This window comes from Symphalangus syndactylus, chromosome 5 (genome assembly GCF_028878055.3).
Source record: "Symphalangus syndactylus isolate Jambi chromosome 5, NHGRI_mSymSyn1-v2.1_pri, whole genome shotgun sequence".
NCBI classification, from domain to species: Eukaryota; Metazoa; Chordata; class Mammalia; order Primates; family Hylobatidae; genus Symphalangus; species Symphalangus syndactylus.
This window is the reverse complement of record NC_072427.2, coordinates 127,547,717-127,684,653: the sequence shown is the minus strand read 5'-3', so window position 1 is coordinate 127,684,653 and position 136,937 is coordinate 127,547,717. Positions and strand designations below refer to the sequence as shown.

The window sequence follows — 136,937 nt, the reverse complement described above, 5'->3', positions numbered from 1 at the left end:
GATTGTCTTAACACAACCCTTCAGTTAACAAGGGAGGAAATTGAGGCTCAGATTGGGGAAGTGACTTGGCAGATCACACAGTGGGTTAGTCAGTGGCCCAGGATTAGACAGAACCCAGGAATCCTGGCATCAAATCCTTTACAACATGCTGCCTCTCATAGGCCTGAGGGGTCCAGTCCTAGAGGACAAAGGATGCTTCCCATGCCACCACCCCCACCAAGCAGCTCCTACTGATGAGAAGATGCACTAAGCAGTCTTGGTGGAACATCATCCTCACGCCCTGTGCCCACTTTCAGGTGACCAGAGAAGGAGCTCAGTGTCTGCTTCAGCCAGGGCTTTAAGAGAGAAGGAAGCTGGGAGTGAGGGGCAGAGGCCCTACCAGAGAATGTCTGCTGGTGTCTTGGAGGCACTTCCTGCAGCCTATGCACTCCTTGTGAAGCCATTTCACTGCTGCCCCTTCATTCTCCCCCTCCCTGAGCCCTAGGTAGGAGTCAGTGTGTGGAGGAGGCTACCCAGAGACGACCCTGACCAGGCCCCACCGCCTGTAGCCAGACCCAGCCTCTGTCCCAGCTGGCTGCTAATTTTCGAGCATTGCTTCCCTGTTATTTGGCCTCAGTACCTTGAACCTAGGTTGACATCATGAGCAGAGGACAGTTCTTAGGAAAGGTAAATAGCCCATAAATCCTGTCTGCCTCCCCTTCTCCTAACCGCTGGCTCCACCAACGCCCCAACAGGCCTCCTGCACACACAATAGGAGCCAGCAGGGAGGAGGCAGGACTGTGCTACACAAGGGAGACTGGGTGGGGAAGATGTCAGAGAACCAGTGACTGAGTCCGGAGGTGACTTCACCCCAGCATCTGCTGTAGCCAGAGGTGGGCTGCAAGAGGGAATTAGAGGAGCCAACATGTCCTCTTTCTCCTTTAGCGTCCGTGGAGCAGTCCACTGCTTTCTACCCTCCAGGTTGCCTGTAGGGTCCTTCCCAGCTCTCCGCCCTGACACCTCTTCACTCCCTAGCACTCACGGTGCTGACTGGGTGGGGTCCTCAGTGTTGACTGAAAGCGTGAATCAAGTGCCAGGCACTGGTGACAGAGCACACAGAGGCTGCTGAGCCTCCCAAGGTCGGGGAGCTTGTGGGGAATTCACATTCTTGGTTCCGGGACTGATTCACTGAGTCAATCAATATTGATTGAGCACGTAGTTGGTTGTGGTGGTGGTAGGAATGAATTCCTGGGCTTCCTGCAGCCCCTTTCCATGAATCTGTACATGTCAAACATGTGCATGCATTTGTAAACATTAATGAGAGTATACTTTGCTTTTTTCATTTTACTCGTAACAGATGAGGACTTTAAAAAAATCACAATTATTAAATAATTCCCATTACTATACCTGACAAAACTAATAATAATTTCATAATAGCTAATACCCAGTCAATCCATGCCATATTTTCCCTCATCTAAAAAACACAAAAAAATTACTTTTTTTTTGACCAAGACAGGGTCTTGATCAGAGCTCACTGCAATATCAAACTCCTGGGCTCAAGTGATCCTCCTGTCTCAGCCTCTGGAGTAGCTGGGATTATAGGCATGCACTACCATGCCTGGCTACTTTTGGTAGACAAAAAAATTTTTAAAAAGTCTCACTATGTGGCCCAGGGTGTTCTTGAATTCCTGGCCTCAAGCAATCTTCCTGCCTCAGTTTCCCAAAGCACTGAGATTACAGGCATGAGCCACCATGCCCAGCCAAAACTTTACTTTTTTACACTTGCTTTTCTGGAATCAGGATCTAAACATATTGCATGTGGTTGATATAGTAAGCCTGTTTTATTTTTTATTTTTTCTTCTTTCTTAAGCCTCTTTATTATAGTTCCCCCTACATTTTGGTTTACATGCCACTGTTATGTTGAAGAAACTGGGTCCTTTGTCTTCTGGATACTGTTTTACAAACGTACTTGTTTTTATTTAATAAATGGCTAAATTTCTTTCTATGTCAATAGTTATACACATCATTATTTTAAATCACCACATCCCATTGTATGGATAGACTATCATTTATAAAGCAAATTGCAGTATTTTGAGTGTTTGGATAATTTACAGAGTTTTGCTCTAATAATAAAATTGCAATGACTACCCTTGTTGCATATTTTTGTGCTCCTGACTTATTTCCTGAAATTATTAATATGTTATTTCTTGAAGTTATGTTTTAGAATGAAAATAGCTGGAGTTAAGGGTACACACATTTTTAAGGTGAACTGGTTAGACAAGAAAACACAGTATTGACATTCAGACTGTCTAAGAAAATCTCTGGGGGTGCCCCAGGCCTTGTGTGATGTGGGAGGACTCTGGGGTCTTGGGTAGCTCACAGGGGCTGCTGAGGATGAGACCATGAAGCCACTGGCTCTCTGGCTTCAGGCCACCCTTGGGAAAGCAGGGGCCTAGACCCATAAACTTGGACAGATTGCCATTTTCCAGGCCCCAGTTTCCTTATTAGTAGAATTGGTGGTCCCTTTTAGCTCTGGGACTACTGCCAGGACATGACAACAAACAGCTCCTGTAAAGGACTGGCACAGAATTCACAGGGAACTGTGGCCCAGCTACTGTGGAGCAGTGAGCCACCATCAATGAACTTATACTGGAAGCCTTCCCTACCCCTGCCCCTCCACCTCAATTCCAGGGGACACTGGGTACCGTTCACCAAACTTTTTCTTCTCCTCCAGGTTTATCTTACAACCAAATCCAAGCAGGGGCTGCCCCACCCCAACACCCCATTTTACACAAGGGGGGAATGCCAACCAGAATTCAGCAGCATGGCTCCCTCACCCCTCACCACTTCCATTGCTCAGGGCACTGTGGGGAGGGAAAATCCCACCTCAGCCCAATACACTTCCAGAGTTCCCTACTACAGGCATTCTGCAATAGTTACGCCAGACCTGGGCTCACTGACATGGTTGGGATGGAAGAGGCTGGGCAAATGGCAGCTTCAGCTAACCTTGAGGCTGCCATGTTCACTCTTCCCCACTGGGCCTCAGGAGGGTGAGAATCCCTGAACCCCTGTGGCACACGGCAGGGGGCACAGGAGGAAGAAGCCAGAGGGAGGCAAAACAGAGAGCCCAGGAAACTTGCCCACCTACAGAGAGCGAAATGCCCCCTCCTTAAGTAATCCATTCTCACTGCCACAGCAACAGATGGGCGACTCGGAAGTTGGGGAGCCTCCGTAATGGCTTCAGGGATTCCCAGAAAGTACAGAACACATGTTGCTGTCTTTCTCCTGGCTAGGCCCACCCAAGTTAGTCAATATCCAGGAGCCCCTTCCCCTTGTGCCTGACCTGGCGATTTCAGGAAACTAAAGTCTGGGACTCCCGATCTATCTTTTGGCCCAGTAACAATGTTATTCAGGACAAAAATATTTCTGCTTGTAATAACCTAGAATTAGTGTTTCTTATGATATATAAAGATGCGGCATATTGCTGTTGAACACTGTCAGCAATGAAACAGCAAAAGAAAAAATGGGGGAGAGGGAGGAGCATAAGACTAATTGAGATCTGTTTCACTGAGAAGTTCAGGGCAGGAGCCCCTGCAACTCTAAAGAAAGGCCATTCACCAAACTTTTTTTTTTTTGGAGACAGGATCTCATTCTGTCACCCAGGCTGGAGTGCAGTGGCACGATCTCAGCTCACTGCAACCTCCACATCCCAGATCCAAGAGATTCTCCTGTCTCAGCCTCCTGAGTAGCTGGGATTACAGGCACACACCACCACGCCTGGCTAATTGTTTGTATTTTAGTAGAGACCAGGTTTCACTATGTTGCCCTGGCTGGTCTCTTGAGCTCAGGCAATCTACTCGCCTCGGCCTCCCAAAGTGCTAGAATTACAGGCAAGAGCCACCGCGCCCAGCCCATTCACCAAACTTAAACAAATCACCAGGAAGAAGTAAGGGTAGTGTGTGTAGAATGTTCCTTATTGGTTCTGACCTCTCCAAGTAGGTGCAAATCCATGTGGCATAAAATGGCTTGGATTGGGTACTGGCTTAGTCCATTTTGTGTTACTATAACAGAATACTTGGGACTGAGTGATTTACAAATAAAGGGGTTTATTTAGCTCACAGTTTTGCAGGCCGGGAAGTTTAAGGACATGGCCCTGCCTTCTGGTAAGGGCTTTTGTGCTACACCATAACATTGCAGAGAAAGTCAAAGGGGAAGCAGACACGTGTGAAGAGGCCAAACTCAAGGGATGTCCTGGCTTTGTAACAACCCACTCTTGTGGATCTAATCCATTCCTGAGAGAATTAATCCAGTCTTGCCAGAGTGGAAACTCACTACCGCGAGAATGGCACCAACCCATTTGGGAGGAATCTGTCCTTATGACCCAAACACCTCCCATTAGGCATCTGCTCCCAACACTGCCACATTGGGGATCAAATTTCAACATGAGTTTTGGTGGGGACAAACTCAAACCATAGCGGGTGTTAATATGCAGATCTTAGATGCTCAGACCCCAAGAGACTTGGCAATTTGTAGAACCCTTAAGGATCTTTGCCTTCTGAGTGATTCAAAAGCATTTGTCACATTGCTGTTTCATTCTGTGGGCACATATGTGTATGTAATGCTGTGCTTATATAGCTTAACAATACTGTGTAGATTTTCAGGTGCTCTTGCATATTTGCACTACCTGCTTTCAGGAATACCAAAGGGAATCATATCTCTTGCCACCCATCATGTGAGATAGGATAGGGCTGCCAGCGCTGACAGTATTAAGGTTTAATGATTCTCAGGAACTTCAGGAAAAACTGTTATCAGTAAGCAGGCGTCCAACACATGATCTGTGAGAAAGTGAATACGGAAAAAGCTAGGAGGCAAGGAACTAGTCATCCAGGACAGACTGAAGAAAGTGACTCAGCTCTGGCCTTTGGGGACTGGGGCTGCTGGTTCTGGGGAGCAGCTGGGCTTTCGGCATAGCACAGGGACAGACAGGCTCCAGCCAGAGCCCTCCTGGGCCAACCCCAACTTGCCTTCCCCTGCACCACACACTAAATCCCCACACCTTGCTGAACACCCAACAAAACTAGGACCCGAGGAAGGCCCTTGCTCCTGCCATGCTGCCTTCCTCCAGAATGGGGTTCCAGAGGGAACGATGCTTCCGAAGGGAAGACAGACATTGCCAAGGTGGTTGGCTGGGGAAGTTTCTGTCATCCAGTCCGTGTCTGGCCATGGGCCTGTGGCTGACTGGGGGGACAGCTCTCCTGCATTTGCAAGAGGCACCTGTAAAGGAAGAGACCAGTGGGTTGTGTAGATGTCTTGGGCTCCCTATAGTAAGAAAGAAGTGGGTACGTGTTAGGCTACTCTGCTTCCTGATGACCTCGAGCAACTCACTTGACTCCTTCAAGCTTCAGGTTCCTCATCCTTTAAGTGGGAAAAATAAAACAAGCCTCAGGCTTGTCATAGGGACAGAATAAAGAAGCTTGATGTTCTTCCCCTGGTGAATGGCGCTCTGATTATGCTTATTAAGTGCTTGTGCCCCTGTCCTTGTCTCACCAAATTTTCTCTCTTGACCTGTTAAATGAGTAGGATGAATGACCCTCAAGACTTTTCCAGCTCTGAGCCCTGGGTCTGCAAAGGTGCTTGAAGGTACGTGAGGAGTTCCCAGGGTGGCAGAAAAGGCCTCAGCCTGGCCTTGACCCAGCATTCTCAGCAATTCCACAAACCTGCCAGGGAAAGAGAGATGGCGGCAGGCCCGGAGGCCAGGCAGGGAGGAGGAGAGGAACCAGGTGTCAGCACTTAGGAGCTGCCTCTTACCGGCCTGCTCTGCTCTGCTCCCCTGATGCCCCCCTGAAGAGCCGCTGGACCCAGGAGCCCTGGGCAGTTGGTTCACATGGACGGGGACCCCCAGAAGCCATGACCAAGTCTCACACCTACATTATGGAGGCGTCCCTAACTGGCTGGCACAGTGCCTGGCATGTAGAAGGAGCTCTGGAAATGTCTGTAGCCTGAGAAGCAACCAGACCTCACTCCCAGCTCCCAGCCATTTCCATCCTACCCCTTAGCCTGAGCTAAACGCAGAGCAGCTGGGAATCCTCACGCCGGCAGTCTCAACACTTAGTGACTCACTGTGTGGAAGGGAAGCCAAAACTCAAGGACCAGGAGGGGCACGTCCAGAGACTGCAGCAAGAGGAGGGCTCGCCTGGCCTAGAGCCCCCTGCCCCAGAAACCCACCCAGAGACAGCCTAGGGTGCAAATAAGACAACTGAGCTGGACGTCACTGAGGGACAAGTAGGACCAGCTGCTCCATCCAGACCGTTTTGGCTTCTAAGGGGGAATTGTGGGGGACCCTGTGGTGTGGTGAAAACAATACCGGACCAGAGGCAGAGTTCTGAGTTCTGGGCCAGGGTTCCCAACCCATTAATTTTAGGAGAGCTAATAGTGAGTACGTTCTTTTTTTTGAGACAGAGTGGAGGCTTGCTCTGTTTCCCAGGCTGGAGTGCAGTGGTGTGATCTCAGCTCACTGAAACCTCCTCCTCCCAGGTTCAAGCAATCCTCCTGCCTCAGCCTCCCAAGTAGCTGGGATTGCAGGCGTGAGCTACCACACCTGGCCTTGTTTATGTACTTGAGTATCCAGGTCGGAGTCGGTGAAACCTCTCAGAATTGTTATCATCTCTACAATAGAATGCTGAGCTTCTGTGAACAAGAATAAGGAATGAATCACAACAGCTGAACCTGGGTGCCCACTATAGGCCAGACACTATTCTGAGAATACCAAATATCTTAACTCATATAACCCTCACAATAACCCTGAGAGTAATATCATTGCCCCCATTTTAAGGCTGAGAAAACTGATGTACAGAGGGATTAAATGATTTGCCCCAGATCCCGCCTAGTTCCTACATACATATGTTTCAATATGTGCAGAAAATAATGTTCAGGCTGATGGACATCAAACTATTAATAGCAGTTAGCTCTGGAGGAAAGGACTTTGGGGTTTTGTGTTGTTTGTCCAGTGGGGTGGTTGGGGACAGGAGGACTTCCATTTTTTACTGTATAAATTCCTCTATAATTTGAAAAATTTTTAAAAAGCATGTTCATGTATCATTTTTGTAAGTTAAGAAAAACTAATAAGAATGTCACACCTTGCTGTGGCTTTCAGGCTCGGCTGCAACCTTTTCATTTCCAGAAAGCCCTTCACTGCAGCCATTTCCTAGGAGCAGTGGAAGGGAGGGAAGCACCCACTCACCACTACAACCCTAGCAGACCCCTGGGCAGCCTGGGCAGGGCGATCTGTGATACCATAGACCACGTAGGTTTGTTATGAGGCCTCAATGTCCGTGGGAGGACAGTTAAACAGATCCCGAAAGCGCTGGTTCCAAAAAGCCAGCTGCTTCCTTTCACTAGCGCTCGGTCTTTTAACTATCTACTTTATCTGATGGTCAGCAGAGTAACAGTAGGGCAGTCCTTGGCACCTCCTTTTAGGTTGTGTGCCTGTATTTTTGGTTTTAGCCATGTTTTGTGGACTCTGAGTCACTGAGTTTTGTTTTTGAATCAAGATTACGAGACTTTCACTTTTCTGAGGAGTTCATCTGGTTTATGGCTGTGACTATGATGCCTGCACATCCATCCCGCCTTGGATGTGCCTTTATTACTTGCTTCATTTGCTTTCTTTCTCTCTGTATCACCCCCTGCGATTTCTGTAGAGGACTTTGTTTCCTGGGTCCTTTTAAATTAGGTCAGAAGGAAACATTATTTTATCCTTTTAGTTTTTAAACTGGTTTTACCTTAAGAAGCTTTAACAGACTATTTTTTGGCTGGGTGCGGTAGCTCACACCTGTAATCCCAGCACTTTGGGAGGCCAAGGTGGGAAGATCACTTGAGGTCAGGAGCTCAAGACTATCCTGGCCAGCATGATGAAACGCTATTTCTACTAAAAATACAAAAAGTAGCCAGGTGTGGTGGTGTGCCCTGTAATCCCAGTTACTTGGGAAGCTGAGGCAGGAGAATCCCTTGAACCCAGGAGGCAGAGGTTGCAGTCAGCCGCGATCAAGATCACGCCACTGCACCCCAGCCTGGGCAACAGAGCTACACTCAGTCTCAAAAAAAAAAAAAAAAAAAACCCACGAAGCTTTAATACACTATTTTTTATCATTCCTACTATTGATATCTATTAATAAGTGGGTTATCTTTTGACTTTGTTTTAAGGAAATGTAGATGTGTTTTCTCCTCTAGCCTTACTCACCCTGTGGTATTATATCCCTGTCTAAAAACTGCTGAATCTCCTTGTTTACTTCCTGAGTAGTTCTCACAGTATCATATCTGATAATACTGTTCAATCAGACCTCATGCCATTTGACATGTCTCAGCTAGTTTTTCCAATCGCTTCTCCATGTGCATATCCCCACAGTTCGTAATGATTAGCTCTGTACCTGAAGACTTGTGTAGATTAATTCTTTCAAGCCTTCCATTTCTTCAAATATTCTACCAAAGGGGAAAAATAAACTCGGGTCCTTACCTTACATTGCGAATTTATTTTCCTTTAGGTTGTGCGGCTTCGCTTTCAAACTGTTCTCTTTTCTTTCCTTTTCTTTTTTTGCAGACGGAGGCTCGCTCTGTCGCCCAGGCTGGAGTGCAGTGGCGCAATCTCAGCTCACTGCAGCCTCCACCTCCCAGGTTCAAGCAATTTTCCTACCTCAGCCTCCCGAGTAGCTGGGACTACAGGTGCATACCACCAAGCCTGGCTAATTTTTTGTATTTTAGTAGAGACGGGGTTTCACAGTATTGCCCAGGCTGGTCTTGAACTCCAGAGATCAGGCAATCCGCCCGCCTCAGCCTCCCAAAGTGCTAGGATTACGGGCGTGAGCCCCCGCGCCTGGCCAAACTGTTCTCTTTTCTAAGGCTTGAGAAATAATGTCCAAAGACATCTTATTCTAGCCTCTTAAAATATCTCCTTCCTAGCCCTCTGTAACCACTCACAAATACTACACCCACATCTATATTATCTTATTTGATCTCATCTCTGAATTCAGAGTTGGCAAGTAGATATGTAGACAAATGTCGTGGAGGATCATGTTGCTCTCTGAGCTTCACAGACATCTCATTTTACCCTCACATTTGGCAGGAAATTGAGGCTCATAGTAGTAATGGAACCTAAATAAAGATAATTGGCATGTCAGGATTTGAGCGCCAGGCTGGTTGCTCCAAAGGCCATTCCCTCAACCACAATGACTGTGTATTTTCTTCATGATATTCTTGGTCACCCTGTTGCCCTTGTACCTTGTATTCTCTTTGTTTAGCTGCTGTACCCATCAGGGATTTTTCTTTTTGCATTATGATCAACTCTATTTAATTTGGCTCTATTTAGACTTTCTATGCTGGTATTCTTGGCATTGCTAATTATTTGCTGTCTTCTATAATGAGGTTTTAACTCAGGCAAAAATAAAAAGTCCCTACCTTACCTCAAACTCCATTTTCCTAGAGGACTCCGTTGTTAACAATTTAGAATATATCCTTGCAGACATACCCTCAACACTATACCCACACATGTATACTCTCTCTCTATATATATATATATACACACACACTACACATACATACATACACATTAATTTTACAAAAATGGGATTATATCCTGGTTATACAGTCAGCCCTTCATATCTATGGGTTCTGCAACCATGGGTTTAACCAACTGAGAATTGAAAATATTCAGAAAAAAATTCCACCAAGTTCCAAAAAGAAAAGCTTGGATTTGCTGCGCACTGGGTACTATGTTGAATCCACACAAACGAAGTGATGTGTTGGTGTCATATGAGGTGCTGTAAGTAATCTAGAGATGATTTAAAATATATGGAAGAATGTACGTAGGTTGTATGCAAATATTACACCATTTTATATAAGGGCATCTACAGATTTTGGTATCCTTAGGGGGTCCTGGAACCAATACCCCATGGATACCAAGGAATTACCATATATATTTCCATGTCAGTAAATGTAAATCATATTTATTCCTTTTCATGCCAACATATTGAATGGATGTATATAACATAACAGCCATTGCACATCACATAGCACCTGTTGTATGGCTGCACCATGTATCATCAGGCATCATTCATCATTCTCCTGTTATTGGGTGTTTTGGTTTCTTCCAATATGTTGCTATTATAAATCAATGAATTTCCTTGCACATAAATCTTTCCATGTAAGTGCAAATTTTTCTATAGGATTCTTAGAAGTAGAACCATTATCCTGAATGATATTAACACAATTATCAAGCATCACTCCTATGCTTCCTTGGGGGTAGGCAAAAATATTTTTCTCTTTTTCTTTCAGAATAAATGCTACTGAATGAGTTGGAGATTTGTTCTTCAGTATTTGTCCCATTGTTTTTTCCTTCACTGGCCTCCCTTTTCCTTTTGATGGTGAAACGTTGATCTTTTAAATTTTGTTTTGAGACAATCATCATAATTAAAAAGCAATAAAAGTTTGATTTTGACAACAGTCATCACTGTAACACATCAACTTTGGATTTTTCTCTGCTGGCCTTCAGTCTTTGTGCATGTGTAATCATGATTATGAAAGCAGTATATACTTGTTATTTTAAAATCTCAGAAATGCATAACACAGAAAATAAAAGTCACTCTTAGTTCTACTCCACCCACAGAGATAAATACTGTTAACAATTTATAGGTAAATGTTCTCATAGTCACAATCAAAATACAGATACAGTTTGTATCTGTATACAGTAGAAATAGAAGTACTATTCCTACTTAATGATATATAAGTAAATATTTTCATAGTCACAATCAAAATACAGATAAAATTTGTATCTGTATACTGTAGAAATAGAAGTACTATTTCTACTTAACGATAAATCTTAACTTTTTTTTATCTTTTTTTTTTTTTTGAGACATGATGTGGCTCTGTCGCCCGGGCTGGAATGCAGTTGGCATGATCTTGGGTCACTGCAACCTCCATCTCCTGGGATCAAGCCATCCTCCCGATTCAGCCTCCCAAATAGCTGGGACTACAGGTGCACGCCACCACACGTGGCTAATTTTTGTATTTTTAGTAGAGACGGAGTTTCAACATGTTGCCCAGGATGTTCTCAAACTCCTGACCTCAAGTGATCCACCCACCTTGGCCTTTCAAAGTGCTGGGATTACAGGTGTGAGCCACTGTGCTGGGCCACCCTTATCCATTCTGATGTGCTTTTAAAATATTTGTAATTATAGTTTTTCCAAAAAGAATTTTGTTTGGATTGGAATCTTGTTTTTTTAAGACATGGTCTCACTTTGTCACCTAGGTGGCAGTGCATTGGCATGATCATAGGTCACTGCAGCCTCAAGCTCCTGGTTTCAAGCTATCCTCCTACCTCAGCCTCTTGAGTAGCTGGGACCACAGGTGCATGCCATCACACCTAACTAACTATTTTATTTTTTGTAGAGAAAGAGTCTCACTATGTTGTCAAGGCTGGTCTCGAACTCCTCTTCCCAAGTAGTCCTCCCACATCAGCTTCCCAAAGTGCTGGGATTACAGGTGTGAGTCACAATACCCAGCTCTTAAAACAAATTTTTCATGTATATTTTTTCTTATTATGAATATTTTATATTTTTGAACAATGTACAAAAGTATAAAAAGGAAAATAAAAACAAATATATCATCACTTAGAAATACTCTTACCATTTTGGTGTGTTTTCGTCTCTAAAAGTAAATATTTGTCTGGATTTCTGGTTATTTTCCTAGGACAGTTTCCTACAACAGGAATTAGCGGAACAAACCTTTTAAGATTCTTGAGATATTTTGCTAAAGTTCCTGAATGTAAGATTGCTCATCTAATAATTTTCATTGCACATGGTTATATAATATTCCATTTGGTTGTATAGTTTACTTAATCATTCTCTGATTGTTGGACATCCAGACAGTTATGGCTTCCTGGGGTTACCGAGAGAATTACACAAGAGAGCTATTAGGAAACCAGACCTTGGGTCTGACGCAGAGGAAATCTTCATTACTCTTCCTTTGCCTACCCCCTGCTTCAACCACTCCAGGTAATGGGCTTCCTGTCCCCCAGAGAACTCAGCCCTAAATGCCTCCCTTCCCCATCTGGAGCCACTCCAGCACATTCCCCAAAGCTTATGCCTTCCAAAGATGTCAGCCTCTTCTGAATCCTGACGAGGTGCGGCTCCTGTTTTCCAGAACGACAGTGGGTGTTATCTCCATATCACACTGGGTGTTGGCAGATCCAAAGGTAAGAGGAATCCAAAGATGCTCTTTCCTTCAAAAGATGCCTCTTTTGAAGAGGCTGTGGAAGAGGAACGTAGTCCAATCAGCAGGATGAGTACTCCAGCCCAGCGATGAATATGTACATGGACCTTCTTTATCCTTCAAGGTTAAGCTCAAAATCCCCCTCTTGCAAGGACCTTTTCTGAATTCCCTTTCTGAATCCACTCACCTTAGCATTTAATCAGTTGCTTATCACAGAGTGTAATGTATTCACGAAATATCCCATGAGAATGTGCTCTCTGTCTGGCACTTTACTAGGCAGGGGAAAAATGACAGTGAACTATAGGCATAGGTCCTGCCCTCTAGGGGGCTTACAGCATAGAAGGAAAGAGGCACATTGAGCAAGCATTGTGCTTGCTGGTGTGACGAGTTACTGTACTTTCTCCCCAGAGCTGGATTGGTTTTTGGCTCCTGGAGGGCAGGAAGTATGTCTTGCTTTTCTTTTGGACCCTGTGGGATCTAGTATGATCTGTGTTCACAGCAGTTGTTCAATGAATACCATCAGAACAATTAACAATGGAAAATATATTATGAAAAAGCTTGATTGCTTATACCTTTAGAGGCATCAGGATGCAAAGAGCAGAGACTCTGAGATATCACAGGATTCAAACCCTTATTTTGCCTGTTACTAGCTGGATGCCTGTGGGCAATGTACTCTGAGTCCCACATACCTCATCTATACAATGGAGGCAGTAATACTTTCTCCAGAGAGTTATTGTGAGGATTAAGTGAGGCAATTTATGTAAATGTGTTACACGACCCAACACAAAGTAAACCTGTAAATATTAGTTCCCTTTCCCCAGACTATTTAACCTTGGTTGAGAGGCCAAGGAAACTGTTTTCTTCTATCCATTTGAGACACCGAGTGCAGAAGGGAAGAGTGAAGTTGCAGGTCTAGAAGGGGTCTTAGCCTAATCCTTTTTTTTTTTTTTTTTTTTTTTTGAGACAGGGTCTCACTCTGTCACTCAGGCTGGAGCGCAGTGGCAATCTCAGCTCACTGCAACCTCTACCTTCCAGGTTCAAGGTTCTTGTGCCTCCACCACCTGAGTAGCTGGGATTATAGGCGCCTGCCACCACATCTGGCTAATTTTTGTATTTTTGTATTTTTAGTATTTTTGTATTTTCCCCATGGGGAAACATGGGTTTCCCCATGTTGACCAGGCTGATCTCGAACTCCTGGCCTCAAGGGATCCACCTGCCTTGGCCTCCCGAAGTGCTGGGATTACAGACGTGAGCCACCGTGCCCGGCCAGCCTAATTCTTTTATTTTCTTGGTAAGACAAATAGAGGCCCATAAAACTCAGGTGACTTCCCTCAGGTTACTTGGTGATTTGAGCAGTAATGCTGGAAACAAAACTCAGGTCCCCTGATTCCAGCATCCAGTGCATTTTGGGCAGCCTTTCCTAAATTCGCACTGCCAGCCTCTCACTCTCAGAAAAGCTAGAGCCTTCATGTTACAGTTCTTCTGAGGTCACTGTCCAGGGAAGGTAAGGATTCCTGTGAAATCAGGGAGCGACTTCCCAGGAAATGTACAGCTCCCAGGAGACAAGACAGGGAGGTGGTCACTCAGTAATTTTCCACTCCATGCAAGGTCAGGATTGATTGACTTTCACATGATCGGGGTGGCTGGGGAGTGTGTCCCTGGGGGTTAGAGCAGGCCTCCTCCTGGCTTCACAGAGCCAGAACCTGGTGCGACACAAGAAAGTGAGCGGGAAGCTGGGGAAATGAGGAGGGATGATGAGATAGGGGATAAATCTGGACTAGAAACAAGTCACTCACCATTACTCAAGCCCCACAAACCGCAAACTCCTCAGACTATGGAGCTCTGCCTTCAGAGCTTCAGCTTCTCTTACTAATAGGTGATGCTCGTAACGATATTACTAGGTGCCAGGCACAATTAAGGCTCTCCATACATCAGCTTCACCTGAACGCTTGCAGCCTGCTTTTGAGTGACAGGATAAAGTGGTAGTTAAGGGCATGATCTCTGGTTAAACCTTCTGGGTTCAAATCTAGTCTCCTCCCAAAGTGGGAAGATCTGCTTGAGCCCAGCAGTTCGAGACGAGTCTGGGCAACATAGTGAGACCCTGTCTCTACAAAAAACTTTAAAATTAACTAGGTATGGTAGCGCATGCCTGTAGTCGCAGCTACTGGGGAGACTGAGGCAGGAGGATTGCTGGAGCTTAGAAGTTCAAGGTTACAGTGAGCTATGATCATGCCACTGCACTCCAGCCTAGGTGGCAGATCAAGACCCTGTCTCTATAAAAAGAAAAACCTAGTCTGTCTTCTCACTTACATTCTAGATAACTTTGAGCAAGTTGTTTAAGCCTCTTCGTGCTTCAGTATCCCTTATCTGTAAAATGGGGATTGTGGTTGTTCTAAGGATTAAGGGAGTTAATGCATTTCAAGTACTTATGAGAGCACTGGGCACACAGCAAGCTCTGTATGCATTAATCGTCATAGTTTTGTTGTCATTGTCTTAGAGGGCTTTCTTTAATCACCTTATCTAAAGGGTTCCCCTTAGTCAGTCACTATCATTTCATAGTTTTATTATCTTCAAAGCACTTGTGATCTGTGACCTCCTTCTTCCCTTCCTCTTCCTCTTCCTTCTGTCTTGTTCATTGTCTGTTTTCTTCCACTAACATTTAAGTTCCCTAGAAGCTGTGCCTGTGCCCGGGACATAATAGATGCTCAACACATATTTGTTGAATTGAATTATATTATTAGATCTTCCCAAACCCTATGAAGCAGGTACTCATGTTATCCCCATTTTATGAAGGAGCAAACTGAGGCCCTGAGAGTTTTCTTTGTTTTCTCAAGGTCACCCAGCTGCGACTCAAACCCAATTTGACTTAAGAGCCCTCACTCTTAAGTACTATGCTGGATTGGCTCCTCTTACTCAAAAATTCTTAATAAATAAGGAGATATCTGCACTCCCATGTTTATTGCAGCACTCTTCACAATAGCAAGATTTGGAAGCAAGCTAAATGTCCATAAACAGATGAGTGGATAAAGAAAAAATGGTACATATCACAGTGGAGAGCTATTCAGTCATAAAAAAGAATGAGATCCTGTTGTTTGCAACAATATGGATGGACCTGGAGAGTGTAGTGTTCAGTGAAATAAGCCAAGCACAGAAAGCCAAATGTTGCATGTTCTCACTTATCTGTGGGATCTAAAAATCAAAACAACTGGACTCATGGAGATAAAGAATAGAACAATGGTTAGCTGAGTCGAGGGTGTTGGGGGAAGTGGGGGTTGTTCATGGGTACAAAAATAGAAAGAATGAATAAGACATAGTATTTGCTAGCACAGCAGAGGGACTATAGTAAGAAATAATTTAATTGTACATATTTAATAATAACTTAAAAAGCATAATTGGATTGTTTGTAACACAAAGGATGAATGTTTGAGGTGATGGATACTCTCCCCTTCAAAAAAAGAAAATATGTTTAGACCTATTTCTAAGCAAAAAAGTTAATGTCAGGACAGTATATGAACTATGATTCAGTCATAATGTGTACGTAAATACAGTATGTGTATACATGTATAAATAAAACCAAATAAAGCGAAAATTCTTAGTAAGTAGACAGGAATTATGCCACATCTTAGCAACGTTCTCCTCTTTCAGTTGAGGCAGAAGTTGGGGCTGGAAAGTTGGAAAAAGGGGCAAAGATCCAGCCTTCATTCCTTTCCTACAGAACTCAGCTTCAGCCCCTCCTGTCCTCATCCACTCCTTTTCCCCCTGGCCCCAAAGCCCTTCCATCCAGTCTCATGCATGTCCTTCTCTTCTCCATCCACAATCCCATTACCATCCAATCCCACCTGATTCCTTGTCCATCCCTGTTTCATTCTCATCCTTATCCCTATTCCTGGGAGGCAGGGTTTGGGTTGGGCTTTGTCCCAAAGCCTGAGACCAACATCTCTGTAACCCAGAGCAGGGAAGATTTGCTTTCCTTTACACGGTTTATATGATCATTTCCACGAATTCCCTCTGAGTCATCTTCCATCTTTCTCTGGGACATTTTTGTAGCCTCCCTTGTTTGCACATTTTTCAGTCTAATCCCTCCCCTACACACACTTATGCAATGACCTCGCTTTCTCAACCCAAGGTATCACCCAATAGCTGCCTGATCCTGCCTTCTAGCCCACTTCTCAAAGAGTTGGTCATAAAGCCCCAGGAAGGGTAGGACCAGGTTAGTATCCAGGCAAGTGTTGAGGCTGAAGACACTTTTAACCTCTCTGCAAGTCCTTGACTTTTATCCCTGTCATTCAGTGGCTTTCTGGGAATCTGTGCAGGGTTAGACAGAGCAGCCAGATCACATGAATACATGCTTAGGGCTGACATCTACAGCCTGACTGGCGTATGGAGTCAGGACTGAGGCCAGGCAGGCTGAGTGCCATCTGAAGTGACTCAAGATAATGGCAGCATGTCCCTCTATCCAGCTGGACATACACTTGGCATTGCCCGGGGTTTGGGCAAGAGTTGGCGGGGGATACATCTTTGGTGATCCTCACTTAGGCCCCAGCATGGCAGGGAAGTCAGGGCTAAGCAGAGAGTGTTATGGATAATCATGATTGCCATGTTAATGCCCTTCTCCAGTCTAGCAAGGATGGGTGAATTAGGATGGAATGAATAAACATTTTGCATACTTTTTAGAAAGGCATAGGGAGGAATTGCAGGGTCAGATTTGGGAGTAAAGCTAAGGCTGAGACTGAAGGGGCTGGAGTTCGGGATTACTGACTGGTTGTGCACTTACTAAGGGCAGGAAGGCTGGAGGGCTGCAGGAATGATGCTGTTGATAAATAGGTGGACTCATAATCATCATGCCCTGCAACTGTAGAACATAGTCTCCTGCCTTTTCCCATCTGTATAATTGTCTGGGCCAATATTTTTATTTGACTTCCCAATACTCTCACAGACATTTGAATAAATGAGGAAGAGGCCCAGAGGAGTTAAGGGATTTCCCTCCATAGCTATTTGCAGATAAAGTGGGCACTAGAATCCACGTCTCTTGACTTCTGATTGGTGCTATTCCAGCCTTGTCAGAGAGATACCTTCAACATAGGGGGTTGGGAACCAGAGGCATTTGGCCTGGCTGAAGAGGTAGGGTGGGGCCAATGAGAAGACAAACCTGGTCTGAAACTCTCCCTCCACAGGTCCTACTGGCTGGAGAACTGTATGACCCAGCAATTCCACTCATAGATACATACTCAAGAGAAATGAGTGCATGATGGCCACCAAAAGATAGGTACAAGAACACTCACAGAATTTCTATTTATAATCATTCAAAATTAGAAACAACCCAAACGTCCATCAACAGAAGAATAAACAAACTGTGGTACATCTCTACAATGGAATACTACTCAGCAATGAAAAGGAACAAACTGCTGATACACACAACAGCATGGATGAATTACAAAGGCATTATGGTGAGTGAAAGAGGCCAGTCTCAAAAGAGTACATTTAGTAGGATCAAAACTGGATTTGGTAGAAATCACATCAGTGGTTGCTTCTAGGAGCTAGGGGAGACTAAGTGGAAAGGGGTACAAGGGGAGTTTCTGGGGTGAGGGTGGAAATGTTGAAATGTTCTATGTCTTGACCTGGGTGGTGGTAAAACATGTACACGATTACTTATTATACCTCGATGTAAAATATTTTACAGCTCAGCTTTCTAGGAAAGAGCCCAATGAAAAAGGAAAAAAAAAGTTAAAGAGCTGAGTATGGAGGAGATGTTTCAGGCTGGCTCTTGTGTAAGGTGACCAGCTGTCCCAATCTGCCTGGGACTGAGGGGGTTTCCTGGGGCAAGAGACTTTCAGTGCTAAAACAGGGAGAGTCCTGGGCAAACTAGGACAGCTGGTCACCCAACTCTTGTGGAAGAGGGGAATTGAGAGCGAGTTCTGAATATCTCACAGAGAGGCTGGAATCCTTTAGCCCCAGAGCCCAGGGACCACTCCAGTGGACGCAGAGAGGGGCCTGCCCAGGGGTCAGGGCAGTGGGTATCACTGGTGACATCAAGAATATCAGGGTTGGGGAGGCATCTTTGTTTCCTGGTGCCCTCCTCAAGGTTGCTGACACTTTGGGGATGGGAAGGGGTAGAAGTAGGGCTGCTCCTTTTGGAGCCAGAGGGAAAAGACCTGGAGACAGAGTTGAGGCAGTCAGGCTGTCCAGATTCTAAGCATCACAGCTTCTGCACTGGGCTCTGAGGAGATTCTCAGCCAGAGCCAGTGAGCCTCCTCCTCCCTCAAATGTCGGGCCAAGCAAATACCAAAGCAATGCATTGATTCTGTGGAAGTCAATTAGAGATGTGGGGAGCTATTGGAGACAAGCACTATTGTACCTCTTCACCTCCACACTTGTCACAAGCAGGGACTGTCCCCTCCCCACTTCACTTGCCACGCCTGCCATGGCTTGAGCCGGGGTGAGGAGTGGTGTTCATCTTCTTTGGGAGATCCTGACGGGTTGCGTACTTGCTAAGGGCGAGAAGGCTGGAGGGCTGCAGGAATGGTGCTGTTGATAAATAGGTGGACTTAAAATCATCATGCACTGCAACTGTAGAACATAGTCTCCTGCCTTTTCTCATCTGTATAATTGTCTGGGCCAATATTCTCCCAATATTGGAAGGGGCTCTGCAGCCCTCCAGCTGAGGCCCAAGGTGGATTCTGATGGAGAGATTGCCAGCAGGGCTGGGCAACTTAGATGCACAGAAGGGAAGGCAGGATACTGGAAGCAGCAGCCAGGGAGGACAGGCTCAGAAGTTCTCATAGTGGTGCATGAAGTGGGCTCGGTCCTGCCTGTTGACGAGCTGACAGGCCTTCTCTACATTCTTGGTCATTCCTGGAGGGCCGCAGCTGAACACCCCGATCTTGCGCACCTGTCAGGAGATTGGAGAGAGAGAGGGTCCTGCAGCCTAAAGGTGCTCACTCTCCTTGGGAAAAGCTGCTTCCTGAGCCTGGCTGGAATGACTAGGGCTTCAAGCCCAGGCCTTGAGGAGGAGCATTAAAGTGGAGGGGGTGGAAGTCTCCCGTTAACACCTGACCTCATCCTAGGGCCAGGCAAGCGGGTGGAGTTCTCTGCTCAGAACAGAGCGGCAGGGTGCTTCAGGGCCAGGATGTCCTGGCAGGACAAGGCCAGAGTCCCAGAGTGGGAGGGAGTGGGACTGACCTGTGGGTGGACTTCCTGCAGGGAGTTGAAGAAGGGCTCGAAGGGGGGACGGCCAAAGTGGGTGATGGAGCGCAGGCCCGTGAACAGACTCCGGTTCAGCACTTTCTGGAAGTGCCGCTCACAGATGTACTGGGGGCACAGGGGCAGGTCAGACCAAAGACAGTCAGGGCCAGCACTCAGCCCGAGCCAGCCCGCATAGCCCAGGAGACAGAGACTGGGGAGGGGAGGGAGCTGGAGGCTGAGGATCAGGCCACCAGCTCCGTGCCTCCTGCCAGCTCAGCCTGGCCGTCCACCCACCTGCCCTGGCCATCCTGCCTTATGCTGCCAATCCATCTGCCCGCCAAGTTGCCCTGCCTGGCAGGCCCTAACATACTAGCATGGTGGTCCTGAGGTCGAACTTCTCAGCCAGCTGGGTGATGTAGATGTGCACAGACACCAGGTCCTGGTGGTCGTTCTCCTCCACCTCTCGGATGATGTCAGCCAGCCACTCAAACTGACGCTGGGTCCGTGTCACCCAGATGAAGTAGATCTGGGGCCACAGGGCTGGAGCTCAGAACCCAGCTCAGCTCAGCCTCCCTAGATCCCAGGTGCCTTCACCTGAGAGGCTGGGAAGCCCCAGACTACCTGCAGACACCAAAGCTGTGGCAGGACCCACCAGCCTGATCCCAGGCTTCCAACTGACAGGTCCCAGCAGAGGCCCTTCTGGCTACACCACCAACCTACCTCCAAGTTTGGCATCTCAACCACTGGGTAAGAATGACCCCTTCAGACTCAGTTCCTGGAGCCAGGAGCTTTCTCTCATGCTCCACCACTTGATGTGGGGACACAATTCGGCCACCTATGCCCCATTTGATGAATGAGGGAGAGATGCTCACCTTCTTACACAGCATTTGGCTGCCCAAGGATGACTTGAAGACCAGGTCTTTGAGGATGGAGGCAAAGGGGGTGACCCCAATGCCCCCTCCCACCAACACTGATACCTCAAATTTATGCCACTCCTGATGGCCCTCTCCAAATGGTCCATCAAGGTACAGCTGCCAAGAGAGTGGGGAGATGAAATGAGCCTGGCCCTGCCCCAGCTCTGAGACCAGAAACGGAGACACAGGCAGAGGGAGGGTACAGAACATCCTAGTCTTTTCTGAGGCACCCCAGTCCTCTCCCAGGCTGGCTTTGGGATGGCTGGAGCTTCTAGTCTCAGCATAGGGAAGGGCAGAGATCCTCTGCCAGTGCCAGAGGCCCAAAAGCAGGGTTCCCAGTGATGGGCACCTTTGGGTATCCAGCACAGCCATTGCCCTTTGGGGATGAGTAGATCTCCCTGAGGCGAGTGGTCCAGGGCCCCACCGCCCGGATGTGCAGGCTGAGTGTGTCCTCATGGGGCGCGGAGGTCAATGTGAAGGGGTGGTACTCGGTGGTCCCCAGAGCCAGGCAGGCGATCCGCACCCACTGCCCTGACTTGTACTCAAAGCCTTGGGGCCTCTGGAATTGTAGGTAGGTCACTCCTGGAGGTCATAGACAGGGAAAAGCACAGATGAGAAGGCCTGCTCCTGGTACCTGAGGACTGACAGGCACCTGTCCTCTTCACACCCCTGAGGCCTGGGGAGTAGTCACATGGTCTGAGCAAGCGGGGCTCCTGGGGCTGGGAGTAGGAGGGTCCCCTTCTCTGTTTCCCAGGTAATGCAAGAGCGGGGTTTCTCTGCTCCCCTGTTCCAGCCCCTCTCCTCCTCTCTACTTCCCTCTTCCCATGGGAGGCCCAGGCCTCATACCACTGCCTTGAATACCAATCTGCTGGGTAAAAGGACTCAGGCTCACCAGGGACCATCTCAGTGGCTACCAAACCTCCATTTGAGGGTTACCTTTCTACACACCTCCTGCACTATCATTTATCTAATGCTTTTCTTTAAATTGACTAACTTTTCAATTTATCTTGGCAGGGAACTTTATTGCTAAGGTAAGTGGAAAACCAGTATCATGTGTCCTACATAGAAAATAACATATTTTGTTACCAAATTTTAGCTGGATACTGTTCGTATCAGCTATAGCTGAGCCTCAGGCCTGATCTCTTTGTTGAAAAAGGAGATTAGCAAGTGCTGGAGAGTAGAAAGGCATACTAACGCCACTCTGAGATTTTGTCCTTAAGTAATCTCAACTGAAATAACATTGCAATGAGATTAATTTTTTTACAATGTGAGTCCTGAAGGTTAGACAGTCCTGCGATACATAAAATCGTCTTTTGCCACCCTCTATGATGATACCAATCCCGACTTTGGCCAACACTGACTCTCAAGAACAGACTGGCAATCTGGGCATTTGCCTGTCTCTGAGAGAAGGAATGGGACAGACATATGTGACTTTCTGCCCTGCACTTCCCCTGCACCCAGGCCACACGTGTGGGGGCCTTTCCTATCCTCAAACCCCTCTGTATGTGTGTTCAGCCACCTCTTCTCAGGGTCACTTCTCACCATCTGCAAGTCTCCTGGGAGCTAAGCACAGCCCTTCCTGGGTCTACTTCTATCAGGAAACCTTCAGGAACCCCCAAGAGTGTTTTTTGTTGTTGTTGTTTTTGGAGACAGAGTCAGAGGCAGTGATGGGGTCAGGAGGCATGGTGAGCTGTCTCCCCATGTCTGAAGATTTGGCCTCTGTCACTCCCGACCCAGGTCAGGCCGGGCCTGATACCTGAGGGCAGCAGCTCCGCCTTCACCACACTGATCTCCACCTTCTTCCGGCTCAGGCTCACCAGCTTGTCGCCCCCATAGATGATTGCCGGGACCAGGAAGTAGATGTGGAAAGTGGGCAGCTGGATCAGAGCATAGCTGCCGTGGATGATGAGCTGGAGACATGGCCAGTTAGTACAACTCAGGCCCAGCCAGGCCCCTGCCCGGCACTCCCTCTTGCCCAGACGCTAGGCCTGTGCTGGGGAGATAGGGCTGAGGTCTGGGGTCTTAAATCTCAAAGTCTCATTCTGAAATCTTGGATCCAATTCTCCCTCCTTCACCTTCCTGTCCCATCCTGAGCTCCCTGCTCCATGGGCTGGCCCAGGGAAGTCCCTCACCAGGGCATAGAGCAGGACGTAGAGGTGGTGGGTCAGCCAGAAGCCCCGGAAGCTGCGGCGGCGGAAGTGGTGGGAGGCGAAGACATACATGATGGCCAGGATCAGAAGCAGAAGCACACCTGTCATACCTGGGGGCAGGAGGACAGGGCCAGTGAGTAGTCTCAGGACTTCAGCTTGGGCTAAAAAGACAACAGCACATTCCCCCATCCTTCCCTCCTTCCTCTCTTGTCCCTCCAGGGCCCCCAGAAAAGCCTGTCTGGAGGGATTGGAGCTGGGGGCTTGTCCTGAAGGCTAGAAACAGATCCCATGGCCACTATAGACAAGTGAGTATTCACAGAGAGATGGAGACGAAAGCAGAAGTCCTCAGACAGAACCCCTAGGTCCCACATTCCCTACCTGGGACGGTCTGGAAGAACCACCAATAGAACTTCTGGGGAAGCTTGGACCTGGGGGGCAGAGGCACCTTGAGCCTCTGGCTGGGGCAGGAGGGGTTCCAGCACTGTCACAACACAGCATGACTCCTTTCCTGCTGGCCCTGACTGCTGAGGGTATGGGGCCTCCACCCAGTTGGCCAAGGATCCCTCCAAGGAACTTGGCACCCAGCCTTCCATGGTTCCACCCTCTGCAGTCAGCAATTTTTCCTTCTGTGTTATCCTGAACTCTCTTACTGTGGTTGACCCCTGCTTCCTTGAGTCCCTGGTTCATTATTCTGTAAGCTCCAGGAGGGCAGGGATTTTTGTTTCATTCACTGCTCTATCCCTAGGCTTAGAACAATACAAGGCACACAGCAAATCTCGGTAAGTAGTTGTTGAATGACTGCATGTATCTTGACATCCCTACTCTGGCATCTGGGTGGACACATGGGACATGCTCCATAAATGTCTATCCAGTGAATGGATAGAAGGCAGAGATGTCAGGTATCTATGAGAAAGAGTCTCCGACTTCATCTCCCAAACACCTTTCCTGGCCAATCAGCCAGCTTCCTTCCTGAGGGCAAGAAGTTTACCTTTCAGCTTCCCCCAGGGGACTAGCTTAGCACTGAACTTCTTGCTGAGTGTCTGGGACTGTCTATTTCTTTTTTCTTTTTTTTTTTTTTCAAGACAGAGTCTTGCTCTGTCGCCCTGGCTGGAATGCAGTGGTACTGATCATGGCTCACTGCAACCTCAAACTCCTGGGCTCAAGCAATCCTCCTGCCTCAGCCTCCTGAATAGCTGGGACTACAGATGTGCACCACAGTGCCCCGCTAATCTTTTTACTTTTTGTACAGATGGAGTCTCACTTTGTTGTTCAGGCTTGTCTGGAACTCCTGGCCTCAAGCGATCCTCCTGCCTCAGCCTTCCAAAGTGCTGGGCTTACAGGTGTGAACCATTGTGCTCTGCCTATTTCTTTTTCTGTTATACCCCTGGGCCCGCCCTATGAGTCTCAGGAGAAACCTTCCCCAGAACTGACCCATCATTCACAAAGACGTTGGGGAATACGCAGGCCAGCAGGCTGAGGGGGCTGACTGAGAAGATGTAGACATTGACTGCGTGGCCAGCACTGTGCAAAACTGGAAGAGACAGACACTGTTAGAGATGCCAACCAGGACAGACTCTACCTCTGATCCCGAGGGAGAGAGGAGACATGGGGAGGAGAGATGGAGGTATAAGGAGTTCCATCTCCCCACTGTTTCCTCCAACTAGACCCAGGGTGCTGCAGCAAAGAGGAAGAAGCCTGGGAGTCACATACTGGCCAGGACAACAGCAGCCATGGCGATCCAGCGGTGAAAGTCCACCGCGGCGTCAAAAGGCACATAGCGGTTGAGGAAAGTCTCTCGCAGGAAGGTTATGAGGTTGCGGCACATGGTGAGCAGGATATAGGAGAACATGAAGGAGACACTGGCCGCCGTGCCTCGCGACAGGATGATGCCCACGAGGGTGGTCTGTGCAATGTCCGAGGGTGGTGAGGCAAAGCCATAGTCTGGGGCCGGAGTGAGGTTACATCAGCTTGGCACAAGAGGCCAGGGTCCCGAGCCCTGGGCTCTCCCATGCAGACTCCTAGGATCAGAGGGCTTTCCACTCTCTCCAAGGGTCAGAGCCTGCTCCCTGCCCACTGCCCACAGCCTGGAACTCTTACAGTAAGCACGATCTGCAAACACGCCAACACAGATGGCCGAGAAGATTGCGACACACACAATGTGCCTCCGGTAGTTCTCCACGAAGCGCTTGTACTGCTGCAGCTTTTGGGCTAGGAAGCCTCGCTGCATCTTCTCTTGCAGTGCCTCTGTGTACAGCCGGGGAGTGGGCACCACTGCCCTATAGCAAGGGGAGGCAGGGCAGCAGTGTGGTAAGGGCCCTCTGGCCTTCCCTTAATGCCACCCCATGAAAGGTGACCTGGGGATCTGGCAGGCATCAGAATGGGCCACAACAGATGAAGGGAAAAAAGCAATCTGGGGGCTTCTTCCTCCTCCAACCCTTTACTTCCATCTTTGCTCCATCCACCCATTCACTGTCTCCCTGCTACTCCCCCTCCTCCTGTCTGTTCTATCCTTGTTTCTTCCTGATCCCAGCACAGGCCTCAAGGCTGTGCCCAAAGCAGGCAGGAGCCAGGAGACCCCTTACTATCATCCTGTTGAGCCAGGACCCTTGCCTGAAGAATGGGGTGCAGAGGTTGGAAGAGGATGAAAAGTCATTCAACACAATAACCCCTCAGTCAGGTCAGGAACAAATGGAATGAGACTCAGGATGGTCGCTTATATGTCAAGGATATGTGGGTGGGGCCTAGGGACCCTGAGACTTCTCTCCATGTCTCTTTGGGCCCAGAGATTTGGGAGACACTCACTTTTTGCCAAACCTCTTCTTCAGTCCAGGGCCTCCCAGCTCTGGGGCTTCTGGGGCAGGGGGCCCCAGTCCCTGGGGGTGAGAGCTGAGAAAAAGAAATGGGGCTGTTCTGCCCTTGTCTTTGCAGCCAGGAGAACAACTCCCAGGGCAGAGCATGGGGCAGAGGTAGGGAGTGGCTCCTGGTACCAGGCAGGGGACAAGGCACAAAATGAATTAATAGGATCTCATGATTTGTTTTGTAGAATGATTCTGGCCTGAAGTGGCAGGGAGAGAGCCAAGCATCCGAGTAGCATAAGGTGAGAGAGGCAGCTGGAATTTTTGTGCTACCAAGAGCTACTTTCAAAGGGCAAATGCTTGATTTTACCGGGGACTGATCAACCAGTCCTACCCCCTTCATTTCTCTGCAGGAGGCTCAGCCAGGCCGACCTGCCAGAGCCCCATTCCTGCTCACCGCTCCCCAGGTGTCCGAGTGATGAATGAGACTCTAGAGCTGATGTTTTGTTTAAAGATATCTCTAATACCTAGAGAAGAGAACAAGAGGCAGGACTGGCTTCCTCACAAGGGCGGTGGGGTAGGATGGGAGACTGTGCCCTCCTCCCTTCTGGGAAAGTCATGTCCAGATCTCTGACTCCAGTCCTGTTTCCCTCCTTCCCCAGACTAAGCACTCACTGTACACAGGGCAGACAATGTGGCAACTTTGCACAAGAAAGGGGACATCCTCTTAGGTGGATACAACCCTGCAGGTCCTTTGTGTAAAAGAAACAATGCCTCTTCTTCTGGCCAGATATATCTTAGACCAATGCCGGTGGCTTTGAGCAGTGTGTAGGATAGATTTCACCCTGCTCCTTGACCTCAGCGGGTATCGTTGTGCATTAGACAACTTGCACACCTACATGTGCCACCCCAATTACATGTGCTTGGTTCTATACTAGGTACCAAGGACTCAGAAAAGAGTAAGACCTGGGTCCTGCCCACCTGGAACTCTCATTCTGAGGACACGCCCCCCTCCCTGACGCCAACCATTCCTCACACACTCACCACCTCCACCTCCACCTTTGACACAGAGCTGCGTGAAGCGGAGCTCGCTGTCATGGTCCCGCAGCATGAAGTGAAAATCCTCCCATGTCAGCTCCTCCTTGTCCTGGAATCCCGACTCCCGGAACATGGACTCCACCACCTCGGCCAGCTGAGCCTTGGACAGGCAGTTGTTGGAGATCTCGATGAAGGACCTGGAGGAGGACCAGAGACACAGCAGCCTGTCACCCAGCAAGGTCAGGCTTGGGTAGGTGCAGGGTGGGGCAGGCCCCAGATTATCTAATGTGGTTACCAGTGACCCGGGAAATGGCACCGAGAAGGCGCTCCTCCAGCCTGCAGCTGACACTAAGCTGGGTGGGGTAGCCATGGACTCAAAAGGCAGGACAGAATTGAAAGTGACCTTGACCAATCAGAGAAAACAGCCCTCAAACAGGAGGCATCTACAACTGGGAAGATAGCCCACTGAGTGCAGGGATGTGTCCAGGGTGTGCATGGCCCTCTCTCGTGGCAGGCTGTCTGTCCACTCTCTTCTGCTGATGCCTCCCACACCACCCCTGGGTTCCCCCTTTCATAGTCCAGTGGGGGCACCAGGCAGCCGGGTGCCAGGGAGGGGACCTAGCTGCAATGCTGCTGCTTCCTTGTGCCAACACCCCGGGGCACAGGAGGGAGCGTCTCCATGCCCAACCTGATAGCACCCACAGTGGCACCTGCAATAGCCAAGCTCTATTCATAGGTTGTGCCTCAGGACAGAAAAGACAGACTATGCAAGTTTGTGTAGGTCCGGCAGCAATGCCGTGCCATGCTGGGCCTATAAAACGCAGCAAGCACAGCCATCACATTAAAAACATCGTCCCACTGACAGTAAGCAAGATACACACTGAGTTACAGGACAAGAAGGTAGGAAGTCACCAGGTGTGGTGGCTCACGCCTGTAACCCCCGCACTTTGGGAGGCTGAGGTGGGCTGATCACCTGAGGTCAGGAGTTCAAGACTAGCCTGGCCAACATGGTGAAACCCCATCTCTACTAAAAATACAAAAATTAGCTGGACGTGGTGGCACGTGCCTGTAATTCCAGCTACTTGGGAGTCTGAGGCAGGAGAATCACTTGAACCTGGGCGGTGGAGGTTGCAGTGAGCCGAGATCGTGGCACTGCACTCCAGCCTGGGTGACAGTGACTCCATCTCAAAACAAACAAACAAACAAACCAAAAAAAGAAGGTGGGAACTCAGCCCTTGGAGGCAGGGACCCTCTCCTAGATTCCCTTCAGCCTCACCTGGGGCTGGGCCTGCAATGACATACCCAGTGAGGTACAGACTGCAATAGCTTTGCCCTTTCAGAAGCCCTTGTCCAGTTGGGGTATCTGGACTATATGAGGAATGTAGCAGTTAAGGGGAATGCTTAATGCAATGTTAAGGCTTAACAGGAATAGAAAAATTAAAATAATGTGGGCTGTTACATCTATACTTTGTATTCATTTGCTCACTTATTTCATTTTGTCTTAGTTATGTATGAAATGCCTGCCCTGTGCCAGTCACAGGGATTCAACAGGGAACAAACCCTGCCCTTATGGCATGGAGGGGAGCTGTGTTACTGACGCATTCATTGTCTTCAGGAATGAGAAGCACAAAGCTGTTTTTTTTATCGGCACAACAAAACCAGAAAGGGCTTAAGATGCAAGAAGAAAGAATGGTTGGAATATGGAGAAGCCTTCCACGTTTCTCTTCCTGACTATCATGGTGATGAATATTGGAGCAGCGACCCAGGTCATCCATTCACTGTTTCATTGGGTAGAGCACAGTGTTGGGCATGCCGTAAAATAGTTCACAAAGATCCAAGGGCATCCAAAAGGGATTAGTGGATTTTTGTCATTGGCCATATTGGTGTTGGGTTTTTGTTTTTTAACTAGGGAGACTTTTCTGGCTGGGGTTGACAGTCCAGAAAGAGACTCTCCCAGAGGCAGGAGCCAGTCAGGTAAATATTTGAAGGTGGACGCTCTGAGAGTTTAGGATGTAGTGTCTAGGCCACCTCTCAGCACAGATGACCGCATAGCCTCTTTGCCAGCCCTCCTCTGACTAGACCTGTTTCCCTGTTTGAAACACACCAGGAAGTCTCAGGATTAGAAAGGCACACCCCATACCGCATCATGGTGAAGAATTCGTCCTTGGAGAGGAAGCCATTCTCATCCAGGTCATACATGGTAAACATTAGACGGGACTTATCCTCTGGGGAGCCTGGGAAGAAAAAAGGGGATGCAGGTCATCTCCTTGCTGAAAGACCCCTGGATTCTTGGATAGCCTGCCACCTCCCAGCCCCCTACCTTTCATGAAGACCACCAGGATGTCCAGGAACTCTCGGAAGGACAGGTAGCCATTGCCATCCTTGTCAGCCAGAGAGAACATGGACTCCACAAACATGTCCTGGGGCTTGAGGCCCAGGGACTCGGCAAACTCGGCCCTGCTCAGTTCACAGGTCAGGGCCTCCCGCACCTTCTGGGAGGAGTCCAGGGGCAGGGTCCCTGCGTCGGCCTGGTTGATGTCCAGCACCTGCACTTGGGCAGCAGCAGAGAGAGGGAAAGAGAAGAAGGTGAAGCCTGTGCTGGAAGCAGTTCCGTGACCCTTCATATCTACCCAAGTCTAAATCAGAAAGGCTAAACTCTGATGGTTCTCCTGATCCTTAGATATACTGACTGGGGCCTCTGTTGTCCTATAGATGGGGGAATCACATCTCTAGCAGCCTGCCCATTTCTCCCTGGGCCCAAGAACTGGGAAGTTCATGCAGTGGGCGTGGTGCTGGGGTATGGAAGGGGAAGGGCAAAGTTAAGGGGAATGGAAAGTGAGAGAGCCTATACTGGGGACAGAAGATGTAGAGACATGATGGTAGACAGGAAGGAAGGGGCTGGGGCTGTGCTCTCTTGCCAATTCAGATAAGGCTGCCATGTGCCTATGATTTGCCCATTGCGCAAAAACTTTAAAAGTCACGTGTAACAACCATTTATTGTTTTTTGTTTGTTTTTTTGAGATGGAGTCTTGCTCTGTCACCCAGTCTGGAGTGCAGTGGCATGATCTTGGCTCACTGCAACCTCCGCCACCTGGGTTCAAGCGATTCTCCTGCCTCAGCCTCCCAAGTAGCTGGGATTACAGGTGTGAGCCACTATGTCCAGCTAATTTTTGTATTTTTAGTAGAGATGGGGCTTCACCATGTTGGCCAAGCTAGTCTCAAACTCCTGACCTTAGGTGATCTGCCCACCTCGGCCTCCCAAAGTGCTGGGATTACAGGCATGAGCCACTGCGCCTGGCCACAACCATTTGTTAAATGCCTGCAACATACCTAGCACTTGGGCCAATAAGCACTGTACATAAAACAATGCTTTTCAAACATTAGAGTATATCCGAATCATCTGGGGAGCTTGTTAACACACAGATTGCCAGGCCCCACCCACAGAGTTCCTGGTTCAGTCTGACTGGGTAGGTGCATTTCTAACACTTTCCCAGGTGAGGCTGATGCTCTCGGGTCCAGAGGCCAACCTCTGTGTACCACTCATGTAGACGATCTCACCGAATCCTCACAACAATGCAATGGGATGGATACAGTTTTCATCACTGTTTTATAGATGAGGAAACAGAGATACATAACAGTGATAATGTGACTTGCCTAAGGTCACAGAGCTAAGTAAAGTGGCAATGCCAGGATTCAAACAAGGCTATTTCTCTCCAGGCCATGGAGTGGAAGCTTAGTTCACCCACAGTGGGGTTCTACGCAGCCCAGGTTTCCTCCATTTCTGGGGCTGGGCCCATCTCCAAAAGGCACAGATCATCGCACCTGAGCAAAAAGGTGTCTGAAGAAGATCTCCAGGATGCGTTCCCGCTGCTGCTTTGTCACAGCCTTCCTAAATAGCTCCTTCTCGCTCATCTCAGCCACATGGAGGCCCAAAGCCCAGCGCACACAGAAGTCCCGTAGCTGCTGCACAAAGGCGCCCCGTTCCTCTTCAGAACTAAACAGCAGCACCTGGGTGGGAGGAAGGTGGCACCGACGCAGGGAGCTTGCTGGACCTTCTGCTTCAGCCTCACCTCAACAGATCTTGGGTTGAGGGGAGGAGAGAAAAGCTCCTCCTCATCCATCCAGGCTGGGGCCAGGTGTGTGGACGAAGGGGGTCAGGTTGTGTCTGGGGGCCTCTGAAAGGAGCCCCTCTCCCCAGCAGCAGCTGTCATAGGTGAGCTCTATAGCTGAGGATAAGGGGGCCTCGCTTGTGATAATGGAGTCGTGTGAGGGCAGCCCAGGCAGGGGAGGCAGGACGAGCCATACCAGGTCATACTCCTTAGGGATCTTGAGCAGCAGGGTGCGGCATCCTTGGTTGCTGGACAGGATGAGGTTGACCTGCTGCAGAGGCTGCAGCTGAACCACGCGGAGCACAGTGAGACGCCTGTTCAGGACCTGCAGACACCTGTCTGACAGCAGCTGGATGATGATGGGACTGCTCCTCTCCTTGGGGCCTGGCCACTCCATCGCTGGGGAAGGGATGATTGGGCCGGGTAGTTCAGCAGATGTCCCCAAGTCCCCGCCTTCGGGTCAACTCCACTGTGAGTCTGAGCAGGCGCCCTGGCTTTCCTCTCACTCTGTAACTTGGTTCTTCCTCCCAGACTCCTGTCTCTCCCCTCCCCCGTGCCTCCTCCCTCCTCTGCCCAGCCCCTTCTCACCTGGCACTCCATCTTTGGCTGCTTCCTTCTTCACACTCTCTTTGACTTTCTTTTGTAGCTTCTTGAGTTCTCGGCCCCGGAAATAGGCCACCACTCCAGAGAGAAGCAGACTCACTGAAGCGGATCAGAAGGAGCAGTGAGGAGGGAGCCCCTCGCCTGGAGCTTCACTGTGGCTTGGGCTATGGCCCCTCCCTTCCAGAGGTTCCTTGAGCCTGGTCTCAAATGGTATACCAAATAGCTAGCCCCTCAGGCCAGCAGGAAACAAGGGGCAGGGCCAGTCTGCAGAGAGGCTGCCTAAGAGCTCACCTAAGGGAAGGCAGCAGAGAGCAATGATGGTGATGGCAAAACCAGGGCTGCTGCCCTCAAAGAAGTCAAGCACAGTCAGGGGTGCGCACTGGGGCAGGCCGTCGGTTGTGAGCTGCTTAGGCTGAGGGCAGGGTGCACCTGAGGGAGACGGCAGGAAAGACCTCAAAGTCTGAGGATCCCGCTACGTGGCCAGACCTCTTTCCCCTCTATCCTATAAAAGACCAAGGTATCATCCGCCTTCCCCAGGCCCACCTCCCTGAAACTGTCTCCCTCAAAATGTCCCCATCCATATCCTGTCTCTTGGCATCTACCCCATCCACCCCTTCTTGACTGTAGGGTGCAGCTTGTGTGCTAGTTGGGGTCCCTGCTGTGGGAGCCAGCCAAATGCAGGCCTCCTAGTCCAACACAGAAGGTGCCTGCCTCCCTGGACAGCACCAAGTGATTCCCCAGCACCCTCAGTCTTGAACCTTCTGTGGCCACTGTCACTCACTTGTGTTCTCCCAGGGCACTCACCTTTATGCCAGACAAAGACATTGGGCTGCAGGGCACTGGGGTCAATGTTGATAACAGCGACCAGCACGTCCCGCAGGGTGGTATTTCGGATTTCTTCAATCTCCTTCTTGGAGAACAGCCTAAGTTGGAAGAAGTAGAAGTCACTGGGACGGGAAGGGGATGCAGGCCTCCAGCAACCCCAGGCCCAAGGACCCAGGTGAGAAAAGAGATCCAGAGGGGCCGGGTGCAGTGGCTCATGCCTGTAATCCCAACACTTTGGGAGGCCAAGGCGAATCACTTGAGGTCAGGAGTTTGAGACCAGCCTGACCAGCATGGTGAAACCCCATCTCTACTAAAAATATTTTTTAAAAAAATTAGCCGGGCATGTTGGTGCATGCCTGTAATCCCAGCTACTCGGGAGGCTGAGGCAGGAGAATCACTTGAACCTGGGAGGCAGAAGGTGCATCAAGCCAAGATCGCACCACTGCACTCCAGCCTGTGACAAAGCTAGACTCTGTCTCAAAAAAAAAAAAAAAAAAAAAAAAAAAAAAAAAAAAGAAAGAAAAGAAAAGAAAAGAAAAAAAGAGAGACCCAGAGGGGTTGGGAAGGGTGTGGTGGGCTGACTGGGAATCAAAGGCTCATAAGGGCTGTCTAAGGCCAGACAGAGGGTCTGGGGCTCAGGCTGAGGAGCAGTCTGAGGTGGGGGCCCAGGCAAGCCTTACCCATTCCTGGTGTTCTCAAACCAGTAGCGGTCACCATCCCGCAGCCGTACAAACTGGTCGAGGACAATGGCACTGAACAGGGGTCCAGGGTCCCCATGGCTCTCCAGGAGTCCCCCAAGGAGCAGCTCTAGCTGGGATAGGTCGTGGTTATACAGGGCAGCTGTGGCCTCCAACGCCTGGGGCACCACAGGAGATAAGAGGTGAGTGTATGTTTGCTGGGGAGGGCAGCCACTGTTGCCCCATCCCTCGGACATAGGACCCCAGCAGCTGCCTGGCTTGCTGCTCAGGCCTGATTTCCTTTTCTTAGGCAAGCCCCCTCAGGCAGGACAAGTCTGGTGGAAGGATCAGTGTGTCCCTACCCACGGTAAGACCACGGTCAGGTGCCCTAGGACCATATCATGTGACCATCACCAGCCTGCCTGACCTCAATGACTAGCAGCTTCGGGGCACACAGCCCTTGGGGTGGGACCCTGCAGCAACAGGACAATGGCACCCAACCCAGAAGCCACCCTGCAGGAATGGTACAATGCCACTGCATTAGGAATGTATTCTGGTTAGGAATATATTCTGGTTAGGTTAAGAATATATTCTGGAATCAGATGGCTGAATTTAAGTCCCGCCTCTATGATTTACCAACTATGTCATCAGCAAAATGGGGAAAATGATTATATATACCTTACGGTATTATTATGTAGATTAAATGAGTCAACATATTTAAAGGGTTTGGAACAGTATTGCCATAGGAAAGCTTTAGCTGCCATTATTATCATTACTATTCCTGACCTGGGGGTCCGCATTAGGGTTGAGATCACTCCAGTTCCTTGGGATGTCCAGCCCAAAGGCCAGCAGGGCCTGGCTATAGCTGGGTAGCCCCATATCTCGGCCACGTTGGATGCTGCTGGCCACATAGTCTGTACGGGAGAATTTGCCAGGGCCAGGCCAGTAATCTGAAGAGGAGAGAAGACCAGACTATGGGCTTTGTCCTCTCCATCCTTTTTTGTCCTGCAGCCTTGTACTGACTATTGGCACTATGGTTCTTCCCTCCCGGCTACCCCCAGTGATCCACATGAGATCTGTGCCCATGCTGACCTTGGCTTGCTGCAAGGCCAACGTCACCATGTGCAATCAGGGCCAGTTTTTCCAGTAAGACCATTCCTCTAAGACTCAAGACTGTTCTAGTCACCAAGCAGTAAATTCCTTGTCCTATGCCTCCCTAGTTTCAAGACAGGGCTGAATGAAAACCTGTAGAGACCTAACTAAGCACCAAAGAGATTGTGGTACCACCCCTCCCCAATACTCAGACACAGTTAATTTAAAATAAAAGCAACACAAAAGTGTAAATTAAGCAAAAAAAAAAAAAAAAAAAAAGTTCAAAGTTCATTTTCTTCTTATGGCTCCTTGAAGTCTGTGTTTGTATCTGTGTTCCTGCATCATGAGTGCCCTAGGTCTGCTGTTGATGAACCCAGAGGGATCCTCAGGCTTCCTGGCCCCTTACCATCCACCCCTTCTGGTTCTGAGCTCACCCCTCAGATCTTCAACCACTATGTTGTCCTCCAGCTCCGAAATCTGGGAGGCCATTCCCAGCAGCAGCTCATTCACTTCCTGAGTACTGTTCAGATTGGGGTTCTGGAAGTAAACAATGCACTCAAGATAGGCCCCTACCCGAAACTCAGTCTCTCTCAGCCTGGACCACTTTAGTACCCCAGGACAAAGGGCCCTTGGCCAGTCCCAGACTCTCTTGAGCTGTTGTCCCTGGATAATTTCCTCTACCCTTCATCTCCCATGAACCTGGGGCAGCAACACCCAAGAACTGGGATTGTTGCTTCTCCCAGCCTGTGTGAAGAGACTGACCTTGACCCATCTTCCCCTGACCCTGACCCCAGCCTGACCTCCCGAATCCAGTAGTTGTTGCAGACCCTGAGAGCTTGGGAGCTTTGAAAACCCTTGTTCAGGACCTTCCGGAAATGACAGCTGGCATTTCTGAAATTGAGAACAAAGGATGTGGTGAGGGAATTTGGAGAAGAATCAAAGATGGGGTTGAGTGTGCTGAGGGACTCAGTGGGGGTTCACTAGGATTGAGCAGTGGCCCAGGAACTTCCTTGAACATGGCAGAGATTTGGCAACGTGCATTTACTGAAGATAGAGTGTGCTCCTAGTCCAGGTAGGGTGGGGAGAGGAGGGAAAGGAATGACCCAGCTGCTGGACAAATCCTACATCCAGCAACCAAATTTCAGCCCTTAGGAGAGCTGGGGAGATTTCCCTACTAAGCCCACACATCTTACCCCAGGGTTCTGTTTCAGGGCCCCAAATTTTTGCTTCCCCTTCTCTAGTGAAACTGCGAAGGAGTGTGAAAGGCCCCAGCCTCCAAGGCAGCTCATTCTGCACCTTTCTCACTGTGGTGCCCCCTCTCTGCCAACCCCTCCCTCACCTCATGTAGACACCAGGGGGCACCATGGTAGAGAAGAACTGCTCAGAGGCCGCCACAAATTCCGGGGAGATGCTGGGGTCTAGGAAAGGCCGGTATCCTGCAGGAAGGAGACGGTGATGATGGGGAGATAGGCTCCTTGCCTCCACATCCTCCCATCACACGCACCTGTCTCCTTCCCCGCAGGATTCTCAGCACAGGTGTCCTCCTTCCCCACTCCCTCACCTGTATACTCCGGGGGTGTTTTCTGCAGGAAGCTGGGCAGCCACTCATACACAGCGATGTTCTGAGGGGCAGAGAGGGGCGAGGGGAGGCACTAGTTGGATGGGGCGGGGCCTGGAAGGGTCTGAGCCCAAGGACGGCTTCCGTGTGGAGATGAGGACCAGGCAGGGTCAGTCATGGGAGAAGCAACTCAAACAGGAGCGGTGTGAGGCCTGTCCCCCCAAGGAACCAGGGGATTTGAGGGAGTGGGGGGTGGGGAGGTGATAAATAATAATCACCAGCCAGATTTCTCCTATAAACAGCGCGTGCCTCCCTATCATTTACAGGGGCTTCCCCAGACCTCCGCTGTCTGGGGAGGGGTTTCTGGATGGAGGTTGTCCACAGATGGGGAGCTCCGTGGGGCAGCCCAGGTGCAAGCCCACGGGAGGGAGGACGTCGCGGGGCGCGGACGGCTGACCTGGTAGGTGGCGATGACCCTCTTGCGCGCGTGCTGGAACAGCTCCTCGTCTCCCCAGTCTGGGTGCTGGCGGGCCAGCCTCTGCGCCCACAGGTTGTGGTAGCGGAACCAGAGCAGGCCCAGCGCCTGCAGGAAGGGTTCCCGGTTCCCTCGCTCCGCCCCGAAGGCTGCATCCGACGTGGGGGGCGCAGGGGAGGAGATGAGCGGTAGCGTGATCGTGATCGGGGGAGCCCACACTCGCAGACCCCCAGCCGGCCCCGTCTCGCCCCCGCGGCCTCACCGTACAGCCCCCGGGGCCCGTTCTGCCCGGTGGCGGGATCCGGCGCCGCCCACATGAGCAGGGGGTTCTGAGAGTCTCGGGGGAAAGCGGGGTCGGGCCCTGACGCCAGCTGTCCCTCGGAGAAGCTCCGCAGCGCGTCGCTCCAGGAGTGCGAGGAGCCATAGATGGCGCTGCCGTCCAGCCAGCCCGTCACCTGGTTGGTCTGCCGGGCACGCGGCGGGTGAGCCGGGTTCTAGGGGCGGTGGCGAGCTAGGGAAGGCCGGGGCCCGGCGGGTGTCCGAGGCTGGGGAGTGGGGGCCTCTCCCCTCCAGGCCCTGCCAGGCCCGAAGCCCCGGCCCCACCTGGCTGGGGTGCGGTCCCTTCCCGCCGCCTTCCCCGCCTCACCAGGTCCCGGGGGTTGCTGGGACTCCGTCCGGTCTCGGGGTCCCAGCGGCTCCTCTGGAAGGGCAGCACCACGTCCCCGCGCTGGTCGGGGTCGAACACGGGGTCTCCAGGTGGGATGCGGATGTTGAGGAACTCGGCGGGGCAGCCGGGCGTTTCCACGCTCACCACGTCGGAAAGAACATGGTAGCCTGCGGGCATGGGGCGCAAATGGGTGACAAACCGTCCTTATTGCGCCCTCCCCAAGGCCAGGGCGGCCTCCAACTGTCCTCAGGAGCCAAAAGACAGAGGTCCCAGTGCCAGCTCTGCCACCAGCTCTGCAGGTTAGCCCCAGGGAGGCTCAATTTTCTAATTTGCAAAGTAAAACTATAGTGAGTTCCCTTCCTACTCAATTCATAAAGCTGTTGTGAGAATCAAAATGATATAATTTATGTAGGGGTACCCCAAGTCAATCCTCCTCCCTCTGGGCTAGAGGGAGGTAAGATGGTTACAAGCACGTGGTGAGGAGAGCGGTGGCTGGGGAGCTCCGTTCCCAAGAGCTATAATGGGGGTCCAGTGACACCCCTAGTTTGGAGTAAGGCGTAAGAGAAAGGTTAGGGGAGCAAATATCACTGTATCAACATCGCAAAATCTCTCCGAGATGAAGGCAGTCTCGAAGTGCTGCTTAAAGAGGAAATGGTTGGGAGTCTCGGATGGGTCTCCTGTGGACTCGCAGAGGGTATCTGGCCCCTCCCCCAGGCTGAGCAGAGCGCCAGATCAACCCCACTGGTCTCCCTCTTTGCCCTCACCAAAGAAGACCCCCAGTACGGTGCGGTTGTGGAGCGACGGCAGGCCGGCTATGCCCCGCGTGGCTGCGTTGCTGAGCCGGCGCGGGTTGGGCAGCTGCGGCTCCTCCAGAGCCTGATACACACCGTCGGCGTAATTGGCTGGTACGCGGCGCTGCAACCGGCAGCCTGCGGAGGCAGGGAGCGGGGCTCTGTCTAAGCACTCCATCCCCAAAGATCCCCCAAACCTCGCCCTAAGTCTCCCTCAACCCCCACCCTACTTCACTGACAGAACCTTCCCTCAAGGGTCTCTTGGCCCCGGGAGCGCGTAAGATTGCGCTGTGTAGGCAGCGGAGCTGCTGGGCGCGTGTTCCCCGCAGAGTCTCCGCTCAGGGCCTCCCGCGCCCCTGCCCTTCGCGAGCCACGGCCCCAGCACGCCCGGACCCCCAGAACGCACCAACAGCACCACGCTCGTGGTGCCTCAGGTTGTTAAACCAGCCGTCGTAGCGCTGCACTTCCCAGGGCAGTGAGAGTACGTCCTGACTGCCTGTGGGCACAGAGAAGGGCCTCCTCAGCACTACGCTCCCAGCTACCCCTCCCGAGCAACGAAGGCCTTGGCCAGTCCTTCCCCAGCTCGCGGAACGCCCCTAACCGGACCCAAGTGTTGGGCCGCACTGGGAAGTTTCCCATCCCGCTGAGCGGCACGGCGAAATGACCTTCCAGTCTCAGGGAGCCGCTTGCCGCACCTCTCCCCTCCCCACCTTCCTGGGGATCCTGGGGAACACCCCGCCGCTAGAGGAGCCTGATACTTGCCCGATGGATCCAGGGATCCAGTCAGAAGAGCTCCCAGGAGCATCAGTGCCTCTGGTCTTGCACGGAGCATGCCAACCCTGCCGCCTGCGGGGTGAGGGTGGGGGTGGTAGGTGGTATGCGAAAGCCACTGTTAGGGCGTCCTCTATGCCTCTCCTCTTGTTCCTACAGCTAGTACTGGAGGAGGAGCGCCAGCTGTTTCCACTTCTGGAACGTAGCTGTTAGAAGCATCACCGAGGACCTGCATCCAAACGCCACTCTTTCCAGGACAATTGGCAGCTCTAGAGGCATTGACACTGTCCCCCATCCGCCACCCCATCAGAGAGTTAACCCCCGACCATAGGAACCCACTGGGCAGGAGTCTTCTGGGGCATGTCAGTCCAGGGCAGGACTGTTCCAGCCTCCCAAGGTGCGCCCAATGTCTCCAGTGTTTCACCTCCACCCGCCCCTAATCAGTCAGGCTCCGCTTCTCCTCCAGGAGGCAGGGAAGGGAAAAAGGTTACTGAGCTGGGAGCTAGGGACCGCAGCACCCTTCCGCAATGAATCCCCCCTTCCCCAATAAACTCCCCTTCTGCAATGAACGCCTGTGCGTGATGGGCGAGGGCTAAGGTCAGGTCCCAAACTCTGGTCTAACCTGTGGTTTAGGGTGGTGTTGGGTTCAGATGTCTTCTTTCCTCTTAAAATCTTTGCTTCTGTGCTCTGCTTCTTGCCTTCAACCTCACTCATCCAGCTCCGCCGATCCTCAGCCTCCCCGGCTGCACTCTCACCTTTCTTTCTGGGTCCTTGGTCTCGCCACTGTGCAGGTGTGGGCTCAGGACAGACCTGCGCCGAGTGTGAGCATCTGGACGCAGGGCTCACCCTCCTGCTGTGGAGGTGGGGCCCTTATTTGCATGACCTCTTCCCGCTCAGACCAGCCCCTGGGCTGGGACATCTGTGTGGCACGCCGCCCATGCTGCTATAAAAGGGGTCCCGCGCGACTTCCAAACTCAGCGCGAACCCGCAGAACCAGGAAAGTAAGGGCTACAGACAGTGAGAAATAGTTTCGCTCGCCAGCTAGAACAACTCTGTCGGTACCAACCCCAGAGCGTTGAGAGCAGCCCACCTCCACGCTTCCTTAACGGAGAGGTGCAGGACTCAGACTTCACCAGCCCACTCGGTACCGGCCTTGTACGAGAAGAGACGCCAAGGACGCGCTCTCCCGCGTCCAGGCAGCCCCAGCTTGCTGGCTTGCCTGCCTGCCTGCGTGCAGCTCTCGGCCGGCGTGCAGCATGACCCTGTGGAACGGCGTACTGCCTTTTTACCCCCAGCCCCGGCATGCCGCAGGCTTCAGCGTTCCACTGCTCATCGTTATTCTAGTGTTTTTGGCTTTAGCAGCAAGCTTCCTGGTCATCTTGCCGGGGATCCGTGGCCACTCGGTAAGGGTGTCCTCATAGTGCAGGTAGAGTGGGGGAAGGCTCATGGGCAGATTGTCTCCTGAGGGACCCAGAACAGGTGAGACTGTACAAGAGTCTCCATGAATAGTCGAACTGAGGCTCAGGTGGAGCGAAGTCAGGAGTCTGGTGCAACAAGCACCACTTTCCAAGGATAGGGAGAGCTCCCCATCCAGGATATCCTGGAGAAGGACCCCAGCTGGGTCCTTGGGAAGGCTGCTGCAGAGAATGGGCGCCCAGTCCAGTAATCCTGAGGCAGAGTCTAGGCTTCATGTGCTGGAGGGCCTCCCACCTCTCCAAGGACTAAATCCCATCCGGTGGGTGATGACCTTTAGGCCAAAAGGACAGATGCCAGCAGCTCAGACTGTGGTGTTCCCCTTTGCACTGGGTTGAGACCCATGTGTGTGGGTGCCCCATCCTAAGAACTGAGACTCCCATATCTGATTAGAAGTTGGAGCCAACTGGGTGCATTGTCTTAGACTTTTCCCCTCTCCCAGAACCTAGGTTGTGCATTTTTCAGTTCTGGGAGGACCCAGCTTTTCTGCATCTTAATCTGTGTTGGTTTCCCTGCAACTGGTGCACCTAGGAGTATCTGCATTCCCACCTCCTCCACTTGGAGATCAGGCCCTGGGGCCTCCCTCTTCTGAGGGAGGTGACCCCTGCGTGCCTGGCACTTCTGGACTCACTGAGCCTCACCAAGCAGTGAGTGGACCAGGAGGCAGAACCAGGACCAGGTGCCAGAAAGCTAGGGTAGTGAAGGTGCTGGAAGAGTGCCAGGAAATGGGAGTGGGGGGGTGCTGTTAGGGTAGATGGGAAATGGGGCTAGAGAGGTGAAAGTGCATGGTCACAACACGTCAGAAATGCCAGTAGCCCAGAGGGACTTGCAGGAAAAGCGTGCCTAGCATTAGTCTCAAAGGTCTGGATGTAACTAAAGATCCAGGTGAAGTGGGGTCAAGGGTGGTCTTAGGGACTCTGGTTTGGCAGAGCTCAGGCCTGACCTGGGTGCCTCTTCCTGCAGCGCTGGTTTTGGTTGGTGAGAGTTCTTCTCAGTCTGTTCATAGGCGCAGAAATCGTGGGTGAGTGTGTGGTGCAGCCCATGGGGAGAGGACGGGGGTGAGGAAGGAGGTGGGCAGAGTGCACCTGGGACAATGGGGAAGTGGGGTTGGTTTTCTGCTCCCTCTTCCCACTCTCCAGCTCCTTCTAGGGGCCACTTTTTGGCCTTTACCATGCAACCACATTGGACCTCTAAGTCCCCATCTCTCTGCAGTGTCCCACCTCCCATCACCACTCTCTAATTCCATTTTCCCACCCTCATCCCACCCCCACCGTGTGCCTTTCCCTACAGCTGTGCACTTCAGTGCAGAATGGTTCGTGGGTAGAGTGAACACCAACACATCCTACAAAGCCTTCAGCGCAGCGCGCGTTACAGCCCATGTCGGTCTGCTCGTGGGCCTGGAGGGCATTAATATTACACTCACAGGTGAGGGGGCTGGGGCTAAATGAACTCCTGGGGCTGGGAGATCCCCGGTTAGGTGAGTGTGTCAGGCGTAGCTGGAGGGCCTCTCACATCCCACAAGCTCAAATAGCTTGTGGTTCTCGTGGATTTGCGGTTTCTCCAACCACCACCGAGCCCATTTCTCCCGCCGAGAGCGCCACACCCCCACTTTCCTGTCTGAATCCGCTTAGTTGCGAGGTCTCCGACCATGCGCAGCCCCATGAGCCCGCCTCACCCCGCAGGGACCCCAGTGCATCAGCTGAACGAGACCATTGACTACAACGAGCAGTTCACCTGGCGTCTGAAAGAGAATTACGCCGCGGAGTACGCGAACGCACTGGAGAAGGGGCTGCCGGACCCAGTGCTCTACCTGGCGGAGAAGTTCACACCGGGCAGCCCTTGCGGCCTGTACCACCAGTACCACCTGGCGGGACACTACGCCTCGGCCACGCTGTGGTAAGCGCTGGAGGGAAGGCTGTGTGCACGTGTGTGTGTGCCGGGAGCTGGGCCGTAGGAGCGGGAGGATGCAGGCCTCGGAGGCGCTAAGCAGCTGCAGCCAGACCCGACGCACTCGGGATGGGCATGACAGCCTCGCGGGTTAGAAGATCCACGAGATCTGCACAGACCATCGGAATCCGGAGAGACTCCAGCCACCGCCTGGACCTCAGGAGCCCGCTTCTCCCCCAGGGAATTCCCCTGCGCCGCCGCCATCCCAGCCCCTGGCTTTGGCGCTGGGGTAGGGACAAAGAGGAGCGAGGCTGTGGGAACCCCGGTGGGCTGGGAGAAGCCCGCTCACGGCCTTTCCCCCCACTCCCCGGCAGGGTGGCGTTCTGCTTCTGGCTCCTCTCCAACGTGCTGCTCTCCACGCCTGCCCCGCTCTACGGAGGCCTCGCACTGCTGACCACCGGAGCCTTCGCGCTCTTCGGGGTCTTCGCCTTGGCCTCCATCTCCAGCGTGCCGCTCTGCCCGCTCCGCCTAGGCTCCTCCGCGCTCACCACTCAGTACGGCGCCGCCTTCTGGGTCACGCTGGCAACCGGTGAGGACCGAGGGAATGGGCCCCGGGGGCTAAGGGTGGGGACAGGATTCGCACCGGGTGTGCACTTTCCAGTTTACAGAATGAATTCACATCTATTCATCTATTCAAGAAACGGCACTGTTATGACCATTTTACAGATGAAAAAGTGGGGGGCTCAGAAGGGTTTGGTGTCTTGCCGTGTTTCACGTAATCCAGATTAGAGGTGTGTAGGGGGCCGGGGGAGGTAACACAAGGGGTAGGCTCCAAAAGATGGAAGAAGGCCCGGGCATCACGCCTGTAATCCCATCACTTTGGGAGGTCAAGGCAGGAAGGTCGTTTGAGGCCAGGAGTTCGAGACCAGCCTGGGCAACATAGCCCTGACTCCACATGCCCTCCTTTCTTTCGATCGCCACCGCCACAGGCATCCTGTGCCTCTTCCTCGGAGGGGCCGTGGTGAGTCTCCACTATGTTCGGCCCAGCGCTCTTCGCACCCTTCTGGACCAAAGCGCCAAGGACTGCAGCCAGGAGAGAGGGGGCTCACCTCTTACCTTCAGCGACCCACTGCACAAGCAGGCCGCGCTCCCGGACTTAAAATGTATCACCACTAACCTGTGAGGGGGACCCAATCTGGACTCCTTCCCCGCCTTGGGACATCGCAGGCCGGGAAGCAGTGCCCGCCAGGCCTGGCCCAGGAGAGCTCCGGGAAGGGCACTGAGCGCTGCTGGCGCGAGGCCTCGGACATCCGCAGGCACCAGGGAAAGTCTCCTGGGGCGAGCTGTAAATAAACTTTTTTTCTTTTGTTTTTTAAAAACTGTTTTTCCCGTTAATTTTCATGGCTTCTCCGCGCCGGGGTCGCACGCCCTCAGGAGCTTCGCTGGGCTGGAGACAGCCTAGTACACTCTCCGCTGTGCTGTGAAACCTGATTCTCTGCGTCGACTCCAGGGTAATAGGGGCGCCCTCTAGTGAGGCCGGAGGGACCCTACCAGAGCTAGCATCTTTCTGAGCCACCCCAGGTGGATGTCAGATGGCAGTGATGAGGCAGGTCACCCACTCCCGGTCCTGGACGCCACTCAGCTAGCCCAGCTGAGTGGGGTGGGAAGGAATAGCGTTTTGGAGTTGATTCCCTAACTTCCCACCTGGCTTCTTGTGAGGTGGTGTCTGAGGGCCAAGGTAGGTGTCAGCAAGGCATAGAAAGTTAAATCCCGAGATTCTTGGCAAGTCCTGCAATCTTATTTAGCAAATTTGGGAACTGAAGCTCAAAGAGAATGTGGCATAGTTGGTTAATGTTAGACCTAGGATGAGAAGTTTGGTTTCCCCTCCTTTCTAGTGCTGTCTTTCATTGTACCAAAAGGCCACACAAGCTGAGGAAGCAAAGGAAGAACAAAAGGAACCCAGGAAAAAGGAAAACAAGAGGTGCCGAGGGATGAGAGGAAACCATAGGAGAATCATATGTAACCCCCGCCCTGCCGGTTTATTGGGGTGAAGTTAGGTTTCGGTGAATAGCATCTTGAAGAGGCAAGGCAGCATGGAAAGGCTGGGTTGCTGTGCAGAGACGCAATGGCCCCTGCTTGGCCTTATCATGGCAACAGGCTTTATGGGCAGGCCCAGCATCTCTTCAGCCCCTTAGGGCTTTTTGTTTTGCTTTGTTTCTTAACATCAGTATGTACAGCCTCCTTTTTCTACTCCGTCTGTAGATTGGTGCCGGAGGTCTGGTACCAGCCACCTGAGGGCAGTTCTGCTGGTTTTATGGGACTCCAATGAGGTTTGGAGCCAGACTGGAAGTCCAGGTGGCCTCCACGGGGAGGAATGTTATAGAGCACAGTCAGGATCTTCGGGGTGTGCCTCCCTACAGTATGCGCTGGTGGAGGAAGCCTCTGACAAGGGAATGTCCTGGGACTCTGGACTGTCAGCCATGGACCGGTAGCGGGGGCTCAGGAGTCCACCTTCCTCAGGACTCCACTCCAGCATGGGGTCTTCATCCACACTCTGGTTGAAGAAAGCCTTCAGCCTGTGAGGCTGCATCCTGTGGGCCACCGCCATAGCCAGGCCCAGCAGCACGCACAGCAGTCCTGGAGACGAGGGCAACAATTGTCCCACCTTAGTACTAGTAACACCTGCCAAGGATATCTTCCCCTGGGAGTGTCAGAACAACTCTAAGGGAAGCCTAGAGCCCCTGCTTCAGGGCAACTTGGGCTCAGAGAGGTGACTGGCTGAGGGGCATGTGGCTGGTGTGGCTCTGTTGTCCTGAGTTTCCAGACTCCAAGTCCAGTCTCCTTCTGTTATATCCCGGGAGAGAGAGAAAGGGGGAGAGGGAGAACTCTGAAAATAGGGAGAGAAAAGAAAAAAACCCTGGGGAAGGGCAGGGCACAGAGGAGCAGGGATGAGGAGGCACATGAGGGAGTAGACAGTGGGACAGGAGAGGAGAATAAGACTGCAGGACAATTTAGGGATGTGTAAGGCAGGACAGGGAAGGGTTTAAGAATGGGCACCCAGAGAAGGGTATTTGGAGGAAGCAAGAGGGGACAGGGGGTTGGAAGATTTTAGAAGCAGCTGGGTGAAGAGAGTTAGGGGATGACAGAGACAGAGAAGATACAAGGGAGTGGGCATCTCTGAGGAGGGAGGGGAAGTGGCACTGGGGAGAGAAAATCAGGAGCTAAGAGATACAAGAGGGTGGGGCTTTAAAGAGGGCAAAGCTATCCTGGTCCCCAGGAACAGACCCGCAACTCTACCGACATGATGCCCCCAGGCCCTCCCTCCCTGGCCTTGAGCCTTCTAGTGCTTCTCTTTAGGGCTGGGTCTTACCTGTGGTCAATGTGATCCAGAAAGCAGGCCCCTGGTGAGTATGCAGCACAGAAGCACCCAGGTGCAGGGGACAGGGTGAGGTGAGTGATGTGGCCATGGAGAAGAAGAGCAGAGCCAACAGCTGGAAGATGCCCGTGGCCAATAGCATGTAGCCACCATATACCAGCACAGGCATGGAGAGCATCACATTGGCCAGCAGCCAGCAGAGGAATGCCACCCTGGAGAGCCAGGACCCAGTGAGGACTGGCCCAGGTACTTCTACCTGCTGGTGAATTTGGACGGGCCCAGGCGGAGGTTCAGGGACCCAAGAGTGACCCAAAGATATGAGGTAGGGATTCTTTCCCATGGACTTCCCAAGCCAGCACCATGGGGACTGGTGCCAGGCCACCCCACCTGAGATATCCACATGAGTGGAGGAGAGATGGGTAGAAACCCTGTTCCTGAATCTAGGCTACCAGGGCCTCCACCCCATCCCCTTCCCATCCTCACCATAGCATGGCTGAGGCATAGTGTCCCGCCAGGCTGTACTGGCGGTATAGGCCACATGGGCTTCTTGGAGTGAACTTCTCAGCTAGGTAGAGCACAGGGTCTGGCAGCCCCTTCTCCAGAGCCTTTGCATACTCCTCAGCATAGTTCTCGCCCAGGCGCCAGGTGAACTCCTCGTTGTAATTGATGGTCTCATTCAGCTGCTGCACTGGGGTCCCTGGGGCACAAGGCAGCTGTGCTCAGCAGGAACCCAAGGGCCAGAGTGGGGCCTAGGTAGGGACTCACCCACACTGGGCAGAGGGACAGGAAGTGGTCTCAACTGAGAGAAGGCAGCTTCCAAGGCCCTGAACTTCCCTTCCTACCATGCCTCTGACCTCCCACCTCACACATCCTCCCAGCCCCAGTGCCAGGCATCCTATAGCTCTTTGGACCACACCAAACATAGATCCCGAAGATGGCAGAGCCTTCCCCCACCACCCCCAACAGGTAAGAGCCCTCCCTCACCTGTGAGTGTGATGTTGACTCCACCTAGCCCGACCTGCAGCCCAATATCAGCGCTGATCCACTCAGAACTGAAGGCCTTGTATGATGTGTTGGTGCTGACCTGGCCCACAGACCACTCAGAACTGAAATTCACAGCTGTGGTTGGGGAGTTGGACATTTAGGAACTCAGATATGTCTGGGTATTACTAGGTTAGAGTGAGAAGGAGAACTACAAGGGGTCCATGTCTGTTTTGGTCATAATTGGATACCCATTAACTAGCCACGGTCTGGCTCATGGTAATTCTGCCAACCACATGTGTGAGATTTCCCTTGGCCACATTCTGTTTACCTCTTCCTTCCCTTTCTCCCTGCTTCAGGGAGAGTCACTCAGGGAGCTGGGAAGGAAGCATGAACCTAAGCCATGCCAGGCAAGGCAAATGCGGATAGCTTCAACAAAGACTTTCTTTGAGATGGAGTCTTGCTCTGTCTCCCAGGCTGGAGTGTAATGGCATGATCTTGGCTCACTGCAGCCTCCACCTCCCGGGTTCAAGCAATTCTCCTGCCTCAGCCTCCCGAGTAGCTGGGATTACAGGTGTCTGCCATCACGCCCAGCTAATTTTTGTATTTTTAGTAGAGACGGGTTTCCCCATGTTGGTCAGGCTGATCTCGAACTCCTGACCTCAGGTGATCTACCCGCCTCAGCCTCCCAAAGTGCTGGGATTCCAGGCATGAGCCACCGTGCCCGGCCTCATGGAGACTTTCATCTCTCCTATTTGCCTAATCACCAAACCAAAGCAAACAGCCCTTTCCCATTTCCTCCCTTCCTCTCTGGGGCCCTCTCCCCACAGACATTCATTTTGACCTCCTTTCCCCTAAATAAAAGTGCTAGGAAAGTTGAGGAGATGCATCCAGCTTGTTTTCCAGGGTGACACCTCTCCAGGCAAGGGTAAGAGTGAGGAGATAAGGCCATGGTGAGAGAGGCATATGGGCAGGGTCTGGAAGCCATCTCGAAGCAAGGGCCCACCGCTGTGGGGAAACAAGGAGAGGAGAGGCAGGCTGCTGAGGGAGTTGAAGGGATGGAGGCAGCTGCCCAAGTCAGCTACACTTCGCACTCACCCAGGATTGCAGCCCCGATGAATAAGCTGGTCACCACCCGAAGCAGCCAGAACAGCCTCTGAGTCACAAGGTGGGTGGGTTAAGTAAAGAGTGCCTTCCTTCCACATCTACCCTTCCTGTTTCCAGACTTGGGGGAGGGGCGGGAATTCTAAAGCTGAGATCACTTGGTCAATTGAAATCAGAGTGTCTGGCACATAATAAGTGCTTATGTATTTATGTATGTATTTATTTATTTATTAGAGACAGGATCTTACTCTGTTGCCCAGGCTGGAGGGCAGTGATGCGATCTCAAATCACTACAACCACTCAAGTGATCCTCCCACCTCAGCCTCCCAAGTAGCTGGGACTACAGACGCACACCACGATGCCCAGCTAATTTTTTTTTAAGAGATGAGGTCTATACTATAAACCCAGGCTGGCCTCGAACTCCTGGGCTCAAGCAATCCGCCCATCTCAGCCTCCCAAAGTGCTGGGATTGCAGGCATGAGCCACCATGCCCCACCAGCGCTCAATAGTGAACCGTTGAATCAATAAATGGGGGGCTTTCTGCCTCGGGTTGTGGCGATGTTTTCTCTGCACTGAGTTCTCCTTCCTTAGTCTGGTTGTAGTCAGAGACTCTGGACCCCTTAGCCTGAGGCTGAGGTCTCTCTGGGCTGGGGTTTTCAGGACTGGGTTTCTCACCGTCTTTCCCCGAATGCCAGGCAGGATAACAATGAACGTGGCCAGTGCAGTCAGAAAGATCATGATGATGGTGGCCGAAGTGGTGTCCATCGGGAAGGTTGGCTTGGGGCCAGCATAGAAGGGGAATGTGTGTCCCAAAGCAGCCATCTTGGTGAGGTTGTGCAGCGGGGACAATGCTGTACAACAACAATAGACATTTATTGCATGTCCTCAATGTACCTGGCACTGTTTTTAGTGCTGGAGATACAGCACAGAATGAGCCAGAATAGGTTCCTCTTCTCTGGAGCTCACATTTTGTGCATCATCAGACTCTGCTATTACTACCGTTCCACTGCCCCTCAGCCATCCATCTCCCCATCTTTTAGGTGACAGAATGAGGGTCTTTGCCATCAGTCTCCGTTGCCCCATTCTCCTCTCTTAACCTCCAGGTTCCATAAATCAGTACTACCACCACCCTTGGGGCTTCTCTGTTTCTTCTGGGACTGTCTCAAGAAATAAAATTCTCTTCTCTCTCCTTCAGGCCCCTAGCACAGATAGATCACAGAACATAAAAGGAGCTATATTTATTATCGGGTGAAGGCATAAGGTGAAAGATGGTACAGATTACAAAAAGATTGGCTTTCTTCCTCAGTCCCCAAAGGAACAAAGGCCAGGCAGCTCTCTGCTAAGTATATAATCCAGCCACATCATCAGAGGACTGAGTTCCAGACCTGGCACTGCCCACACAGGTCCGTCCAGCTTTCTCAAGCACCCTGGCTCTTGTTCTGGTAACTGCAGAACAGTTGAGCTTCACTGAGTTCACCTAACTAAGCACTGAAGGGGCACCTGCCCTCGATCAGGCAGTGCTGGGGCCAGATGTCCTTCTATTCCACACATTATCAACATTGGCCCTTCTCTTTGATTCAAATTCCCAGGCCAAGTTTCAGCTCAAACCCTAGCTGTGGTCTTCTCTGCTCATCCCCTGATCTGAGAACTTGTTTGACTCTTATTTGTTCTTTCGCAGACAGGATTTTGGGAAAATGGTACCTGAACTTAATGTGTTTAGTTAAATCTCAGGCAGAATGGATTGCATGACACACTATTATTTTAGCACAAATAAAGGGGAAAAAACTCTTGCCAATTAAACCATGGCCACCATTGCTGGTGAGTTGTACCTAATTTCAGAGATGTCAAAATGTGAAAAAAAAAAATGCATCTTAGAGTCAATGATCCCAGTTTTCCTCATTTCCTGCAGTGTGATCTGTACTGGGGTTTCAGTTTGCCCAGAAGGCTCCATAATTTAGTGTGACCACACATTGTCTTATTAAGCGTTATAATGAAAGAATGAGATTGGGAGTCAAGTAGCTCCAAAGGGTTTGAATTCTGCCTCTGCCTCTTGCAAGTTACTTGACCTCTACAGACATCCAGTTTTATTAAAAATTTGAGATAGTAATGTCCATCTTGTAGGCATCATTGTGAGCATGAAATGAGATTGTGTATATAAAGTGCTAAGAATAGTACTGGAAACAAATAAGCTATCAAGTTGGGAAAGGGGGCATTTCGTTACTCCATTTATCTCTTTCTCCAATCTTTCTTTTTTTATTTTAAGTAAATAAAAAATGGAGTACATTTAAATTTTTTATTAAGTTCTTACATTTCATTATTTTGTTTGTTTGTTTGTTTGAGACAGAGTCTTGCTCTGTCACCCAAGCTGGAGTGCAGTGGCACGATCTTGGTTCACTGCAACCTCCGCCTCCCAGAATCAAGCAATTCTCATGCCTCAGCCACCTGAGTAGCTGGGATTACAGGCGCGCGCCATCACACCCGGCTAATGTTTAAGTTTTTTTTAGCAGAGACGGGGTTTCGCCATGTTGGCCAGGCTGGTCTTGAGCTCCTGATCTCAAGCAACCACCGTCCTCGGCCTCCCAAAGTGCTGCGATTACAGGCATAAACCACCGTGCCCGGCCTCTCCAATCTTTTTTGAAGAGAACCCTGAGCTGGAATCCATTCTGGGACTAGTTTCAGTTCTTTACTAATATTGTCATATTGGACAGGTAAGCGACAACCTCTTGAGTCCTTGGTTTCTTCATCTGTAAATGGATTTCATAATCTCCAGGTCCCTTTTAGTTCTAATGCTGGGATTCTCCTAATACGCCCTAGCTCCCAGCCTTCCTCTCTCCTTCTAAGCTGGCCACCATCTTGTGCTGTCTGTGAGAGTAGCATGGTGTCAGGCAAAGAGACAGAAAGCCAGACAGTTTTAACTTCTAATCCTATCTTTTGGGCAAGTCACTTAATCCCTGAGTGTCAGTTTTAACATAAACTTTTTTGCTTTTTCTTAACTACTCAACTCTCCCATCCCTGAGGAATAGGTGTCTCTCTCCTCTCCTATTCTGCGAATCCATCCTCCTGGGCCCTAGCCATTCATGCCTGCCTTTTCCACCACCTTTATCATCAGTTGTCCCCCTTCCCTTCATAGCATCCCAGTTTCTTTTTGTCTGCTGGCTCCTTCTCTCAAGGGCATACTGAAATTTTTCCCACCTTAAGAACACACAGAAAAAGAACCTTCTCCCTTGATCTTCTTGGTCCCCTCCAGCTACCATCCTATTTTACTCTATTCCTGTCACAGCCAGGCTTTTGAAAAAACAGTGTATTTTGGCATTTCCACTGCCTTATCTCTTCAACCTACCACAATCTGACTTTTCCTCATCCCTGCCTTCTCCATTAGGTCACTAAGTGTTAAATCCAAAGGGCAGTTTTCGCTTTTCATGATTCTTGACCTCTCTGTGGTATTTAACACTGCAGACCATGCCCCCTTTCCTCAAACTTTACCTCCTTGCACTTCCATCACACCACGTTCTCCAGGGGCTCCTGCTTTGGGCCATCTCTTTGTGGCTGCTCTACTAGTTCTTTTTCCTCCCTGTTAAATGTTGATGCTCCCCAGGAATCTGTGGTGGCTCTCTTCTTTTAGCAGTATTCCAGATTCCCTGGGCAATCCCATCCATTCCCATGGCTGATGGTTCTCAAATGTCTTCAGGTAGTCCTCCTACCCGAGCTCCAAATTCAAAAGGGCCAACCACCCTGTGGACATTTTCACTTGGATGTTCCCTTGATGCCTCAAATTTTAACAGCCCCTCAAATGGAATTCATTGTCTCTGCCCTGCATTTTATTCTATTGTCTTTGTATGTTTGGCAACATCACCACTGGTCAATCAAATTAGCCAGACACCTGGACCATCTTACCTCCTAAATATTTCTTGAAACTATCCATGCATTTCCTTCTGTACTGCCTCTGTCCTAACCCAGGCTCATCCTCTCTTACCTGGTTCCAGAATAATTTTTTTTTTCTAGTAAGCCAATATAATCATTTCACTTCTCTGCTCTGGCTAAAATCTCATCTTCTTACTTTCCCATATAAAGTGCTTTATAACCCGGTCCCACCTATACTCTCTCCATCATTTGCCCAGCCTGGTCTATAGCCATACTGAATGACTGGCCTCTCCCTGAATCTGACATGCTCTTTCAAGCCTTCAGTACCTTTGGATATGCTATTTCCTCTGCCTGGAATGTGCTCACTCTCTTGGCAAATGCCTTTTCACCCTTCAAGTCTCAGCTTGTGTTACCTCCTCTGTGAAGTTTCCTCTGGTGCCATTGGGCCAATGTAGAGGTTCCCACTTTGAACATTCTGATTGCATTTTGAACATACCTTCATGATAACAATGATTACACTGTACTCTAATTGTCTGAACATCTGTCTCCCAATTAGACTGTAATCTCTTTGAGGGCAGAGATTTCATCTTTCCATCTTTGCACCCCCTGCATGTAGAGTATACTAATCAGGCTCTGGATCAAATGAATAAATATGAATGAGTTCCTCTCCCCACAGGTGGCTTCTGATTTTGCACACAAGGGGGAGCTATGCTCCCTTATTGCCGTGTACTATACTTATAATTCAATATTAACTGAGTATCACCAATACAGAGCTAAGGACTGGGCACAAAGGGATTTGACTAAACCTGTCAACTTTTAGTAATTTCTCAAAATTTTCAGGAAGCCTCTTCCAATAGTTAGAGTCTCCGAGACTAACAAAGACCGACATATCTCAATCTTAGTAAAATGAGTAACTAAGAATTCGTGAATTAAATTATTTTATAAAATATGTGATAGTGGTATTTATTTTAAAGCAGATGTTTACTGACCTAAGAATTCCTTATTTATGACATTTAGACTGAAGCTATTATATTTTTAAATAAAAGTCTATAGGAGGAAGGCCTATAAAATGTAAAATATCTTGGCTAATAATATAGAAGATAAAGCGAGGCTAACAGCAAGAACACATGTGATATGCTGGAGTTCAAAAAGGAGTATTTTTAATATATGTGAATAAGAGATAATATAATGTATTTTGGTCAGGGTTAAATATTATTCCTGCATTTATTTAAAGGGAGGTTATAAAAAAATTTACAGGATGTTTCATCTCTATTAACATGTGCTTATAAGAAACACTGACAAAAGGCTTTTTGTATTTTAAGTATAGAACAATGTGAACTTGTTTCCAGCTCTCCAAAATGTCATATTTATTAAAGATGACAGAAGCAAAAAAATCAGTTGGTAAATGAAATTTGCCTTTCTTAATTCCTTCTTGTTCCGTTTCATAACTTAGGTCTTCCTTTATTTGCATTGCCTAATTTAAAGTTAATTTTTCATGACCCTGACCCTAATTTGGTTTTCATTATTAAGCTAACAGGGCTCATGCATGAAGAGGTGGGACAGAAATGAGAAGACCCCACAGCCCGCAGTCCTGCTTTTCCCACAAAGCTTGTGTTTCCCTGGGGAACATCTTTCTTCCTGGCTTGTCAAGTAACATCTGACAGTAAAATTACTTTTAATGTGAGAAAATCTCATATCAATATTAACTTGACCCACTCCTCCCCTACCTCATCACCATGACTGGGATGTATGCACAGTGTACATTGATATAAATAAGCAGACACAAGATACAGTCGAACATACACCTACAAATTTAGATAAACAGAGACACAGACGCAAGAACCACCCAGACGCTGTCATTCTCAGTAATATAGACTTCATCCGAGGCCCCTGTGACAAAATTGGGATGCTTTCTCATGGGGTGGGGGGAGTTTCCCATACTTCAGGGTCCTCCTTTCTCACCTGGCCTAGGGAGGAGGAGGCAGCATCCTCCCTTTCCAGGCTCCCTTATGTACTGAAGACTTTCCTTATGCTCAATCTTCTTATAGACACAGTTACCCAATCCTTACCCACCACAGGCTGAAGTGGTGTTCCTATGTGTGTATGAGAGGTGGGTAAAACATAAAGTTACAATGTTTAAGAAAATTCAGCCTAGAACAACCTCCAGCCTTCATCATTCAAAGTTATGTGCTAACGTCCTGTGGCCTCTCTTGTAGCCTGACAGGACTTTTTTCCTGAAGTCTTCCCCGTTGCCCACCTCCCCCATCTGCTGGAACCTATAGAGTAAGGGCCATTAATTCTCCACAAGTGGGGAGTGGGTGACATGGCTGGCGTTGCCAAGACCTCTGATTGGTAATGCACAGCTACTGCAATGTGATGCTTTTTTCTCTGATTGGGGTAGACCCCATTAAACGTTTACAGCTGTGGCTAGCTAAGGGGACCCTGTCAGGAACTCCTGGCCTAGACTTTCCTCTTCAAGGAAGGGGTCTGTGTGTATGTGTGTATCTGTATATGAATGTATATGTGTGTTATTGCACAAAAGTAGGAGTTAAGTGGAGAAATTGAACAAGATCTGAAAAGTGGATTGGAGGCAGGATTCCCCAGTAAGGGCTGATGTGGATAAGGAATTCAAGGGTGCAGAATCATGCAAGCCAAAATATCCGGACTCGAGTTAAACTGGGATGACGATTCGATGTCTATAAACCTTGTGGCATTTATGGCCTTAAGAGGTTTTCCTTGCCTCCCCAGTTTCTTACCAAACTGTCTCTTTGAAGAACTCCCACTTGATCCGAACTTGGTCTGGATGAAAGCAGGAAGTGTAGCCCTAGGTGCCAGGGTGGCAGCAAGCACTTCAAGACCCCCTCCAAAATCACCTGGACCGCACAGATCTAAGCAGCCGCATCCCCCACCACCCACACCAGGACCACTGTTCCCTACCTTCGCCTCTTCCAAACAGTGCGTGGGTGGCAGCCTGCGCCTCTCTCCTTCCCCCGTGGAACCTCACGCGAAGAGCCCCCGGGAGTGTGAGTCAAGAGGGAACCAGGTCCCTACGTTCTGTGAACAAACGCGCGCCCTTACTCTCAGTGGGGCTCCCGTCCGATCCCCACTCCTCTCCTAACTCACGTAAGGACCCGGCTGTGACCCGACAAACCGGGTCTGGGGTGCTTCCAGTCACTCTTCAAGTCACTCCCAAACTTCTCAGACTGCACCCGAGGCTCTGCGGCACCACCTCCCTCACCCGGCCTGGTACAGAGAAGGGCTGGGTGCGCCAGGACAGTAGTACCGGGGTCTGCCAGCTCCGCAGAGGTCCCTCCAATCCCCCGTCCTCCTCTGCGCCCCCCCACCTATGCCCAGCAATCCCAGCAGTTCCCGCGCAAACCTAGCGACGCAGTTCCGGGTCTGACGGGGCGCGGGCGCGGCTCGCAGGGCGGTGGGACCCCCGACACCTCACGAGGATCCCCGGAGGGAGACGTGACCCCAGGCTCTTAGAGGGATTTAGGTCGGATGGGTGACTTGCTTTGACGCCTGGCCTGGTCTGTGGGCGGCAGGTGATCGATGGCCTTGGACTTGGAGCCCAGACCCGACGGTGTCGAGAGGATTTGAGGAGAGTCTCCCCTCCCCACACCCTCTCCGCCTCCCACCCTCTCCCCAGCCCCATGGGCGGACTTGCTTTTTCCGCCGTCCACACAACCGCACTAGTCGGGCCTTCGGCACCGACGGAACATCTCTACCTGCGCCCCGCGAGCCCTCGCCGTCTCACCTCGCTCGCTGCGGTCCCCTGGAAGCACCTCCGCGGCTCCCCAGGCGCCAGCCTCCATCCCGCCCCACTGCGCCCCGCCCCGTGGCTGAGCCGAGCCGGGCCGCGCAGTCCCCTCCTCACCCCCAGCCCCGCCCGTCCCGGCGCAGAGCTGGAGAGGCACCGGACGAGAGAGGGCTCCGCGGGCTCAGCTGGGAGCCAGGCCGGAGACAAGTTGCAGTCCCGGGCTCTGGTGACGCCGTGGCCGCAGGTCAGATTTGAGAGGGCTTTTCCCGGCCCGCGGGGCCTGGGCGCTCCGGGGGAGGGAGCTCCAAGTGCAGGGTGGCGGGGGAGCCACAGCTCCTCCACGTTGTGGAAGAAAGGGGAATGCTAGCCCCCTGCGCCTCCGATCTTATCCTAAGGCTAAAACGAGTCCTGTTAGGGCCTGTCCTCTGCCCAATCAAGGTTTTGAGAGACTGGGTTCTTTGGGACCTGGGAATGTTGGGTGGCCTAGTTTGCCTGGGCCTACGGGTTCTTCTCCTGGCACCAGCACAACATACCAGGGAGGGAGCTTTGGGCTTTAGGATCCAAGCTTTCCCCCTCAGCCCTCCCTTGGGACCAAGATGGCCTTGACCCATCTTCCTCCCACCTCAGGGCCACCAGGGTCACCACTCTAGGGCTTCAGGCTGGAAAAGCAGCCATGTGGGGCAAGAACAGGCAGGCCTATGTTCTCTCTCTGGTTCTGCCGCTGGCTCTGCCTGGGGCTTCACTGCCCTGTCCTGGGCAGCTTTCCTGTCAAGGTTGTTGAGAAGTTACTGCCCCATCGTTGTGTAAATCATTAAGGGCAACCCACCTACAAGGAGTGGTTATTAAGCACGTCCACCTTCCTCCTCAGGTCATCCCCACACAGCCTGGTCTGAAAGCCCATTTCATGCCCTTAGGGGCTGAGTGGTACATTAGCGTTGAGGCCCAGGATCCTGAAGACATGGTGGTGGGGGGTGAGGGGAAGGATATCTTGGGATCAGGGAAGGACTGTTGTGGCTACTTCAGTATATCCAGCTTTACAGCTTCAACCACCCAGAGCCTAGCTCTTCACGCACTATTAAAGGCCAGCACCTGGACAGACTCTGTGAAATGCAGCAGGTGATACTGAGCTTTCCAGTTATGGCAGGGCCTAGGTTTTTTCATTTAATAGGAGATGGAGTAGGGATGAGGTCACTCCCTGGGTTCTCTCCTCTAGACAACCCATCCAGGAACCCTGATGTTTGGCTGGGGATGAGGCTTTCCCTGAGCTCCTTGCTTCCTCTATCCTATCCCCAATCTCCAGGTTGCCTTCAGAAGGTCTTCACTGGCTTTAGGTACTCCTTACTCCCACTCGGGAGTCCCAGCCTGAGTCCTCTGCTGCCTCTGTTTCCCTGTTGACTCTGGGTGGACAGAGAGAGAGCAGGAAGCTTGCACTAAATACATGAGCACCTGGTAGTGCATCCCTTCTGGATCCAACCAGAGGAGACAAGCTCCCGCCTACCATCTCTATATCACCTTTGCACAACACCTGTCACTTTTCTTGCTTTGAATTAAACCTCATTCACACATCTGATTCTGGCAACCATGCTTAGAAGTAAACAGTTCAGGCATATTTGCTCCCATAGCTGGAAGAGGAAAACAAGGATCGGATTGGAGAAGTGATTTCTCTAAGATCCCACAGTGGACTGGGAGCAGCACTGAGACCTCAGCCTAGTCTCGTGATCCCCAAGCAGGGCTCTGTCCAAGGAACACACTCTGTGGAGTGCTGGGCCAAAGCAGGGTTTTCCAACTAATCTTAGAAGGTAAAGTCCATGAAGGTATGTACCAGGGATTTCTGTTTGTTTTGTTCGTCACTTAATCTCCAGTGTCTATGTCAGTGGCTGGTATGTAGTGGTGCTCATGAAGTATTTGCCGAATGAATTAACGAATTTTGGGAAAGAGTGAGTCTCTTGAACTTTGCTACCTACTGTGACCTTGGCCCAGCCCCAGACCTTGATTCACAGAGGCCTGCAGAGTCCTTCACCTGATTCTTCTGAGTAGCTGAGGCTCATTCTCTGTCCTGTCTTTTTCTAGGGTCTCCATTTTGGGACATTCTAATCCCTGAGCCCCTATTATTTTCATCATGGGCTTCTGCCTGGCTCTGGCATGGACACTTCTGGTTGGGGCATGGACCCCTCTGGGTGAGTACAGATTGGAGGAGAAACATGGTTAGGAGCAGAGGAACCCAGCATCCTCTGGGCTCCCCCAAGGACAGGATCTGTTTGGTATTCATCTGTATCCTTAGTCTCTAGCTGACACAGTGCCCTGCACGTGAGAGTTGCTCATTTCTAGCTGTTGAAGAAATAGATGGATAATGGAATGAAAATTATCCCCAAATACACAGAATTAGGGAGTCTTCCGCTGCTGTCAGCACTTCCTATTTTATTCTTACAGTTTGGGGGCCCTTTTTCTCTCCTCTATCTTCTCTTGTTTTCCGTAAAGTGAAGGCCTCTGACTCAAAATAGGAAAAGATTGATTAGACACAACAAGACAATAAAGGATCTTGGGGTCAGATTGGACCCAAAGCTGAAGAGGAGTCATCAATATGTTTAAACATTACAATGAAAAACAAAAGCAATATCTTCCACAAGAGTTTCATGTTGCTACCTTCAGTAAACAGTTTCTTGCTGGAATCTGAGGCTGCTCTCTGTAGTCTGGATCTCTGTGGAGGGAAGTGGACCTACAGTGCCACAAGTTAAAGTTAAAAGATCAAGTCCCTGATCACTGGGGATGGGAGATGCAAAAGCAGAAAGCAGAGAAAACCTGTAGAAGGATCTGTCCTGGCTGGAGGTGACAGGATGGTGACACCTTCCCTACAACTTCTCCCTTGCCAGAGCTGCTCACATCCACGTTCCTTCCAGCCCTCTTCTTTCCTTGGCTTTGGATTTTCCTTTTTTCCCTCAGCTCTCACCTCTTATCCCCAAGAGGTGCTTTCCCTGTGCTGTCCTGCAAAGGCTCTCTCCTTTATGTGCCACAGGTTCATTTTATTTTAGAGATCACATGTGTGGCCCTGCCCAAAGTCTTGGACCCTTAGCTGGGTTCTTTGCTCAAACATCAGGCCCTGAGTCATTTTCCCCCCCTGAGTCTCTGCTAAGTGAATGTGCGAATGTGTGTGTCTGTTCTCTGAAGTGAGCAGAGAAGCCCCAGGCCTATAGACTCCTAGTTTGGGGGAAAGAATCAGGCCAGCTATCTGATCTACTGATCAGAAAGATCCCTGCTCCATCCCGGATTCCATTATCCATTCTGGATCTTCCCTCTGTCCCTCATTCCTTAGTTCTTTCCCCAGCAGCTGAGTGCTCCCTCCCGGACCCTAATTTTGGAGAGTACAACAGGATCAAGAGGAGGAATTGTATGGGGGACAAGATGCCCCAGAGAAGGGGCAAAGTCATCCACATCACCAGTCCAGTCCCTGGTCCTACCCAAGAAATTGGAGAAAAAAGCAGTAGCAACACCACACCCTTGCCCTGGGCTCTGCTCAGCCAGAGAGGACTAGTCCCCTCACCACACTGACCCTGCCCAGGGATAGGTCACAGAATGACATGTCCTTCTCGGGTATAGAGTGTGGCTGGCTCTTGCTATGTGCGGTGTCTTAGGGCTGGGGATGGATTCTGTCCTGTTGTGTCCCCTCAGGGAGCTAAAGTTTAACGGGAGTAAAGTCCCCTGCATCCTATTCCCCATCGCCACTGCTCTCCTCCAGTCCCCTCTCCCTCTCTGAGGTCATCTGTCAGCACACAGCTCCCTGCTCCACTGCTTTCTGGCTCCCTGCCATGTCTCCCCCACTGAGCAGCTTAAAGATCTGGCTTGAGTTTGGACACTACTTTGCCCTGGTTTTTCCCTCTACACCCTACCTCTCACATCCACTCCAGGTATCCACTTTCTGCTGCTCCAAGTGCCAGGCTCACAGCACCCATATACGGCAGGACTGCCTGTCCTCTCACACACTGACTTGTCTAGCTGCCCTTTCCCTCCATTCTCACACAGGAGCTCAGAACCCCATTTCGTGGGAGGTGCAGCGATTTGATGGGTGGTACAACAACCTCATGGAGCACAGATGGGGCAGCAAAGGTAAGTGAGAGCCAAGTGGGGAGAGAACCCCAGGGCCGGGGGGTACTGAGTGCTGCGGGGCAAGAGCTGGCAACTACCAGCAAAGGCCATCCATTTCCAAGGTTTTAGGATCCATGACATAGAGGGAAGCCTGGGAGAGAGGGGGTCAAGAATGCCCCCTGAAGATTCATCCTTATTCTTACCCCTCCTAACCCAGGCTCCCGGCTGCAGCGCCTGGTCCCAGCCAGCTATGCAGATGGCGTGTACCAGCCCTTGGGAGAACCCCACCTGCCCAACCCCCGAGACCTTAGCAACACCATCTCAAGGGGCCCTGCAGGGCTGGCCTCCCTGCGAAACCGCACAGTGTTGGGGGTCTTCTTTGGTGAGAACTTCAACCTCTGGGGAAGGAAGCTGGTGGGGTCAGCTGGACACCTCTGCATGTGAAGAGGGGTCAGAGGATGAGAGAGAAGTGATAGAGGGCCTGAGGGATGAGGGTGAGAGGTGGAGGGGGCAATGGGGTATGGTAGGGGTAGAAACAGGTGGAGAGAGGATCCATGCTGAAGTGAACTCTGGTTGGGGAGGCAGAAATCTGCCTCACGCAGAAAGATGAGGGGTGGGGTTAGGGAAAAGGGGCATCCCTCCATGTTGGGTTGTTGGTAGGGGTAAGGGGGTGGTAGAGGCAGAAACATGAAAATAATCTGGGAGGGCCTCTCCGTGGGACCCTGTTTTTAGGCATTGCCCCATGGCTTCTAGGACAGGCTCAGGGCAGGGTTCTGATTCTGGCAGAGTGGACTGAGGGGAAGTCAAAGTGGGGGTGATAGGGTGGCTTGACCCCGGTGACAGGATTGGTGGCTGGCCCATCAGGAATGCCTGGCTCCTGCTGCGTGTTGGAGCTGGTGCTGCCAGCCCGTTTGCCTAGGCACACTACCAGGGCACCTCGCAGTTACCAAGGAGAAAGCCAAACTGTCAATGACAACAGCTTGGATCAGGTGTCGGCACAGAGGGACAGAAAAGACAAAAGACTGGGAGGGAGTGCCTGAGGTCAAGGCTTGGACTTGCCCATAATTGCTGCTGAGTCTTTTGAAGCTTCAGGGGAGGGAAGGAGACTGGATACCTAGGGTAGGAAGGAAAGTGGCCCTCCGTTTGCCCTGGCACCCGCTCCTGCATTGCCCGCAGGCTATCACGTGCTCTCGGACCTGGTGAGCGTGGAAACGCCCGGCTGCCCCGCCGAGTTCCTCAACATCCGCATCCCGCCCGGAGACCCCGTGTTCGACCCCGACCAGCGCGGGGACGTGGTGCTGCCCTTCCAGAGGAGCCGCTGGGACCCCGAGACCGGACGGAGTCCCAGCAACCCCCGGGACCTGGTGAGGCGGGGAAGGCGGCGGGAAGGGACCGCACCCCAGCCAGGTGGGGCCAGGGCTTCGGGCCTGGCAGGGCCTGGAGGGGAGAGGCGCCCACTCCCCAGCCGCGGACACCCGCCGGGCCCCGGCCTTCCCTAGCTCGCCACCGCCCCTAGAACCCGGCTCACCCGCCGCGTGCCCCGCAGACCAACCAGGTGACGGGCTGGCTGGACGGCAGCGCCATCTACGGCTCCTCGCACTCCTGGAGCGACGCGCTGCGGAGCTTCTCCGAGGGACAGCTGGCGTCGGGGCCCGACCCCGCTTTCCCCCGAGACTCTCAGAACCCCCTGCTCATGTGGGCGGCGCCGGATCCCGCCACCGGGCAGAACGGGCCCCGGGGGCTGTACGGTGAGGCCGCGGGGGCGGGACGGGGCCGGCTGGGGGTCTGCGAGTGTGGGCTCCCCCGATCACGATCACGCTACCGCTCATCTCCTCCCCTGCGCCCCCCACGTCGGATGCAGCCTTCGGGGCGGAGCGAGGGAACCGGGAACCCTTCCTGCAGGCGCTGGGCCTGCTCTGGTTCCGCTACCACAACCTGTGGGCGCAGAGGCTGGCCCGCCAGCACCCAGACTGGGGAGACGAGGAGCTGTTCCAGCACGCGCGCAAGAGGGTCATCGCCACCTACCAGGTCAGCCGTCCGCGCCCCGCGACGTCCTCCCTTCCGCGTGCAAGCCCACGGGAGACTCCGCTGCCCCACGGAGCTCCCCATCTGTGGACAACCTCCACCCAGAAACCCCTCCCCAGACAGCCGAGGTCTAGGGAAGCCCCTGTAAATGATAGGGAGGCACGCGCTGTTTATAGGAGAAATCTGGCTGGTGATTATTATTTATCACCTCCCCACCCCCCACTCCCTCAAATCCCCTGGTTCCTTGGGGGGACAGGCCTCACACCACTCCTGTTTGAGTTGCTTCTCCCATGACTGACCCTGCCCGGTCCTCATCTCCACACGGAAGCCGTCCTTGGGCTCAGACCCTTCCAGGCCCCGCCCCATCCAACTAGTGCCTCCCCTCGCCCCTCTCTGCCCCTCAGAACATCGCTGTGTATGAGTGGCTGCCCAGCTTCCTGCAGAAAACACCCCCGGAGTATACAGGTGAGGGAGTGGGGAAGGAGGATGGGAGAGCTTACGTGTGTTTTGCGGGGTGGGGTGGGGAGTACGTTGGGGATTTTAGGGCTAAATTCTTCTGTCCTCTCTTCTATTTCCCCAGGATACCGGCCGTTTCTGGACCCCAGCGTCTCCTCGGAGTTCGTGGCGGCCTCTGAGCAGTTCCTCTCCACCATGGTGCCCCCTGGCGTCTACATGAGGTGAGGGAGGGGCTCAAAGGTTTTTGTGCTGGGAGGGATGGGGCTGTCAACTGAGGAAAATCTGCCCTCAGGAGCCCTCTGTACAGGATTATCAGTCTGAAGTGTCCCCAAGGGAACGACGAATAGAGAGGGGAAGAAAAACACTTGTTTTAAAAGATACATCACTGTGGCTTTTAAGTATTTTTACTTCCATTCTCCTGCTGCTGGTGTAGATATACCCTCCCCCCCACCATTAAATATAGAGTAATAAAGGTTCAGAGGGTGTCACAGAGCCCACTGGTCTAAACCTCATATCTTGACACTACACTGGGGACATTTTTAGCTATAATCACAGGGCCCAGGGCCTGCAACCTTTTGGGGGCAGAGGGTTCTAAAATGTGTGCAATCTGAAGGAAAATATTGGCTTCAAAATAATGAAAAGGGAACTTTAAAAAGACATAGGCCAGGCGCGGTGGCTCATGCCTGTAATCCCAGCACTTTGGGAGCCTGAGGTGGGTGGTTCACCTGAGGTCAGGAGTTAGAGACCAGCCTGACCAACATGCAGAAACCTCGTCTCTACTAAAAAAAAAAAAAAAAAAATACAAAATTAGCCAGGCATGGTGGTGCGTGCCTGTAATCCCAGCCACTCGGGAGGCTGAGGCAGAAAAATCGCTTGAACCCGGAAGGCAGAGGTTGTGGTGTGCCAAGATCGTGCCGTTGCACTCTGGCCTGGACAACAAGAGTGAAACTCCATCTCAAAAAAAAAAAAAAAAAAGACAGATTTAAATAATGTATATGTATATGAAACAAAGCATGTCTGTTTATAGTTTTACAATTGCTTTATAATTTAAAACAATTCATAGATTAGATTTACTCAGGAATAATCTCTGGGGTATGCCTGATGGTGTCTGAGAAATAGCCAACTGAGTTATTCATAGACAAGTAGTTTCGAAAGAACAATTTTTGAATCCTTTAAAAAGGTATATATGTACACATATATTGTACATGTAACTGTGTATATATATATATATATTATATGTGTGTGTATATACATATATTGAGAGACAGTCAGAGAGAGAGAGTGCGTGTTAATGAGCTGTGAATACATTTTAGATATTTGGTCTGATGTTGCAGGTGGGACCTTCCAAAAGTCAGATCCTCCAGGATGTACCAAGGTCCCAACCACACACCACCTCGGAAAGACGATGGCCTGGGGTCCCTGGCTACCGCCTCGGAGACCAGAACTGATGCCTGACATTATAACCTCATTATCTCAATCACCATCTCCCTGCTCCTTGCATTTCAGAAATGCCAGCTGCCACTTCCAGGGGGTCATCAATCGGAATTCAAGTGTCTCCAGAGCTCTCCGGGTCTGCAACAGCTACTGGAGCCGTGAGGTCTGAGCTGGGGGCCACATATGTGGTGGATATGTGTGTGTGCATGCGTGTGTGTGTGTGTGTGTGTGTGTGTGTGTGTGTGCATGATGAAAGTGGGCAGTAAGGCTGAGGCGGGTAGCTGGGATAGGCTGGGGTGAAGGAGGCAGCCTGGAGGACCTCAGGCATCTCCCCTACAAATTCTGAGGTGACCAGGTAGCTGAACGTGGCCAAAGGCCAACCCACCACCCCAACCTCAGGGCTGTGGGAGAGCCAGTGGGACCTGTGCAGGTATGGTTCTGCCTTCGTTGCTCCCTCCCACGTTTTCCCTCTCCCTCGACAGCTTTGGGCATCCTGTAGGCCTTGGAGTGCCCCAACTAGTCTCACTTGCCCCAAGGAAACGTCCCATTAGACACACATCCCGGGCAGTGTGTGAATGCGTATGTGTGAGGGGGGTGGGGAGGAAGCAGGGGTTCTTAGAGATTACTGGGGATTGTCCATCCGTCCAAATCAGGCCAGCATGGGTGAAGAACATTGATCATGAATTTAAAGCAAAATGAGATACTTTGTGTAAAGTATTTACTAAGGGGAAGGGAGTGGGGAGGAAGAAAAAAGAAGCCATAGAATCAGAGCCCTGGAGCTGAGTTGAAAGAGGCCTCAGTGTCCCCCTCATCAGAGTCCCTTTTTATTAAGGGAAGGAAACTGAGTTCAGAGAGGGCCTGTGACTTGCCCAAGGTCATACAGCTGGTTAGTAACAGAGGACTAAGACCTAGATCTTCTAGTGACTTTGCCAACCACACTGTCAAGTATCCCAAGGTCAAAGTAAAATTTTAAGACCCCTTGTACTTGTATAGACCTCTGTCAGGCAGCACTGACTTTGGATGGGGACACCCCTCACCCTGAGTGGGGAATCAACCTGCAGAAGAGGAATGTCCTACCGGTTTGGGAGCAAACAGCAGGACTGGGTGGGCTCAGGGATAAGGATGATGGTGCGGGGGGAGCCTGGCTGTCTAACCTCTGACACCATTAACCACACCCCTCTCCTCCCCACCCCCAACCTATAAAGCACCCAAGCCTACAAAGTGCTGAAGATGTCGATGCACTGCTGCTGGGCATGGCCTCCCAGATCGCAGAGCGAGAGGACCATGTGTTGGTTGAAGATGTGCGGGGTGAGTCTGAGGCTGTCCCTGCAGGTTGTGATCTCCTGGCCTCTGGGAAGAGGCTCAGCTGGACTTCCAGAGCCAGGTATGAGGGGGTGCTTGGGGCTGGGAGCCTGCACTGCACTCACTGATGAGAGAGCTTCTGACATGCTGACCATGGCTCCTTCTGGCTCAAGTCTCCTGGGGCTGGTTGGGGCCTGGGGCCTGGACTGGAGACTGCTGTGGTGGCCCTGAGCTCCCTCAGACTGTCTGGTATCTCGTCTCCAGATTTCTGGCCTGGGCCTCTGAAGTTTTCCCGCACAGACCACCTGGCTAGCTGCCTGCAGCGGGGCCGGGATCTGGGCCTGCCCTCTTACACCAAGGCCAGGGCAGCACTGGGCTTGTCTCCCATTACCCGCTGGCAGGACATCAACCCTGCACTCTCCCGGAGCAATGACACTGTGAGGAGGGGTCAGGACCCAGAGGGTAGAGGGTAGGGTGGGAGGGATAAGGCAGGTGGGCCTGAGACATGGAAGATAGGCAGTAAAACTTGAGCACAGGAGACAAGCACCTAATGGGAGGGGCAGGTCTTACCGAGATCACTTTTCCCAATATTACATATCAGGATGAAGATTACCAGACCAGCAAGATTTGGCTTTGCACTCGGATTGTTCAGATCCAGCAAGCATGTATTAAGCATCTATTGTTTGCTAGGCACTTAATAGGCACTATCTCATTTACTATTTACTGTTCTCTCCACCCTCCTGAGTGGGTATAGAAGGTCCTTGACTTAGGAACAATCTGTGCTTTCTTGCACTGATGTTTAAGTCACCTTTCAGGAGTCAGCTGTTACACCCTGAGCTATCATCTGGACTGGTGGCCCAGGCCAAGGTAGAGCCTGAGGCGGAGGCCCAGCATGCCTTACCCATTCCTGGTGTTCTCAAACCAGTAGCGGTCACCATCCTGCAGCCGCACAAATTGGTCAAGGATGATGGCGCTGTAACAGGGGTCCTGTTCAGCTGCTAGCCAAGAGACCAGATTAGGATACCTTACCATCTTGACACAGCAGTGATTCTACAGTTGTGTGCCTATTCTATTGTATTTCACCCTGACTATTTTATAAAATTGTTGGAAAGTGGAGATTCGAAAGGCCAATAAAGAAGTAATATGAGCATGGGGGCTCGTAAACTTTATAAAATCAATATATAGATAGGAATCACCAGGCATCCCAAAAGTAGCAAATCTTTAGCTTCAAATGGGCCTCAGTGGAATTAAGCTGGTCAAGTGCTATTTACACTGTGGAGAAAAGAAAACTAAAATAAAGGTCAGGTAGAAAATGCTGGTGATATGTTTTTGAAAACTGTCTCCAAAAGGCAATATATAATCAGGCATTTGATTAAAAAAAATTTAGTTCTAAAGAATAGAAACCTTTTATAACACATCATTCTGCCATTCAACTTTTGCACATTCTGATTTTGTCCCTTCAACTTTCATACCTTTTCAAGAACAAGTTATGAATGGGGATTGGCTGGCTATTTTCTTACTTTATAAAATAGGCAGCTGAGTGTGTGAGAGGGTTCCCATAAATGGAGTTCACTTATGTAAAACACTCAGAGCAGTGCCTGGGGCATAATAAGCACTATATAGGAGTGAGTTACTGTTACTCTCATTTATTATCATCATCCCTGGGGCTAATCCCTGGGAGCCACCTCTTTGCCTTAGGGTGGGTGCAGTGTCCTTTCTCTTACTTCTGCCCCTTCTTGGTTCCAGGTACTGGAGGCCACAGCTGCCCTGTACAACCAGGACTTATCCTGGCTAGAGCTGCTCCCTGGGGGGCTCCTGGAGAGCCACCAGGACCCTGGACCTCTGTTCAGCACCATCGTCCTTGAACAATTTGTGCGGCTGCGGGATGGTGACCGCTACTGGTTTGAGAACACCAGGAATGGGTAAGGCATGCTGGGCCTCCACCTCAGGCTCTACCTCGGCCTGGGCCCCAGACCCTCTTTCTGGCCTTAGACAACCCCCATGAGCCCTTGATTCCAAGCCAGCCCACCACCCCCTTCCCAACACCTCTGGGTTCTATTTTCTCACCTGGGTCCTTGGGCCTGGGGTTGCTGGAGGCCTGCATCCCCTTCCCGTCCCAGTGACTTCTACTTCCTCCAACTTAGGCTGTTCTCCAAGAAGGAGATTGAAGAAATCCGAAATACCACCCTGCGGGACGTGCTGGTCGCTGTTATCAACATTGACCCTAGTGCTCTGCAGCCCAATGTCTTTGTCTGGCATAAAGGTGAGTGGCCAAGGGGTGGCTGGAGGAGTGGTAGGTCTGGAGCCTCGTCCCTCTTCAGCTCTGGGCTTGGCTCAATGTGGCTGAATGTCAATCTCTGTGCTCCAAGAGGGGAGTGAGCTATGGTTCTGCCCTTGGGAACTCCAGGTGCCAGGGCCACCACTTGCAGCTGTGTAGGGTCCCCTCTGCACAACTCCAGGAAGTGCTGAGTGAGGGCAGAAATGAGACTCAGAGAGAGCTGGTGAGGAGATTCACATTCGGCTGAGATGGAGCTGGGGCTAGGTATAATATTAGGAGGGCTCGGTGCAGTGAGGATATCCCAACCCTACAGCAGTGAGGGAAGCGTGTGTGTGTGTGTGTGTGTACACTTCTGTGTGTGAGGGAGAGATGGAGGTTGGGATTCATTTTTTACCCCACTTGTTACCCAAGGTGGTCCCTTCCCCTCAGCTACCCAGAGTGCCCCCACCCCCTTTCTGCCACCCTAACCTCCTCAGTGATCCTGTGCCAGCACCTGTGGCCCAGCACCCAGGACGCTGGCTTCCTCTGCCTTCCCAGGAGACCCCTGTCCGCAGCCGAGACAGCTCAGCACTGAAGGCCTGCCAGCATGTGCTCCTTCTGTTGTTCGTGACTATTTTGAGGGCAGTGGATTTGGCTTCGGGGTCATCATCGGGACCCTCTGCTGCTTCCCTTTGGGTAAAATGATGGACAGAGTGGGGTGGGGAGAGAGATGCAAGCTAGGGGATGCAGTTTGGGTGGTTCCACTAATGACAGCAAACCACGCAAACCACACAGAGCATGGTCCCTCTGGGTAGGAGAATGAAACACTAGAGGAGGAAGGGACAAGAGAAGTGTCTGACCTACAGAGAAGTCAGCTCCAGGGAGAATTGCCTCCCTGTTTTCCTGGGACTCCCCCCAGGGCCCAGCATTGGTCAGGAGCCAGGGGGAATCTATAATCCACGGCTTTTTGCAGGCCTGAGCCTAGAGGACTGTAAGACGCAAATCCCTGTTTAAGAACAAGGGCTAAGGCTGGGCGCCATGGCTCACGCCTGTAATCCCAACACTTTGAGAGGCCGAGGCAGGTGGATCACCTGAGGTCAGGAGTTCGAGACCAGCCTGATCAACATGGAGAAACCCTGTCTCTACTAAAAATACAAAATTAGCTGGGCATGGTGGTGCATGCCTGTAATCCCAGCTACTTGGGAGGCTGAGGCAGGAGAATCAATTGAATCCGGGAGGCAGAGTTTGCGGTGAGCTTAGACCACGCCATTGCACTCCAGCCTGGGCAACAAGAGCAAAACTCTGTCAAAAAAAGAAAGAGAGAGAGAGAGAATGGAAGGAAGGAAGGAAGGAAGGAAGGAAGGAAGGAAGGAAGGAAGGAAGGAAGGGAGGGAGGGAGGGAGGAAGGGAGGAAGGGAGGGCTGGGGCCGACATAGTCGCTGGAGTGAGGGCTTGGGGCTTAGTCTTTGGCAAGGCTGTGTGTGGGTCAGCTAGCAGCCTGGTGGGGTGAGTCTAGTCTCTAACACAAGGACTCTGGACTTAGTCTCTGGCTAGGAAGGGATGTGAGTGATGGAATCTGAGGAGGCAGGGTGGGTATCTTAGATGCTACCCAAAGCTCCCCATGGGATGCTGAGCAGCTTCCCCCAGGGACCTTCCCAATTTGAAACAATTGAGCAAGCTGACCTAGGAGGTGGGGACAATAGGTGGTATTGCCAGGAAAGGAGCTGAGAAAGGAGCCGCTTCCATCCCCTAGACCCCCACCTCTCCCTGAGCCTCTGCCTCTGCCCTCCCAGTGAGCCTGCTCAGCGCCTGGATTGTTGCCCGGCTCCGGATGAGAAATTTCAAGAGGCTCCAAGGCCAGGACCGCCAGAGCATCGTGTCTGAAAAGCTCGTGGGAGGCATGGAAGGTAGGCCTAGGGCTGGCCAGGGTGGAGGTAGGGAGGACACGGCTGAGCGCTACAGCTACCCACCTCCACCCCAGCAGCCTAAGGAAAAGGCCTCCCTTTTCTAGGACTGCAGGCAAGGCCACAGTGGCATTAAGCAGAAGTTGGACCTGGAGTCCTGCAGCCTCCGGAGTTCCTCATGTGCAGCAGTCATTGGACCCTGCCTAGACCTTACAGGGTCACTATGACTTACGAATCCCTGGGAACTGCTGATTTGTAGCATCTGTCGCTGGAACTCCAGGCAACAGAGAAGTGATTAATGAAGGGCCAGAGTCAGACTGGGATTGGAATCTTGGTTCCACCACCACTATGGGCTATTGGGCCTTAGGCAGGTTTTTGAATCTCTCTAAACCTTTTTCTTCTTATCCATAAAATAGGAATAATAATAGCACCTACCTCACAGGTTTATAATTAAATGAAATAGTTCATGCAAAGCACTTGGTATAGTATTGAGCACATAGAAAACATTCAGGAAATGATAGTTACTATTCTTTTCATGGGGCTAGAGGCACAGCCAGGCTTTCAGGGAGGGAATGACTCTCAGTACCCCAGAAGGGGACAATGAACTGTGGAGGCCTCCATCTAATTTCAGCCCTGAGCTGGCCCTCTTCCTCCCAATGTACCTCTGATGGGTCCCAGCTGACGAAGCCCTGTCTCTCTCCCCCTAGCTTTGGAATGGCAAGGCCGCAAGGAGCCCTACCGGCCCGTGCTCGTGCACCTGCAGCCCGGGCAGATCCGTGTGGTAGACGGCAGGCTCACTGTGCTCCGCACCATCCAGCTGCAGCCTCCACAGAAGGTCAACCTCGTCCTGTCCAGCAACCGTGGACGCCGCACTCTGCTGCTCAAGATCCCCAAGGAGTATGACCTGGTATGGCTCAGCTGGCATCTGGCTCCTTGTCCACAGCCAAGGCCAGGGAGGCAGCCAGGTGGAGGGGAAGGAGCATGGGGTCAGGAGGCAGGAAATGATAGTTACTGTGCAGGAGTCTGGCTTCTTGTTCCCGGGTGGAGTACCTGATAGAGAGATAAACTTGGACACATTTATCCTGCTCCGGGTCTGCTGGAGGACATAATCTCCATGGTTTCCTCCTAACTCTTGCAACCACAGTCTGCCTCCTCCTTTTCTAAGGACAACCTGTCAGGTCCCAGCTGGGTGTCCTTGGAAGAAGCAAAGCCCTCTTCCCTGTCCTCTTATCTCAGAATGTAGTGAATTTTTAGAGATTTTGTAGGACAGCTAAATCAGAAGCCTGGCCCATGATCCCCTCCATCCTCTGGCCTTCCTGCCCTCCTCTCCCTTCTCTATTATGGAATAGAGGGAAGAATGTCTTTGTACATGTGCCTTTAAATGCAAACTCTGCACCTATCAGCAAGTCACTTAACCCTACTAAGCCCCTTTCCTCTTCTGTAAAAGGAGATACAATATCTCTTTTGCAAGGCCACCCCAGTGGCCCCTCTGACATAACCCATATAAACTGCCTAACCTCCAGAGGCCTTGGCAAATGGTTGCTTTTGCTCGGGCTGCCCCCTTAGGTGCTGCTGTTTAACTTGGAGGAAGAGCGGCAGGCGCTGGTGGAAAATCTCCGGGGAGCTCTGAAGGAGAGCGGGTTGAGCATCCAGGAGTGGGAGCTGCGGGAGCAGGAGCTGATGAGAGCAGCTGTGACGCGGGAGCAGCGGAGCCACCTCCTGGAGACCTTTTTCAGGCACCTTTTCTCCCAGGTGTGTACATGAGACCAGATCAGTCCTTATGCTGTGGTGGCATCCTTACCTGCATGAGGCCATGGGGTGACTCGAGGTGAAGTCAGAGCCCAGAGTTCTCAGCTAATAATCAAGTCTATTGCAATTTTGGATGAATCACCAGACTTTATCATAAGGAGTTGCCCCTGCCCCACCTGAACCCCACCTCCAACTACAAGGCCCCACTGTGGGGATGCCCAGGAATGGGCTTCTCTGCATGTGTTGCTTATCGCTCTCCTCAGGGCTGCCCAGACTTTCCATCCTCGCTCATCTCAGCCTGCCTCAAAGGCTGCAGAGACCCAAGGCAGTGTGGGCACCATGAGGGATATTGTTCACCCCTTCTTGGGGGAGTGCAGCTGCCAGGGCCCTCCATGGGGCATTGATGTCCACTTTGCAGACTTCTGAGAGAGATTGGGAGGATACAGGGAAACAAGACAAAAATGCAGAGACTTGAGTCCACAGCTGGCACAAAAATAGAGGCAGCCTGGGAGCAGGGTAGTGGAGTGGAGAAACATGGTAGATAAAGATAAATATGGTCAGGTGCAGTGGCTCACACCTGTAATCCTAGCACTTTGGGAGGTGGGGCAGGTGGATCATTTGAGGTCAGGGGTGGCCTCATGGCGAACATGGCAAAACCCCGTCTCTACTAAAAATACAAAAATTAGCCAGGTGTAGTGGCGGGTGCCTGTAATCCCAGCTACTTGGGAGGCTGAGGCAGGAGACTCACTTGAACCTGGGAGGCAGAGGTTGCAGTGAGCCGAGATCGCACCACTGCACTCCAGCCTGGGCAACAGAGTAAGACTCCATCTCAATTAAAAAAAAAAAAAAGATAAATACAGCATGGTTCTCCCACTGAAGAAGCTTATCCTTCCACTGGGGAGATGGAACATGCACAGAAAGGAGGATAACTGGCAAAGAATGAAGGCTACAAAAGTGATTCAGGAAATCATCGATCCAGGAGCTCAGAGAAGACAGTGAGTCTTCAGCCTGCTGTGAGATCACGATGGAGGTGATATTTGGCAAGGACTTAAAGTTGGACAAGTTTTGGGTCAGAGGAAAGGAACAGGAGGGACTGAAAAGAGGGCTCCATGGAAGAGCAAAAAAATTAATGTTTGAGGAGAAAGAGCAGGATCATGTGGTTGGGGAGAGGATTCATGAGAGAAGCATCCCTTGAACAGACATTTACTCTGTGCCAGGAACATGATTTAAAGTCATTTGAGGACAAACAAGTTGAACTTGAATATGTACAAGAACAGAGGGACCCTCAGCTGGGTGACTCCTTCCTAGAGCCCAGGCAGGACTGGGCATCTCCATTCATTCAGGACCCATCGGGGCGATGGGAACTCCCTGTGCTGAGACACGAAGTGTGCTGATATATCCTGGGGGTGGCTGCCAGTGTCTCATATCTGCACAGTGATTTCAGCTTTCAGAACATTTTCAACACAACTACTTTTGTTGGTCTCTCAATAAACCTGTGAGATAAGTAGGGCAGATGAGGAAATGAATCCCAGGCAACCGAAGAGACTTGCCTGAGGTCATTCAGCAAGCAGGTGACAGAGTTGGGACATGAACCCAGGTCTCTTGCCTCCAGCCCTCGGCTCTTCCCACTACAGTACCTTGTTTGAAGCTGTAAGGTTTACCTCATGAAACCAGCACCAGACTTGGAGTAGGCACCTCACTTGACAGGCAGGAAAGACAGGTACTGTGGCCTGTGGCCTGCCTGCTTCCTCACTGTCTGTCATCTCATACTGGGGCAGCCTCTGGGTGGGCTGGGGATGGCCACAATGAGAATTCCCCTTTCCCAAGCCCAGCTTTTCCTCAACCCAGCTGAAGCCTTGTCTTAGTTAAAACTTTTTTTACATATAAATAAGAGAAACCCCAATAAGCTAGCATTGACAAAGGGTCACTTCACTCTGAGAATACAGAGATGTCTCAGGAATTCCAAAGAGAGGACATCAACCTGGCCTGAAAGGACCTGGAAAAGGAAAGCTGTCAGCCAATGAGGCCATTCATGTCCTAGGCTGCCTTTGCCTTACTTGGTCTCTAAGTGGCTGAGCACTTGGAGGAAGAGAGTGGTCCACACTTTCTGAGCTTTCTTGCGCTCAAGTCAAGACAGACCTCACACTTCTTAATTCCAAGTGAGTCCCCTGTCCAGTCAGCTAAGGCAGAGGGTCAGGGTTCTGTAGAACAAACATGGCCTCAGGCACCACCATAGGGCCTCCTAGCAGAGGGGGTCCTGGGCAGACACCTCAAAAGGTGGCTCCTACAGGGCTCAGCTGAACTTCAAGTCAAGGAAACCTTGTCTCCTCTCCCTCCCTCTGCTACTGCCCAAGTGCAGGTGCTGGACATCAACCAGGCTGACGCAGGGACCCTGCCCCTGGACTCCTCCCAGAAGGTGCGGGAGGCCCTGACCTGTGAACTGAGCAGGGCCGAGTTTGCCGAGTCCCTGGGCCTCAAGCCCCAGGACATGTTTGTGGAGTCCATGTTCTCTCTGGCTGACAAGGATGGCAATGGCTACCTGTCCTTCCGAGAGTTCTTGGACATCCTGGTGGTCTTCATGAAAGGTGAGGGAGGAGGGAATGATAGGAGAGGCTGGACAGGGGCTGGATCTGTTGGAGGTGGGGAAGCCCTGGGACCAGGTCTCCAGCCATGGCAGATGCCCAGAAAGCCGGGGTCAGGAAGCAGAGTAACCCTTGCTGTGTCCAGAAGTGGGTCATCACACTGGTGTGAGGCCCCTTTTGGCCAGCCTGGGGGTTCAGGCAGGCAGGCGGGGGCTCTCCTTATGGAGTCCTCCCTCTCCCAGGCTCTCCTGAGGAAAAGTCTCGCCTTATGTTCCGCATGTACGACTTTGATGGGAATGGCCTCATTTCCAAGGATGAGTTCATCAGGATGCTGAGGTTGGTTCTCTGGGACAGCCAGGAGAATGGGCCAGGGCAGGGATGCCAGGACAAAGAGGTGGGACCTGAAGGAGAGAGCAGAAGGGCCAAGGAAGGCAGAGGCCTCCTCCTTACCCATGTAACCAGAGGCTGTTCCAACTAGCAGGGGGCTTGGGATGTGGCCAGTCGGGGCCCCTCCACGTGGGTACAGAGAACTTGGTGCGATGCAGTCAGTGTGCCCTGTGTCTGGGTCGCAGGCCCCAGTCAGGGCCTGATGGTTCCTCTCCCCCAACCCCAGATCCTTCATTGAGATCTCCAACAACTGCCTGTCCAAGACCCAGCTGGCTGAGGTGGTGGAGTCCATGTTCCGGGAGTCGGGATTCCAGGACAAGGAGGAGCTGACATGGGAGGATTTTCACTTTATGCTGCGGGACCACAACAGCGAGCTCCGCTTCACGCAGCTCTGTGTCAAAGGTGGGGCAGCCTGGTAGGCAGCGCCAACTCATTGGTTAGGCATAGTAGGCACAATGCCCACATACTTTTAGGAGTCCACGGAAATGTTTTCATTTCCATTAAAATCAGAAGAAAAAAATGAATGTAGTAATATGTAATAATGTATCCAATCTGGATTGTAGTTTTCTTTATATCAACATAATTATATAATTTTAAAATATTATTTTTTATTTTTATGGAGGAAAGGACCCAAAAAGGTGAAAGTGCCTAGGGCCCACGAAAGTCATAATGCAGCTCTGCTGGTGGGGTGGGTAGGGTCAGGATAGGGTAGAGAATGGTGGTTGGAACTCTGCTTCCCTGGCTCCCTGTGCCTGGTGCCCAGGGCAGGGGGAGACTGTCTCCCTGTTACAGCCCTACTCAGGCCATACTCCCTTCAGCTGGGATGTCTGGTTGTGGGGGTGGGGTGGTATCTCTTGGGGGGTTTTTTTGCCACTATATCTCCTGGCTGAGTGCTCAGTAAATGTTTGCTGAATACATGAAGACCTGGTTCTGTTGTCCTTCCCCCTACTTCCTGCCCCACCAGTGTCTGATTCAAGTGGGTGGGGGCTAGAGTTAGAGTGAGAAGGGGCAAGCAGCAGGCAGGAGGGTCTGTCTGTGGCCTTCTCTGAGCTGTTATGGTATCTTCTCATCTTAGGACTCTCACTGGGGCATGTTGAGACCAAACCCAGCCTGTCCCAGAATTATGAGAAGGGGTAGGCTGAGCAGCCTCCACAGGCAAGAGGGGCAAGTTAGATAAGACACAGATGAGCCTCTGGTCAGGGCTTCCCCCTGGGGGTAAGGAGAGCTGGAAGAGAGGGAACCCAGCACTCCTGATTCTGCAACTTTTTACCTTTCCCAGGCAGCCAGGACAGCAGGCACCTGAGCCTGAGGGCAGGAGCAAGGAAGGTGCATGGAAGGGAGCCCACACCACAGAGTCCCAGGGACACCCAACACCTGGGGTGGAGGGTAAAACCAGGCTAGGGGATTGAGGAAGATTAGCACTGAATATTGGGGTTTTTTTTAATTGTTGTTGACTCCAGATTTTTTTTTTTTTTTTTTGAAAGATTTTAAAACTAAAGAAAAGGAACAAAGGGCCAGGTGCAATAGCTCACGCCTGTAATCCCAGCACTTTGGGAGGCCAAAGCAGGAGGATCACTTGAGGTCAGGCGTTCGAGACCAGCCTGGCCAACATAGAGAAACCCCATCTCTATAAAAAAAAAAAAAAAAAAGTACAAAAATTACCCAGGTGTGGTGGCACACGCCTGTAGTCCCAAGTTTCACTCCAGAGGCTGAGGCACAAGAATCACCTGAACCAGGAGGCAGAGGCTGCAGTGAGCCAAGATTGTGCCACTGCACTCCAACCTGGGCGACAGAGACTCTGTCTCAAAAAAAGAGATGTTCCTTCACTTTTCACCTAGATATGCTATTTGTTACCATTTTACCACATTTGCTGTTTGTGGAACATTTGAGAGTACAGGCATTAATACTTTGTTTTAAACATTCTGACTTAATTTTAATATAGTTCAGCTTACCTTCTTTTGACCTCAACTATAGACCAGGGTCATCTTCAGGCCTGGTTCAGCACTTGGAAGAAACCCAGAGATTCCCAGGACTCCTGTAAGAACTTGGCTTTGCAGCTTAGTCCTGCCCTGCCTTCAGTGCCCAGCCTAGACAGGAACAATGGGGTGGCTCCTGGGAGAGCTTTTCTCCTGCATATTTTATTATGAACATTTTCAAACAAAGAAAAGTAAAAAGAACTGTAGCATGGTCTCCCATATACCCACCACCTAGATTCTACATTTAGCTCTTGGAGGTTTTAAGCAGGAGGATTTTAAGCCAAATTTTTATGGCAGAGCGGGCTCAGAAGGCAGGTTATATACAGTTCCTGAACTCTGCCCCGTAGTCCCAGAAGTGGGACTGATGATGGACACACTTTAGGGAAGCCTGCCTGGCCAACTTTCTTTCAGGCCTTTTCCCTGCCCACCTATGGCTGGGTCCAGCTCCCACTGGGGACAAGGGCTGAGGTTGGGGCACCCGAAGGCAGGGCCTGCATTGGTCTGGGACTGTCTACTGTGTCTGAGCATGGGATGGGAGGAGTGCTCTGCGTTTGAGCCAGGTCTTCCTGGGCTCTGGACCCTGAGCTGCTCCCTAGCCCGGCTCTGCTTTGCAGGGGTGGAGGTGCCTGAAGTCATCAAGGACCTCTGCCGGCGAGCCTCCTACATCAGCCAGGAGATGATCTGGTGAGCCCCCATCTGGGAATGTCGGAGGGAGGAGTTGGGGAGTTGCCATTTCTCTCCCCTGAATGCCTGGGATCAGGGCCACCGCTAGCCCATGCAGCACCTTCAAACAAATTAGAAAAAGGCACCCCTTTCTCTAGGCAGACACAGCCCTGTGCCAGGGCAAGCAGAAAGCCTGCTGGATTTCCGCTGTCACTTACAGCCTGGCCCAGATGGCCTTGTGAAAGGTAAAGGCATATGCAGCAGCCTTAGCGAGGACCCCCAAGATCAGACTCTGTCTATAGGTGACTGTGGGAATCCTGCTGTCCCCTTGCTGACAGCTCTGTTCCTTCCTCAGCAGAATGGGTTTGGAGGCAGACCAGGACAGCAGAGGAATGAGTGGTTGAGATGGCCAGCATCCTATCTCTTACCATTCTTGTCTTAGTCCCTCTCCCAGAGTGAGTGCCCGCTGTTCCCGCAGCGACATCGAGACTGAGTTGACACCTCAGAGACTGCAGTGCCCCATGGACACAGACCCTCCCCAGGAGATTCGGCGGAGGTTTGGCAAGAAGTATGTCTGCTCTTCCCCTTAAGCCCAGGCAGTTCATCCATTCCTTCAGCTTACAAACATCCTTTCCTTGGTGCCAGGCACTGTGCTAAACATTGTGGGTACAGGCGGGGTGAATAGTTCTTGCCCAAGAACATCACAATCTAAGAAGAGAGTCCGGTACACTGATAATTTCAATGTCCCACTGATGGCTGTTCTAATAGTGGTAAGAGCGAAGGGCTTTGGAACTCAAGGAAGCACTCACCTCTGCCAGGGAGGTCAGAGATGTCTTCATGGAAGAGGTGTCCTTTGAGTCTCTAGTAAAGGCTGAATATGGGCGCCGGGTGGGAGTTGGGAGCTACAGACTGGAAGGAGAGGGACTGAGTGTGAATGAACACAGGTAGATGGAGTGCATCCCCTGGGAAGAAATGACCACTCCGGGCCATCCCTCCACTGCCAGCTTGCTTATGCAGTGCAATATAGCCTGATGCGGTGAGGTCTGAACCCTACTTCCACAAGGGTCACTAGGTTTCTTTCTCGGAAGCACTGGGCTTCCCTCACTTCTGGGCGGCTCCCCTCCGTGAAGTGGGGCCCCACTAGCGTTGGGTCCGATGGTGGGTGCCAAAGGCTAAGGCTTCCTGTCTCCCAGGGTAACGTCATTCCAGCCCTTGCTGTTCACTGAGGCGCACCGACAGAAGTTCCAACGCAGCCGTCTCAACCAGACGGTGCAACAGTTCAAGCGCTTCATTGAGAACTACCGGCGCCACATCGGCTGCGTGGCCGTGTTCTACGCCATTGCTGGGGGGCTTTTCCTGGAGAGGGCCTACTGTGAGTGACTTCACTTACCACAAGCCCTGTCCCTAGCCTTGCAATGAGTGATCGCCCTGGGGGTGGGGCCTACTGTGAGTGACGGACAGCCCTGGGGTGGGGCCTGCGATAAGTGCCAGCCCTGGGTGGGGTGGGTGGAGCCTGTTTGAGTGAAGACTGTGCGGAGAAGGCCTGTTGTGAGTGGCAGCCGGCCAGGGCCTACCACTGATGACCACCCTAACCAGCTCTCTCTCCTCTGCACTGACCCTCGCTTGCCTGCCTGGGCCCCCTCCACAGACTACGCCTTTGCCGCACACCACACGGGCATCACGGACACCACCCGCGTGGGAATCATCCTGTCGCGGGGCACGGCAGCCAGCATCTCCTTCATGTTCTCCTACATCCTGCTCACCATGTGCCGCAATCTCATCACCTTCCTGCGAGAAACCTTCCTCAACCGCTACGTGCCCTTCGACGCCGCCGTGGACTTCCATCGCCTCATTGCCTCCACCGCCATCGTCCTCACAGGCAGGGCCTGGGTGTCCCAGGGAGGCTCTCCAAAGCCTCCCGCCCCCGCTGACTTCCCCTCCTATGAAAGCACCCCTCTCTGCTGGCACTTACCTTTAACGTCCTTCTCCATCAGGATGGAGTTGGCCTGGGCCAGGGTGTGAAGTAAGCCCGGGAGCCTGTCGCTGGTCACTGCCAAGTGCCTCTTCCCACACTTTCCAGGGTGCCTCACCAGCCTCAGCTGACAAGTTACTAACACCTCAGAATGAGTGTGCATGTGTCATTTCTCCCAATTTTTATGTTTTAAAGCATGACTCTGAGAGAAAGCAAAGGAGTGAAATTCTAATGCTGTAATTTCAGACTCACATGGTTGTGCACATGGATGGTGTGTCTGTGGGGTGTTGGGTAGGGCCAGGAGATTGTTTAGAGGTCAGAAGTCCAGGCCCACGCGGCGGCTTATGCCCCTAATCCCAGCACTTTGGGAAGCCGAGGTGGGTGGATCACTTGAGGTCAGGAGTTCGAGACCAGCCTGGCCAAAATGGTGAAACCCCGTCTCTACTAAAAATACAAAAGTCAGCTGGGTGTGGTGGCACATGCCGGTAATCCCAGCTACTCAGGAGGCTGAAGTAGGAGAACTGCTTGAACCTGGGTGGCAGAGGTTGCAGTGAGCCGAGATCGTGCCACTGCCCTCCAGCCTGGGTGACAGAGTGAAACTCCATCTAAAAAAAAAAAAAAAAAAAAAAAGAGGTCAGAAGTCGAGACTCCTAGGGTACTTCTTTGGGCCCCCCACTCTGGCCAGGGTCCTCCATCTGGGGCTGAATGAGTGAGCACCCACACTGGGCTGCCCCAAGCTCACCACCTGGTCTGCTCTTCTTAGTCTTACACAGCGTGGGCCATGTGGTGAATGTGTACCTGTTCTCCATCAGCCCCCTCAGCGTCCTCTCCTGCCTCTTTCCTGGCCTCTTCCATGATGACGGGTAAGTGCGAATGTGTGTGTGTGTACGTGTGTGTGTGTGTGTGTGTGATGGGGAGGATTGCTTTTGGGTGGAAAGAAACAAACTATCTGGCTCCAGAGGAGACTGTCACCTTCTAGGTTACAGAACAGACAGTGACCAGCCTCAGCCCCTAATGCCAAGTCAGCAGGAGAAACTGGTGTCTGAGTTGGGGTGCCTCCCCTGAAGGGTCCCATCTGGAAGTCCCAGAGATCTCCTTTCATTAGCTGGGTGTGGTGGTGTGTGCCTGTAATCCCAGCTACTGGGGAGGCTGAGGCAGGAGAATGGCTTGAACCCAGGAGGTGGAGGTTGCAGTGAGCCGAGATCATGCCACTGCACTCCAGTCTGGGTGACAGAGCAAGACTCTGCCTCAAAAAAAAAAAAAAAAAAAAAAAAAACAGAGAGAAAGATCTCCTCTCAAGGTCTCTCTTTGCTGTCCCTTCCACACAGGTCTGAGTTCCCTCAGAAGTATTACTGGTGGTTCTTCCAGACCGTACCAGGTGAGAACCCTCCTTGATCCATGAATTTCTGGACCTGACTGGGAGCTCAAGGCTCTGGGTTCTCTGTACCCCAGAGCAACCCAGGTTCACTCACTTAGCTCTTCCGGTGACCCAGGCTCTGTCCTCTGGCCTGAGGACACTTCTGGGTGGCAGGAGACTTAGACTACTCTGCATTCCAGTCCTTCTCGCAGGAGCTCAACTGGGTTCCTGCCCCTACTTTGGACTAGTTCCTCCTCTAGTAGGGTTAGGAGGAGAAATATCTCCTACTATGGACTAGTTTCAGTGGAATAGGAGTGGCTACCTCTTCCCCCAATACACACACATACCGTAACAGTAGCTTTGAGGAGTGCTGTGCCCCAGCCGCATGGGGGAGGGAGCAGGCTCTTTGTCAAGCCAGACAGAGGCGCCTACCCTGTATGCCTTGAAAGGAGCCTTTGGGGGATATTCCTAACTCCCTATAATCACCCATCTTAGAGCTATTAGCTGTGAATCTATTCAAACTCTCTTGAACCTATTTATATTTTCAGTCTGTTCCCTCCTTGGAGTAACACAATTTCTATACTGGCTCCTCTCTGTGAAACACAGCATGGTTTTTTTTCTGTTGTTTTTTTTTTTAATCCTAAAATGATCTGCTTTGAACTTCAGAGGTTGCTTGCTAATTCCTGCACACTGAGATTTAGTGGATAAGGCTGTGTTTATGCTCTCCTCTCCTTTTAGGACTTTACAGGCTTTGGTTAGATCCCTTCTTAACCTTTACTTTTTTATACTTCAGGGCTCTAATCTTCTTAACTTTTGCCTCTCTTCTCCTTGATCACTTGAGGGACCATTCTCTGTCCTCCCTACCCTGCCCTGGCTCCAGTATTATCCCCCTGTATATCCATGGCCTGGATCCCCTGTGAGAGGAGGGGCCTCCCACCAACTCTGGGTTGTACTTGGGGACCCTGGTGATGAGCAGGGACAGTGTGGTCCTGCCCAGTCACTAACAGTGCCAGTGCTCATGCTGTGTGCTGTGGCAGCCAACGAAGAGTGGTGCAGGGACAAGGACCAAACCTTGACTTGATGACAGTACGGCCTGTCATTTCCATTGTTTGGCCCAGAGGGCCCAGAGTGGACACCCTGTGCATCCATTCATTCAGCACACATTTATATAGGGCCCACGGTGTGCCAGCCCCTTGCACTAGGCACTAGGATTCAGTGGCAAACTAGCTTAGCCTGTTCCTCGTTCTTGAGAACCCGAGAGTCGGGAAAGTGACACACAAAAACCAAATAATCACATGGGTGAAAAACTGGCTGGGTGTGGTGGCTCATGCCTGTAATCCCAGCACTTTGGGACGCCAAGGTGGGCGGATCACCTGAGGCTAGGAGTTCAAGACCAGCCTGGCCAACATGGTGGAACCCTGTCTCTACTAAAAATAAAAAAAATTAGCTGGGCAGGGCGGTGCATGCCTGTAGTTCCAGCTACTCAGGAGGCTGAGGCAGAAGAATCATTTGAACCTGGGAGGCAGAGGTTGCAGCGAGCCGAGATTGCACCAATGCACTCCAGGGAGCCTGGGTGACAGAGTGAGACTCCATCCCCCAAAAAAAAAAAAAAAAATCATGGTGATAAGGGCCATGAAAAGTGAACAATGTCTGCTGAAATGAAAGGTACCTGTGATCAGTGGTGCGGGAGGAGAGGACCAGAGAAGAATGCTGGGACATTCTTACCCCAACTTGGGCAGTGGAGTGGAGAGGGGACCTTGGAAGCTCCAAAACAGTCCCCTTTCAAGGCACTGATCTTCTGCCTTCCACCCTATGTTCATTTTGCAGGCCTCACGGGGGTTGTGCTGCTCCTAATCCTGGCCATCATGTATGTCTTCGCCTCCCACCACTTCCGCCGCCGCAGTTTCCGGGGCTTCTGGCTGACCCACCATCTCTACATCCTGCTCTATGTCCTGGTGAGGGCTTTTGGCTGTGAGCCAGGCCAGGAGGGTATGGGCAGGACATTTCCAGGGAGGCAAGGAGAGCTGGGACATTCATTCAATTTCAAGCTATTTGAAGCCTCCACTTCTCGACGTCCCTCTTTGAAGGTAGAGATGATAGTACAGGGCTCTCCATTAGGATGACCCCAATATGCAGCACTTGGAAGCTTGGCTCCCTGGCACGGGTTTTGCAGTAGCAGCCCTGCCAGACTGATCTCCATTCCTCGCAGACACCTCCACACCACTTCTGCCCAGCTAGTCTTTCCCCACTTTGGGTGGCTGGTTTTGGCTCCTGGGTGGACTACCTGCACCCAAGAGAGCATCACCCTTTTTGAAGAAACTTATCTTAAATGGGTTCTGCCACTTTTGTTCTGATCCTGTTTTCGGGGGCATAAGTCACACTAGCTAAGTGCCACCTGTACAGTATATAAGCTTGTTCAAAATGACTTCAGTTGGATTGCTGATCTAATGAATTTTTGTTTTTTATTTTTTGAGACAGAGTCTCACCCTGTCACCTAGGCTGGAGTGCAATGGCATGATCTTGACTCACTGCAACCTCTGCCTTCTGGGTTCAAGCAATTCTCCTGCCTCAGCCTCCCGAGTAGCTGGGACTGCAGGCATGCACCACCACGCCTGGCTAATTTTTGTATCTTTAGTAGAGACAGGGTTTCACCATGTTGGCCAGGCTGGTCTCGAATTCCTGACCTCGTGATCCACCCACCTCAGCCTCCCAAAGTGCTGGGATTACAGGCGTGAGCCACCGCGCCAGGCCAATCAAATGGATTTTTAAGACTCTACCTATCTCCTTTCCTTCTCCTTAACCTTGGCTCCTGCCTCTCTCTCTCCAAGTTGCCTCCCTTCTCATGTTCCCTTCACCCTCCCCTGGGTTTCTCATCGGCTGCCTAGCTGGTTAGTTCCCGAGCTGATTCTGTGTCCCTGTGTTGTGGCTCTGCTTGTCTGCCTTCCTCATGAGCAGAGGCAATTCCCCAAAGGGTACTCTGAGGGCCTCACTTAGAAGCTAAACCAAATCCCAAGGCTCCAGCTCTTCCCTGCAGCAGAACTGCATACAGGGCTCTCCTTTGTGCCAAGACAAAGAGAAACTGCACCATGGCCTGGGGCAGTTTGGCTCCTGCCGTCTGACCTGCCTTCTCTCAGGTGCAGTTCTGTCCTCACTGACAGATAGGAGGGTCTGTTTCATCTTGCCTGTAGCTCAGCATTTCACAGTTCTGAAGATGACTACTTAGCCTTGGCTTAGGATGCTTCCTAGAACTGATGATATGCATTTCCTAAGAAACATCTCTTTCTTTGGAAGCTATGACTCATTTACCCTCTCTCCTTCTCTTCCCAATAATGAGTGGAGCCCTAGCATTCTCGGCTACTGCTTCTGTTGGGGGGTGGAAATGACATTCTTGTTCCTGGTGATAAAGCAGCTACTTTGAACTAGATGAGAGATCCACAAGAGTGGCCAGGCAGGCTCCCTAAGACTCAGAGCCCTTTCTGATTTGTCCTGGGGTGTAGGCATCACTAGGATTCCGAGCCACCCTTCCTGCCAGCAGGAAAGTCAGGGGCTCAAAAGGTGTGGCCAGGCGCAGTGGCTCACATCTGTAATCCAAGCACTTTGAGACACCGAGGCGGGTGGATCACCTGAGGCGAGGAGCTCAAGACCAGCCTGGTCAACATGGTGAAACCTCGTCTCTACTAAAAATACAAAAATTAGCTGAGTGTGGTGATGCACACCTATAGGCCCAGCTACTCAGGAGGCTGAGGCATGAGAATCACTTGAACCCAGGAGGTGAAGGTTGCAGTGAACCGAGATCACGCCATTACACTCTACCCTGGGCGACAGATGGAGAGCCTGTTTAAAAAAAAAAAAAAGAAATAAAAAAGGAAAAAAGAAAGGAGGAGGCTCTATGCTAGGCTATCCTTGCCAGCAGTTTGGGACAATCTCATCTCAGGGAGATCAGGGCAAAAGCACCCTCTTTGTTCCCACTTGTCCCAGGCGTGACCACTTGACTTCAAGAAAGATAAATTACAAGTAAAGGACCCCAGTATAGACTAGACCCTGGGGAAGGATGGCCAGGCTTCTGATCCAGGTAGAAGAGGGCAGGGCTAGCACATCAGAGGCTGAGCTGGCTGAGCCACCACCCCATCCCACCAGCCAACAAGGAATCTGCAGCAGCCTTGTGGTTTAAAAGGAAAGCCAGCACAAAATAGGGTGTAGAAACAGAGCAGCATGACGTCACCCTGCCATTGTACTCAGCCTGTTTGGATGCTCAGAAAGCCTTGAGGGTGGGTGTGGGCTCCACAATGAAACAGTGAACTTGGGGGAAGAAAGAGCCAGTTCAAAGAAGAGCTCAGAAAGGTTTAAGTTAGTCTTGTAGGGAAAGGTTCAAGAATCTAGGAAGACTTAGCTGGGGGAAGGGAACGCCTGAATGGGGAACCAGAGTTCAGTTTAAAAGCTATCTGTTGGCCGGGCGCGGTGGCTCACGCCTGTAATCCCAGCATTTTGGGGGGCTGAGGCGGGTGGATTACCTGAGATCAGGAGCTGGAGACCAGTCTGGCCAACATGGTGAAACCCCGTCTCTACAAAAAAATTAGCCGGGTGTGGTGGCATGCACCTCTAATCCCAGCTACTCAGGAGGCTGAGGCAGGGGAATTTTCTGAACTAGGGAGGTAGAGGTTGCATTAAGCCAAGATCACACCACTGCACTCCAGCCTAGGTGACAGCGAGACTCCATCTCAAAAAAAAAAAAAAAAAAAAAAAAAAAAAAAAAAAAAGCAGCTGTGTATCTGTGGAGGGTCTATTATGTACTAGCTCTCTGTAGGGCCCAGCAGCAGGAGAGGAGACTCTAATTTCTTCCTTAGGAACTTAGGATTCGCTGTGACAAAAAGTGGCACATGCATGAAATGATCAAAATGAACACTTTATATAGGATTAATTGCTGAGCGGTGTTCCCAGCAGTGAGTTATAGGAGTTCACTGCAGGGAGTTTCACTTGGGCTCAATTGGCTAGGGAAGACTTGGAGGAGAAGATTGGACTTGGGCCAAGGGTCTGGGAGAGGTAAGCTAAGCTTTGACAGGGCAGAGTGGAAACTGAAGAGCAATCCAGGTAAAAGGAAGGGCATGAGCACAGGCAGAGGTGGGAATGGTGATAGGATATTCAGGAGACAGAGGGGACAGGGCTGGCTGTGGATGGCCATAGGGCATTAGGTGGTGGCAGGACATGCTGCTGGTGATCATGTGGCGGCTGCAGTTGAAACTGAGGGGCTGTGGCTCAGCTGAGAGGCCATGCCACATGGCGGAGCATAGAAAGAGATGAGCAGAGGGTGACAAAACCAGGCTTGGGCAACACCCATGACTAGGGGTGGCAGAAGGAATGAAGCCAGTGGAGGAGATGGAAAGCGAGTGGCCCAAAGTGGGAGAACCAGTAGAGCATTGTTGCAGAAGTGGCGAGAAGGAGGTGGTCACTAGTGCCTCAGGCTTCTAAGAGTAGGAGCCAACATGGCCTGAAAGGATACCTTGAAGTTTGGCCATTTGTGGGGCTGCTGGGCTCTCAGTGGGAAGGTCCTAAGGAGAGGTGGAGGCAGAAGTCAGACTGAGCCAGACTCAGGAGCAAGCAAGTGGGAAGAATGTGGCCAAGTAGTGTCTGACCATGTTAGACAAACTTATTAGGGAAAGGACCAGAGCTGGATGATACTTGTCAGTTACTACACCGAAAAGGGAGACTAGTTAGGTATTCTTAGCCTGGAAAAGGAGAGGATAAACTGGGGAAGCGCCTTTCCCCAACAGTTATTGAGTGCCTATCATACGCCAGGCAGAAACTGCTAGGAGCTTATAATGGCAAACAGTCCCTACCCCTTCAGTCCGGTGGGGAAAACGACAGTAAACATCTAAATGAATGAGGAAGCAAAAGTACTGTTGGCTGGGCGTGGTGGCTCACGCCTGTAATCCCAGCACTTTGGGAGGCTGAGGTGGGCGGATCATTTGAGGTCAGGAGTTCGAGACCAGCCTGGCCAACATGGTGAAACCCCATCTCTACTAAAAATACAAAAATTGTCTGGGTGTGGTGGCGGGTGCCTGTAATCCCAGCTACTCAGGAGGCTGATGCAGGAGATTCTCTTGAACCTGGGAGGCAGAGGTTGCAGTGAGCTAAGATCATGCCATTGCACCCCAGCCTGGGTGACAGGACGAGACTCTGTCCCCCCAACCCCCAAAAAACAAAAGTACTGTGGATGACAACGCATGCACTAAGAGAGTTAACAGGCAGATGTGGTAGAGAGGACTGAGGGGAGGCCTGAGGAGGTGGTGTTTCTACTGAGACCTGAAAAATGAGATGGAGCTAGCCATGGGAAGAACCAGGAGAAGGGCATTCCAGGCAGGAGATGCAAAGATCCTTAAGCAGAAAGGACTGGCTATGTTTGAGGAACAGGGAGGGGAGAACGGCTGGCAGGCAGAAGTCAAGAGTATTTGAGAGGCCTTGTAGTGCAATGGGAAGGCCACCAAAGCTTTTAAAGCTGGGGATGAACAGGATAAAATGAACTTTAAAAAGTCACACCGGCTGCTTTGAAGAGACAGGAATTATAGTGAGGCAAGACCAGTAGAAGACCTACTTCCACTGGAAGGCTCCTGCATGAGTCCAGGTGACAGGTGACATCACTTGGTCTAGGGTGGTGTCAGGGATCTAGAAAATACTCTAATTCCTCCTGGAATGCTATGGAGGATGGAGTTGGGAATGGTGAGGTTTTGCAACCTAGAAGGAGCATGGTATGTGGTGAGGTGGGGGCTGGATATACCAGCGGGGAAGGATGCAGGGTCTAAGGCCTGAGCTGGCCCCATACTCTGCTGTGGGCATCGCTAGGTCTGAGCAGAGCTCTTTCCTCCATCCAGCTCATCATCCATGGTAGCTTTGCTCTGATCCAGCTGCCCCGTTTCCACATCTTCTTCCTGGTCCCAGCAATCATCTATGGGGGCGACAAGCTGGTGAGCCTGAGCCGGAAGAAGGTGGAGATCAGCGTGGTGAAGGCGGAGCTGCTGCCCTCAGGTACTAACCTGGCAGGAGATCAGCTTGGTGGCACTGAGGGAGCTGACAGGGCAGAGGCAGAGTCTAGACCGCACAGTCTCCTGTGGAGCTGGCAGGTGCCTTGGGTGGCAGGGACAAAGGAGCTGGTAGAGGCAAGGTGCAGTGGCTCACGCCTGTATTCCCAGCACTTTGGGAGGCCAAGGCAAGTGGATCACGAGGTCAAGAGATCGAGACCATCCTGGCCAACATGGTGAAATCCCATCTCTACTACAAAAAAAAAAAAAAAAAAAAAAAAAAAATTAGCTGGGTGTGGTGGCATGCACCTGTAGTCCCAGCTACTCAGGAGGCTGAGGCAGGAGAATCGGTTGAACCTGGTAGGCAGAAGTTGCAGTGAGCTGAGATCGTGCCACTGCACTCCAGCCTGGCAACAGAGTGAGACTCCGTCAAAAAAAAAAAGGAAGGAAGGAGGGAGGGAGGGAGCGAGGAAGGAAGGAAGGAAGGAAAGGAAAGGAGGGCTCTTTGCCAGGGGACCTGAGCCTCTCTCATCACAGAGAGCAGAGAAGCTCAGGCCAGGCTGCCCCTTGTCTGGCTGACCCTCAGCCCCAGTGCTGCCTGGCCCCCCACAGGGTGAGCTTCTGATGGGGGAGGTGTCCCTTGTCATATTCCAGAAGCAGAGCTGAGGCTGTGGGTGGGGAGCTCTCTGGAGGCCACATTGTTGCTGGGTTCAGGGCAGCAGCTTCTCACCCACCACCCCTCCCCAGGAGTGACCTACCTGCGGTTCCAGCGGCCCCAAGGCTTTGAGTACAAGTCAGGGCAGTGGGTGCGGATTGCTTGCCTGGCTCTGGGGACCACCGAGTACCACCCCTTCACACTGACCTCTGCGCCCCATGAGGACACGCTTAGCCTGCACATCCGGGCAGCAGGGCCCTGGACCACTCGCCTCAGGGAGATCTACTCAGCCCCGACGGGTGACAGATGTGCCAGATACCCAAAGGTACTGGACCCAGGCCAGATGTGCCACATGCTCCCATATCCCCTTTGAAGGCCTTGGCCCGGCAGCACTAGACTCCCCGCTCTGTGCCTCCCCTCTCTGCACCTAGAGACTGGTTGTTGCAGATAAAGCCACAAACCCTCCTCTTCCCCTCACTCCATATACGTATCTGCCTTTCCTTTTCTCTCATTTCTGGCTTCCGATCTATGGTGGTGGCCAAGCTTAACTCAAACCCACGCCCCTCCCTACAGCTGTACCTTGATGGACCATTTGGAGAGGGCCACCAGGAGTGGCATAAGTTTGAGGTGTCAGTGCTAGTGGGAGGGGGCATTGGGGTCACCCCTTTTGCCTCCATCCTCAAAGACCTGGTCTTCAAGTCATCTGTCAGCTGCCAAGTGTTCTGTAAGAAGGTGAGTACCCCCTCTTCCCACCAACCCATGGCCCCTTCTTCCTTGTCATGGTACCCATCTGTGCCTTTCTCCTCTGCCTTTGTTCTTGGCTTCCCTGAACTGGGCAGGGGCAAGGTGGTTTGAAACCTGGGGTTGGGTGGTGGGTGGGGTGGTATCAGGATATCCCTAGACCCTGAAGGACAGAACTGGTTTGCGGATGCCTCCAGGATCCTGCCTGGTTTACAAAGACTCCTTCCCTCAGTTAGGGGTGCTCCACATAGGATTTGCTTCTGGGAGTTCCTCCAGGCAAGGTTGGAGGGGGTAAAGAAACCCATTCCTTCTTACAGAGGAGCACAGCACTTGGAGCCTTATTGGGCTGGGAGAGGGAAGGGCATGCTGGGTGGGGCACAAGTGAAACTGGCTCAGCTCTCAAGAGGAAGAGGAGGAGTGGTGGCAAGGCAGGGCTGGTGGGCCAGGTTGGCCCCAGGAACACAGCTCAAACCCTCAGGCCCTCACACAGGTCCTTTCACACCAGCCTGGACCTGGTGGCAGGCCCCTGCTCGTTTCTCTGGGCCTGGCAGGTGAGTCAGGGGCGCTGGAATGCAGTGGGCAGAGGCCCAGCCCATGTGCTGTCAGCATTCAGAGGGTGACAGCTCCCCTCCTCTCCTCTGCCCTCTGCTTCTTAACTACACAGCCCCACTTTCCTCCCTCAGAAGCTGCAGAGGGCTCCCCGCAGGGCAGCTTCCACCCGCTGGTCTCTCTTTGAGCCCATTCCTATCTGCTCAAGCAGCTGCTGGGTCTCCCTGAGGCTGCTCTGTGAAATGCCCTTTAGCCACTAGGTGCCTGGCAGCCTGACCAGGGACCACTGGAGGGAGCTGTAGGACAGGCTGAGCATGAAAGCTGCTTCCCACCCCACAGACCGTCACCTCCCAATCACCAAGTGATCTTTCCCATGGCCCTGGGGTCTCTCACTTCCACCTCTCCATGCCCTGGGCCAACTCCATCTCTGGCCTCAGAGCCTGGCCCTGTGGCCCATACACTCCATCTCCCCAGGCTGTCTAGGGAAGGGCACAAGCTAGCTGAGGTCAGAAGAGTTCTATCGGTATGGACACCCCTGGGGTTTAGGGAGGCTGAGCTGAGCTGGGTCCTGAGCTCCAGCCCTGTGTCCCCAGATCTACTTCATCTGGGTGACGCGGACCCAGCGTCAGTTTGAGTGGCTGGCTGACATCATCCGAGAGGTGGAGGAGAACGACCACCAGGACCTGGTGTCTGTGCACATCTACATCACCCAGCTGGCTGAGAAGTTCGACCTCAGGACCACCATGCTGGTACGTCAGGGCCCACCAGGAGGGTATGTGGGCCACTGTCTGAGCTAGGAGTTGACCCTAGCTGTGCCTGGCTGAACTTTGTTCCACCCTTCCCTACCATAGTACATCTGTGAGCGGCACTTCCAGAAGGTTCTGAACCGGAGTCTATTCACAGGCCTGCGCTCCATCACCCACTTTGGCCGCCCTCCCTTTGAGCCCTTCTTCAACTCCCTGCAGGAGGTCCACCCCCAGGTCAGTCCAACCCATAACCAGGTTCTCTTCCTCTTTATCATTTGGGGTCTGAGCAAAGCTCCCAAACCTTCCCCATCAAGGGAGAAATCGACTGCTGATGAGAACCCATCCCCTGGGAGATTGGTGGGGTAATGGAATGGAAAGGATAGGTGGGGGTCACCTTTAGGTGCTAAGGAGGAGGCAGGTAATAGGGACTTGCCATCTCTGAAGCCATGACGTATTGTCCAGAAGGAAGAGCTCAATCATTGAGCTAGTCCTCGCCATAAACTCAGGGCTACCCTCACCAATACTGAGTCAGTCCTCACCCTGGACACTGAGGGAACCTTTACCATGAGCACTGGGCTAGTCACTACTCACAAATACTGGTCTAGCCCTCCATGAGACCCTGAGCTGTTCTTCAACTTGAACACTGATTAACCCAACCCCTATTAGAAATGTTGATCTAGCACTTAGCAAAATTCCACTAGACTTATAAACACTGAGCCAGCCCTCCCCATGCATAGTACAAAGCAAACCATCAGGAGCACTGCTGGCTTTTTTTTTTTTTTTTTTAAATTTAAAGAAAGGGTATTGCTCTGTTGCCCAGGCTGTAATGCAGTGGTGCAATACCAGTTTACTGTAACCTCCAACTCCTGGGCGCAAGCAATCCTCCTGCCTCAGCCTCCCAAGTAGCTGGGACTACAGGAGTGCACCACTATGCCCGGCTAATTAAAAATAAAAAAATTAGAGTCAGGGATGTTGCTATGTTGCCCAGGCTGGTCTTGAACTAGGGAGCTACCCCTTCCTCTGAACACTGAGTTATCCCTGCCTCTGAGCAATGAGTTAGCCTTCACTTATTCCTCCTGCAACAGGTCCGGAAGATCGGGGTGTTTAGCTGTGGCCCCCCTGGCATGACCAAGAATGTGGAAAAGGCCTGTCAGCTCATCAACAGGCAGGACCGGACTCACTTCTCCCACCATTATGAGAACTTCTAGGCCCCTGCCCAGGGGTTCTGCCCACTGCCCAGTTGAGCAGAGGTTTAAGCTCACACCTCACCTCTGTTCTTCCTATTTCTGGCTGCCTTAGTCTTCTCTGATTTCTCACCTCCCAACCTTGTTCCAGGTGGCCATGATCAGTCACCATGGGTGGGCTCAGGGACCCCCAGAACCAGGATGTGTCTCAGCCTGGAGAAATGGTGGGGGGGCAGTGTCTAGGGACTAGAGTGAGAAGTAGGGGAGCTACTGGTTTGGGGCAAAGTGAAACCTCTGCTTCCAGACTTCAGAAACAAAACAAATCTCAAAAGACAAGCTGACCTGACAAGTACTATGTGTGTGCATGTCTGTATGTGTGTTGGGGCGGTGAGTGTAAGGATGCAGTGGGAGCACGGATGCTGGCATCTTAGAACCCTCCCTACTCTCAGACCTCCTCCTCTTCTGGGCTCCCCACTGTCAGACGGGCTGGCAAATGCCTTGCAGGAGGTAGAGGCTGGACCCATGGCAAGCCATTTACAGAAACCCACTCGGCACTCCAGTCTAACACCACAACTAATTTCACCCAAGGTTTTAAGCACGTCCTTTCATCAGACCCTGGCCCAATACCTACGTATGCAATGCTTCTCAGCCCTCTTCTCCCTGCTCCAGTAGTCTCCCTTCCAAATAAATCACTTTTCTGCCTTCGGAGTTTCTTTATTCTACCCTAGGACCGGAAGGGGCATGGGGAGAGGAAGCCACTCACCCAGCCAGCTCACCAGGCTGGCCCAGACATCTCTCAAGCTGGCCAGTGTCCTGAGTAAAGGAGCTGGCCCAAGGCAGAGTGCCCCAGCTAGAGATCCCTTCCCCGGCCCAGGGGTACCCTTTCTGACAGAGGGCCTGTCAGCCACTAGTGTGAGGCCTGGTGAGCCTGCTCAGGAAGGGCAGAAAGAGAGGGTGTGGAAGCTTCTGGAGGAGGTGGGCTGGGGAAGAAAACGCGGGAGGGGCTAGACTCAGCTGGAGCCTATAGGGAGCCAGAGCTGCCTGGCTTGTTACCAGGACCTCACTCACTCCCGGCCCTTCTCTGAGCAAAGGGAGAGTTGGGCACCTGTGCCTACATGGCTCTTCCAGGCAGTGAGATGATGATAGCAAGGAGACAAATGAACACATCACCCAACCTGTTCTCTGGGCCTGTTTTCTCATCTGCAAAATGGCTGGATGCTCTCCAAGTCGACTTAAAGACAGGACAACCCTCTGAGGGAATTTCTCTGAGTGCGCCCCCTTTTTTATTTTTTGAGACAGAGTTTCGTTCTTGTTGCCCACGCTGGAGTGCAATGGCACGATCTCCACTTACCGCAACCTCTGTCTCCCGGGTTCAAGCGACTTCTCCTGCCTCAGCCTCCCGAGTAGCTGGGATTACAGGCATGCGCCACCACGCCCGGCTAATTTTGTATTTTTAGTAGACACGGGGTTTCTCCATGTTGGTTAGGCTGGTCTCGAACTCCCGACCTGAGGTGATCTGCCCGCCTCGGCCTTCCAAAGTGCTGGGATTACAGGCGTGAGCCACCGCACCCGGCAAGAGAGTGCCCAATTTTAAGTGATCCTTCCTATTGTTTCCACAAAACGCCTACATACCACATATCCTCAATTTCCAGAAAATAGCCACTGGTTTAGAAACTCTCAAGTACTGTGATTCACAGCACACTTTGGAGGTTGCACGTTTAGGTTCTGGAAAAGGCCCTCAGACGGCCCTTTGGCGCAGCGGTCCCCCGAAGGTGCCTGACCAGCACGTCGAGGGGTCCTGACCAGCCTGCCCGCGAGGTGGGGCGGGCCTGGGGCAGCCTGAGAGCCGCTCCGCCTGGCGGCCCAGTGGGCCTCCCTGGGCCGGCCCAGAGGCCTGGGCGAGTTCCAGCGGTGGGCGCCGGTCGGGGTGCCGTCCTAGGCCGCGGGCCGGTGGTTAGGGGCTCGCAGGCCGGCCACGCCCGCGGGTCTGCCCGGGACAAACCCTTCCGTCAGGGCGCGAGGGAGGCGCCGCAGGCCCTCAGTTCTTCGGCCAAGCAGACGAGCGCGGCCCCCGCGACCCGCCCCGCCAGCCTTCCCGCCTCCGCTGGCGCGCGGCTTCCGCGTGGCAGGCCGCCCCGCGCTCGGGCCTGGCGCGCTGCCTCTTTGTCTCTCCGCGCCTCCCCTCCTCCCAGACAAATGGCTGTTGGCAGGAAACTGGACGCGCTCTGGGGAAGCCGCGCGCCGTGGGGACGGGGCGCCGCGCGGCCAGCGGGCCTCGGGTGCCCCTAGCCGGGGCGGGGGCGGCGGGGATGTTTTGACATCTCATCAAAGAAAGGAACTTGATGCTTCGCAAGTGCTTTTCACAGCCGGGCTGTGTCTGCTCCAGAGCTGATTTATAAGCAGAATCTGCGCTCGCTTCTCCGCTCCCTCCCCCGTAAGCCCGGGGACGGCGCCGGAGGCGCGGGCGCGGCTGTGCCCGGCAGGATCGGGTTTATTTATTGCCTCTGGCCCGGAGCCGGGACGGCCTGGGGACTGCACAGTTCCCTCTGCCCGAGCTTCTCCCCTTCTCTCCCCACCCCCCAAAGCCCGCTGCTTCCCAGGGGCCTGTCTTCCCCAAACCTTGTACCAGACTCTGGGCGGAGCCCTCCGACGGTCTGGGGTGGAAGTCGGGGACGGAGGCAGAGAGGTGGTCAGGCGCCCCATGGGGCCAAATTCTGCTCTACCTCGCACGGACCCAGTGGGGAGAGGGTGGTGGTGGTGGAGGTCACCACCTCTGCCCTAAGGTCGGAAAGGAGCCGGAGCTGCCAATCTGAAACTCCCTAAGACCCCAGCAGCTCTGGAACCCCCTTCCTCCAGGGGCTATCCTTTCTCTCCAGGGATTCCTCTATCCCCAGCTCCAGACAACCCCTTACTCCAAGGCCCCAGGAGCCCTTTCCCTTTAGAATAAATTACGGAATCTCCAGCTTCTACTGGATCCCAGGAGAAGAAAGGTTTGAAAGATCATGTCCCTGGCAAGAGCCACAGCCCTCAGCCAGGTGATGGGCACAGGGCTGGGTACAGGTCTATCACAGTGCCCTGACTTCACATCTAAAGAGTCCGGATGGCTACAGGGTAGAGCAGGGACATGTGTTCGGCTCCCTTAATGGGTAGCTTGCGGCTGGCATAGTGGTGCACAATTTCAGGGACGCTGCTGAAGGGCGGGCTGTTCTGGCCCAGCACATATTTGTGTTCCTTGGTTCGGGACAGCTTCATGTGCATGAATCCCTGGCTGCTCCTGGGAAGAGGAGAGGAGACTTTGGTGAGTGGGGGCTCTCCTCAGCCCCCCATCCAGCCATCCAGTAACCCTCCCCAACCCTACAGCAAATGTGGTGGTTCCGAAGCCAGCTGACAATGAGAGGTGATTAGGGGAGGTGGAGGTCAGTCCAGAAAGCAGGGGTGGTGGTGGTGTAAGTAGGTAGCACTGGGCATTGGCTTTGTGGTGAGGCCACTGGGTGTGCCAAGAATGTGTGTATAGGGAGCATACAGGGTGTGTGCAGGTGGAAACTGGCGACCAGCACCACCCCCGACCCCTGCTGGCCAACCCTGGAGTCCAGGCACCCCGGCCCTCCAGCCTCTGTGGCCAGGGCCAGTTTAACCTCATCTTTCATGAGCTGTTTGGTAGGACACCCGTGAGGGGCTCCTGGTGACTCATGTGGAACCACATATGCCCTTGGCAGGCGGGTGGACAGATGTGACAACCAAGCTAGTCTTCATTGGGGCTCTCCCTTCTAATGACTAGGGGGAAGGGGGAAGCTGATCTGGAAGACCCCCCAAAATCTGGGAGTGCTCAGCTGCGTCCTCCTGGGGATATCCCTTCACTCTCTTCCTTTCTGGGTCTTGAACCAAGCCCCTAGCTCATTTATCCGGCCCTTCAGCCTACAATGACTTCACTCCCTTGCTCAGAGGGGACATGCTCCTGCCTCTCCCATCTCCCTGCCACAACCAGGAAATCAGCATTAGTACCTGGTCCCACCCTCAAGACAAGGACCCCACTGCTCAGGGCTCTGGATAGCTCCTAAATGTCCAGGGACCCTCGGCCCATGAGAGGGCATGGGAGTGAGACCAAGAACATTTGTCTAAACTACCACAGGCTTGGTCTGTCAGGCCTCAGGTCTGAAACCCAAGCACAGGCAAGGGGTAAGGAATGTTTTGGGGAGCCCTGAAGCCTAAGTGTTATATACTGCTGGCCAGAGCCTACTTGGGGACAAGGACAGGGCTTAGAGATTAGTGTGGAAAGCAGAACCAGTGAGGGGGCTGCCTCCATCCTGAGGTCCACCCCCTGGAGAGGTGGGGCTGGCAATCCTCATCACTCGCCTCCCCTGCCTGGGTACAAAGGCTCTGCCCGGACCCATTTCACCAGGCCCACAAGCGAGAAATCAGAGTTGGGAGGCTGAAGAGAGGTGACAGATAGGAGGAAAAAAGGAGGCCCCAAACTCCATCTCTCTGCCTCCCCAGGTATGGAGTCCTCAAGAGCCTAGCAGACTGCTAGGAAAAGGCCTGGGGCCCCAGGGCTGGGCGTGTCAGGGTGCAGGGTGGCCAGGGCCATCTGTAGGCCTGAGATAACGGGCTGACAGCACAGGCCCCTGGGGAAAGGAGCCAAGGGCCTGAGGCAAACAGCCCCTGTGGGGAGGGGAGGCAGTGTCCCTATCAGGCCCAAGGCTGTGGGCAGCAGCATGGGCCCTGCTTTCCTTCACCTCTTCTCAGTTTGGGGCTGTCCCCTTCCTCCCTTAGTCCACCTGGGGAATTGTCTCTCCTAAAAGCTGTACATTGTATCTTCTCAAAAGACAGATCTGGCTAAGGACAAGTGGCCAGAGAGCTCAGCCGCCATCTGGATAACCAACCTCCTGCAGAGGGGATGGCTGTGCTTTCTCACCTCCTGGGACAAAGTCCCAAGGGTCCATTAGGACACAGCAAAGCCCTTGCCAGACCCTCAGGGTACAGGGGTTAGGACCGGCTGGGCTGCAGGACCAGGCTGGCAAGCCTTTTTGAGGAAGTTGTTTAATTACCAGTGAAAGCTCTTCCATTAGGGAGAGAAGAGAAACCATAATTGTATTTCAGATAAGCCATTTATATGCAAATGAGGCTCTGGCAGACAGATTTGGAGCCAGGTCAGCCAGGGCGGGAGCAGGTCTCCAGGCCTGCCTTGCCATTTTACCTCCCAGGCTAAGGCAGGCTGGCAGGGCTCCACTCTGGAAGCCAGACCCCTGGCATCTCCCCTTACCTTGGCCTGTACCAAACAATAATATGGCACTGGTGGAGCCCTGGAATACCACAGTTTGTGGAGTCAGACAGAGCTGGGTTCAAATCCTGGTTTGGGGACTTTACTACCTGGTGGCCTTGGGCAAGTAACAAACCTCTTTGAATTTATTTTCTGTCTATAAAAAAGAGATCTATCTTGCAGGGGAGTAGTTGGTTTAGAAATGGTATATAGGCTGCTTGGTATGCTCCATGAACTTTATAATTTTTAAAGCAATACACATTTCTGAGGTTATGTAAATCAAATTTTTGACAAAAACTTTTCTGGGAAATGTTTCTTTGATTTTATAATTCAGACTCCTAGAGTATGACAGCTGGGAAAAAAGCGATAATCTATCAACTCATTTGACAAAGGTAGAAATCAAGGCTCGGAGGTATTAAGTGATTTCCCTAGGTTCACACAGCTCGTTTATCAAATCCAAGAATAGAACTCAGGTTACCTGACTATAGTCCGGCACTTTTTCTATTATTATTATTTTTTTTTTTTTTTTTGAGACAGAGTCTTGCTGTTGTTGGCCTGGGCTGGAGTGCAATGGCGCAATATCGGCTCACTACAACCTCTGCCTCCTGGGTTCAAACGCTTCTCCTGCCTCAGCCTCCCGAGTAGCTGGCATTACAAGTGCTCACCACCACACCCAGCTAATTTTTGTATTTTTAGTAGACACGGGGTCTCACCATGTTGGTCAGGTTGGTCTCAAACTCCTGACTTCAGGTGATCCACCTGCCTCGGCCTTCCAAAGTGCTGGGATTACAGGTGTCAGCCAACACGCCCACCACTTTTTCTATTATCTTTTAGTGAAGTTGAATAATTATCCCCCAAATATGTCTGGTTTAGCAGCCCCAAGTTTCCATAGATTGGATTTGTTTGAATGGGAGGGTATACCTATATTCTGACGGTCCCAGAGAATGTGGTAGAAAGTGGTGCAGGTGTCCTACTAGTGATGGCGGGAGGCAAATGAACATACCACTCCACTGGCTTCCTAACATGGGTTGCAGGGTCTACCAGGCAGAACTGCTGGTTGCCTAGGGCAGGGCTGGCCATGCTACCAGGGAGTCTGGGAGGCTGATCTGCTGCTCCTGGGAGGAAAGCCTGATGGGGAGGGAGGGCCTTGCCTCCTCTACCTCTTCCAGGACCCAAAAGCTCAGACACCCCCCATCCCCAAACACACACACACACACACACACACACACACACCCTTCCTCAGAGTAAACAGGAATACTTTGTGTCCACTGCCCTGCCCTCTTTCCAGGAACCAGCCCCCCCGCACCCTACAGACTCCCTCACACAAAGCTCCCATCTCCTTGCCTCTGCTTCTAGAACATCTTGGGCTTCCATTAATAATGACAGTGATAATTTATTGAGCCGTTAGCACTATGCTAAGCACTTCCCATGCATTATTTCACCTAATCCTTCCCTATATTATCCCCCATCCATTTCATTAGTAAGGAAACTGAGGCCTAGAAAGGTTAAGGGGGCCCAGGCCACACAGCTAGAACAGAACCCTTCTGAGCTGGATGCTGCGGATCAACTATTTCTCCCAGTGGACTCTGAGCTCCTTGAGAGCAAGGGCTGAGTCTCAGACATCTCAGGACCCTCAATGCCTGGGGATTATTCATGGGGGATGGGGACCTCCCCAGCTTAGTTGGACATAAGGGGAATACTGGAGTCCCCTTCCACCCTGCTGGCTGTCCCTGCACCCACAACCATCCTCACTCACTTGAGGGAGAGGGAGAAGTCATTCTTGCTGGTCTCGCTGTTGCGCACCAGGTAGCTGGCCTCTCTGCACAGCCGGAGCAGGTTCTCGGCGTCGGTTCGGCTGATGGCCCCGTGATACCAGCTAAGGATGAGAGAGAGGAAGGGGGGCATCTCTGCTGGGTCCCTCGCCGTCCAGGCCCACCCATTGTGGGTGTCCCCTGTAGGGAAGCCAGTGCCAGGAGGGGAGGAGCGGGGAGGGAGTCCCCAGCTGGACACAGACACTCACACCTGGTTTTCCAGAGGCAGTGCTGGATCTGTCCACTCCCCCAGGGGGCTGCTGGGCTCCATGCTTAGGGGCTTAGCTGACTTGGGGTTCCCTGCAGAGAGTCGGGGAGGTAGCCGCCCCTTCTCCTCCCGGCCAGGTGACAGGCAGCTCTTCTCTGGTCCTTCAAACTGGGCTGTGGGGAACATACCAATCATGGACTCTAAGGGCCCTAGAGGTCCTCAGAGGTCCCTATTGAATAGCCAGTGCCCAACCCCTACTACTTCTAGCCCCAGAAAGGATCAAAGGAATGTTCTAGGATCCATCCCCTCGTGGGGGTGGGCCCAGCCTTCTGTGCCACACAGGGCCTTGCAGTCCCCACAGTGTGGAAGGAGAGGGCAGAGGAGCAACCCAAGAAACCATGCATGCTTCTCCCTCCAGAGCAGCTGACTGCCTTCCCCCAGCCCATCCTCTCAGGGTGGCTTCAGCGCTGATAATATTGTTTCTTTCTCCTCCTCAGAGTTCATTACCGTTCTCCAAATCACCCTGCCAAGCCATTCTGTAGAAATGACTTATCGATCTGAGAACAATTATCTGATTCCCCTTGGTGCCATCCTGACAGGCTAATCCCGCCCAAAGCCACCAGCCAGCCTGTCCCTCCCCCACCCCCAACGTTGCTGCCCACTGGCTCCCCTCCCCAACCCACAGAGGCCCAGAGGCAGCACCTCTGCCCTCCCAGACCAGGGGAGCCTGATGGCTGAGCCCGTAAGGGAAGGCTGAGTCCCCGTGGGTCCCCCGGCCACAGGCACACATGCGCACATGCACGTACGGACAGACACCCTCCTTCATCCCATGTTTTAAAATACAACATTCAGGCACAAATGTACAAACAGATGCTCATGCCTCTGCACACACACCCTTGGGTGCCCATTCTGGGCAGAACTGAACATAGAGGAAGAATTAAGTGCGTTCTTTCTCCTCATTTGGGCTCTTTTTCTCTCCTTGTAGCACTTTGAAGCCCTTACTGTCTTTCAGTCACCAGATGCAAGGGTCAGATCTGCTCCTCTGCACCAAGGAGTTCCACACTTGCTGTGTCTCTCCCACCCCCATCTCAGGAGTATTTGCATTGCTGAAGGAGCTGGCCAAGCAAAGCTCTCCCCAAAGTGAATTTAAAATGGTGGATTTTCATAGCATGGTGAGGAACACATTAGAAAGGGGCCTCCCTGTAGAAGACACCATCCCACAGCTGTGGGGAAGGGAGGAATGTGCATTTTGTCTCTTCCTTCTTCTTCCCAAATGAGATTCTTCCTGGGGTCTCCAAACCCTGCCCCACCTCTCAGCTCCTCCAACCCAACCCACAGGGCCTGGAGGGGTGAGGACATGTCACCCTGGCCAGAAGCCCCCCAGGACCCACCGCTGCTGTCCTCCAGGCTGGGCTCAGGGAGGGGCGAGGCTGGACCGGAGATGTCCCTGTCCCCATCAGGCAGGGAGGGGCTGCTGTCCAGCTGTCCCACAGGTGGAGGCCAAGGTAGGTCTTTGATGACCTTAATGTCAACTGGAGCCAGCAGCAGAAGTGAGGAGACAGACAGTGACAGAGACAGAAAGAGGTAGAGGTTGAGACACCAAAACCCAGAGCCAGGACACAGGACAGCCTAGAAAGGAGGAGAGGCAGAGGCAGAGGCAGGTCGGCTTTTGGGGAGGGACTCAAGGGCTGGGCAGAGCCAACGTTGGCCACACCAGGCTGGCCCGGTCAGAGGGAGGGAGGCTTGGGTGGCAAGCAGCAGGATGCAGGGGCTTGCACTGTCAGCCCGTGGGTCCCCTTCATTTGACCTCTCACAAGCCTCCAGGGCCCAAAGGTACCAGGAACAAAGGAAATGAAGGACTAGGAGTGACCAGCACCTCCCAGCACCACATCTGGGTTCCCATAGCCTCCTGGCACCCACAGCCTTGCCTCCCTTTCTCCTTTTCCCCTCAGCCTGGGAACTCGCAGGCAGCGAGAAAGAGCCAGCCTTGCCTCAGGTTGTCAGGATTACTCAGACTTGGGGGCAGATGTTTTATTGAAATTTAATCCCCACCCCCCATCTTGAGAAGAGTGATGCCACTGGTGGCTGCTGGACTGCTAACGAGGTTTCCTAATGACGAGCATAGATTTTCCCATTAAGCAATCCAAACAGTATTGATTCTCCAAGGAGACTTCTGGAGATAAACGGCCCATCCTCAATGGTGTGTGCTTTACAGGAAGAATATTAGAATCCTGTGGTTTTCCACTCTGGCTGTCAGGGTGGGGAGGGCAGAGGAGGGCTGGGTCCAGCTCCAGGATGAGCCCCTTGCCCAAGCAGGGGAGAGGGGCATATGTGGGCAGGAATGAAGTCGAATGGCATTTGAGCCCTTTATGTTCTCCCTGAATCAAGGACCCAGGAGCAAAAGCCCTCTCCCTGCTCCAGGCTCTTGCTCCACCCACCTCAGACCGCTAACATGAACTTTTCCATGGTGGACTTGGACTTGGGAGGGACAGCAGTGTGGTTGGAACAGAAGAAACCTGATCTTCATTTGGCAATCAAGAGATTTCTCATAGCCTCACTCTGCTCCTCAGAAATCTCCCTGGGGCCAGACACCCCTGGTCTCCCAGGGCCTACCACTGGGAGGCAGAGCCCTAGAATTCAGGTTACACCCATAGCTGTCTTTATTGTTTGAAGTAAGTGCCTTCTTTTATTAAATGTAAGTATTTTAACATATGTCACGAGTTTCATAAGTTTGTTTTGGAATTTATTTTTAAATATACCCAGTCCCCAAAAGAGAGAAGTAGTCTAAGCCTCTTAGCTTCCAAGAGGTGGTGATGCAGGGGAATGCCTTCATCCTTCTCCTGTACCCATTCCTTGACCCTGCACACAGCGCTGTGTCCATACTGCCAACCCCACCCCCTGTGGTACAGAACTCAACTGCATTTCCCTGGAGTCCTGATCCTGGGCCTCTCTGGGTTCCTGGGATCCACTTCTTCCATTCTCTTGAGCCTGGAAAGCTGCTCAGAGGCCCCAGCTGACCTGCCCTCTCCACCAGGACTCACCTGCAAAGGCTTTGGAAATCCGCTCCTTTTTCCACTCCCAGGGCTGGTCATACTCCTCGGGGGGCCTCTCATCATCCTCTGGCAGGCGGGACTCCCGGGGCCAGGGGGCCCCCTCACCTTCCGGGGTGGCCCCATCCTCCTCTGGCTCATAGGGTGTGTCATACAGAGGTAAGGGCTGAGTTGCTGTCTCCTTGGAGCCCCGGATCTCTGCCGGAGCAGGGCAGGAAGGGAAAGGTGAGGGCTCAGCCTTGGCTTTCTGGCTCCCCTCCTCCAATGCTTCTCAGCAACAAGCCAGGCCTCCTTCAGAGGAGATATCCTGGCTCTGGGGGGAGCTCAGCAACCACACATCCTGGGCTCCTCACCCTCAAAACACTTCTGGGTCTCTAAAAGCAAGGGAGCCAATGAAGGCAAGGGAAGGTGGGCACCAGAGTAAAAGACAGGAAAAGGATCCTGCGACAGCTAGCGAGGGCTGGGTAGCTAAAATTTATGAGTTTAGGAAACTGAGGCACAACCCTCCCGTTGTCCACTTCCTCCCTGATGCCAAGCTCCATTTGTTTCCTTCTGTCTCAAATGATATCATTCCTTTTTTCTTTTTCTTTCTTTCTTTTTTTTTTTTTTTTTGAGACAGAATCTTGCTCTCTCACCCAAGCTGGAGTGTAATGGCACGATCTTGGCTCACTACAACCTCCGCCTTCCTGGTTCAAGCGATTCTCCCACCTCAGCCTCCTGAGTAGCTGGGATTACAGACATCCGCCATCATGCCCGGCTGATTTTTGTATTTTTGTAGAGATGGGGGTTTCACCACGTTGGCAGGCTGGTCTCGAACTCCCGACTTGAGGTGACCTGCCTGCCTCGGCCTTCCGAAGTGCTGGGATGACAGGCAGGAGCCACCACGCCCGGCCCGCAAGTGATATCATTTCACAATCACAGAATTATTCTTTGCTGCCTGGACACTGTGGACCACCCGCTCCTTGAAACTTTCCCTTCGACAAGTTACACTCATCGCCATAAAGACCTTTCACTTTGACATTCCATGGTTTCAAACTCATCACCTTCTCTAAAGCTAATTGGTTCTCTTTTTGGGATCACTGACCCAGCCCTCACCATTATTTTGTCCTTCCTGACTATCTCGAATGCTAATATCCGACCTTCAGTTGTGTGGCCTCCTGTACCACTTCAGGTCACACAAGTCACATCTGCTTCTCCAAAATGACTATTGGAAAGGCAGTGACCATCCTCCCCAAGGACCTGGCAAAGACTTTCTTTCTGATCACCCCCATCTGGCCTCTCCCTAGATCCTCTCTTGGCCTCCGTTCCCCAAAACTAGGTCTCATGCATTTCTCCCTATCCTAATTCCTTGAACTATATGCCCAGCCTCATGGCACTTGCTGCATCTGTGTTTTCAGTCATTTGTGTCCATTGCCATAAAGACCTTTCGCTTTGACATACCATTGTTTCAAACTGACCACCTTCTCCAAAGCTAGTAGTTCTTTTATTGGGATCACTGACCCCGGTGAAAATATGATAAAAGCTATGGAGCTCCTCCCCCCAAAAATGTGCTCCCATATTTTCACATATAATTTCAGGGCATTCATGGGGGCTTCCTGGGGTCCACACCCTCTGACCTAAATGGAGTAGTCAGCTTCTCACTTTCTCCATTTCTGTCTACTACACTGTTCTCCTCGGACCTGGCCCTCCTTCATTCTTCAAATCCCATCTGTTCTTTGCCAATACCCAGTGACCTTCACCCTCATCTTTCCGTATGTAGATTAATGCTAGGGTGAAACTCCATTCTGTAGGCTTATGTTTCCAAGGGCTCCATGGAATAGTATTCCTGGGATATTCTTGACCACTCTCTGCCTCCCTTGCCACCTCTCCCAAGTAGGAAGAGCAGTGTATTGCATTGGTCAGTGAATGCACACTCTCCTTCTCTTGAAGAGAAAGAACATTCTGGTTCATGCAGTCAGTGGTCTGCTCCTGTGCTGCCTTTGACCCAGAGCCCCAGGTACTGAAGGGCAGGCTCTGAGCTTGGATGGGGACAAGCTCTGGCTCTTCCTTTGCAGGGTTCCCCCACTAGGCCTACTGAGTTGCCCAAGCCTGATTGGGCAAGTTTAATTCTGTGGTGAAGTATTAAGAAGCCCATTGTGATGACACATAAGCCCATTGCAGTGAACATAAGTAATGTTCTCTAATCAACTTCATCAGTAATAAAGCTGACATTTTCATCCTGTTCCTCTCTTGCTCAAGAATTCATCATGGCTCCACTCCCCATTTTGAAGCAGGTCCAGATACCTCATTCTAGCTTAGGAAGCGCTGCCTTGCCCCTCTCGGACTCTCTCATCTAGGTTCCCGTGCACATCCAGCACTAACATCATCTGCTCCTGAACAAACTTCCTCTCACCCTGCCTCAGGGCCGTGGCTTGGACAGACCCACCCTGTCCTCTCTGATCTCCCCTATTTGATCTCTTTCCCCTGGACTCTCTCTCAGCCTGTTCCCAAGACCAGGTCTTACTCTTTTCTCCCTAGCCTCTCTCTTTGGACTACTTGCCCAGGCTCGTGGCACCCACTGTAACTATATTTCTAGTCATCTTTCTCCAACTGCCATGAAGATGTTTCATTTCAAACTCATCCCCCCTCCCAAGGCTAGTGGTTCTCTTTTTGGGATCACTGATCCTCCCAGCCCTCGCCACTATCTTTTCCTTCCTGTGTTGAATATTTCTATCTGACCTTCAGTTGCGTGGCCTCCTGCACCACTTCAGGTCTCACAGGTCACAGCTGCTTCTCCAAAATGACTCTGAAAGGCAGTGATCATCCTCCCTAAGGACCTGGAAAAGACTTTCTCCATATTTTCCAGGGACCAAAGAATCAGTCCTTAGACTTGTGAGTCACAAAGCCTGTTCTGCAGAGCCCAGGCCTCAGGGAGCACCTCCCCTGCCCCTGTCACTCACCGGCCATCATCTTTTGAGCCTCATAGGGCTCCATGTAGCCATCATTTTCAGGGACCTTCTCTGGGGCTCCTGAAGCTCCTGCTGAGCCTTCACCAGTCTCCTGAACATCAAACGGGTCCGCATAGTCTTCTAGGATAGCTAGCTGTGGGAGGAGAGTGAAGAGAGTGGGCTTCAGGGAGCAGAGAGGCAACTCTGCTTCTCCCGAGGTACTCTGTCCATGGGAGCAAGAGTCCCAAGTAGGCTGCCTTCGACCCAGACCCCCAGGTACTCAAGGGAAGGCTCTGAGCTTGGATGGGGACAAGCTCTGGCTCTTCCTTTGCAGGGCTCCCCCACCAGGCTGCCAACCAAGTGGTACCTCTTTTTTTTTTTTTTTTGAGATGGAGTCTCGCTCTGTCACCCAGGCTGGAGTGCAGTGGCGTGATCTCGGCTCACTGCAACCTCCACCTACCGGGTTCACGCCATTCTCCTGCCTCAGCCTCCCGAGTAGCTGAGACTACAGGCACACACCACCAAGCCCAGCTAATTTTTGTATTTTTAGCAGAGATGGGGTTTCACCATGTTGGCTAGGATGGTCTTAATCTCTTGACCTTGTGATCCGCCCGCCTCGGCCTCCCAAAGTGCTGGGATTACAGGCGTGAGCCACCGTGCCCGGCCCCAAGTGGTACATATTTTCCACTAATTTTGTGCCTCTAGGCCATCTCCTAGGCTAAATGGCCAGAAGGAGGCTACTGGGCCATAGGGCCTGCCTCAAGTCAGGGTCCAAGCAAGACCATAGCTTACACCAGGTGGTTCAACAAAGGGAATTACTTCAGAGAAACAGTTACAAAGGTGTTGGAAGAGTTCAAAGAGCAAGCAAAGAATAGTGAGACAACACAGAGATTAGCATGGTCCATGCCTATGAGGGCGCTTCCAGATGGTGAACAAATAAACAGCTGCTGAGCACCAAGGAACGGAAGGCTAAGTAGTCACTTTTTCAGTTCTGCTGATGGATCCTCACAACATCCCTGTCATGGGGGTACTACTGTCCCCGTTTTAAGGAGTCAGAGGCTCAAGGAAGTTAGGGAACATGTCCAGGACGATTCTACATAAGTGGAGGAACCAGGTGACTGGAACCCCATGCCCTTTGTGCAAAAGGCTGCCAACCTGCCACCAGGGGGCATCTTAGCTGTCCTGGGAGAGAGAATGCTGGAGCTGGCTTTGGGGCAGCCCTGAAGTTGTGCTGAAGTCCCTGTGGCTCCTGGAGGGCAAGGACAGGAAAGGCTTCACTTTGGCCCTTCACTTCCCACGCTGCCCCTTTCTCCCACACAAGTGGCTCACGGCCACTCCTCTATGCCTGCTGCCATTCAACCCAGAGTGAACTGCAAACCACACACTCCGAAGAGGCACTCAAGGTGCTCAGGGCGGCGCGCAGCTGAGGACAATAGAACCTTTCTCCAAGCTGGGCTTGGGCTTCTCCTGACGGGGCGCTGGCTGAGGCAGAGACTGAACCCGGTTCACCCAAGGCTGCCAGCACCCCAGGAGCACTGCACCACTGGGTTGACAGGCGATGACAGGAGGTGGCTCCAGGGCCTGCAGCATGGGGGAAGGCCACTCTTGCCTTTCCCTAAATCTCAGTCTAGGCTTTGATTCTGAGCCAGATCAGGGATGTAGGAGCCAGCTGGGCTGGGAGGCCGTGGGGTGACTGGCCTGCTCTGGGTTAGAGAAACTGGGAATGGTGACCCCTAGCAAGGCAGAGATGAAGAAAGGAAGCTCTTCACCTCAGAGACCCCTTCTGCATGTTCCTTCCACCCTGCTATTCCCTCTGAGGCACCTCCCAATGGCTCCTGCCATCTCATCTGGGGTCTTCAGCTCTCACCTTGTTCTATTCATGCCCTCAGCTCCTTTACTACCTCCTTTGTGTCTCTGCCTTCTTGTGGGATAACCACCATCTCAGATCATCCCATTACCGCCACCGGGCTATCCATATCTGGAGTTCTTTGTTGTTTTTGTCTTTCCAGCTCCAGTAAGCACCTGGCATACAGTAGGCACTAGACAAATGTTTCTCCTTGATCATCGCCTATCTCCCCTTGGAGCCCTTCACCCCTAGTCCTCCTTCCACCAGGAAGTAGAGAAAATAAATCCACTCACCCCTACCCACCCAAGCTGCTTCCTCCCAGGCCAACTGGCACCCACAGCCCCACCCCTTGACCAAGGGGGCTCTGTAGTCAGCCCACCTTCGATGATTCTGTCAGTCGGCAGCCAGCATCACACTCTTGTGGCAGCCACTTAACAGTGTCTGAATCAACCAACACGTTATCCATAAACCTTGCGATGACTCTCCAGTGCTTCAGGAGAAAGTCTGTAGTTAAAGAGATTTGAAAGCTTCCACTTTCCTCTTTAGTTTCTCTCTACTCACCTTGGATCACTTTGTTACCAGAAAGCTGCATGTTCTTTCTACTTCAAAGGCTTTCCCTCTGCCTGGATCACTTTCCCCTTCCTCATCAAGAGCTAACTCTCATAGATTATTTCTTCAGAAAGCCTTTTCATACTCCCCCCAGGTCTGTTAGGTGTCTCTGTGCTGGGCTTCCTGAAGACTGTGAGCTTCCTGAGGGCAAGAACCATGTTTACTGTCAAATTCCTGACAGTGTTAACTCCATTCACATAAAACAGGAAGAATGGACAAAGGAAGTACTTTTCCTTGTTCATTCAGGAGAGGAAGCCCAAATCTGGATCGGGTGGGGTCATATGAGGGGACAGTCTTTCCAAGTGAAGCTGTGTCACCAGAAGCTGCTTGGCCAGCAGAGGTATGTGATCTAAGCCCCCGATAGTCCCCCCACCCCTGCTCCTCCACTCCATAGAGCCCCTCCAGCCTCTCCCTCACCAAGCCTGCAGGCAGCACCCTTCTTACCCAAGTCCTGGGTCCATGCCCAGAGCCGCGACCCCTCCCAGGCTGGCGTGGGCCTCCTCAGCTCTAGCCTGCAGTGCCCGTGGGCGCCCAGGTGGCAACTCTGCGGGCAGCTCAATGGCTCCTCTGTTCCTTTCCTGGCTCCACACCCAGCTCCAGGAAGCCCCGGCCCCACGCCCTGGGCTGGGATGCCCAAACGAGCCACCCACAGGGCTGGGGGTTGGGAGCAGCCGCAGAGATGCCAGTTGGGAAGGATGGCAGGACAGGCACCCACCCTGGGCACAGAAGTTCCCGGGCAGAACCCAGGCCTGCTTTCCTATGGCTTCTAGGTCCCCAGGATAAACTGCTCAGTGGAGGAAGCTGCCCCTATAGGCTTCCGACCCCTTTGACCTACCCTAATTTGTTATTTTGTTTATGGCCCCTTTGCCCCACTGTGACGTGCTCACTACTGTATCCTGCATCAATCTCAGGGCTAGTACACAGTAAGTACTCAATGTATATTAAGGGACGCTCAACAGGCGTCCTCTCCAGACTCCATCCTCTGGAGTGACATCACCTTTCAGATCTCCATTCACCGTGACCTCTAATGGCTGCAGGATCAGGCTCTCAGCAGATCTACATCTGAATAGAAATCAAAGACTCTGGCGCAAAGGCCAAAGGGAGGAATTGTCCGCAAAGGACCTTTGGGGAAGACACCTAAAACCACGGCGGAGAGGTGAAATTAAAGACTTTCAAAACTTAAAAAGTAAATAAATAAATAAAAAATAAAACCACGGCTGGTATTTAGGCACATTCTCTGATTTAGCCAGAATGCTGCCGAAATGCTGAAAGATTTCCAAACTAGTAAAGTAGCTACTACCCAGAGGATCCCATCCCTCTCCTTCCTGCCACCCAGCAGGGTGCCTCCAGGACTCCGCTATTGTATCTGTTCCAATTGGGCAGTACCCCTCCCAAAGCAGCTGTCATACTTTGAATCTCCTTCCTGCTCAAGCCTCTCCTGTGGTAGCTAGCAGGCCCACCATCTGGTTCCTCTTCCATTCTGCAACTGGGCCACGCAACACATTCCTGACCCCCACCACGGGGCTCCGGAGGGTGTGGATCCAGGAGGAGCAAGAGGGGCACATGTTACAATGTGTGCCTTGCTCTGCAAGGTCCCCAAAGTCTACCACTGTCCCTTTCCTCTGTTTCTTTAGTTTACATTGAGTGTCTGGAAACCTCTTCTTTATCTGGAGACCACTGTTTTTTTATTTGTAGACAAAAGGTGGTAATAGTACCCATATCATAGGGTTGGGAAGAGGAAAATGAATTTGTAAAAGTTCTTAGCCCAGAGGCTGGCATGGAATCAGTGCTGAATAAATGTTAGCTCTGAGGATAATCTTTTATATTCAGGTATTAAGGCCTCAGAGTTTAGGTGCTTGTCCAGGGCATGCAGCTTGTCAGCAGCAGAGACAAGATAGGGAGGGACCCTGGCCTCCTGACTTGTAGTATCTTATCACAGATTTTCCAAACATTTGGAAAATGCAGCATCTTCTCTCCTCTATTTGTAGATTTAAAATACACTTTAAATCTAAGGAGTCCTACAGCAAAGAAATCAGTCTACTTTTGTTTAATTCTGTAATTTCCCAAAAACATTTAACCATGGAAGCCCTTTGTCACTGAAAACCTATTAACCTGTCACAGTTTGGGAAATGGTACATTACTTACCTTCCTCGAGATCAAACTTTTTATACCCATTGTTCCTGCTTATTGGAATATCCTTCTCCTATTTTATCTGAGAAATCCCTTGACATAAAACAAATGTCTTTCCCTTTTCTAATTACAAGAACAATGCCATGTTTATAAAACAGTTAAACATTACAGACATGCAGTCGATCCTAGCAACACTCATAAGACCCTTGGGTGTGTCTGGTGCCACCTTGGGATTGGGTAGCAAGTGGTGGTCCCCAGCATTCAGGAAGTGGTAAACTCAGTACAGAACACACCCCTCGTTCCTTCCCTAAGAGTCTGCTTCCTCTTGTTCATTAGCAAATGCTTAGTGAATACCTCCTCTCTGCCAGGCACCTGCTGGTAGGTGCTGAGGGTCCAGACATTGGGCTCACTCTACTACCTGCTGGCTGAGAAACCGTGCAAGCGTGACTCAGCATTCCTGTGCTCTGGTTTCCCCATTTATAATCTGGGGATAGTAGTAGAATCTTCCTCACAGGATTGTTTTAAGGATCAGTTGGTCTAACACATGTCAGCTGCTTCAAAATGGTACCAGGCACAAGGTAGGTGCTTAGTAAATGTTAGCCACTACATTATTAAAGACAAAAAGACCAAATTTCTGAGTCCTTCTGGAGGAGGCCCACAGTGATAGACACAAAATAAGCTCCAAGTTGTGAAGCCCTAAGGCTTGGCACCAGGCTCTGGGGGCACCCACAGGCCCACCGCATGCAGGGTTTGGGCCCCACTTTTGCTCTCACATAATATAGTGACTCTGTGGTGAGGGCTAATGGAGTGGGCAGCAAGTATCCTTCAAGCCCTGGGCCCCAGCCAGGGCTTGCTCAGCCTAGCCAGCAGCTCCCATCCATGGTCCTCGGGGTCCCAGCTGTTCCTGGCTCCCAACAGGCAAAGTGCCAGAGCTGAGTTGTCATTGAGTCACTCACTGGCCAAGGTAAGAAGCACAGATGTCTTCCAGACAGAGTTGGTGCCGCAATGTGGGGTGACGACACTGGGTAGAGTGGACAGGCCTGCCATCCAATCCCCCAGTAGCTGCAGGCCTCAGCCATCCTCAAAGCAGCAATGGCAGCACAGATGGCCAACCTGGGCCACAGAGGCTTAAGAGGTTTAACTAGTCTACAAAAGTTCCTTCACCTGGACTCCTCCCTTCTCCTCCCTCCCTTCCCCAGACTCTCCTCCTCCCTCTATCTCCATCTGCAAGATAAGCAGATTGGACCTACAGATTCTGTGGAAGTCTTAAAAAGAAACATTAAAGCAAACAAGCAAACAAACCCCAAAAAGGCAAGTAGGAGGTCTTCCAGGTGCTGTGTCCCTTTCAGCGCCTAATGACATACACTTAATGAACACTGGCTAAGGGATGGTCCTACATTGACTGGCAGCCCCTACCAATCCTCCTAACCTCAGGGCAGGAATATTTTGTTCAACTTCAGATGCCCTGACTGTATCCCTCACTTTACTCTTCCTACCTCTGTCTGTTTACTCCTTTCCAAATCTGTGCCTGGAGGATCCAAGTCCTGTGGATATCATCTGTGAGGGACTTCTATTTTTTAAAGTTCTTAATATTTTGGGGCCTGTGAACCCCTACGAGAATCTAAGAGCTATACCTTTCCCCAGAAAAATAGGAAATATCTGCACACAATTTCTGACGGTTCATGAAGCCCAGGAACCTCTCCATGAGCTAAGAAGAGCCCTGGTTTTAATCCAGGGTGCCTGACTGTCTTATTGTCCATGTTACCTCTCCACCCAGCCCCAAACACGTATCTTGGCATGAGGGAGGCAAAGGACACACTGCACAGATGGTCACAGGCAGCTCAGAGCTTTGTCCAATCAGAGCCCTGTTCCCATATCCATTCCCTTCCCTAATTACACCATGTTTTTCCTGCTGAAGGTCTGAGAAAAGGGAGCAAAGCAAGGGAAGGCCCAGCTCTCTAGCCCCCTGCCAGAGCATGGCCTGGGGGCCAGACGAGGGCCCAGCAACATGAAGCTCTTCCTCTGGCCAGATGGCAAGGCCCTGCCTGCCCGTTGCAGGGTGCTGCTCCTGCTGCTCCCACACCTGCCCTGCCAGGCCTGCCCAGATGGCCACCCCTGCACCCCTGCCAACTATGGCAGTGGATCCCAGGGTGGGCTGGCAGCCAGAACCCCACATGGGGAGAAGGCTAATGGTCCTGAGCCCCCTGGGCCTCTCAGGGTACTGTCGAGGACCTGGTTCTCTCCTGCCCCCATACTAACTGGGTTTCTGCTCAATCCCTCTGGCTTGTCATAGAAACACCTCCACCCATTTCATCAAATCTCATGACCCATCCCTTCTCAGAGGGTTCTGACTCCCCCAGCCCCAGCCACTGGGCTCCAGAGGAGAGAAGAGGCCAGCACAAAGCACATCCCTGTTCCCAAGCCTCATCTCATGTCAGGAGGAGACCTCAAAGCAAGCCAGAAGGCCTGAGAGAAGGAGGAACAGAAAACAGGGAGAAAGCGGCCACATAGTACATAAACACCAGCTCCACTGGGCCACAGGGGCATGCGCCAGCTCACATCCAGGAGCAGCATCTCTTAGGTTTAGGGTAAGGGACTCAGGCACCTTGTCTGAGCTTTCACTAGGGGAAGACTCATACCCCAAATTCTGCTCCTAAAGGGGTGGGGAGCTGCTCTCTCTAAATGGTGGGAGGCCCCAGGTCAGGGCCTAGAGAGATATAGCATCCCTGCCCCAGGCCAGCTCAGATGGCATCCTGGGTCTTTCTCATCACACCCATTAAAGAAACCACAGATTGTATGGCTCCTGGGAGAGCCTGCTGGATTTCATTCCTGTCCCTGTAGCTGACAAAGGAGTCAGACATCTCTTGGCCCCTAAGTCTGAACAGCACACAGATCACAGAACTGACCCAAGCTGAGGCATGGAGGCCCTTGGCAAGAAGAGGCCATGAGTCTCTGCATAGAACTGTGTGGGTGCATCCCTTCCTTGGGGGTGTCTGGGAAAATGTGCAAGGGAAGCTGTGGCTAGGGGAGTCCCCGACCCTCAGGCCACCCTGATAATGGACAGTCACCATTCAGGACATATTTATGCACCCTTCTTTATGTCAAGCATTGTGTCAGGCACTTGGGAGACACAAGAAGACATGGTCTGTCTCCTGGAGGAGCCCATGGCTTGGTGGGCAGCCTGTTAGGGCATCCAAGCCACTGTAGGGAGGAGAAGGGCCAAAGACAGCTCAGGCCCGTGTTGCCTGTGCCAAACAGGCAGTGGTTAGAGAGGAGGAGACTGACTGGTCAGTGGGAAGAACAGGGCCTATCCCTCTCCTCTGCCTCACTGTCACTACCTCCATCACATCACACAATAGCAGGGGACAAGAAGCAGACGAGCACAGCCTTGGAGAAGTGCCCTTGAACCTTCCTCTGCAGAATGAGTATCCTGGCCCAGGATGGGCAGCCATGCCCCATAGCAAAAACTAGGGGAAAAATAATTTGCATTCCTGAGGCTTCTGCTCTGACCCTGACAGATCTCTCTCATCCAGGAAATCTGGCGGAACGGCGCTCTCTCAGCTAAAAAGCCTCAATCCTGGAGCCAACGGATTCAGAAAGCAACTTTGCACTCCAATCAAATAAAAATGTTCTTCTCTGCTGAGGAGAGGGGGGCAGGCCCCAGAACTGAGCTCTCGGGATGAGTGAAGGACAACAGAGCCAAGGCAGCCCACAGAGTCATCATCACAGAATCTAGGAGCCTGAGATGGCTTTCAGCTCTCACTCTGCCAGGGAGGGATAAGAGCGACCGGAGTCAGGGCAGGGCCTCGAGGCATGGTGGATGTCCTGTTCTCCCTCCCTATCCTGGCGCCTGCAGACCCAGGAAAAGCTCCAGCCTCCCTCAGAATGGACCCGGGGGAGAGGGAGGCCAGGAGGAGAGGAGGAATGGGCTCAGCTGCTTAGCCCCATGTGGGCAACAGGTCCTGAGCACTGACTATCCTCATACCTGAGAGGACAAGGGAAGGAGGGAGGAGTGGGCCTGGACCCCAGGAAGCCCCCTTGGCAAGAGCTGTAAGGTGCCTGTCTTGGCCTCCTGAGAACAACAGCCCATAGGGCAAAGGCCAGCTCGTGCTGTGTCCGCAAGGAGAAACCCTTCTTCACCTCCTTTCTGGGGCTTCAGCACCTGCAAGGATGCTTAGGCTAGAGAAACAGGAGGAGGAAGAGGAGGAGGAAGCAAAGAGGCAACAGGAGGGAAGAGCTTTGTGCTGGCTATGCCCTGGGGGAAGGGTCAGAGATCAAAGGGCAGTGAGCTGCTGCTTCCAGAGGGGCAGAGAGGCCATCAACCAGTGGGGGTTGGGAGGTGCGCCTCAATTCCCGTTAGAAAAAGGCTCACGGATCAGGCTAGAGGGGGCTACGAAGTGGAGAGCCAGCCCGGGAGGGGGAGGGTCACCAGTCCTGGGGCCATTACAGGGGATGGGGCAGAGGGGCAGAGTTTGAGGCTTCCGTCTCAGATTAGTCGGCTGAGAATCTGAACAAAGGTGGGTGAAGGCTCGGAGCCCCGGGGTTAGGGGCTCGCGTCTGCCAGGAGCTGAGACACCGAGGGGCCCGGGCCAGGCCACCTTTGTCCCTCTCGCAGCCTCCAGACCCCTGACCGCCTTCCCTCCTGGCCATCCCGGCCCAGCGCGGCACTCACCCTATCGCTGCTGGCGGGGGGTCCGGAGATCCTCTCATCAGCAGGCGGCGCCGGGGGCCCCGGGGTCTCGACCCGAATAAGTCGGTGTGGGGGAGAGCCGTGGCGCGGGGGCGGCGTGGGGCCGGGGGCGGCAGGGGTGGCGAGGGCGGCGGAGCCGGACGACCCCCCGGAGTAGGGGTCTTCGAAGTCGCGGTCCCGCTGCAGCCTGTAGGCGGCCAGGATGTCCGGGGGCGGCGCGGGGGGCGCGGCCGGAGAGGGCGCAGGGGGGCGGTAGTCTGGCTCGGGAGGCGCCGGCTTGCTGCCCCCTCCGCCGCCGCCCCCCCCGCGGAAGCCCAGGTGCTCCCGGAGCCACTTGGCTACTCCGCCGCTGCCGCCCCCTCCTGGGCCGGCTCCCGCACCCCCGGCGCCCCGGCGGGACCCCCCCGGGCCGCCCCCAGCGCTCCCCTGCGCCCGCGGCCCCGGGCGGGAGCCCGCCGGAGGAGCTCCGCTCAGTAACATGGGGCCAGCCAGACTGAGCGAGGGGAGCGCAGCGGCTGGTGGGGGGGCGGGGTTGGGGAGGGGGGCGGGGCTCCGCCGGGCGGGGAGGGGCGGGGCGCCTCAGTAACAAGGGAGAGGCGGGGCTCCGCTCCCTAACAGGGTCTTCCTCCTGCCGTAGCTCAGAAGGGCGTACGCGGGCTTCCAGCTGGTGTGTACACGCAAGAAGTGAAGTGGGCAGCCCTGGGGCAGAGGACGCGACTACTGGACTGAGGCTGAATCCTTCACGTGTCGCCACGCGGTCCCCTCTGGGACGCGCATCCATCCCCATCTGTTCTTTTCCCCAGCTCCCAGCTCGTGGGAGACGCAGAGAGGGGAGCCCCCAGACTCCTGACTCTAGGGCGCCTTCCGCCTCTCCTCTTCCCTCTCCCAGGATCTCGCAACTGGGAAACTATAATCTAGGAGGAAAATCTAGGCGGGCAAGAAAAGCGGCTGTTCTGTAAGATGTGTCTGTAAGCCTCCTCCTCCCGTGCTACCTTGGGAGCCCCACAACCTCCTCCCATCCAACCGTACGCACTGCACATACCCGAACCTACGTTACTTCCCAATCCAGGCAAACACATCTCACATCACATACAAACAACTCCCTAGAGACGCCCACTTCTCCCGTGTCGTTTCCACACACGCCCTTCTCACACGCAAACAGCCCTCGCTCAAACATCCCCCACCCACGGGAGCACCTGCTCCGAGCGGGCCCACCCGGCCGTGACGGTAGCATGCGCACGCACGCAGAAATCCCTTCCAGCCACATCCCGGGCTTCATTGTCAATCAGATTAGTAACAGAATGGAAACAGACAAGTCAATAAATCAAGTCTAGAAACAGTCCCAATGTTGTCTATCACAAACTCCTTATCCTCTCGAGGCTCGGATGCTCAAGTGCTAGGCATTTTTGTCTTAGAAATAAAGCCAGTTCCGGCTGGGCGCGGTGTCTCACGCCTGTAATCCCAGCACTTTGGGAGGCCGAGGCGGGTGGATCACGAGTACAGGAGATCGAGACCATCCTGTCTAACACGGTGAAACCCCCTCTCTACCAAAAATACAAAAAAAAATTAGCTGGGCGTGGTGGCGGGCACCTGTAGTCCCAGCTACTCGGGAGGCTGAGGCAGGAGAATCGCTTGAACCCAGGAGGCAGAGGTTGCAGTGAGCTGAGATCGTGCCACTGCACTCCACCCAGGGCGACAGAGTGAGACTCAGTCTCAAAAAAACAAAAAAAGAAAAGAAAAGAAATAAAGCCTGTTCCTCAACATAAATGTACCCCTGAAGCCAACACCAACAGTTGCTTTTGGCTCTGCTGGGAAAGTAGCTGTCTTACCTCACTTCCCCCACCCCCTTTCCCCCACTGCCTCAGTGTCTCCGCACTCCTAGGGTTCATGTCTGCCTTTTTTTTTTTTTTTTTTGAAACAGAGTCTCACTCCATCGCTGGAGTACAGTGGCAAGATCTCAGCTTACAGCAACCTCCACCTCCGAGGTTCAAGCAATGCTTCTGCCTCAGCCTCCCTAGTAGCTGCGATTACAAGCGTGCACCACTACACCTGGTTAATTTTTTGTATTTTTAGTAGAGACAGAGTTTCACCATGTTGGCTAGGCTGGTCTCGAACTCCTGACCTCAAGTGATTCACCCACCTCGGCCTTCCAAAGTGCTGGGATTATAGGTGTGAGCCAACGGCACCTGGCCATATCTGCCTTTTGAGGGCACAAAAAGCCAAGAGGCCCCAAAGGAAAGGAGTTCAAAGCAGGGAGTGTAAAGAAGGATGTAATGGCAAAACTGGGAATCTCCTGGGATTCCCAGGGCCCCAAGTCTCAAAATATTTGTTGAGTTCCTGCTTTGTGCAAATTCTAGCTGGGCGAGGTGGCTCATGCTTGTAGTCCCAGGTACCAAGGAGGTTGAGGTGGGAGAATTGCTTGAGCCCAGAAGTTCAAGGCTGCAGTGAGCTATGATTGTGCCACTGGTCAGACAGTGCTGCTTGTATTTAGGACAGTGCTTCTGGTCAAGCCAGGGCTGCTTGTATTTAGGACAGTGCTTCTCAAACTTTAATGTGGACACTAACCTCCTGGGGATCTTGTTAAGTTACAGATTCTGACTCTCTAAGTCTAGCTGGGGTGGGGTCCCAGGTGATACAGATACTGCTGCTCCCAGATCACATATTGAGTAGCTGGACTGTAGGAGATACTGGAGAATCTGATGTTGAACTTGGTTTTATGAAGTATAATAGAGAAAATAACATGCACGTACTTTTAAAATGTGCAGTTAAATTGACTAATGGTGCAAAACAAAGCTGGACATAGAGATGATAAATACAGAAGAATGGTCCAGTTAATGTATATCAGAGAGTCTCCACAGTCACCAGGTGTGAGGGCATGGATAGGTAACTAATAAGAAATCCAATAGTTGTGGGCTGTAGCCAGGTATTTGGGGAAGGTACTCAATGCTACTGATCCTTGCTTTCATGATCTCTGGAAAGGGCATGATAATCATTGTGGAGGATTAAGGGAGATGATGAATATGAAAAAGGTTTGAAAATTGTAAAATGCTTACAGTGGAAGGTGTAACATGAGTTAAACTACTTGACAGCTCAGAGGAATGAAATCAATCAAGTCTGCAGGCTTCATGCAGGACAGGAGGTAGACCTGAGCTGGGTAGGATTTGGACAGATGAAGCAAAGCAGTGAAAGGTCATTCCAAGACAGGAAGTCAGCATTAGCTGGACAAAGGCATAGAGGTGGGAACCCGCACACCATAAAAAAGGGGAGTATTCATGGTGGGAAGAGTAGGAATAAAATTAGATGGGAAGGAGGGAAGATGTCATAAAGGTAGGGTTTAAACAATAATTTTTAAATTATAATAACTTGTGTGCACCATACACTTACTCTTGTTTTAAAAGATCTGCTAATGTACTTTCCTCCATTACCAGAGTGTGAGCTCCTAAAAGCAGGCAGTTTGAGCACCTCATGGGGTCAGGCAGCTTGATAGGAACCAAGGATACATAGGAACCAAGGATACATAGGAACCAAGGATACAGAGGTGAGGCCATCACAGCAAGGCTCCTCTGAGAATTGGGTGGAATTTTCTAGATCCAAATTCTGTTTACCTTTTCTTTCCTTTAGAGATGGGGTCTCACTCTCTTACCCAGGCTGGAGTGCAGTGGTACAATCATAGCTTACTGCAGCCTTGAACTTCTGGGCTCAAGCGATTCTCCTACCTCAACCTCCCGAGTGTGATCCGCCTCACCCAACTAATTTTTAATTTTTTGTAAAGATGGGGCCTCAGTACGTTGCTCAGACTGGTCTTGAACTCCTGGCCTCAAGCAATCCTCCCACCTCGGCTTCCCAAAGCACTGGAACTACAGGTGCACACTACCATACCTGGCTAATTTATTGTATTTTATTTTCTAGAGATGAAGTTCTTGCTATGTTCCTTTGACTGGTCTCAAACTCCTGGCTTCAAGTGATCCTCCTGCTTGGGCCTCCCAAAGTGCTGGGATTACAGGTGTGAGCCATCGCACCCAGCTTAGATTCAAATTCTTGCATGTTAAGCAGTTCGCCATAGTATCAGGATTCTGTAAGGAAGCATGGCTGCTCCCATCACCAAGTGCAGAGCCTGTCACATGGCATCAGTTTAACAAATGTTGAAATGGATAAAGACAATTTCTCTTATTCTTAGTTTTATATAGCTACAATGTGGTACACACATAATTTTATATCTTTTTTAACTTAACATTGTATGATCATTTCCCCATTTTTGTCATGTAAGTTTATTTTCTTCCAAATTTTTTTGGGGAAAACTATCAACCCTACAGAAAAATCCAAAGGAAGTACAGTGGAGGCTGGGCACAGTGGCTGAAGCCTGTAATCCCAGCACTTTGGGTGGACGAGGTGGGCGGATCACTTGAGCTCAGGTGTTCAAGACCAGGCTGGGCAACATGGTGGAAACCCTGTCTCTATTAAAAAAAAAAACAAAAAGTGCAGTGTAAACCTATTTACCCTTCAGCTAGATTCACCTCTTTTTAAATTTTGCCATATTTGCCCTATTCCTCTCCTTTTTCTTTCATTTTCTTACTCATTTGGTACAAGTTACAAATATCATGACACTTTGGTTTTACACACTTTAGCAGGCATTGCCTAAGAATAAGGAATTCTATCAGGTTACAAGATCATTATCACATTTAGGAAATTTAATATTTATTTAATACTATTGTCTGTCATAGTCTGTCATACAGTGCTTATTAAATTTTTTTATTTTTCCTGGAAGTGTCTTTTATGGTTTATTTTTGTTTTGTTTTTAAATTTTTTTTACTTTTCCTTCAGGCAGCCTCCTGAGCCAGAGTAGGCTCAGAGAAACTCCCTACAGTTTTTTTTTTTCTGATTCCAGATTTTTTTTTTTTTTTTTTTTTGAGACAGAGTCTTGCTCTGTCACCCAGGCTGGAGTGCAGTGGTGCAATCTGGGCTCACTGCAAGCTCCGCCTCCTGGGTTCACGCCATTCTCCTGCCTCAGCCTCCCGAGTAGCTGGGACTACAGGCGCCCGCCACAACGCCCAGCTAATTTTAATTTTGTATTTTTAGTAGAGACGGGGTTTCACCGTGTTAGCCGGGATGGTCTCGAACTCCTGACCTCGTGATCCGCCTGCCTTGGCCTCCTAAAGTGCTCGGATTACAAGCGTGAGCCACCGCGCCCGGCCATGATTCCAGATTTAATTAAGTTTCCCCATTTCATTTGTTTGTTATGTTCCTTTAGTCTATTTTAATTTTGAACAGTCCCCTATTATTTTGTTGCTAGTTTGTTTTTCATCACATTTATCCTTTTGAAATGTCCGGGCCAATTGTCATGTAGGATGTCCCACATTCTGGACTTTTCCATAGTTTCTTCATAATTAGATTCAGGTTACACATTTCTGAAAGGAGCACTACATAGGGGATGTTGTGGACTTTCTAGTGTGTTACACCAGAAGGCCCATAATGCCCATTGTCCCTTTACTGGTGATGTTGGCTTGATCACTTGGTTAAACTGGAGTCCACCAGATCTCTCCACTTTACAATTTAAAGAAAGCTGTGGAATGATATTCTGAGACCTTTTAGCTATTTTCTTCAAGCAGCATTTTACCCCATTGTTTTATCCCCCACATTGATGATCTATACTTAAATTTGCTATTACACTGGGGATTGCACAGTAGTGACCCTCTAATTCTATAATTCTATGAACTCAAAATATCTGAGACAGGTCTCAACTAATTTAGAAAGTTTATTTTGCCAAGGCTAAGGATGCACCCATGACACAGCCTCAGGAGGTCCTGAGGACAGGTGCCCAAGGTGGTCACGGCCCAATCAATATGTGTAAAATGTACATTGGTCTGGTCTGGAAAGGTGGGACAACTGGAGGCCAGGGAGGGGGCTTCCAGTTCATAAGTAGATGAGAGACAAGTGGTTGTATTCTTTTAAGTGTCTCATTGGCCTTTCACTGAATACACAATATGCATGTGAGAGGAGAGGAGAGGAATAGTCACTTATGCCTTACTCTGGTTTAGTGAAACAATAGGGCAGAGGAAACAATCAGATATGCATTTGTCTCAAATGCATATAATATTCAATAATGAGCCTCAGAGGGATGGTTGAGTTCCACAAGGAAATTCCTTGTGGGCAAACTGGAGGAAAGTGTGTTGCTTTTTAAAATCTTCGTAGCTATCTTATTTAGGAATAAAATGGGGCCAGGTGCAGTGGCTCACACCTATAATCCCAGCACTTTGGGAGGCCAAGGCGAGCAGCCTTACGCAGGCTTCATGCAGGACAGGAGGTAGCCCTGAGCTGGTAGGATTTGGACACATGAAGCAAAGGAGTGAAAGGTCATTCCAAGCCAAGAGGTCAGGAGTTCAAGAGCTTGAGCTCAGGAATTAGAGACCAGCTTAGACAACATGGCAAAACCCCTTCTGTACCAAAAAAAAAAAAAAAAATTAGCCAGGTATGGTGGTGTGAGCCTGTAGTCACAGCTACTCAGGAGGCTGAGGTGGGAGGACTGCTTGAGCCTGGGAGGTGGAGGTTGCTGTGAGCCGAGATCGTGGCACCGCACTCCAGCCTGGGCAGCATAGTGAGACTTTGTCTCAAAAAAAAAAAAAAAAGATAGGCAGCATTGCCTGACATAGTTCCCAGCTTGACTGTTCCTAGCTGGCATTTGGCATTCTTCTGCAAAGGAGAGCTTTCTTACCTCTCCCCCAACCTCCATCATGGAGTGAATTTTTTTTTTAATTCAACATGATATAATCCATTATTATCATATTATTATTATTTTTGATGCCAAAATTACCCACAATTTGGCTATTGGGAGCCTTTGCAAGAGGCTCCTGTGTCCTTCTTCTGTTTTGTTTTGTTTTTTTGAGATGGAGTCTTGCTCTGTTGCCTAGGCTGGAGTGCAGTGGCGCGATCTTGGCTCACTGCAACCTACACCTCCCGAGTTCCAGCGATTCTCCTGCCTCAGCCTCCTTAGTAGCTGAGATTACAGGTGCCTGCCACCACACCCAGCTAATTTTTGTATTTTTAGTACAGATGGGGTTTCACCATGTTGGCCAGGGTGGTCTCAAACTCCTGACCTCAGGTGATTCGCCCACTTCAGCCTCCCAAAGTGCTGGGATTACAGGTGTGAGCCACTGCGCCTGGCCTCCTGTGTCCTTTTGACTTGGTCTCCTCAATGTTTAAGCTCTTCCGTACTTTCTCACACAAGGTGTTCCAGAATCACTTTGCACCTCCCCTGCTGCAGACTTAGAATCAGTCATTTCTTGAAGGAAACCTTACTCCTTTTAGTTGGGAATGGTATTTTAAAATTGACTTTTTACTTTGTAATTTTATTTTATTTTTGAGACAGGCTGTCACTCTGTCTTGCAGGCTGAGTACAGTGGTGTGATCACGGCTCACTGCAGCCTCAACCTCCTGGGTTCAAGCGATCCTCCCATCTCAGCTGCTCCAGTAGCTAGGACTTACAGGCATGCACCACCATGCCCAGCTAATATTTTGATTTTTTTTCAGAGACGAGGTCTCACTCTGTTGCCCAGGCTGCTCTCAAACTCTTGAGTTCAAATGATCCTCCTGCCTCGGCCTCCCAAAGTATCGAAATTATAGGCATGAGCCACCATGCCTGGTCTATAATTTTAAAATGGTTATTTAATATATCACCAAATGAACATACCTCAGTTTAGTTCAACATTACCTGATTTGTTGAGTACTTAGGCTATTTCCAATCTCTCTTTTTCTAAACACCCCTTTATGCAGGTAACTTTTCCTAGTTTAGCATTATTTCCTTTGGTGAGATTCTCAAAAGTAGAAATCTTGGGGCAGAGCATAAACTTTTTTGACTCTTGCTACACACTGCCCAGTTGCTCTCATGGGTAGTTTTAAAAGTCAACCATGACTTCTAAATATCAAACCTAATTATTTTGTCTCATTTTTTTCCCCTTGACTTCTTTGCACCACCTGAGTCTGTTGACTCCTGTCCTTGAAAACTTCTTCTTCTAAACTTTCTTAAAATGACACTTTCCTGATTTTCTCTTCTCTCAGGCCACATTCTTTAATTTAAAATCTATTTTTTTTAAATAAATTTAATACAGCACCAGAGATACTGCTCCTTTTAAGAGCAGGGCTACCCCATAGGCAGTGTGCCTAGAGCAGCCTCAGGCCACATTCTTGTTTCCCCTCTTAACCTCCTAAAGTTGTGCATATTCCAAGGCTATGTCCTTAGGCCTCACTTTTCTCGCTGGGTACTGAGTACAGCATCTTCACTCCTGTTTGCCTGGCTTTGGGTGTCCAGTTCTGTCCTGAACTCTGATTCTTCCTAAGTTTTGATGTCCAACTCTGGTCCTTGCCTTTTGTCTCCAGCCTTGTCTTGGGTCCATCTCTGTCCATAACCTTGAGAGGACAAGCACATCCTAGTGTTCTCACATATGCACTTTGTTTGTTGGGATCTTGGATTTTAAGACAGAGCTCCACTTGGGCCAAGTTTTGTTTTGACTATATAGTTTTGGTCAACTCAGTGTTTAAAAAAATAATTCAATTAGTTGCCGATATTTAAAAATTTATAACATCTCACACAAAACTCCAGATTGCTGACTTCCTTTTTTTTTTTTTTTTTTTTTTTGAGATGGAGTCTGGCTCTGTCACCTAGGCCGGAGTGCAGTGGCCTGATCTCAGCTCACTGCAACCTCCGCCCCCTGGGTTCAAGCGATTCTCCTGCCTCAACCTCCCTACAGGGACTACAGGGGCGTGCCACCATAGCCAGCTAAGTTTTGTATTTTTAGTAGAGACAGGGTTTCCCCATGGTGGCCAGGCTGGTCTCGAACTCCTGACTTCAGGTGATCCACCTGCCTCGGCCTCCCACAGTGCTGGAATTACAGGTGTGAGCCACTGTGCCTGGCTGACTTCCTCTGAAATATCAGAAGATCTGGTGCATTAGGCTTATATTCCCATCAGAACATCTGGTCCAACTGGTGGAAGATAAGTAGCCTGACTGGTTTCTGATGAGGCCATATCTCCAAAGACCATCCTAGGTCCTTCCTAGGATGTCATTGAAGCCCCAAGTCAGTTGTTTTCACCAACTTTCTTTTTTTCTTCCCTCCTTACTATAGAGTTAAGAGGAAAGTGCACTATTTCTCCAGGTCATGTCCCTATCAAGGATAGTAAAAGGGAAAAAAAGAAAGACCTAAAAGGGCTACAAATTACTAGAAAAATAGGAGCACACACTTTTCTTTTTAGTGGAAATACAGACTATTTCTATTTGATATGAAAAACATGATTCTGTGTTGAAAGGACACAATTTGAGATGCAGCAGCTCTAACCTATAATCCTAGCACTTTGGGAGGTCAAGGTAGAAGAATCGCTTAAGGCCAGTTCCAGGCTGCCGTAAGCCAAGATTGCTCCACTGCACACCAGCCTGGGTGACAGAGCAAGACCCTATCTCTAAAAAAAAAAAAAAAAAAAGCAAACCTGGCCATTTCACTCATTTATGGACTCCATAAGAAACCTCTGTTCAAATATTTATGGAGAGACTGTGTGCTTGGAACACAAACATATGTTAAGATCTAGTCCTGCCTTCAATGAGCTTGAATTTTGAGTTTCGTAACTGTAGTGGTTTGTGACTTAAAGTTGGATCCCGATAGTAAGAGAAGGGGGACATGGGAGTGGAGGGTCTCCAAATGGCCTGCCAAGTCAAGTCGTTCTATCTTACTCCAAATTCAAGATGTTTCCCTGCCCTTCCCACCTGAAATCAAAATAGGGCTGCTTCCTAACAGAGCCCAGGCTCCCATCCAAAGGTTTATATGGGTATAGTAAAGAGTCCCTTTCTCCTATCTTACCAACACAAACTGTTTCCCCATCTCCCCAGCCTGGAGTCAGGGCCTGGGTAAGAGAGGAACAGGACCAGAAATAAGTAGAGATTCACATCCTTCAGGGTATGTGAACTCTTCCCAGTAAAGGCAGATTGCCTACCAATACAAACCTATCACCTCATGTTCTGTTCACATTCCATCACCTCAGGAAAAAAAAAAGAGAGCGGGCAAGGGAGAGCATGTTTGTGTTTTATGCAAAAAGCAAGGAGGAATAGATTCACATACGTATATGCATATATAAATATGTGTTCATACAAGGACTGTTGTGGAAAGACATAGTGGAAACTGAAAATAATTGGTGGATAGGGTGAAAAATGAAAAAGAGCTGTACTTTTTACTAGACTTTAGCGCACGTATTTCCCTATTTAAAAATAAGTGACCCAGAGCCTCCGTCTCAAAAACAATTTTTTTAATTAAAAAAACAAAAAACCAAAAATTATCCGGGCATGGCGATGCATGCCTGTAGTACCAGCTACTCGGTTGGCTGAGGCAGGATAATCGCTTGAACCCGGGAGGCGGAGGCCGCAGTGAACCAAGACGGCGCCACAGCACTCCAGCCTGGGCGACAGGAGAGTCTCCGTCTCAAAAATAAATAAATAAGTAAAAATAAAAATAAATGACTCGATAAAAAAATGTACATGAAAAGAGAAAAAAAATCACAAGGTTATGGGGGAGCTGTTTTGCTGGTGTGGAATGATTCAGACAACGATATTTGGTAAGAAAAGGATTATAGGTTGAAGTTGTATCAGACAATTACATGAGAGTTACTGTAGGTGGCGATCCTCCCAGTGCCTCAATTTTCAAAGGAGAGAAACATTGGTTCGTTTCAAAAAAGTGAATTACGATTTGTATAAAACGTTACAAACAAGGGGAAAAAAAAAACACTGAACCCCTTGCCGTGCCATTGTTCCCACAATGCCGTGACTCGGATTCGAACCGAGGTTGCTGCGGCCACAACGCAGAGTACTAACCACTATACGATCACGGCGAGCTACCGGGGACCCGTAGAAACTAGCTTCTGATTACCGTCTTCAACAGTTATAGGCCTTCCCAGTTTGCGCGTCATTAAATGGCCTACTAACGGGGCGGGGTTCCAGCCTGTTGCGGAGTCTGATAACGCGCAGGCGCGTTGTACTCCGCCAGTTGCTTTCCTTCTTCTGTTTTGGCCCATTAGCCACGGGCGGTGGTGATGATGATGAGATGGGCTCCCGGTGAGCGCAGTGGGAGTTTAGGGGAGACGGCCTGAGCATCCAGGAATGGGGCTGGGCGGAACTCAGACTACGCTTGGGGGATGCCCGTTTCCTATGCCCCGGAGACACTTGCCACGAACCCTCCAGGGTTTCGGGCCTGCAGGGGGCGCTCCTCACGAGTCCTCGTGCATCTTGCTGCAACCTCCAGCGGTGACCCAATGCCGCCTCTGTGGAGATTGTGGACACCCTAGAACCGGGTTCCACGTAGAAAAAAAATCAACAAACGCATCTCCCCCTCTTCCCAACACCCACTTCCGGCCTCTCATACTCCCCTGACAGCCCTGACTCCTCCTTCCGCAATGCTTCCGCCGTGCCAGGTGCCCACCTAAGCTGTGTCACGGGGCCGCAGCAGGGACTAAGTCCGATTTTAATTATTGTCCATCAGTGCTGTCGCCCCCACGGCGCCTAGAACCGGGCCGAGTACACAGCAGGCAGTGGCTATTTGCTAAAACTCAGAACGTGCCATTGGTATTTAACAAGTGAATTCCAGAGAGACCACCTGTCTCTCCAATGTCACCCGCTCCCATCAATCCTCCCTATGCAAAGCCGCGGGAGGGATCTTGCTAAACACGATTTGAATATTTTCACTCCTACCCTCCTCACCCTCACCCCTACACGGCAGGAACTTCCTCTGCCTTTTCCAGCTCATCTCTTGGCCCTCCTTCAGTGTCGTTCCCCATTCCTCAATTGCACTCATTGACTCAACACGTCCTTGAGAAGCGCCTACTACCTGTCAGACCAGAGCCTTTGGGCGTTGTTGGGGTGGGGACTTACAAAGAAGACAGAAGACTTATAAAGAGGAATTAAGATCTTTCCTTTTCGGTGAAACCTCGTCTCTACTAAAAATACAAAAAAACTAGCCGGTCTTGGTGGCCTGTAGTCCCAGCTACTCGGGAAGCTGAGGCAGGAGAATCACTTGAACCCAGGAGGCGGAGGTTGCAGTGAGCAAAGACCGCGCCACTGCACTCCAGCCTGGGTGACAGAGCGAGGCTCCACCTCAAAAAAACAAACAAAAAAAGATTTTTCCTTTTTAAGACTCCCTTCAAGCCTCTGCACAAGAAATCATCCTGGCTGCCTGACAAATTCTCATTGTGCCTTTAAGAGCTACCTTGGTCCTCACTTCCTTTGCTAAGCCTTCTTTTCCTGTCCATTAGGAATCCGCTCCCAGTGCTTCCGCGGAAATTTGTACGTATGTCTACCACAACACTTTTTAAACAGGCGAGTGGTCTGTGCTTTGTCTTCAAGAACGCGCCCAGGCTCAGAGGACCCGGAAGCCTGTATCTTTCCAAAGTCCAATTTAGCCAGAGCCAGCGTAAACGTCGCTCTCAAATGTCACAAGAGGATCGGGGTCCATTTTCCACAATGTTGTGAACTCAGGATTAAAAACCGATTGGTACAATAAAACAAAGTCCCCTTGCCGTGACATTGTCCTCACAATGCCGTGACTCGGATTCGAACCGAGGTTGCTGCGGCCACAACGCAGAGTACTAACCACTATACGATCACGGCGAGCTACTAGGGACACGGGGCCTCGCCTTGTCGCCTGAACTCTTCTCTGTTGAAAGCCCCGCCCCCTTGCAATGTCATTGATTTGTCACTGTTTGTTCTCGAGTATTTCCACCCTCGCAGCCGTCTGGGGGCACGCAGGCGCATTAATCTCTGCTTTCTCGATTTTGGTCCACACTTGCCTGCGCACCAGACACGGTGGCCGGTTTCTCCACCGTGGAGGCTGCTCTTGGGGTTCCCCTTACCTCGCGCCTCAAGGAAGTTGTATGGTGGTGGGTCAGAACTGATTTTCCTTCTTGTAAAATTTAAGAGCTCCAGACCTAGCCAAAGTCGTTCAGATAGCATGATAGCCAGGGCATGGGTGAGCCTCAGAGAGACTTCGGGCCACCATTCGGGCGTCCCCAGGGGCTTCACATCATTGCAGGCCCGGCCTCATAGGAATCCTTTGGTGGCAAAGCATTTTCATGTCCCTTCTTTTGCGGTACGTGCATACAGCCAAGAGGAGACTTCGGGCTAGGGAGTCCACCGCGCTCCCGGTGCTCTTGCGGGTGAATGTGGGTGCGGGAAGAACCTGGTAGATAATGGAAGCTTAGGAAAGCTGGAATGGCCGCCATCTAGACGAGAAGGGCAACAGTGGGTCACCTGCTCGTCATGGCGTCCCGGTAGCTCGCCGTGATCGTATAGTGGTTAGTACTCTGCGTTGTGGCCGCAGCAACCTCGGTTCGAATCCGAGTCACGGCATTGTAGAAACAATGGCACGGCAAGGGCGTCTTTTTAGACTGGGAAAGCCACATTCTTCTGGGAAGCTAACTCTAAAAGCTGTTATCGGCCGGGGCTGAAATTATAATGGACAAAAAGTTCTGTGCACACTCTGGGGCTTTCCTTTCTGTTTTTAATTTTTCATCTGCTAGTGAATCAGTCATCCCCCACCTTCCCCAATATGTGATTATTTTATTTTTGTGTAGTTTCTGTGTGGTACTCTTTATTTTACCCTTGTGAGTGGCCGAATCATATATTGGGTCCTCTAAAAAGCTTCACACTAGCTAAAACGTCAATACTTTGGGACAAAGGGGTGATAGGAGCAATGTGCAAACATTAAGGATTAGAAGAATGCAGATTAGACCATACGCTGAACCGTTTTGCTTCAGATCCCGTGACAAGTGAAAAATATGACTGCACTAGACATGCTGGTTCCTGTAGCCACTATGAGGGGTGCTAATGAGAGGTTTGTGGACTTCATCTCCACAGTCTCCTAGGTGACAGGGAGTTTTCTCCTGGAGGGTTTTCCCCTAATCTACCTCAAGTTTAAGCACATTTTGTTTGCTTGTTTTATGTGGACCTAAAAAACCCAAACTCAGCAAATTCAGGTCTGTCATTTGGCATTAGGCAAAATGAAGTGAGTTCTGGATTTGACTTTCAGGCAGCTGGTGGCGGCTATGTCACTCTTAAGGCGGGAATGAGAGGGGACTGAGGAATGAGCCTGTCCAGCTCCTCTCAGGTGTCCTGAGAGTGGCAAGGCAAGTCCGAGACCATTCCTGGGAGAGACAGACATTGCAATGGGGTTGTGCCCCCCTACCCACAATCAGTAAAGAATGAACAGCACTTAAAAGCTAGGCACTGGCTTCATGCCTGTAATCCTAGCACTTTCGGAGGCCAAGGCGGGTGGATCTCTTGAGCTCAGGAGTTCGAGACCAGCCTGGGCAACATGGCAAAACCCTGTCTCTATCCAAAATACAAAAATTAGGGCATGGTGGAGCGTGCCTGTAGTCCAAGCTACCTCGGAGGCTGAGGTGGAAGGATTGCTCGAACTCGAGAGGTAGGGGCTGCAGTGAGCTGAGATCACACCACTGCATTCCAGCCTGGGCAACAGAGAAAGACCCTGTCTCAAAAAAGAAAAAAAAAAAAAAAAAAAAAAGCAAGGCACTGTGTGGGGGCTGTAATCTCCCCAAGTCTCCAGTCTTCCAGTTCTCTGCATTTGGTCAGTTTAAACCACACAACAGGACAGCTCAGACCACAAGAGTGTTCTGCGCAAAATAGAATGGGGAAAGGTGAGCCTGAGAACTTGCCAAGCTTTGGATGACTGATTCAAAAGTTGTATGTCTAGAAAATCAACATCGCCAACAACAAAAGAAGAACTGGCCAACAGGAATGTGGTGACTTATATTCCTCCAACCCCTCACCAAATAACTGCTGTGACGGATTTCAATCTGTGGGCTGGAATAAGGTGTCAGGGTGGGATGCCAGGAAAGGCTCTGGCTTTTCCCCTGAAGACCAGCCCCCACTGCCCTGCTGCAGGTGCTTCGGTAGGTAATGAGCTGTTTCCACACCCTGAGGAGAAAGTCAGGAGTAGCCACTCTCTAAGAGTACTACAAGGAAAAAGTGTCAACCAAGAGGCTGGGCATGGTGGTTCATGCCTGTAATCCCAGCACTTTGGGAGGCTGAGGTGGGAGGATTGCTTGAGCTCCGGGGTTTCAGACCAGCCTGGACAACATGGTGAGAAGCTATCTCTACAAAAATACAAAAATTAGCCAGATGTGGCGGTAGGTACCTGTAGTCCCAGCTACTCAGGAGGCTGAGGTGGGAGGATTGCTTGAGCCTGGAAGGGGGAGATTGCAGTGAGCCGTGATTATGCCACTGAACTCCAGCCTGGGCAACAGAACAAGACCCTGTCTCAAAAAAAAAAAAAAAAAAGAGTCAACCAATAAAACAAAAATCACAAACATTCACCATCTGAGATAACCCGCTAGCCATCCATGTCTGAGGTCAGGAATGCTAAAGAAAACTGAACTGAAAGTGTTGTATTGTGACCTAGTTGCAGGAAGAGTGACAAGAGGGGAGGGCGCTCTCCTGCACTTCGGACTGATGGCCTTTTCGACAGCTACACAGTAGTCCATGAGATGGGCGCATCCAGCTCTCAACATTTCATAACATCCTCTTCTGAGGTCACTCAGTCAATTTTCCTTACAAAACAGACTTTGATAATGATTTGCCCATTAGACCTCCCTGCAGGAAAAAGCATGCTTTGAACAAGCTTATTGGCACTGTTCTCCTAACTGTGGGTGTTTTGGTTTAGACTCTTAAGTGTCTGGTTAGCATAATTCATTTCCGTTGTGCCTACTTATCTCTAGGTACACTGACAAAATGGAATGCCTAGGCTGGCAAAGCCCTGCTCCTGGAGACCGTGGCCTGGAATGATCTCATCAAGACCCTGCTGCCCTGGGACACCCTCTCTGAGCAATCAGTCAGCACCTCCTTCCTGTTGGTCTCTTGCTTTTAAAATTGTTTTATGATTTCTGATTCTGGGAATGTAATGTTTCCTCCTATCACTTCCAGTTTGAGGTTGGAACTCTTCTCTAGGTCTCAGTGCCAAGAAAGAGGAAGGGTGCTTATACTTAAGAGCACCCTGTTCACACATTCCAGCTCCAGTTGTTCCCATCTTGGTTGGATTTGTTAATTTCTGCAGGTTTCCAACCTCTAAGTGACTTTGACTTTTTTTCCCTTCCATCTGATAGACCCTGAGGTACAGTAGTTGACAGTACTAGACTAGTCCTAACTCTAATTAAGGGGTAGCATAAGCTGGGCACGGTGGCTCACGCCTGTAATCCCAGCACTTTGGGAGGCTAAGGTGGGAGGATTGCTTGAGCCCAGGAGTTCAAGACCAGACTAGACAGTATAGTGAGACCTCGTCTCTGTTGGGGGAGCTAGCATAGCTTAGTAATGAAGCCTCTGGCACCTGAAAGTAGGCTGCTTAAGATTTGAATCTCAACTCATCCACTTACTAACTGGGTGACCCTGAGGAAGCAACACGTCTCCATGCCTCAGTTTTCTCACTTGTAAAATGACTGTAAAATGACTTCTCATTTGTAAAAGGATTGTCATGAAGATTAAATGAATGAATATTTGTAAGGCAATAGTGCCTGGCACTTACTAAGCCCTACTGAAGTTTTACTTAAATAATACAGTAGATGGGAATGTAACATAATGAAATCAACTCCTTAAAAATGAACATCCTGGAACATAAACATCTAAATGAGTATTGTGTTTCAAATCAAGCATTCCACTTTCTCCAAACAGCTGCCCAAAATATTTTTGGAATTCTTATTTGGAGATTATTTTCAGGGCTAATTTATAAGCCATATGAGTACATCCACCTCAATATTTATAATCACATTCTATTTTGAAATAACTTTTGACTGCTTTTAAAGCCACCTTCAAAGAGAAAAATGTCACCACTGAGTCTTTTAAGGCACAAAAATTTAAATGACAATGCCAGAAATGTTTTATAAGTAACATTCCAGCAAAAGAAAAACAATTTTTTTTTTTTGGTAGGAGTGTGTAGACTTCAAAGGGCAAACCTTGAAAGGGACAACAGTAATTTATAAGCTTCAGATTGTCTGCTTAAACCATCAACCCCACGGCTTCCTGGTTGATACTTCCTGGTTATACCTTGTATATCTGGGAGCTGCCAGCCCTCACAGGGGCTCAGTGTTGAGCAGCTGCCACTGGACCAGCAGGCTCTGGTCCTGGAAGGCTTGTTCAAAATTCAGGATCTTGATCCACAACTCAGAATTACCCCGTGAAAATCTTCATTTTTAACAAGGTCCTCTCCAGGTGATTCATCTGCACAGGAAAGTTTGAGGAGTGCTGCTCTAGCCTAAAGCTCTAATGGAATCCTTCATTGTTCATCTTGTGAGTACTTGGGTTACTAGAAGGGACCTGCCTGAATCTACTGAGCCTCATCAATGGGGGTGTCATTGAGGTTTTCACAGTGAGGAGATGGTGATCTGGGAGGGAGTCATCAAAGGGCCCATGTTTAGGGCCGTCTAGGGAGGAGGCAGCACATCTGGATTTCCACTAGAAGGTGCTGTGCCCCAGGAAGTAGTTGCGAAAAGCTGAGTCTGGAAAAGACTCGTTTAATTTGCAACATACCACTTCTGACTTAACTGAGCCTGTTCCACAGGGATTCTCTGGATATTGAGGACTCAAATTTCACCCATCTACTTATCTATCCATCCATCCATCCATCCATCCATCCAACCACTCATTCATTCATTCATTCTTCCCATAAACTAGCATCTTTTAGTTCTTAAGTCACAGGGAGCTGCAAAGCTGTATAAGATACTTCTGGCCTAGAGTAGCTTATTTTTGAGCTGAGTTTGTCAACTGAGATTTGCCCCTCATCCAAAGACAAGTGACTAGCACAGACTGTTCAATATGCATTAGTTGGTCTCTTGTTTCTAGGTACTTCTCTCTATATCCACAAAAAGAAACTATGGGGAGAGATTGTGCAGGACTTTATTCCTGGCCTGAGACCTGAAACTAATTCCTGAGTCAGGAAGAATGCAGGAGCTGCCTTGCAGAAGCAAAGGTCTAAATCAGTGGTTTCCAAACTTTTTAGAGCTGATAAACTAGGACAAACTTCTCACCATTAAATGAAAAAATGAGGTCCATGTGGTAAGCTTTTAAAATGCTAAATGCATTTAATCCAAAGGACTGTCCCCTAGGCTGAGACAATGCCCTTTTTATTTTTGAGGTATTAAAGTGACTTTTATAAAACTATGGAGAAAGTAGGTGATAGTTTTTTGTTTTTGCTTTTGTTTGTTTTTTAGACGGAGTCTTGCTCTTGGCTCACTGCAACCTCTGCCTCCCAGGTTCAGGTGATTCTCCTGCCTCAGCCTCCCGAGTAGCTGGGATTACAGGCATGTGCCAACACACCCAGCTCATTTTTGTATTTTTAGTAGGGACGGGATTTCACCTTGTTGGCCAGGCTAGTCTTGAACTCCTGACCTCAGGTAATCCACCTGCCTCGGCCTCCCAAAGTGTTGAGATTACAGGCATGAGCCACTGTACCCAGCCAGTGATAGGTTTTAAAAAACATCTTTTCTTGGAAACTTTTAAAATTGGCAACGTTGGTCTCCAAAATTAGTTTTGAGTTACTGGTCAGTAAAATCTGCAAATACAAAGCTCACTACAGAGTTCAGAGAGCAAAAGCATCAGGCTGAGCAGAAATGGTCCTGGGTGAGTAGGGGGTCTGAGGAGGCATGCTCAGAGGGAGATGTGTTCCTCTTCTGTTGGGCAATGGTCCATGCTGACACCTATCCTCCCGCCCAACAACCAGTAGTGCCTAGTAGGATCTGTGCTAGGCCTTGGAGATATGAGTTAAATAAGACCCATTCTTACTCTGAGATCATTTTAGTTCAGGGTTAATCAGACGAGTGAAGAACTAATTAGAACTATGCCAGACATATATACAAAGTGTATTGGAGCTTAGATCATTGATTCTACCAGGATACAACATTTGATCTGAGTTCCAAGGCATGCATAGTACTTTTCCTGGAAAAGAAAGGGAAAGGATATTCTACTTGGGAGGCTGAGACAGGAGAATCACTTGAGGCTGAGAGGCAGAGGTTGTAGTGAGCCGAGATTGCTCCACTGCACTCCAGCCTGGGTGAGAGAATGAGACTCTGTCTCAAAAAAAAAAAAAAAGAAAAAAAGAAAAGGGTATTTTAGGCAAAGAGAAAGGCAGAAGTAAAAGCAAGGAAGTATGATGTACAGATAGCATAGGAAAAGACAAGTTGTAGCTACAACATTAGATATGGAGGGGAGGGAGGCCGGGGAGGGTGGATCACTTGAGGCCAGGAGTTCGAGACTAGCCTGGCCAACATGGCGAAACCCCATCTCTACTAAAAATACAAAAATTAGCTGGGTGCAATGGCACATGCCTGTAATTCCCCCTAAAACAAACAAACAAAGAAACAACAAAGATATGGAGGAAAGAGTGGAGGGTGACAGAGCGTGGAGCCAAATTGTGATGAATCTCTTACCCTTATTGAGTCAGGCCTTTTTCCTGGAGGCTGGTGTTTCTTCACATTTTGTGGTAACGTTGCTTTGGGGATCCATTGACAGCCACAGCCTTGTTCTCCAAAGTAATACACCTATGATAAAATATCAGGAATTCACAAATTTCCTGAAGGCTGTCCATAGGCTTTGTATCAGGCATTGAGGGGAGAGGGGCATTTAAGTTCCCATTTTTAAGCAGAAGAGAGACATAGTCATATCTGTGTTTTAGAAAGGTTAGGTGTAAATGGATAATTATATCCTGATAAAAGTCTTCATTCAGGAGAGACAGAAGAGAATTTCTGCTCCCTGGACTAGTAGTTGATGTTGGAGCTCGGGGACTAATACTCATCTGGGGATGGATGAGGGACTCTTCCCTCAAATCATACTCATAGATGTTTTCTCTTTAGCATGGAGGTAGAGGGGATGAACATGGTGGATGAAAAAAAATGGATATGAGGCTTGAGTGTGTCATCCAGAAGATCACCAGGATGGCTAGATAGTAGAAAGGAGAGCTATATTGGTGATACCAGTTTGCAGCTGGGAAGAGAAAGTCTCCAACGTGGACCAACGGTGCTCTTTCTTCTTCTTCTTTTTTTTTTTTTTTTTTTTGAGACAGTATTTCATTCTGTCACCCAGGCTGGAGTGCAGTGGTGTGATCATAGCTCACTGCAGCCTTGAATTCCTGGGCTGAAGCCATCCTCCCATCACAGCCTCCCAAGTAGCTGGGACCACATGCACACAACACCACACTCAGCTAATTTTTGTATTTTTTGTAGAGACAGGGTTTCACCATGTTGCCCAGTCTGGTCTTGAACTCCTGTGCTCAAGTGATCCATCCACTTTGGCCTCCCAAAGGTCTGGGATTACAGGTGTGAGCCACCTCACCTGGCCTGCTCTTTCTTCAAGGAGGGGAAGGACACATTGGGTTTTATGCTTCAAAGAGCTTGTGTCATACACATTCAGCAGACTTGGGGAAAAGCTATACATATTTATGAGAGGAACTGTGTGTATGGGCAATGGGTAAACATGTATGCAACATACCTGCCACGTTCACTTTGGGGTAGGGTTTTGGCATTAAAACGAGGTAGAATTGGCTCCACATCAAAAGATGAACTATAGGACACCAAGGCAATTTGTGCACAGCCTCCATAAGCTGTTTGAAACTGGCTTAAGGTCTGCAATAGCTTCTGAGAAAAGAATATTTGTAAGGCTGGTCCTCTGTCTAATCAGACTTGTGGTCTGCGTTGTAAATCAGAGTTCATAGCTCCTATTTTAGGGACCTTAGCCATAGGAATTTAGCAATTTGCTATGCCAGCCTGAACCTTGGACCCATAGGTAAGTTACTTTCCTTAACCTTTGGGTCTGTCTTACTTGATAAAGGGGCATCTATTTTGGTCTCTCAGATCAAAAGAGGAAGATCTAATATCAAGTGTATAATGTTTTCTAGAGTCAGGGTCGCCAAAACAGCATGAAAAGAGACGTATCCATGTTATACTGATATTGTTGGTATTAAACATTTGACATGATGGTACAATGTGCAAATTTCAAATGTAATTTTAAGTTAAAAGGAAAAGATACATATAAAAATTGCAACAAACTGACTTGAATTTTTTTTATTTCCAAACTTTCTTCTAAATTTCAGTCAGGCTGGCTGCGGTGTCTCATGCCTATAATCCCAGCACTTTAGGAGGCCGAGGCGGGCGGATCACAAGGTCAGGAGATTGAGACCATCCTGGCTAATGCGGTGAAACCCCGTCTCTACTAAAAATACAAAAAAATTAGTCAGGCGTGGTGGCGGGCGCCTGTAGTTCCAGCTGCTCCAGAGACTGAGGCAGTAGAATGTTGTGAACCCGGGAGGCGGAACTTGCAGTGAGCCGAGATCATGCCACTGCGCTCCAGCCTGGGCGACAGAGTGAGACTCCGTCTCCAAAAAAAAAAAAACAAAAATTAGCCAGGTGTAGTGGCGCGCACCTGTAATCCCAGCTACTAGGGAAGCTGAGGCAGGAGAATCGCTTGAACCTAGGGGGTGGAGGTTGCAGTGAGCCGAGATTGCACCATTGCACTCCAGCCTGGGCAACAGAGCGAGACTCTGTCTCAAAAATAAAAAAATTTCAAAAAGTCAAACTATTTCTGTGTCATGACTACTCTGGTTCACTGGCCTTGTCCTGAGTCTAGATAAATTATTTTTAACCACATAATCCAAGCTGCAAATAACTTCTTTTTTCTCTAATTCTCTTTGGCCAAATGCTCCAAGAAAACTCACAGTAATTCACAAGTTCATATGTTCACAAATTCTTCGATACTCCTCCCTTTAAGAAGTAGAGCTTAGCCAGGCTTGATGGCACAAGCCTATAGTCCAGCCACTTGGGAGGCTGAAGTGGGAGGATCACCTGAGCCCAGGAGTTTGAAGCCACAGTGCACTATGATCGTGCCTGTGAATAGCAACTGCACTCCAGCCTGGACAACATAGCTAGACCCTATCTCTAAAAAAAATTTTTTTAAAAAGAAGTAGAGGCCGTGCATGGTGGCTCACACCTGTAATCCCAGCACTTTGGGAGGCCGAGGCAGGCAGGTCACCAGAGGTCAGGAGTTCAAGACAAGCCTGGCTACCATGGTGAAACTCTGTCCCCACTAAAAATACAAAAATTAGCTGGGCGTGGTGGTGAGCACCTGTAATCCTAGCTACTCCGGAGGCTGAGGCAGAATTGCTTGAACCCAGGAGGCAGAGGTTGCAGTGAGCTGAGATCACGCCATTGCTCTCCAGCCTGGGTGACAAAAGCGAGACTCCAGTCTCAAAATAAAAAAGAAGTAGAGCTTAATTTCTCTTCCTGAAGTGAAGGTGGGCTGAATGAATTATTCTTTGAAAGAATAGAATAATTTGGAAGTTATAGTGTGTCACATCTGACAGGTCGGACAGGAGGTTATAAATGGCATTGTAGCTTCTTCTTTGTTCTCTCTTGGATCACTAGCTCTGAAGGAAGCCAGCTGCAAGGTCACGAGGAGACTCAAGTGACCTCATGGGATTGAGATCCACGTGGTGAGAAACTGAGCACTCCTGCCAATGGTCATCAAGGAAATGGGATATTTGGCCAATAGTTATGTGAGCAAACCATCTTTGAAGCAGATCGTCTGGCCTCAAATCAAACCTTCAGGTGACTGTGGCCTTAGCCAACATCTTGACAACGACCTCATGGGAGACCCTGAACAAGAGTCACTCAGCTAAGTCACTTCCAAATTCCTGAGCTAAGACATTGTGAGATAATCATGGCCAGGCTTGGTAGCTCATGCCTGTAATCCCAGCACTTTGGGAGGCCCAGGTGGGCGGATCACTTGAGATCAGGAGTTCGAGACCAGCCTGACCAACATGGTGAAACCCCGTCTCTACTAAAAATACAAAAAAAATTAGCCAGGTGTCATGGTGTATGCCTGTAATCCCAGCTACTCGGGAGGCTGAGGCAGGAGAATCGCTTGAACCCAGGAAGTGGAGGTTGCAGTGAGCCAAGATCACGCCACTGTACTCCAGCTTGGGTAACAGAGCAAGACTCCATTTTGAAAAAAAAAAAAAAAAGAAGAACTGTGAGATAATCAGCTGGGCGCGGTGGCTCACGACTGTAATCCCAGCACTTTGGGAGGCTGAGGCAAGGTGGGTGGATCACTTCAGGTCAGGAGTTCAAGACCAGCCTGGCCAACATGGTGAAACCCTGTCTCTACAAAAATACAAAAAAAATTAGCTGGGTGTTGTGGCCCATGCCTGTAGTCCCAGCTACTCAGGAGGCTGAGGCAGGAGAATTGCTTGAAACTGGGAAGTGGAGGTTGCAGTGAGCTGAGATCGCACCACTGCACTCCAGCCTGGGTGACAGAGCAAAACTCTATCTAAAAAAAAAAAAATTGTGAGATAATCAATGTCTGTTTTTTAAAGCTGCTAAGTTTTCAGGTAATTTGTTACACTGTGATAAGTAACTAATACAGATTTTGTTACCTAGAAGTGGGGGCACTTCCATAACAAAACCCTAAAATGTGAAAGTGCCTTTGGAATCGGGCAGCCTTGGAGGAAAGTGTTAGTGAAAAGTCCGAATACCTTGAAGAAGCCTCAGGGCCCTTGAGGAGATTGTAAGTGAGAGCATAAAGGAGGAAAGTGAGGAAAATCTTGCTGTCAATTGGAGGAAAGGGGTCATTATTATACAGCAGCAAAAAGTTTAGCAACACTGTCACCTGGGGTAATGTAGAAAGTAAAAATGTACCAAATGAACCACATGATCTAGCAAAAAGATTTCCAGGCAACCTGTTGAAAGCATCTCCTGGTTTCTTCTTATTGTTCATAGTAAAATGCAAGAGGAGAGAGATAAGCCAAGAACTATTAAGCATGAAGGACACGAAGGAACCGGAATTTGAGGGTTTTGAAAATTTTCAGCCTCTCTAACTGGCTAAATGTAAGAGATAGATTAGGTTTTGGGGGTTTTGTTTTTGTTTTTTTTTAGAGACAGGGTGTTGCTCTGAGGTCCAGGCTGGAGCGTAGTGGAATGATCATAGCTCACTGTACCCTCAAACTCCTGGGCTGAAGCAATCCCCCTGCCTTGGCTTCCTGAAGCTCTGGGGTTATAGACATGAGCCACCATGCCTGGCCAAGAAGTGAATTCTGAGCAAAGATCAAATCTAGGGCACTACTGGGAAAACACGGTCTAAAGACAAAGTAAAATTCTTTGTCATAATGATCCAAGGTAGAGCCTCAGAGTATCATTCAGTAAGACAAAAGGCCCTCTAAAGATTTTAAGGGTAAGCTTTATAGATACTCTCCATTAAACAGTGGGGCTTTTCAAAAGCTTAAGAGCATTGCACCTCAGCAGAAACCCAATATTGAGAAGGGCTTATTGCAAAAAGGTTTATGGCTGCGATCTCAGACTTACGGAATGAACCACAATAAGATTCACAGAAGACCCACAACATTTAAGAATCATATTGGCAGAAACAGCTTGGAATGAAAGGGACAAAGATAGTACATGAATGAAGAGACTTTTGAATTCCCAAAATTTCACCTGCTGTAATCAGACTGAGAAATAAGTTTTTTTAGCTTTTAAAAAATACACTGCTGTTCAATTGTTCAAGCACTCTTTGTTGAAAAGATTATTCATTCCCCACTTTATTCCATGACTTCTATCTCATGGAAAAGGAAGGATGACTTAGCAGAACCAAGAGCTCCAAGGTAGGGGCCAAGAGTCATGGGAATGAGTAGGAATGAATCCTAATAAAAGAATCTCCAAACTTTGCCTAGCTGGGTCTCACAACCATTATGGACCAGTCCTATTTTTCCCCTTTTTGCACAGGACTGTTTACAGTGTTTATCGTATGCCTGTCCCACCATTGTGTGGTGTGTGGGTGTGTGGGTGTGTATGTTGGGGAAGATAATTTATCTCCAGTTCACAGGTGTTCAGATTGAGAGCTGCTGTCTTTAAGGAGATACACCTGAAAAGCATTGTCTGCACCTGGACCTGATTTATATGCTGTGTCTCTGGATTTTGAACTGATACTGAAATAAGAAGAGACTTTTGGGGCCCTTAGGAAAGGGGTGAATATATTTTG

The 136,937-nt window shown here is 50.9% G+C and overlaps 5 protein-coding genes and 3 non-coding genes across 21 annotated transcripts; 3 read left to right on the top strand and 5 right to left on the bottom strand.

Annotated features, from left to right (window-relative positions):
• Nucleotides 1-17,504: 17,504 nt before the first annotated feature.
• On the bottom strand, nucleotides 17,505-38,740 carry DUOX2 (dual oxidase 2). Of its 2 annotated transcripts, none has more exons than XM_055278967.2 (34): nucleotides 38,507-38,740; nucleotides 37,872-37,959; nucleotides 37,520-37,605; nucleotides 37,087-37,251; nucleotides 36,302-36,489; nucleotides 35,918-36,119; nucleotides 35,638-35,804; nucleotides 35,184-35,244; nucleotides 34,962-35,058; nucleotides 34,423-34,513; nucleotides 34,057-34,159; nucleotides 33,317-33,480; nucleotides 32,534-32,709; nucleotides 31,833-31,951; nucleotides 31,320-31,457; nucleotides 31,014-31,127; nucleotides 30,622-30,824; nucleotides 30,139-30,324; nucleotides 28,637-28,862; nucleotides 28,457-28,550; nucleotides 26,305-26,513; nucleotides 25,736-25,805; nucleotides 25,286-25,369; nucleotides 24,581-24,759; nucleotides 24,194-24,424; nucleotides 23,915-24,014; nucleotides 22,862-22,911; nucleotides 22,466-22,593; nucleotides 22,090-22,243; nucleotides 20,683-20,915; nucleotides 20,292-20,450; nucleotides 19,790-19,945; nucleotides 19,417-19,545; nucleotides 17,505-19,126 (listed from the first exon to the last, which is right to left on the bottom strand). In XM_055278967.2, exons 2-34 carry the CDS (start codon nucleotides 37,943-37,945, stop codon nucleotides 19,004-19,006), a joined length of 4,659 nt encoding a protein of 1,552 aa, XP_055134942.2. In that variant the 5' UTR covers nucleotides 37,946-37,959; nucleotides 38,507-38,740; the 3' UTR covers nucleotides 17,505-19,003. The 2 variants fall into 2 exon arrangements, with proteins under 2 accessions (XP_055134942.2, XP_063496816.1); XM_063640746.1 differs by having other exon boundaries at nucleotides 26,323-26,513.
• Nucleotides 38,741-38,841: 101 nt separating this feature from the next.
• DUOXA2 (dual oxidase maturation factor 2) lies at nucleotides 38,842-42,617 on the top strand. The gene is made up of 6 exons (XM_055278983.2): nucleotides 38,842-39,287; nucleotides 40,321-40,378; nucleotides 40,648-40,782; nucleotides 41,040-41,253; nucleotides 41,619-41,833; nucleotides 42,234-42,617. Exons 1-6 carry the CDS (start codon nucleotides 39,141-39,143, stop codon nucleotides 42,425-42,427), a joined length of 963 nt encoding a protein of 320 aa, XP_055134958.1. The 5' UTR covers nucleotides 38,842-39,140; the 3' UTR covers nucleotides 42,428-42,617.
• DUOXA1 (dual oxidase maturation factor 1) lies at nucleotides 41,894-54,354 on the bottom strand. Of its 4 annotated transcripts, none has more exons than XM_055278979.2 (9): nucleotides 54,327-54,354; nucleotides 53,946-54,101; nucleotides 53,504-53,620; nucleotides 53,323-53,390; nucleotides 47,381-47,556; nucleotides 46,700-46,757; nucleotides 45,104-45,317; nucleotides 44,615-44,832; nucleotides 41,894-43,881 (listed from the first exon to the last, which is right to left on the bottom strand). In XM_055278979.2, exons 5-9 carry the CDS (start codon nucleotides 47,525-47,527, stop codon nucleotides 43,622-43,624), a joined length of 897 nt encoding a protein of 298 aa, XP_055134954.1. In that variant the 5' UTR covers nucleotides 47,528-47,556; nucleotides 53,323-53,390; nucleotides 53,504-53,620; nucleotides 53,946-54,101; nucleotides 54,327-54,354; the 3' UTR covers nucleotides 41,894-43,621. The 4 variants fall into 4 exon arrangements, with proteins under 4 accessions (XP_055134954.1, XP_055134953.1, XP_055134957.1 ...); XM_055278978.2 differs by lacking the exon at nucleotides 53,323-53,390 and adding an exon at nucleotides 45,605-45,739; XM_055278982.2 differs by lacking the exon at nucleotides 53,323-53,390.
• A 2,045-nt stretch (nucleotides 54,355-56,399) lies between these two features.
• Nucleotides 56,400-90,063, top strand: DUOX1 (dual oxidase 1). Its single transcript, XM_055278969.2, has 33 exons — nucleotides 56,400-56,506; nucleotides 58,347-58,430; nucleotides 58,627-58,791; nucleotides 59,586-59,773; nucleotides 59,956-60,157; nucleotides 60,271-60,437; nucleotides 60,839-60,899; nucleotides 61,015-61,111; nucleotides 62,397-62,487; nucleotides 63,530-63,632; nucleotides 63,891-64,063; nucleotides 65,373-65,548; nucleotides 65,771-65,889; nucleotides 66,442-66,579; nucleotides 67,677-67,790; nucleotides 68,495-68,694; nucleotides 69,354-69,539; nucleotides 71,896-72,121; nucleotides 72,361-72,454; nucleotides 72,732-72,907; nucleotides 75,096-75,165; nucleotides 75,587-75,712; nucleotides 76,338-76,516; nucleotides 76,793-77,023; nucleotides 77,880-77,979; nucleotides 78,445-78,494; nucleotides 80,301-80,428; nucleotides 85,340-85,493; nucleotides 86,234-86,466; nucleotides 86,715-86,873; nucleotides 88,025-88,180; nucleotides 88,283-88,411; nucleotides 89,263-90,063. Exons 1-33 carry the CDS (start codon nucleotides 56,449-56,451, stop codon nucleotides 89,383-89,385), a joined length of 4,656 nt encoding a protein of 1,551 aa, XP_055134944.1. The 5' UTR covers nucleotides 56,400-56,448; the 3' UTR covers nucleotides 89,386-90,063.
• Nucleotides 90,064-90,613: 550 nt separating this feature from the next.
• On the bottom strand, nucleotides 90,614-112,398 carry SHF (Src homology 2 domain containing F). Of its 10 annotated transcripts, none has more exons than XM_055278971.2 (7): nucleotides 111,872-112,387; nucleotides 102,627-102,768; nucleotides 99,679-99,885; nucleotides 98,029-98,169; nucleotides 96,639-96,810; nucleotides 96,375-96,494; nucleotides 90,614-92,635 (listed from the first exon to the last, which is right to left on the bottom strand). In XM_055278971.2, the coding sequence occupies exons 1-7, from the start codon at nucleotides 112,367-112,369 to the stop codon at nucleotides 92,449-92,451; spliced, it is 1,467 nt and encodes a 488-aa protein (XP_055134946.1). In that variant the 5' UTR covers nucleotides 112,370-112,387; the 3' UTR covers nucleotides 90,614-92,448. The 10 variants fall into 10 exon arrangements, with proteins under 10 accessions (XP_055134946.1, XP_063496820.1, XP_055134949.1 ...); XM_063640750.1 differs by lacking the exon at nucleotides 98,029-98,169 and having other exon boundaries at nucleotides 111,872-112,125; nucleotides 112,351-112,369; XM_055278974.2 differs by lacking the exon at nucleotides 98,029-98,169 and having other exon boundaries at nucleotides 96,422-96,494; nucleotides 96,641-96,810; nucleotides 111,872-112,397.
• Nucleotides 112,399-122,680: 10,282 nt separating this feature from the next.
• Nucleotides 122,681-122,752, bottom strand: TRNAH-GUG (transfer RNA histidin (anticodon GUG)). The gene has a single exon. It is a non-coding gene; the product is annotated as a tRNA-His (tRNA).
• Nucleotides 122,753-124,451: 1,699 nt separating this feature from the next.
• Nucleotides 124,452-124,523, bottom strand: TRNAH-GUG (transfer RNA histidin (anticodon GUG)). The gene has a single exon. It is a non-coding gene; the product is annotated as a tRNA-His (tRNA).
• Nucleotides 124,524-125,189: 666 nt separating this feature from the next.
• Nucleotides 125,190-125,261, top strand: TRNAH-GUG (transfer RNA histidin (anticodon GUG)). The gene has a single exon. It is a non-coding gene; the product is annotated as a tRNA-His (tRNA).
• Nucleotides 125,262-136,937: the final 11,676 nt, after the last annotated feature.

Bases quoted from the DNA above. Each gene is read 5' to 3' on its own strand.
- DUOX2 (XM_055278967.2), bottom strand. From the start codon at position 37,945: ATGCTCCGTGCAAGACCAGAGGCACTGATGCTCCTGGGAGCTCTTCTG. The intron at 30,825-31,013 runs GTGAGAAGGGGC...TCCCTTCCCCAG, and splicing joins AGCCAAAGATGGAGTGCCAG to CGATGGAGTGGCCAGGCCCC. The intron at 28,551-28,636 runs GTAGGGGGCTGG...TTTTCTTCCCAG, and splicing joins CCTGGTGGTCTTCATGAAAG to GCTCCCCAGAGGATAAGTCC.
- DUOXA2 (XM_055278983.2), top strand. From the start codon at position 39,141: ATGACCCTGTGGAACGGCGTACTGCCTTTTTACCCCCAGCCCCGGCAT. The intron at 40,783-41,039 runs GTGAGGGGGCTG...CTCACCCCGCAG, and splicing joins CATTAATATTACACTCACAG to GGACCCCAGTGCATCAGCTG. The intron at 41,834-42,233 runs GTGAGGACCGAG...CCACCGCCACAG, and splicing joins CTGGGTCACGCTGGCAACCG to GCATCCTGTGCCTCTTCCTC.
- DUOXA1 (XM_055278978.2), bottom strand. From the start codon at position 47,527: ATGGCTGCTTTGGGACACACATTCCCCTTCTATGCTGGCCCCAAGCCA. The intron at 46,758-47,380 runs GTGAGAAACCCA...CTTGTGACTCAG, and splicing joins CTGGCATTCGGGGAAAGACG to AGGCTGTTCTGGCTGCTTCG. The intron at 45,318-45,604 runs GTGAGGGAGGGC...CTTGTGCCCCAG, and splicing joins AGTCAACATCACACTCACAG to GGACCCCAGTGCAGCAGCTG.
- DUOX1 (XM_055278969.2), top strand. From the start codon at position 56,449: ATGGGCTTCTGCCTGGCTCTGGCATGGACACTTCTGGTTGGGGCATGG. The intron at 61,112-62,396 runs GTGAGGGAGGGG...CTTGCATTTCAG, and splicing joins CCCCCTGGCGTCTACATGAG to AAATGCCAGCTGCCACTTCC. The intron at 88,181-88,282 runs GTACGTCAGGGC...TCCCTACCATAG, and splicing joins ACCTCAGGACCACCATGCTG to TACATCTGTGAGCGGCACTT.
- SHF (XM_055278971.2), bottom strand. From the start codon at position 112,369: ATGTTACTGAGCGGAGCTCCTCCGGCGGGCTCCCGCCCGGGGCCGCGG. The intron at 98,170-99,678 runs GTGAGTCCTGGT...TGCTGGCTCCAG, and splicing joins GATTTCCAAAGCCTTTGCAG to TTGACATTAAGGTCATCAAA. The intron at 96,811-98,028 runs GTGGGTCCTGGG...TGTTCCCCACAG, and splicing joins CAGCCTGGAGGACAGCAGCG to CCCAGTTTGAAGGACCAGAG.